The sequence below is a fragment of the Salvelinus fontinalis genome, chromosome 19, assembly GCF_029448725.1.
Source record: "Salvelinus fontinalis isolate EN_2023a chromosome 19, ASM2944872v1, whole genome shotgun sequence".
Taxonomy (NCBI): Eukaryota; Metazoa; Chordata; class Actinopteri; order Salmoniformes; family Salmonidae; genus Salvelinus; species Salvelinus fontinalis.
The window spans coordinates 6,824,382-6,954,966 of record NC_074683.1 but is presented as its reverse complement, the minus strand read 5'-3'; the positions used below and the strand labels follow the sequence as shown (position 1 = coordinate 6,954,966).

At 43.9% G+C, this 130,585-nt stretch overlaps 2 protein-coding genes across 3 annotated transcripts; one reads left to right on the top strand and one right to left on the bottom strand.

Annotated features, from left to right (window-relative positions):
- Window positions 1–35,816: 35,816 nt before the first annotated feature.
- rabl3 (RAB, member of RAS oncogene family-like 3) lies at window positions 35,817–40,488 on the bottom strand. 2 transcript variants are annotated; one of them, XM_055870530.1, is made up of 8 exons: window positions 40,387–40,488; window positions 39,958–40,049; window positions 39,617–39,746; window positions 39,407–39,521; window positions 39,100–39,250; window positions 38,777–38,848; window positions 37,118–37,156; window positions 35,817–36,994 (listed from the first exon to the last, which is right to left on the bottom strand). In XM_055870530.1, the coding sequence occupies exons 1-8, from the start codon at window positions 40,430–40,432 to the stop codon at window positions 36,938–36,940; spliced, it is 702 nt and encodes a 233-aa protein (XP_055726505.1). In that variant the 5' UTR covers window positions 40,433–40,488; the 3' UTR covers window positions 35,817–36,937. The 2 variants fall into 2 exon arrangements, with proteins under 2 accessions (XP_055726505.1, XP_055726506.1); XM_055870531.1 differs by having other exon boundaries at window positions 39,964–40,049.
- A 138-nt stretch (window positions 40,489–40,626) lies between these two features.
- gtf2e1 (general transcription factor IIE, polypeptide 1, alpha) lies at window positions 40,627–82,190 on the top strand. Its single transcript, XM_055870528.1, has 5 exons — window positions 40,627–40,736; window positions 41,199–41,847; window positions 76,079–76,280; window positions 76,776–77,020; window positions 79,894–82,190. The coding sequence occupies exons 2-5, from the start codon at window positions 41,400–41,402 to the stop codon at window positions 80,361–80,363; spliced, it is 1,365 nt and encodes a 454-aa protein (XP_055726503.1). The 5' UTR covers window positions 40,627–40,736; window positions 41,199–41,399; the 3' UTR covers window positions 80,364–82,190.
- Window positions 82,191–130,585: the final 48,395 nt, after the last annotated feature.

Sequence of the window (130,585 nt, the reverse complement as noted above, 5' to 3'; positions counted from 1 at the left end):
TAAAAGTTTCTAAAGGAAAAAGTTCAAAATTCACTGATGACTTATGACATTTTCAAATTAACATCCTAGTTAAAATGGAAGAGAGATAAACATTAATTGAGCCTCTCATCTCAGTAGGATTCTGTCTGAAATTGTGCTCATTTGCTCTGTTACAGATGCCAGCACGGATGGTATGCTAATTCTGCATCACATATAGAGCACAGTTAAAGTGCTGTGTTGGGAATGATCTGAAACCTGCTACAATCCACACAGCGAGTCAAATGTGATTATACACCCCCATCCCAGAGGCTGATTTGGGCTCAGCTGTTAGAAAGCCATCTGAACAGAGACTGGAGGTGGAGCAGCCCAGTATGAGTCCGCATAGATGAACACTTCATGCAATCAATATGGGAAGAGCTTATTGGCGGTTACTGTAGCCCCCAACAGAGAGAGATGGGGGAAAAGGAGAGCTGCTAGAGACGCGCTCCACAAACAAACACTGGCTTTGAAGATCCCTGCAGGTATGATGGCATTCCATAACTGCTGTGTCGATAACTGAAAGGGATTTGGGCTGGACATGAAAGACATGAAACGGAGGCGTTCCAATGGAGCGCTCCTCTACCACGCTGTAGAACCCTCTCTCTTCAGGAGGGGTAGCTAGCTACCAGTGAGAGGCAGACAAATTGTAGCCAAAGCCTTTCATATGCATCCGTCTCCCCTCACAGACCCTGGGTGCTTTAGGAAGCTGTGCAGAGTAATTGTGTTTCCTGCTGTTACGTGTGGAGCGAGCATCTGATACCCAGGATGTGGCTTTCTTTACTTTGAATGCTCCTCTAATTGACACTGATTGATTGGACTCGTTTCTCAAAGATGTCCCAAGCTGGGCCTCTTGAAGAAAGGATGAATGCAAAAGCAGCTCACTTAATACCTTTTGCTTTTCCATCTAGACACGTGTCCATCTGGACACGTCTAAGGCACGTGGGTTCATTTGTCGCCGTTTGCAGTTTCCATGTCTCTGATGATGTTTTTGATGTGGTCTAAACAAGAGTTCTTCACAACAAGAATTTTGTGTGGAGTCTAGAAATACTGTACATTTCACTCGAATACACCATTTATTTCTGTTGCATTAAAATTCAGTTGGAATTTCTGTTGCACTAATACACATTTTACAGACAGACATGTTTCTAATATTATCTTTCATAATAGTATCTTTAAAAATGAGGGTAGGCTAAACCATTTGTGAGTTGGGATAGAGGTTAAGTAATGACAGTTGTCTGTGGCGGACAGCGAGGTTGTTATATAAGGTAATGTTCTCTTAATGCGCCTCTCTGACCTAGCATCATCACAAATGGGCCACTATTACACTCTAAAATGTGCCTAAGTGTGCTCTTAGAAAGGTATTACTGTATGTAAATGAGGAGGAGTGGTACTGGCAGCAGCAGGATGGATGCACAATCGAAGGCTGATATGAGGCTGAAGCTGAGAGGACACTGGTACGTCTCTACTCAGCCTTGGCAGAATGATAGTGGATTCTGAGAGGTCAGTAGATTGATCCCAGAATAACTAGGGCTGTCCAGAACTGGCCAAATATCCAAGATTATATATATATATATAAAAGAATCAGAAAGAGGAGGCTCAACATAAAAAGCAGGTCCTAACAACCATAAGGAGAGAGTGCATGTCTGAGTCCACTGTTCTCCATAAAGGGTTTCAAACAGAGCTGTACCACTCCAAACTGGGGGTTAGAAAACACCAAGCAAATGGAAACAATGGAGGGGGGATCATTCCTTGTTTTAATAATGAATATCTTCATTAGGAACTGTGATGGCTGGAATCAACTATGGCCTAATGGCTAATGGACTGAGGCACATGAGAATGCAAGCTGTGCGAGAGAACAATCCACCGATCAATACAACGGAACCATCCCTACTGTACCTATGCGTACGCATCCCCATTATGCATCTGCAACACCCCCCCCCCCCCCCCCCCCCCCCCCCACATAGAGGGGAACACTACAGTTCAGTATTGACATCATTACAGCTGTGGCTTGGGGAGGTGTGGTACTGTGGCTGAAAATTGCTGCATTTTCTGCTTGCCTTGCAAAAACGAGAAACCATTTACACCATGTTTTTCCAGGACAAATAGATGACCTGGCTGTGAATGTGGCTGTTGCCTCGACAGTGATGCATGGTATGTTGCTACCACACTTTGCCATCCACAGTGGATTCCGCACAGCAAGGTTATACAAGGACACATCCATGTGGCTTATGGGATGCATAGGTATTGCACTGAGTGTTAACCCACATTGCACTGGTGTGTGGGGTTTCGGGATATCTCTTACCTGAACAAATGATGACCTCACATCAACTCGAAACACATATAAGAGAAACTATTCCAGTCAGTCATTAAATGTATATAATTGAGAGGAGTTTACAACCAACAACTGTGTATTTAGACTGACCATTCTCTGGTCAAAAGTCTACTATGTCCTGCATAAAATACTAACTTCATCCAGGAAATAGCATAACCTTAGAACATTGATGCTCTGTCTCTGAACAGCTGATGATGATCAGCATACGCTAGCAACATTCATCTTCTCAAGCAATCAAAAGAAATCAAATATATTGTCCACAAATGTTAATTTATCCAATCCGAGTCATCAGATCCTCTTCAGCCTTGGGATTAATCTTCATGACCGATGAAGGATAGCAGGGATTACAGAGGGCGTTGTTTAAAATGCTCACAGAGCACACATTACAGTACGATACGGTACATACTAGCCTTCTATTAACCTGCCTTCACTGCGGCCACTCTGTCCATCACTCTCAGCGTTCCGCGGTTATGCAACTGTGCTGCTGCCTGTATAACACTCCCCCGCATGACCAGAGAGAAGCCCTTAAAGCAGCTCCCTCCAAGGAAACGCATTCAAGTTAAAAGGAATGTTCATAACCAATAGTGCTTCCGTAGGCGGTTTTGCCATTTTCACACAGAGACAAGATGTGCATTAAATTGTAAAGAATATAGAGCACATCAGAGAGCTCACCAACTCAAAGCTAGGAAGGGACATGATAAATCGCTGTTAAAATTATACGTTAGGTTATGAGTTCACATTCTCTAGATATTGCTCAAACAAAGATGCCTTTCAAAATGTATGAAATGAAGAAAAAAATGGTCTATTGTAATGGCCATAACCTGTGCTGAGATGTTCTCACACTGGTTTGTCTGTAAAGTACAGGACATAAATCTGTACTGTACTGGCCATGATTTGGTTTATCATTGGTTGGCTGTAACAACATCTGTTCAGGAGTACAAGGTTCCCAAGGGAACAGCATTGTTGTTTCTTCACTTCCTCCACACACCAGCCCTTATCTGGTTGCCTGAAATAAGCCCACCAGTCCCGCGAGGGGACAAAGTTAATGTACGCTTTGGAGCTAATGTCTATATAATTCAATCTGTGTATTCCATACACCAAATGGATATTACATCCTGACCAAGAGAAACACTTGAGTGAATTTTTACAGTGCAAGTGTCCCTCGCATCATTACCTATTCAAAGACGTCAGCACATTAAATATTAGTCCCGTTATAACTATGATATGCAACAAACATGCAATCCACCATAAGCATACAGCTAGCATTGTCCGTTGCTGTACGTGGGAGACCTGTGTGTGTTGTTTGGCTTGAGGCAGTGCCCCAACCAACAGACACCAGGCCAGGAATATCAAATGCAGATGGACAAATACCAGACTTGCTGGTGAACATCTGGTCATCTCATGTCTCAGGATGATGATGTCTCCATGTTGTCTGGTTGTTAGCATATCAAAGGCGGAATAGCGACCAGCTACATTAAGACACCGCGAGGAGAAAAAAACACACCAACGTGTTTAAGAAAAGACATTGAGCATCGAGAGATAAGAACATCTGGTGAAGGGAATAGAGGGTTGAGTTAGAAAGAGATGGCACAGAAAGGCAATATTTCACAGCAGGCCAACTCTTCCTGAGAAGTATTTTTTGGGATTTTACTAAGATGTAATTTTTCTCCATGGTGGCCGATAGATAGCAGCAAATAAGCCGTATGGAATTTCCTGGACCAAACTCTTGTCTCTCAATTGTATTCAGAGCCATTTGCAATTGTCAGTTACTACATAATCAACATGTGGACTGATAAACAAGGACAATCTCTCCACTGAGTAATTCAGTTGACCTGCTCTTCCCTGGCTGACAGTCAATAATTGTGAGAGAATTATATTTTCCTGAAACTGTTTATTAGGAGCCAGGGCTCATTTACTGTCCTCGTCTCCACTCCACACAACCCTGTGACACAACCACTTACACACACTGGCTTGGCCTGGGAGTTTTGTGATCTGCCTCACAGTATGATTTAGAGTTGTGCCTGGAGTCATTGCAATCCTGCATGATTCGAAGTTAACAAAACATGTATTCATGTGTAACAGTTTAGACAATAACTTGTATTGCACAACTAAATGGCTATCCCTTGTGCCTTGTCGTTTTTACATAACAGCACACATAACTTATATTGAAATACTTCAGAGGTATATGAGGATCACAACATGTTTTATACCTAATGGGGATAAATAACAATTGCTGGTTTTGTTGGTTTCATTCTGCACAGGGATTGAACAAATTCCCTTTTTTATTCTGGCCATAAAACCAATGCTGCTCTCTCACTTTTCCAATTTCCTGAAACATGGTTCCAGTTTATGGGTAAAGAGAAAGGCTTTCTAATGAATACCATTTCTCTCAGTCCTGGGGAGCAACTGTGCTGTGGTTAAACCAGCGTGGAGCCACACAGGAGAGCATGCCTCTGTACCTTTATGATTTTGACCTCACAAACACAGACCCCCACAATACTGAGAATACAACACAGCTGCCTTAACATTCCAACATGGGTCAGAGTTGATGACGAGAGGTCAGGCTGGAGCCCCTCCTTTATATAAAACCATGAGAGACAATAGTCTCTGCTGCTGTGCTATGCAGAAAAACAGAACTCTAGTCTGTGTGGTAAGAAAGACTAGGATGGACACACCTAATCCCCTGTTAATGATTTTCTGGTCAGAACTTGGTGACAGTTGGTTTGTTGCAACAGGCTATATTTTTAATAACCGTGTGACAATATCAGTGTGTACACTACAGAGCCACAGTCCCGGCCTGACAGAACTGTCAGAAGATACAGTCTTTGATATGAGGATTTTCATTTCTAATTACAAGGGCTTTAAGATGTTAGACCTTCCCGGAAACATAACAGCTTTCTGGTCTACCCAGTCCACCTTGTGGGAGCAAACCCACAGAGGCCATTTCATTTACACAGAAGCTTCAACAGAACATTCATATCCTCCCACACTTACCTTCAACCACCTCACATGATCTGTGCCCCACAACAAGAATTCAAATCAAATCACATTTATTTATATAGCCCTTCTTAGATCAACTGATATCTCAAAGTGCTGTACAGAAACCCAGCCTAAAACCCCAAAAAACAAGCAATGCAGGTGTAGAAGCACGGTGGCTAGGAAAAACTCACTAGAAAAGCCAAAACCTAGGAAGAAACCTAGAGAGGAACAAGGCTATGAGGGGTGGCCAGTCCATGGAAAACATCCAAAGCAATGTACCCCGTGACTTCCAATATCCAGGCCCTCACAATATTGCACCTCTGAACATCAGAAATCTTGTATAATTAGATTGTATACACTCTTTCTCCATTTTTTAAATTTAACCTAGTTATTTAACTAGGCAAGTCAGGTAAGAACAAATTCTTACTTACAATGACAGCCTACCCCGGCCAAACCCGGACGACACTGGGACAATTGTGCGCTGCCAATCACAGCCAGATGTGATACAGCCTGGATTCGAACCAGGGACTGTAATGATGCCTCTTGCACTGAGATGCAGTGCTGTAGACCGCTGCGCCACTCGGGAGCCCATTAGGCATATGGTTTTTCAGTTACTGCCTAGTCACAGCTGCAAAAGGTCCCACATCTAAGAATAATGATATAGGCACCAGTTAGCTATTAAATGGTTAAATTCAAGATTAAAAATTAACATCTCCAATAAGATTAAATGCAAATATTGCTGACACCAGGGGGATATTTCCATGTCTCTAAAAGGTCTAATGATTTCTTGAAGCAAACACAAATGACCCATCACTTAATGTAATGAGTGAATGTTAAAACAGTGATTACTGTGTCTTTGTTTCCCTGATTAATTCATTGGCCGACACCAGACGTGAATATGAACAGCTGCATGTCTTCTCATCAATTGGAACAATCCAGGCTAGATTACAATCTTGACCACAGACTGGAGTTGGGGAAGACAACTGGTACATTTACGAGCCTATACAAAAAGGACTAACCTCCCTTACTGTCCTCGTCAGTTAAACTACGGTTTTAGCCACAATTCATTCTTCCTTATAAACATAGGAATCTGCAGTATGCAAAATGTAAATGCTTATTTACCATATTGATATTGATACTTGCCATGATCGGGATCGCTGTGTGCCGATCCCAGGAGGCGCTCTGCAGATGCATTCTATACACTCTAGTAATTAGTCATCCAAGCACACAATTGAAAACCAGCTGCAATGAACTAGACATTGTTGCAACAATCGCTAAGATTAACAACACTGATTCTAAACTGATTCTAAAATGTGTGCAGTAATGAAGACAAGTGAAGCAAAGACAGCGATACCACTTGGAGTTTATAAAATGACAAACAAATAGAGTTGCAGGACCTATAGAGAGGAGAGGCTTTAGACAAAAGCAACAGTTACACAAGATAGAAAATATGATAAATAATGTATAACATCCTGACCTCCTCAGATCTTGAAGTGGTAGACACACATGACTACTTTCTGATAGAAGAAGAGAAACCACCACAGAGTGACTGGTTTGCTTGTGACTTGTTATTGTCATGAGAAATCCATTCATCTTTTAGCCTCACCGTCCCAGAGTCAGTCGATGCCAGCAGAAGCTTACTGAATAGGGTGTTGGAAGTCTTTTTTTGACGTCGCTTAAAACAAAAGAGCTACTCAAAGGACAGATTGTCACAGGGCAAATTAACCAAATTCTCACGTTAGGGACATATGCACGGTAAAAAATGTTACATCGCTGCAACCAACTCAGCAGGAACAGGTCAGTTCTTTTATTGCATGTCAACATGTGTACATTATACAATATATAACTAGCCCATACTCAGTGCATACAGATAACATTCAAAGCAATCTTCATTTTATCCAACAAATAGGTGTATGTATAAACACTAAACGGTATGATGCTAAAATGTTAGAACCAGGAAAGGGACATTTAAAGGCCAGAAAAATTTGCCTTTTCCTAAATTCATTAGTGTTAAGTAAGAGGGAGCACGTACAGTAGAACAGCATGTTAATGGGGGGGGGGGGGGGATAACAACAATGAGGGCATGGAGCATGGATCAAGACTGCAGTCCTCACTCTCCATTTGTGGAGAGATACAGCACTGCTAGGGTCTTAAACTTCTGTGGTACATTTCCTCATAGTATTGTATCCAATATCTGGGCTCTAGTGTAAACCCCATAACACAGTCTGGGAGCAGGAAAAACATTTTTTATTTTACCAGGTAAGTTGACTGAGAACACGTTCTCATTTGCAGCAACGACCTGGGGAATAGTTACAGGGGAGAGGAGGGGGATGAATGAGCCAATTGTAAACTGGGGATTATTAGGTGACCATGATGGTTTGAGGGCCAGATTGGGAATTTAGCCAGGACACCGGGGTTAACACCCCTACTCTTACGATAAGTGCCATGGGATCTTTAATGACCTCAGAGAGTCAGGACACCCGTTTAACGTCCCATCCGAAAGACGGCACCCTACACAGGGCAGTGTCCCCAATCACTGCCCTGGGGCATTGGGATATTTTTTAGACCAAAGGAAAGAGTGCCTCCTACTGGCCCTCCAACACCACTTCCAGCAGCATCTGGTCTCCCATCCAGGGACTGACCAGGACCAACCCTGCTTAGCTTCAGAAGCAAGCCAGCAGTGGTATGCAGGGTGGTATGCTGCTGACCTACCTGACCTAACATACCCCAGACTTTACAGGAGGCACTTTATTTGAACAGGGTGTCATATTGAAATCAAGTCTATTTTTTCAAATGAGCCCCGCACAACACACACATCAATAAAATACTCATTTACAAAACATGAACATTAAAAAAACACTATCTTGACTTAGACATTTCCCCACTAATGTTTTACATTCCCTAAATGGCTAGAGGCATTCAAGCCTCTGAGCCCCCCTTGCAACACATTCAAACCTGAGCATCCACTGCAATACATTCAAGCCTGAGCATCCATTGCAACACATTCAAGCCTGAGCCTCCCATGTAACACATTCAAGCCTGAGCCTCCCATGTAACACATTCAAGCCTGAGCCTCCCATGTAACACATTCAAGCCTGAGCCTCCCATGCAACACATTAGATCCTGAGCCTCCCATGTAACACATTCAAGCCTGAGCCTCCCATGCAACACATTAGATCCTGAGCCTCCCATGCAACACATTAGATCCTGAGCCTCCCATGCAACACATTCAAGCCTGAGCATCCGTTGCAACACATTCAAGCCTGAGCCTCCCATGCAACACATTAGATCCTGAGCCTCCCATGCAACACATTAGATCCTGAGCCTCCCATGCAACACATTCAAGCCTGAGCATCCGTTGCAACACATTCAAGCCTGAGCCTCCCATGTAACACATTCAACCCTGAGCCTCCCCTGCAACAGAGTCAAGCCTGAGCATCCACTGCAACACATTCAAGCCTGAGCTTCAAGCCAATGCAAAATATTCAAGCTTGAGCCTCCCCTGCAACAGATTCAGTCTTAAGCCTCCCCTGCAACACACTCGATCCTAAACAACCCATGCAACACATTCAAGCCTGAGCCTCCCCTGCAACACATTCAAGCCTGAGCCTCTCCTGCAACACATCCATGCCTGAGCCACCACTGAAACACATTCAATCCTGAGCCTCCCCTGCAACACATTCAATCTTAAGCCTCCCATGCAACACATTCAATCCTAAGCCTCCTCCGCCACACATTCAAGCCTAAGCCTCCATTGCAACACATTCCATCCTGAGCTCCCCCTGCTACACATTCAATATTAAGCCTCCCATGCAACACATTCAATCTTAAGCTTCCCATGCAACACATTCAATCTTAAACTTCCCATGCAACACATTTAAGCCTAAGCCTTAACTGCAACACATTCAAGCCTGAGCCTCCCATGCAGCACATTTAATATTAAAGAATCCCCTCCAACACAATCAATATTAGGCCTCCCATGCAACACATTCAATCTTAAGCCTCCCATGCAACACATTCAAGCCTAAGCCTCCCCTGCAACACATTCAATCTTAAATCCTCCATGCAACACATTTAAGCCTTATCCTCTCATGCAACCCATTCAAGCTTGAGCCTCCCCTGCAACACATTCAATCGTCTCCCTAAGTCTCCCATGCAACACATTTAAGCCTTATCCCCTCATGCAACCCATTCAAGCCTAAGCCTCCCCTGCAACACATTCAATCTTAAGCCTCCCATGCAACACATTCAAGCCTGAGCCTCTCATGCAACCCATTCAAGCCTGAGCCTCCCCTGCAACACATTCAAGTTTAAGCCTCACATGCAGCACATTCAAGCCTCTCCTGCAACACACTCAATCTGAAGCCTCCCATGCAACACATACGATCCTAAGCCTCCACCTCAACACATTTAATATTAAGCCTCCCACGCAACACATTCTATGCTAAGCCTCCCATGCAACACATTCAAGCCTGAGCCTCCACTTCAACACATTTAATATTAAGCCTCCCACGCAACACATTCTATGCTAAGCCTCCCATGCAACACATTCAAGCCTGAGCCTCCCCTGCAACACATTGAAGCCTGAGCATCCCATGCAACACATTCAATCTTAACCCTCCCATGCAACACATTTAAGCCTAAGCCTCCCCTGCAACACATTCAAGCCTAAGCCTCCCCTGCAACACATTCAAGCCTGAGCCTTCCCTGCAACACATTCAATATTAAGCCTCCCATGCAACACATTCAATATTAAGCCTCCCATGCAACACATTCAAGCCTGAGACACTCCTGCAACACATTCGATCCTAAGCCTCTCCTGCAAGAAATTCAAGCCTAAGCCTACCATGCAACATATTCGATCCTAAGCCTCCCCTGCAACACATTCAAGCCTCCCATGCAAAACATTAAATTCTAAGCCTCCCATGCAACACATTCAAGCCTGAGATACTCCTGCAACACATTCGACCCTAAGCCTCCCCTTCAACACATTCAAGCCTGAGCCTCCCATGCAACACATTCTATCCTAAGCCTCCAATGCAACACATTCAAGCCTGAGCCTCCCCTGCAAAACATTCAAGCCCGAGCCTCCCCTGCAAAACATTCAAGCCTGAGCCTCCCTGCAACACATTCAATCTTAAGCCTCCCATACAACACATTCAATCGTAAACCTCCCATGCAACACATTCAAGCCTGAGCCTCCCCTGCAAAACATTCAAGCCTGAGCCTACCTGCAACACATTCAATTTGAAGCCTCCCATATAACACATTCAATCGTAAACCTCCCATGCAACACATTCAAGCCTCCCCTGCAACACATTCAAGCCTGAGCCTCCCCTGCAACACATTCAAGCCTGAGCCTCCCCTGCAACACATTCAACCATGAGCCTCCCTGGCAACACATTCAAACCTTAGCCTCTCCTGCAACACATTCATGTCTGTGCCTCCCATGCAACACATTCAAGCCTGAGCCTCCCCTGCAACACATTCAAGCCTGAGTCTCCCCTGCAACACATTCAAGCCTCAGTCTCCCCTGCAACACATTCAAGCCTCAGTCTCCCCTGCAACACATTCAAGCCTCCCATGCAACACATTCAGGCCTAAGCCTCCCCTGCAACACATTCTACATTTGTGGAGCAAAAACCCAAAGCAGCTCTCCCTAAATAGGAAGCCACCCTTGGAACCACTAGCACTATCCAATCTTGTGCTCTTGTACAGTATTCTATAGTTTTGACCTTGACTAGTATCGTCAGATACATTGGAAGTTTCTGCAGGAGCGCTTTGTAAAGAAACAAAAGGTAACGCTGCTCTCTTACATACAGAGGCCCAACACACCTTTTGATACAATACACAATGGTGAGTTCTAAAACGATCACCAGTAAAGAATCTAAGGGCACAATGGAAAAAAAGCATCTAGAGGTTTAAGTGTGGAAGCTGCTGCGTGCATACAGATTATATCTCCGTAATGTTGTCATCTTAGGTCTCTCTTGTTGTGATGTGTGTGTAATTTTAATCCCCGTCCCCGCAGGCAGCCTTTTGCCATCTGGTAGGCCGTCATTGTAAATAAGAATTTGTTCTTAACTGGCTTGCCTAGTTTAATAAAGGTTAAATAAATTAATAAATCATCTAAAACAGACATAAAAGTGGCCTGGACAACTTCCTTTCTTGTATCAAATGACAGACATGCTATATTTTTGTAAAATAATCACATTTTGATCTTCAATTTCTTTACCAGCTGAGTAACATGCATTTTAAATGCCAGTTTATCATCTAGCCAGATACCAATATATTTATTAGAGGGAACTCATTCAATTTCTGTTCCGTTTCAAGTTCACTTAAGTCTAAGTTATGGGACCTAGAAAATAGCATGTATTTTGTTTTGTTTGTATTAAGTACTAACTGAAGGGCCTACCAAGTGGTGCAGCAGTCTAATGCACTATATCACAGCGCTAGAAGCATCACTACAAACGCGGGTTCGATCCCGGGCTGTGTCACAACCGGCCGTGATCGGGAGTCCCATAGGGCGGCGCACAATTGGCCCAGCGTCGTCCGGGTTAGGGGATTGTTTGGCCAGAGAGGCTTTACTTGGCTCATCGCGCTCTAGCGACTCCTTGTGGAGGGCCGGGCGCCTGCAGGCTGACCTCGGTCATCAGTTGAACAATGTTGTCTCCGACACAATGGTGCGGCTGGCTTCCGGGTTAAGTGGGCGGGTATTAAGGAGCGTAGTTAGGCGGGTCATGTTTCGGAGGACGCATGACTCAACCTTCGCCGCCCGTGCCCATAGGGGAGTTGCAGCAATGAGACAAGATCTAAATTGGGGAGAAAAAGGGAGTAAAATACAAAAAGATCCAAGAGTGACTTCTGTAGTGCTTGGAAATCAGTCTGTGAATGTGAAAAGGCTTGGTTTACAGATGGTACAATAGAGTACAATGTATCGTCAGCATAAAAATGTATATTACAATTTTTCACAGTATTTCCAATGTTATTTATTTACAATAGTGGCCCCAGAATTGAACCCTGGGGTACCCCTTTATGTATTCAGATTTGACCCCCTCTGTCACAATAGCCTGAGTTCTATTACCAAGATAGTTCTGAAACCACGTCCAGGCGTCAGTGCCCAGACCTATTGAGGACAACTTACTCAATAAAATAGATTGTTCAACTGTGTCAAAAGCCTTTGACAAGTCCACAAACATGGCAGCACAATACATTTTTGCATCTAAAGCATTGACAACATCATTAAGAACTAATGTTGTTGCAATAGTACTGTGCCCGGGTCTAAACCCCGATTGATGTACATTCAGAATACAATTCACTAAAATCCGTGACCTCACGATCCTTACTGTCGCCATAGGGAACACACAAGTCCCGCTCCCCTCATGTATGAGAGGAGCCCTCATTAACTCAGGGCCGGCCTTAAACACTTTATACCTAAATTCTGGGTTAGCAGCCCTTTCTCTAATCCCATTAAGTCCTCCAAGCAGAACCTTAAGCTACATTGTTGGAGAAATTGGGTCTGGGACTGAAAGCTCAGCTCACTCAGACATAACCAATTATATGTGTGTCAAATTGTGTGCATCTTGAATAAATGTACAAAATCAGGCTAATTATGCTTTTAATAAACCCACTTGGCAGATTGACGGAAACCTCAAATAAACAGATTTAAGTAGTGTACAAATAAAAAAATGGAGTTACATTTTTTTTTTTTACCAATTCTCATGAATACTTAAAAAAAATGTTTTTGCAAATAACCCAGCAGTCTGTCCAAATCCTCTGGTACTTTCAACACAAATTACCACCTAAAATAGAAGTGAGAGGTGGATGATGCTTTTCACATACTGACTCACTCATATGACTCACACTGCATAACAACACTTGACAAGGCCAGACATACAACATCCCCTCCATTTTGAAAGCTGCATATTTGTCAAGCCCACATCATTTCATACATCAACAGGGTTGTGTAACTGCTGTTGATGTGAGACGAATGGCCATCTAAATAAGGTAGAGGCCTCTGAAACACTAGACAAAAAACATTGAACAGATTCATGTATTCTGTTGATGTAAGGCCTGGGTGTCGGAGTGGAAGTCAAGCGCAGGCAACAGCAGGTGCAATAACCAAATGTTCTTTAATGAACATGTAGAAAACTAGGCCACCCAACTAACACACTGGGTGACCACTTAAACAACCCCAGACACGGGGAATACGAAAACAGTACAGCAAACACGATGCACGAAACAAACACCACCACTTACAAACAAACAATCCCGCACAAAGAAACGTGTATGCCGGCTGATTAAATAAGCCCAACTAATTAACCCTCATACAAAACAGGTGCGCCCAATAAACACATAGGGAGGGGGAGAAAAGGATCAGTGGCAGCTAATAGGCCGGTGACGACGACCGCCGAACGCCACCCGAACGGGAAGGAAAGCCTGCCTCGGTCGAAGTCGTGACAGTTGATTAGAATAAAAGTCAGTTCTAAAATCAATCTGGAGAAACTTACAAAAGAGGATCACTGTCTGTCTTCTTTTAGATAACACTGATGTCCTCCTATCTATGAGGACCATCAAGAGAAGTGAATGATCACATTATTCTTATGAGCTACTGACCACACACAATTATGATGTAACGGAGCTTCACCACTAATATGGTGCTGGCCAAGAGAGAGGGCTCAGTGTAGGAACAAACAAAAAATAATACTGTGAAAAAGCCCTGTACAATACATATTTTGATGAAGACTAGTATGTTAGAATGCCCGAATAGAAAGCAGGCAGAACCTTGCATTTAACCTTGAGATGGCTGACTGGATGTTGGTGTTGGTAATCAGTGAGCACCATGAACAGAGAACCGGGTTAGATTAAAGAGGCATTAGGTCATTTGAAGATGTATTGAAAGCTTCTTGCTTTGCATTTACAACAGACACACAACCGCTCCCACCAGCCCATACAAGGCCCCACTGTAAACGATTAGCTAAATGAATATCGAGGGGGTTTGACTGAGCTGGTTATGGTTGATGGGATTGAGGGGATTTGAACTGGGATGCAGTTTACAAACAGCAGACAAGACAAGCCTGCGGTATCCTACTACAACAACAGACCCCAAAAAATGAAGACACCATTGTCTAGTTGCAATCACGTTATCTATCAGTTAGTTTGTAACTGTCAAATCAACACAACTCTATATTGCAAAAGTAAATAAAACCAATGGATCAAAAATGTGAAAACGAGGTATCTATCACAGTGGCCACACACAAGCACTCCCAGCACCACCGGCTCGATAAGAGACCTTGACGTACAATATGGCAGGTGATGAAATGACCGACATGGTAATGAACAAGCTAATGAGGGGAATCAAGACTGCTGCAGGGCCAATAAATCAAAGCAACGGTGCCTGCAATGATATAGGAGCAATCTGTAACAATGGACAGAGCAGGGAGCAGGGAAGGACAGGAGGGAGGGAGGAGAAGGGCCATCGTGATAATGCATGTCAATGTCAAGGCCTTGCTGGTGGTTTATGGCTTCTAAACTAGTGCACAATCAAAGCATTGTTAATTGTATGATATTATCTCAAATGAAGACTTCAGGGCATTTCCTTTAGCAAAAAAATTTGCATAGAGCCATCTTCTATACATCTGGCTCTATCCTACGAAACAACATAGACTGAATTAAATGAGGACATAATGTGCGTGCTCAACAAATGAGTTTGAGAAAATGCGTTTGACAAAATCTTTAAAAACCCAGTCCTCAAGAATCAGGACATGTGTCAATAACACCAGCTCTAGCTCAACGTCATACTATACAAACAATGAGAATTATTACAGTATACATTAATAAGAGACAGGGTAATGGTGAAACGAGTGAAACAATGACAGTGATTTGTAGGGAAGAGATAGGGTAATAACACCATGAAGGTTAACTGTAGCCAAGAACCAGCAGGACATATCCATGGGGAGGCTCGACACGTAATAACCTGAAACTGCATGGCTATGACACTATCCCCACTAAATCCATTGAAAACTTCATCCTGCAACAATTCTGTCAGTTGCGGTGTGATAACAAATCGATGCTAAGATTCTCATGAGTTTACTAAAGTATCTGAACGATCAACATGGCTCAGCAAACACCAGCGTTTTACTCCAGATTCCCTGCTCTGAGCATTTGAACTAAAGCGAGGTTAATTAACTCTAAGTGTAATGATAATCCTCCTCCTCTTCAACCGAAAAGGAGGAGTATTGAGGGAACCAAGGCGCAGCGGATTGTGAAGACATAATGATTTATTAAAGACAAGACGAAAACACGAACTTCACTATAAACTAACAAAATAACAAAACGAAAGTAGACAGTCCTGAACGACGAACTTACATACAACGTGAAGAACGAAATGAACAGACTACATGAAATGAACAAACCGTATACAGTCCCGTATGGTGCAAACATTGACACGGACACAGGAGACAACCACCCACAAACAAAAGTGAGAATGCCCTACCTAAATATGACTCTTAATTAGAGACAAACGCAAACCACCTGCCTCTAATCAAGAGCCATACCAGGCAAACCAAAAACAACATAGAAACAGATAACATAGAATGCCCACCCAACCTCACGTCCTGACCAACTAACACACAAAACTAACATAAATAGGTCAGGAACGTGACAGTACCCCCCCCACAAGGTGCGAACTCCGGACGCACCAGCACAAAGTCTAGGGGAGGGTCTGGGTGGGCATCTAACCACGGTGGTGGCTCAGGCTCCGGGCGCGGTTCCCATCCCACCATAATCCATCCTAGCCCCCTCCCTTCAAGAATGTCCACCCTCTTACTTCCCCCACAAAATCCTCCTAATAACAAATCTAATAGTGACAATACCGGGACAGAGAGATAAACCAAGACAGAGGGATAGATAAGACTATAGATGTAGATAAAGATAGAGAGGGAGATCAGGATAGAGGGGCAACTCCGGACTGAAAGGCAGCTCCGGACAGAGAGACAGCTCTGGACTGATGGGCAGTTCTGGGTATCTAGCCTTTTCAGGCTGAAGGGCAGCTCATGGCTGACTGACGACTCACGACGCTCATGGCAGGCTGACGGCTCTCGACGCTCATGGCAGGCTGACGGCTCTCGACGCTCATGGCAGGCTGACGGCTCACGACGCTCATGGCAGGCTGACGGCTCACGACGCTCATGGCGCTCTGACGGCTCTCGACGCTCATGGCGCTCTGACGGCTCTGGCTGCTCATGGCGCTCTGACGGCTCTGGCTGCTCATGGCTCTCTGACGGCTCTGGCTGCTCATGGCTCTCTGACGGCTCTGGCTGCTCATGGCTCTCTGACGGCTCTGGCTGCTCATGGCTCGCTGGCGGCTCTGGCAGATCCTGTCTGGTTGGCGGCTCTGGCAGATCCTGCCTGGTTGGCGGCTCTGGCAGATCCTGTCTGGTTGGCGGCTCTGGCAGATCCTGTCTGGTTGGCGGCTCTGGCAGATCCTGTCTGGTTGGCGGCTCTGGCAGATCCTGTCTGGCTGACGGCTCTAGCGGCTCCTGTCTGGCTGACGGCTCTAGCGGCTCCTGTCTGGCTGACGGCTCTGTAGGCTCATGGCAGACGGGCGGCTTTGCAGGCTCATGGCAGACGGGCGGCTTTGCAGGCTCCTGGCAGACGGATGGCTCAGATGGCGCTGGGGAGACGGATGGCTCAGATGGCGCTGGGGAGACGGATGGCTCAGATGGCGCTGGGGAGACGGATGGCTCAGATGGCGCTGGGGAGACGGATGGCTCAGATGGCGCTGGGGAGACGGATGGCTCAGATGGCGCTGGTGAGACGGATGGCTCTGGCCGGATATGGCGCACTGTAGACCTGGTGCGTGGTGCCGGAACTGGAGGCACCGTGCTAATGATAAGCACCTTCCTACTAGTGCGGGGAGCAGGGACAGGGCACACTGTATCCTCAAAGCCTACTCTACCCCTGATGCGTGGTACCGGCACTGGTGACGCCGGGCTGAGGACAAGCACATCAGGATTAGTAGGGGGAGAATATATAGTGTGTACAGGGCTCTGGAGACGCACTGGTAGCTTAGTGCGTGGGGCCGGAACTGGAGGCACCGGGCTAGATGCACGCACTACAGGGAGAGTGCGTGGAGGAGGAACAGGGCTCTGGAAATGCACTGGTAGCCTAGTGCGTAATGTAGGCACTGTAGGTACTAGGCTGGGGCGGGGAGGTGGCGCTGGAAATACCGGACCGTTCAGGCGTACTGGCTCTCTTGAGCATTGAGCCTGCCCAACCTTACCTGGTTGAATGCTCCCGGTCGCCCTGCCAGTGCGGCGAGGTGGAATAGCCCGCACTGGGCTATGCAGGCGAACCGGGGAAACCATGCGTAAGGCAGGTGCCATGTATGCCGGCCCGAGGAGACGCACTGGAGACCAGACGCGTTGAGCCGGCCTCATGACACCTGGCTCAATGCCCAATCTAGCCCTACCAGTGCGGGGAGGTGGAATAACCCGCACTGGGCTATGCACACGTACAGGAGACACCGTGCGCTCTACTGCGTAACACGGTGTCTGCCCGTACTCCCGCTCTCCACGGTTAGCCTGGGAAGTGGGCGCAGGTCTCCTACCTGCCCTTGGCCCACAACCCCTTAGCCCCCCCCCAAGAAATTTTAGGGAATTACTCACGGGCTTTTCGGGCTTCCGTGCAAGACGCGTCCCCTCATAACTCCGGTTCTTTACTCCAGTAGCCTCTGCTCTCCTCAGTGCCTCCACCTGTTCCCATGGGAGGCGATCCCTTCCAGCCAGGATCTCCTCCCATGTGTAGCAACCTTTACCGTCCAATACATCGTCCCAAGTCCATTCCTCCTTCTTGCGCTGTCCCTTACTCCGTTTACCCCGCTGCTTGGCTCTGGATAGGTGGGTGGTTCTGTAATGATAATCCTCCTCCTCTTCAACCGAAAAGGAGGAGTATTGAGGGAACCAAGGCGCAGCGGATTGTGAAGACATAATGATTTATTAAAGACAAGACGAAAACACGAACTTCACTATAAACTAACAAAATAACAAAACGAAAGTAGACAGTCCTGAACGACGAACTTACATACAACGTGAAGAACGAAATGAACAGACTACATGAAATGAACAAACCGTATACAGTCCCGTATGGTGCAAACATTGACACGGACACAGGAGACAACCACCCACAAACAAAAGTGAGAATGCCCTACCTAAATATGACTCTTAATTAGAGACAAACGCAAACCACCTGCCTCTAATCAAGAGCCATACCAGGCAAACCAAAAACAACATAGAAACAGATAACATAGAATGCCCACCCAACCTCACGTCCTGACCAACTAACACACAAAACTAACATAAATAGGTCAGGAACGTGACACTAAGGCAGGGGTGTCAAACTCATTCCACGGAGGGCCTAGTGTCTGCAGGTTTTTGGTTTTTCCTTTCAATAAAGCCCTAGACAACCAGGTGTGGGGAGTTCCTAACTAATTAGTGATGTTAATTCATCAATCAAGTACAAGGGAGGAGCGAAAACCCGCAGACACTCGGCCCTCCGTGGAATGAGTTTGACACCTGTGCACTAAGGAATGACAGGTTATCGCAGTATAAACGCAGCCGTCTTGCAGTTAGGAAAGCAAATTATAATTCTACCGATACACATTCATCTATTACTTCATTTCTGTCTGAGGTTAGAACAGAGTGTAAATAAAATGATCGCCTAGCTTGTTCTCTGAAAATAAATGTAAAAACAAGGTCTGACGTTCATTTTCTGACCATAATCTGAAATGATTTGATTCTGACTGAGGACCTTAAGAACATGGGCACCTAGACTAATTCTGTCTAATAATGGATCCTACTATGTAGGGTCTGGACAAAACAAGGACAGAGCGCAGATAATAGCCTCTGTCCTCTTCCTATTCCTGCCAACGTCGGTAGTACAGTACAGTTTCTAACCAAAAATACCTTAACGCTTCTATTAGGTTATTACCTAATGATAACCTAACCTTAGGCTAGGTTGAGGATAAAAACTCAAAAGGTGCTATTCCCATGGCTATTAAAATATCTCTATGCAAATGGTGTGGGGGCTGTGTAGCTGTATGTGATGTCTGGAGATGCACCAGCCAGGGATAGTATGCTCTGGGGATGGATTGGCAGGGATGAGCACAGCCCGGCTAGAGCCCAGTGGGGATGGCCTCTACTGCTGGTTGGCCTGGCAATAGCACTAACTGTGAGTAATACTGTTAAATGGATGCAGGTCCTGGGTAATAAAGGTCCTGGGTAATAAAGGTCCTGGGTAATAAAGCCAGACGCAATGCCCAATCCCTCTCTGATCAAGATTATGGGGAAGAGATCTAGTCTGACATTATGCCCTAGTAGTAACCAACTGAAAATAATTACTGGCTACTGGATATCACTTTACGTAATATGGAATGAAAATACACTTCAGTACCAGTACTAATATATGGATTTTGGATGGGGGAGGAAAATCGAAGGGAAAAATTATATTCAACTACTTTAAATGACAATGCAGGTTATCATTGGGGTGTACTGTGAGTTGCATTGTGTCTTGTACTGAAGGTCTGGACTGGGACACTACTAGCATACAGCATTAGCATATTCTGAATTAAATGTAAATCAAGCCCTTTCATCTTGGTTTCTTTGGATTAAACATGGGTAAAGTCTGTGCCCACATAAACAGCACACAACTCCTCGGGGAATAGGGCTTTCTGGTGTGAAACCTCAAGCAAGAAGCCTAAAGCAAGTCTTTTCCATGAAGCAGCCCGGAGATTCTTAAAACTTACTCTTAAAGCTCCCTCCAAAAGCAGGCGGCCAGCTTGTGTTTATGATACAATTCATGTAAATGAGTGAGTTTGGCCCTTAATAATCCTTGCCTAATTAAGTGAGCACCCAATCTGCTGAGGCAGACTACTGAGAGCCATGGTGTAATACCTGTCCTATCACGGGAACAGCAGGAGCAGCCTTCTCCCTGTCAGCAGATCAGTTGGGGCAGACTACTGAGGGCCATGGTGTAATACCTGTCCTATCACGGGAACAGCAGGCGCAGCCTTCTCCCTGTCAGCAGATCAGTTGGGGCAGATTACGGATTTTGTGTTAAATTCTCTACAACAAAGCTTTCTTAGTGTCCAACAAGCTTTCTCTGCCCTTAACCTTGTTCTGAACACCTCCAAACAAAGGTAATGTGGTTTGGTAAGAAGAATGCCCCTCTCCCCACAGGTGTGATTACTACCTCTGAGGGTTTAGAGCTTGAGGTAGTCACCTCTTACAAGTACTTGGGAGTATGGCTAGACGGTACACTGTCCTTCTCTCAGCACATATCAAAGCTGCAGGCTAAAGTTAAATCTAGACTTGGTTTCCTCTATCGTAATCACTCCTCTTTCACCCCGGCTGCCAAACTGACCCTGATTCAGATGACCATCCATCCCATGCTAGATTACGGAGACATAATCTATAGATTGGCAGGTAAGGGTGCTCTCGAGCGGCTAGATGTTCTTTACCATTCGGCCATCAGATTTTCCACCAATACTCCTTATAGGACACATCATTGCACTCTATACTCCTCTGTAAACTGGTCATCTCTGTATACCTGTCGCAAGACCCACTGGTAGATACTTATTTGTAAAACCCTCTTAGGCCTCACTCCACCCTATCTGAGATATCTACTGCAGCCCTCATCCTCCACATACAACACCCGTTCTGGCAGTCACATTCAGGTCCCCAAAGCACACACATCCCTGGGTCGCTCCTCTTTTCAGTTTGCTGCAGCTAGCGACTGGAACGAGCTGCAATAAACACTCAAACTGGACAGTTTGATCTCAATTTCTGGACACTTTTACTGACAGTTGTGGCTGCTTTGTCTCTACCTTCTTGCTCTTTGTGCTGTTGTCTGCGCCAAATAATGTTTGTACCATGTTTTGTACTACTACCATGTTGTGTTGCTACCATGTTGTTGTTATGTTGTGTTAATACCATGCTCTGCTGTCAAGTGTTGCTGCTTTGATATGATGTTGTCTCAGGTCTCTCTATATGTAGTGTTGTGTTTTGTCCTATAAAAGGCAGGAGGCCTTTTTCCTTTTGGTAGGCCGTCATTGTTAATTATTAATTTAAAAAATTTCCCTCAGCAAGCAAAGAGATCTGGTTTTGTTTCCGCACTAACATCGATCTATATTATTTCTGTGCTTCTGGCCATTCTTTCCCCAGTGCTTTTTGACTTCTACACAGCTACAGATAATTCAATGCTATGTGTATACATATACATACAGTTGAAGTCAGAAGTTTACATACACTTAGGTTGGAGTCATTAAAACTCGTTTTTCAACCACTCCACAAATTTCTTGTTAACAAACTATAGTTTTGGCAAGTCGGTTAGGACATCTACTTTGTACATGACACAAGTAATTTTTCCCACAATTGTTTACAGACAGATTATTTCACTTATAATTCACTCTCTCACAGTTCCAGTGGGCCAGAAGTTTACATACACTAAGTTGACTGTGCCTTGAAACAGCTTGGAAAATTCCAGAAAATTATGTCATGGCTTTAGAAGCTTCTGATCATTTGAGTCAATTGGAGTTGTACTTGTGGATGCATTTCAAGGTCTATCTTCAAATTTAGAGCCTCTTTGCTTGACATCATGGGAAAATCAAAAGAAATCAGCCAAGACCTCAAAAAAAAATTGTAGACCTCCACAAGTCTGGTTCCTCCTTGGAAGCAATTTCCAAATGCCTGAAGGTACCACGTTCATCTGTACAAACAATAGTACGCAAGTATAAACACCATGTGACCACGCAGTCATCATACCGCTCAGGAAGGAGTTCTGTCTCCTAGAGATGAACGTACTTTGCTGCAAAAAGTACAAATCAATCCCAGAACAACAGCAAAGGACCTTGTGGAGATGCTGGAGGAAACGGGTACAAAAGTATCTCTATCCACAGTAAAACCAGTCCTATATCGACATAACCTGAAAGGCCGCTCAGCAAGGAAGAAGCCACTGCTCCAAAACCACCATAAAAAAGCCAGACTACGGTTTGGGGACAAAAGATCGTACTTTTTGGAGAAATGTCCTCTGGTCTGAAGAAACAAAAATAGGACTGTTCGGCCATAATGATCATCATTATGTTTGGAGGAAAAAGGGGGAGGCTTGCAAGCCGAAGAACACCATCCCAACCGTGAAGCACCGGGGTGGCAGCATCATGTTGTGAAGGTGCTTTGCTGCAGGAGGGACTGGTGCACTTCACAAAATAGATGGCATCATGTGGAAGGAAAATTATGTGGATATATTGAAAAAATATCTCAAGACATCAGTCAGGAAGTTAAAGCTTGGTTGCAAATGGGTCTTCCAAATAGACAATGACCCCAATCATACTTCCGAAGTTGTGGCAAAATGTCTTCAGGACAACAAAGTCAAGGTATTGGAGTGGCTATCACAAAGCCCTGACCTCAATCCTATAGACAATTTATGGACAGAACTGAAAAAGCGTGTGCGAGGAAGGAGAACTACAAACCTGACTCAGTTACACCAGCTCTGTCAGGAGGAATGGGCCAAAATTCACCCAACATATTGTGGGAAGCTTGTGAAAGGCTAACCAAAACGTTGGACCCAGGTAAAACAATTTAAAGAAAATGCTGCCAAATACTAATTGAGTGTATGTTAACTTCTGACCCACTGGGAGTGTGATGAAAGAAATAAAAGCTGAAATAAATCATTCTTTCCAGTATTATTCTGACATTTCACATTCTTACAATAAAGTGGTGATCCTAACTGAGCTAAGACAGGGAATTTTTAATATGATTAAATGTCAGGAATTGTGAAAAACTGAGTTTAAATGTATTTGGCTAAGGTGTATGTAAACTTCCGACTTCAACTGTACATGTATATACACTTTGTTCAGCCCCCTTTGCTTTCAGGGTCTCGACAAACAATCAAACCACTGCGCCTGGGTTGTGGTCTTTCTGACAGACAGAATGACTGAGTGCTTCTCTCCATCATCACCACAGCAGACACATCTGTCTGTGTCTAAGGCAGAGGCTTCCTCCTAACACAACGAGAACCTGACAAGAAAACGATCGGCATGGATGCTTTCAGCGCTCATAAATGCAGCCTCCAGCAAATTAACATTCACATCATTAGATGAATAATGCACAACCATTACCTAAAGGTTCTAAATTAATGCAACAATCAGAATTAATCATCTGCATTTGGGGGGGAGGGAATGTTGGTGATGAAGCATATTTTGTTGATATACTAGTGCTTTTTTGTTGATTCGGTTGATATAGTTTATAATTGCAAATCAAATAAACCATGCTGAGCGCTAAATAAGCTAGCCAGTCTCAGACTTTAAATAGTCACAGAAGGGCAAAGGGGATCATTGTTATTCATCAGCGTTGTGTGACCTACATTTTAACATTTACAATTCAACCCTCCGTGATCATCAGCTTATCAAAGCTATGTTCTGCCCAATAGAAATTAATTGTAAACAATGTATTGTGTCATTTTGGAGTCACTTTTATTGTAAATAAGAATACAATATGTTTCTAAACACTTCTACATTAACGTGAATGCTACCATGACAACGGATAATCCTGAATGAATTGTGAATAATGATGAGTGAGAAAGTGACAGAGGCATAAATAACATGCTCCCCCAAAAAAACGCTAATCTCCCCTGTTATTGTAATGGCGAGAGGTTAGAATGTCTTGGGGGTATAATGATCAAGTTTGATGTAATCATTGAGTGCTAGGAATATGGGACCAAATATTCCACTTTTGACTACTTTATTAATACACATATAAGTGAATTTGTTCCAATAGTTTTGGTCCCCTAAAATGGTGCGACTAAGTACAAAAAAGTGATGTAATTTCTAAACAGTTCAAACCTCAAATTAAAGCTGACAGTCAGTCATTGTATTATTTCAAATCCAAAATGGTGGAGAACTGAGTCAAAACAACAAAAAATGTGTCTCTGTCACAATACTTTAGGACCTCACTGTAGCTAAAATCAGAGCTGCTGTGATGCCACTGTTAGGACTGGTTGTTGTGCTGTGAGGGCAATATGACATTTCCCAATGGGCACACACTGGTTGAATCAACATTGTTTCCACGTCGTTTCAATGAAATGTGACCAGCACGTTGATACATCCATCCAAAACTGTCTTATTGACACATTTGGTGTCCCTGTAGTTATCTAGTGCAAAGGTTGAGCATGTCCTCAGTCAGGAGAAGGTTCTATAATACACCTCTGCCTGCCTGGCTCTGGGGTATGGATGTGCTGCCTCCTGCTGGGGCTGCTACACTAGTGCAGAATAGACAGCATGGAAAGCATGGTCAATGAACAAAAGTGATCAAAAGAAAGGTTTGCACTAGAGGTTTCATTGCATTTACTGTCTGGATGAAAAATACATGGCTATACATATTTTTTGTTAGGCACAGAGTGAATGGAAGCATGTAGGCTACTGGTGATCGGCTTAAGTGGAAAATAAACCACTGTATGAAATTAAACTACAGGGATAAATACTATGACACATAAAAAAAACTCCATCACAATGTTAGCTACATTGTTACAGTGTTACAGTCTCTGGTGGAAGGTCTGCTCTCTACCGTGATGTGGCTTACTGGCTATAAAGTTGATCTTTGCAAACACATGCTAAGGTAACAGGCAGGCTAGCTAGCTATACCTTGGCTGAATGGACGGACTAGTTTTGCTAGTGCAAAAATGGCCAGTACGAATAGGCAATCTTAAATACATAACATTGCAACAAATTACTGACGACATCTTAGCAACCGGAGCAGAAGCAGGAGGGTAAAAGGTCCGAAGGCATCAACATCCAGGGTCATCCTAAACCTATCGGCTCAGGAAACAGTATCATAGTCAGCCGCAGACAGGTAAGTGGGATGAATGTTGAAAAGGTAGAGTTAAAAAATGTAATGTGTATAGTTAGATGATTGGCATTTACACATTATGCCTTAGTAGCATTCTTACCAACAAAATCATTGAATTGAAAGTCTGTGTTCAGGAAGACTTAAACTAATATGTTGGGCTCCTGAGTGGCGCAGCGGTCTAAGGCACTGCATCTCAGTGCAAGAGGCGTCACTACAGTCCCTGGTTCGATTCCAGGCTGTATCACATCCAGCCGTGATTGGGAGTCCCATAGGGCGGCGCACAATTGGCCCAGCGTCGTCTCGGTTTGGCCGGGGTAGGCCGCCATTGTAAACAATAATTTGTTCTTAACTGACCTGCCTAGTTAAATAAAAAATAAAAATAGTGTAAGCAACCTCAGCATTGTTGTGTTACTAATGTCTTCGTATCCTTGCTGTTACATCCTTTGCAGAGAGGAAATCCTATTCTGAAGTTTGTGAGATGTGTGCCATGAGAGTTTGGAGAAGTGGCTCCTGAATATGTCCTGGGACAGACTACCTGTGCTCTCGTCCTCAGGTCTGTGTGTGTGTGTGTGTGTGTGTGTGTGTGTGTGTGTTTGCGCATGGTGTGTGCATGCATGGCCATAGTCTGCTACATGTATATGGACGTTTGACCCTGTGTGTTAGGGCTAAATGTGTGTGTGTTTAATTGTTGTGTGTGGTGTGACTTCTTCTGCTCCACTGAAACCTGTGTCATAGCATACGTGCCCACCTATCACTACACTCCTGTCACCTAGCACTACACCCCTGTCACCTAGCACTACACCCTTGTCACCTAGCACTACACTCCTGTCACCTAGCACTACACTCCTGTTACCTAGCACTACACTACTGTTACCTAGCACTACACTCCTGTCACCTAGCATTACACTCCTGTCACCTAGCATTACATTTCTGTCACCTAGCACTACACTCCTGTTACCTAGCATTACACTCCTGTTACCTAGCACTACACTCCTGTTACCTAGCATTACACTCCTGTTACCTATCACTACACTCCTGTTACCTAGCATTACACTCCTGTCACCTAGCATTACACTCCTGTTACCTAGCATTACACTCCTGTTACCTAGCATTACACTCCTGTCACCTAGCACTACACTCCTGTCACCTAGCACTACACTCCTGTCACCTATCACTACACTCCTGTCACCTAGCACTACACTCCTGTTACCTAGCACTACACTCCTGTTACCTAGCACTACACCCCTGTTACCTAGCATTACACTCCTGTCACCTAGCACTACACTCCTGTTACCTAGCACTACACTCCTGTCACCTAGCATTACACTCCTGTCACCTAGCACTACACTCCTGTTACCTAGCATTACACTCCTGTCACCTAGCACTACACTCCTGTTACCTAGCATTACACTCCTGTCACCTAGCACTACACTCATGTCACCTAGCATTACACTCACGTCACCTAGCACTACACTCCTGTTACCTAGCACTACACTCCTGTTACCTAGCACTACACTCCTGTTACCTAGCATTACATTCCTGTTACGGAGCATTACCCTCCTGTTACTTAGAAGCAGTGGCGGAAAAAGTCCCCAAATGTCATACTTGAGTAAAAGTAAAGGTACCTTAATAAAAGACTCAAGTAAAAGTGAAAGTCACCCAGTAAAATCCTACTTGAGTAAAAGCCTAAAAGTATTTGGTTTTAAATATACTTAAGTATCAAAAGTAAATGTTATTGCTAAAATATACTTAAGGATCGAAAGTAAAAGTAAAAACCATTTTCCTGTTTTTTTAAATGTATTTACGGATAGCCAGGGGCACACTCCAACCATCAAACGTAATTTACAAATGAAGCATGTGTTTAGTGAGTCCACCAGATCAGATGCAGTAGGGATGACCAGGGATGTGCTCTTGATAAGTGTGTGAATGATACCATTTTCCTGTACTGCTAAGCCTTCAAAATGTAACTTTTGGGTGTCAGGGAAAATGTATGGGGGAAAAAGTACAATATTTCCTTTAGGAATGTAGTGAAGTAAAAGTACAAAGTTGTCAAAAATAGAAATGGTAAAGTGGAGTACAGATACCCCCAAAAACGACTTAAGTAAAAAAAACTTGAAAGTACTACTTAAGTACTTTACATCACTGCCTAGCACTACACCACCTGTCACCTAGCTAGTGAGAAACCGCTAACCGTGTGCTTTCCCGTTGTTGTTCTGGAAACCTACACCTTCTCAGAAATGGACAGGACCTCAAAACAACACAGCTCCACGTGATCTCTGTTGCTATGCAAAGACTTCTCTGGATCAAACTTTATGGTGTAACCTGCTGGTCAGGTTTGTTGTAATGGAAGAGGTTCTCATATTAACCCCCTTCCATTTGTGTCTGTGGGTTTTGGAATGCTTTCGACACCTTGTAGAATCAATTCCCTGACGAATTAAGGCTGTTCTGAGGGCAAATCGGGAGGGGGGGTTCAACTCAATATTAGAAATGTGTTCCTAATGTTGGTATACTCAGTGTACGTTATACTGATACTGTTTTGCATGTTGAGGGATACACATCACATTGCAGCTTTGCCTAAAAGCCCACTCTCCCTCATCCCCTCTCCCTGCGTGTGTCTTGCAAAAAGACCTGGCTCGTATTTGCATCATGGCTGACTGCACTGTAATCCTGGCCTGGAGGTAACACATTCAGGAGCGGCAACTATAGCCTAATAATAATAATAATGATAATAATTATTGACTGTTCCAAAAGTATTGAGACAGTGAAAATGTTGTTGTTTTGGCTCTGTACTCCAGCACTTTGGATTTGAAAAGATACAATGAATATGAGGTTAAAGTGCAGACTGTCAGCTTTCATTTGAGGGTATGGTGACCCATATCGGGTGAACCGTTTAGAAATTACACCACTTTTGACCTTAATCGCAAAATTTTAGGGGACCAAAAGTATTGGTACAAATTCACTGATATAGTAGTCAAAACATATAGTATTTTTGTCCCACATTCCTAGCACGCAATGATTACATCAAGGTTGTGACTCTACAGACTTGTTGGATGGATTTGCTGTTTGTTTTGGTTGTGTTTCAGATTATTTTGTACCCAATAGAAATGATTGGTAAATCATGTATTGTGTCATTTTGGAGTCACTTTTATTGTTAATAAGAATAGAAAATGTTTCTAAACACTTCTATATTCATGTGGATTTTACCATGGTTACAGATAACCCTGAATGAATTGTGAATAATGAGAATAGTGAGAAAGTTGAGAAATAGTGAGAAAGTTACAGAGGCCTTCAGAAAGTATTCACACTCCTTTACAAAGTCCACATTTTGTTGTGTACAGCCTGAATTTAAAATGGATAACATTTTGATTGTGTGTCACTGATTTCCACACAATACCCCATAATGTCAATGTGGAATTATATTTGTAGACATTTTTACTAATAAGTTAAAAATGAAAAGCTGAAATGTCTTGAGTCAATAAGTATTCAGACACTTTGTATTGGCAAGCCTAAATAAGTTCAGGAGTAAAAGTGTGTTTAACAATTCACATAAGTTGAATGAACTCACTCTGTGTGCAAAAATAGTGTTTCAGATGATTTTGATTCACTACCTCATCTCTGTACCCCACACATACAATTATCTGTAAGGTCCATCAGTTGAGCAGTGAATTTCAAACACAGATTCAACCACAAAGACCACAGAGGTTTTCCAATGCCTCGCAAAGAAGGGCACCTATTGGTAGATGGGTAAAAATAAAAAAAGTTGACATTGAATATCTCTTTGAGCATGGTGAAGTTATTAATGACACTTTGGATGGTGTATCAATACACCCAGTCACTCCAAAGATACAGGTGTCTTTCATAACTCAGTTGCTAGAGAGGAAAGAAACCACCCAGGGATTTCAACATGAGGCCAATGGTGACTTTAAAACAGTTGCAGAGTTTAATGGCTGTGATAGGAGAAAACTGAGGAAGGATCAATAACATTGTAGTTACTCTACAATACTAACCTAAATGACCTAAATTAGTGAACAGAAGGAAGCCTGTACAAATATTCCAAAACATGCATCTGTTTGCAATAAGGCACTAAAGTAATACTGCAAAAATTGTGGAAAATATATATTTCTTTCCTGAATATAAAGTGTTATGTTTGGGGCAAATCCAACACAACACATCACTGAGTACTACTCTTCATATTTTCAAGCATGGTGGTGGCTGCATCATGTTATGGGTATGCTAGTAATCGGCAAGGACTAGAAAAATAGGTGCTATCTAGAACCTAAAAGTGTTCTTCGGCTGTTCCCATTGGAGAACCCTTTGAAGAACCCATGTTAGTTCTTCAAAGGGTTAACCCATTTTGGGTTCCATGTAGAACCCTTTCCAAAGAGGGTTTCAATGGAACCCAAAATTGTTCTATCTGGAATCAAAAACGGTTATCCTATGGGGACAGCTGGAGTCACCGTTTTGGAACCCTTTTTTCTAAGAGTGTAGCAAGTATTTTTTTTAGGTTAAACAGAAACGGAATAGAGTTAAGCACACACAAAGTCCTAGAGGAAAACCTGCTTCAATCTGCTTTCCAACACACACTGGGAGACAAATTCACATTTCAGCAGGATAATAACCTAAAACACAAGGACAAATATACACTGGAGTTACTTACCAAGACAACACTAAATGTTTCTGAGTGGCCTAGTTACAGTTTTGACTCAAATCATCTTGAAAATCTCTGGCAAGACTTGAAAATGGCTGTCTAGCAATGATCAATAACCAACTTGACAGAGCTTGAAGAATTTGTTAAAGAATAAAGGGCAAATATTGTACAATCTAGGTCTGCATAACTCTTAGAGTTGTAATCGCTGTCAAATATGTATTGACAGGGGGCTGAATACTTATGTAATCAAGATACACTGAGTACACCAAACATTAGGAACACCTTCCTAATATTGAGTTGAACCCACACGGGAAACTGTTAAGCTTGAAAAACCAAAAAGGGTTGCAGTTCTTGACACAAACCGGTGCGCCTACTACCATGCTGCATTCAAAGGCACTTCCATTATTTGTCTTACCCATTCATCCTGAAAGGCACACATGCACAATCCATGTTCAAAGGAATATTTAATGTCTGCTTTTTTTTTTACCCATCTACCAATAGGTGACCTTCTTTGTGAGGCATTGGAAAGTGCAGTAACATCTAACAAGTAATATCTAACAATTTCACAACATATACCCAATAAATAAACATAAATCTAAGTAAAGGAATGGAATTAAGAATATATAAATATATGGACGAGCAATGTCAGAGTGGCATAGACTAAGATACAGTAGAATATAATAGAATATAGTACATACATATGAGATGAGCAATCCAAAATATGTAAACATTATTAAAGTGACAGTGTTCCATTTATTAAAGTGGCCAGTGATTTCAAGTCTATGTATGTAGTCAGCAGCCTATAATGTGCTAGTGATGGCTGTTTGACAGTCTGATGAACTTGAGATAGACCTGTTTTTCAGTCTCCCAGTTCTAGCTTTGATGCACCTGTACTGACTTTGCCTTCTGGATGACAGTGGGGTGAAACGGCAGTGGCTCGGGTGGTTGTTTTCCTTGATGATCTTTTTGGCCGTCCTGTGACAATGGGTGCTGTAGATGTTCTGGAGGGCGGGTAGTTTGCCCCCGGTGATGCGTTGGGCAGACCGCACCACCCTCTGGAGAGCCCTGCGGTTGCGGGCGTTGCAGTTGCCGTACCATGTGGTGATAAAGCCTGAAAGGATGCTCTCAATTGTGCATCTGTAAAAGTTTGTGAACATTTTTGGTGCCAAGCCAAATTTCTTCAGCCTCCTGAGGTTGAAGAGGCGCTGTTGTGCCTTCTTCACCACATTGTTTGTGTGGCTGGACCATTTCAGTTTGTCAGTGATGTGTACGCCAAGGAACTTGAAGCATTCCACCTTCTTAACTGCGGTCCCATCAATGGTGATAGGGGGGTGATCCCTCTGTTGTTTCCTGAAGTCCACAATCATCTCCTTTGTTTTGTTGACATTGAGTGAGAGGTTATGTTCCTGGGACCACATTCCCAGAGCCCTCACTTCCTCCCTGTAGGCCACAGGTGTCAAACTCATTCCACGGAGGGCCGAGTGTCTGCGGGTTTTCGCTCCTCCCTTGTACTTGATTGATGAATTAACATCACTAATTAGTTAGGAACTCCCCACACCTGGTTGTCTAGGGCTTTATTGAAAGGAAAAACCAAAAACCTGCAGACACTAGGCCCTCCGTGGAATGAGTTTGACACCCCTGCTGTAGGCTGTCTCATCATTGTTGATAATCAAGCCTACTACTGTTGTGTCGTCTGCAAACTTGATGATTGAGTTGGAGGCATGAGTGGCCACGGGTGAACAGGAGGGGAGTGAGCACTTACCCTTGTGGGGCCCAAGTGTGGAGGATCAGGGAAGTGGAGATGTTGTTTCCTACCTTCACCATCTGGGGGGCGGCCCGCCAGGAAGTCCAGGACCCAGTTACACAGGGCAGGGTTTAGACCCAGGTCCTCAAACTTAATGATGAGCTTGGAGGGTACTATGGTGTTGAATGCTGAGTCAATGAATGCTATACTCAAAGAACAGCATTCTTACATAGGTATTCCTCTTGTCCAGATGGGATAGGGCAGTGTGCAGTGCGATGGCGATTGCATCGTCTGTGGCTTTTTTGGGGCGGTAAGCAAATTGAAGTAGGTCTAGGGTGACAGGTAAGGTAGAGGTGATATGATTCTTGACTAGTCTCTCAAAGTACTTCATGATGACAGAAGTGAGTGCTACGGGAAATAGTCATTTATTTCAGTTACCTTTGCTTTCTTGGGTAAAGGAACAATGGTGGTCATCTTGAAGCATGTGGGGACAGCAGACTGGGATAGGGAGAGATTGAATATGTCCGTAAACACACCAGCCAGCTGGTCTGCGCATGCTCTGAGGACGCGGCTAGGGATGCCGTCTGAGCCAGCAGCCTTGCGAGGGTTAACATGCTTAAATGTCATACTCACATCGGCCACGGAGAAGGAGAGCCCATAGTCCTTGGTAGCGGGCCACGTCGGTGGCACTGTGTTATCCTCAAAGCGGGCGAAGAAGGTGTTTAGCTTGTCCGGAAGAAAGACATCGGTGTCCTCGACGTGGCTGGTTTTCCTTTTATGAAATGTGACTTGCTTTGTTCTCCAGAGAGGGCGCGTTGAGGTGGATCAGTTAAAATGGAAGATTCCTGGTGTCTGTGACGCCGCCATTTGGTGTGACGCAGATCCGGTGGAGAGCGCGGGGAAATGTAGAGGACATAGACTGGCCCGCTAACTTTTTACGTGGAGTCTTTTTCCGACAATGTCAAGTTAAGACCTTAGCTTTAGTTCCAGAAAATACTACTGTGTTTTAGGTGTCAAGTTCATGGGCAGGTTGCAGCAGTGTGTAGGAGGGCGATTCCTAGATGTGAGAAGTGTGCTGAAGGGCATGAGACGAAGGAATGCGTTGTACCGGTGGAGAAAATGTGTAGTGTCGGTGGAGAAAGTTGTGTGTGTTAGTTGTGGGGGTGCCCATGGGACTGGAGATCGAAGGTGTCCAGTGAGAGAATGGCAGGTTGAGGTTGCCAGGGTTACAGTAGTGCAGAAAGTGTCGTATGCCAAAGCTGTGAAGAGAGTGGTAGAGGATGATGGCTACAGGGTGAGGGATAGTGAGAGGATTCCTGTGAGTAGGCAGAGATCAAGAGAGAGAGAGATGGGAAGAATATGTGCTTCAGTAAGGTGGGCATTTATAGCCACGGTTGTCAGCTGTACTGCAGAAATGGATCGGAAGTCACAGAAAATAGAGGATAGGGTGGCAGTGGCAGAGAAGTATTTGGGATTGCGAGGATTTACGGTTGCAGGGGGTGTTGAGTGGTAGTGTTCTGTCCTCTCAGACCATTACGGGTCTGGAGTAGGATTAGATAGGGTTAAATAAGGTAATGGGGTGGTTTTCCTTTTCTCAAATGTTGATTTACTGTATCAATAATGTAATGTTGGTAGGCCGTGAATGGTCTCACACACACCAGTACAGTAGCTCTAAAAGTTGGATAAGATTCACCAACCAATTCATAAAGAAGAAGATACTCTAGTCTAGTGCATGCAAACAGTATCGTCAGTGGAGGAGAGAGAATGTAGAGCAGTAAAGTGTTTGTGATTTTAGCTGGCGGTGATGGGCAGGACTCTCCGAAGGTATGTTTGTAATGTATTTGATAAAGCTATGTAGTCCATTGATTCCTTCCTGATGAATAAATAAAACAAATGTTTTGTTTCTCTGTAATACTATCCACCTAGCAATTTCATGAAGTTGGCTTTAGCTAGCCAGCTACTGTAGATAGTTAGGTTCTCAATCTCCCAACTTCCTATCTACCAAGCCATTTCAGGATATCAAATAGACATCATTTTGATATAGAATTAGGAATACCGATTATGTATCTAGATTGCAGGAAAAATCTTCAGGTGTTTGAAAAATGCTAAATTCCACAACACCGCTTCGGACCACCCTCTAAAATAATGGGTGCATGACGCTCCTGTGTGTTTGTGTGTAAAAAAAAAGAATGTAATACTTTAAATGACTTAAGTCGTTTTTTTGGGTTATCATTACTTTACTATTTATATTTTTGACAACACTTACTTATACTCCACTACATTCCTAAAGAAAACAATGTACTTTTTACTCCATACATTTTCCCTGACACCCAAAAGTACTTGTCACATTTCGAAAGGAAAATGTTCCAATTCAAGCACTTATCAAGAGAACATCCTTGGTCATCCCTACTGCCTTTGATCTGGCAGACTCACTAAACACAAATGCTTCATTTGTAAATTATTGCCTAAGTTTCCCCTGGCTATCCATCAATTTTTTTTAAAAGAAGAAAATTGTTCCATCTGGTTTGCTTAATATAAGGAATGTGAAATGATTTAAACTTTTGATACTTAAGTATATTTTAACAAATACATTTACATTTGATACTTAAATATAATTAAAACCAAATAATTTTACTCAAGTAGTATTTTACTTAATCATTTTCTATTAAAGGTATCTATACTTTTACTCAAGTATAACAATTGAGTACTTTTTCCATCACTGACCCTAACTAACTTTGTGGCCCCTCTAACATAATGACACCCCTACAGCAGGGGTAGGCAAATAAATCAGCAACATGCCATCAAAGGACCAACACATAACCATTTTCAATAGGTGGCTTGCCATGACAAGACTGCAAGCCGCAAACGCAAGGCCACCAACCAGCCGCCTACGAAGGCTTTTCAAGAGGCTAAGATTGGTGTCCTGGGTGGTTGCTAGCTAAGCAGGAATACATACATCCTCCGCTCCAGGGTGAAGTTCCTCTCCCCAAATCCTAACCTTAAGCGTTAGTGAGGAAAATGCAAGACTGACCCAAGATCAGCATCTAGGGGCAACTTCCCCCTACACCCCATCCTCCTGAGGTTGTACAACACCCAAACAAAAAAGGATGGAATCTGAAAAGTCAGGAGACCAACTCCAGCTGCTTTCAGACCCTGCTCTGGCCAGAGATACAAGGTAATCAAATTACATTAGGTACAGGCAGTTGTTTCCATGTCATTTCAACCCCAAAAAACTGATTGGATTTGCTAAGTCTTCAACATAAAAGGGATTTCAGGAACGTTTCTTTTTTTTCACCCAACTTTTTACCTAAATCGAATGACATGGTTCAAGTTGTTGACCTCACGTTATTTTACAACTCAAATGTAAATCAAAAGTTGACGTTGAACTGACGTCTGTGCCCAGTGGGAGGGCACATCAACCGCCTGATTATTAGTTCCTAGGACACATTCTCTACACTTTAATCATGGCTTTTACCCAGACACACCTATGATTGTGTACATTGTTGCTTGACTGAATACGAGTCAGCTAACTGTATCTGACAGAATTATGTAAATTGTTTTTTTTGTGCCGAGTGCTGACTTGAACAAAATTAATCAAATGGGATGTAATCTAATATCTGTTCCTGCCCATTTGAAACAGTGATTCATAGCACACGTCCATAGTTTACAGCAGGGCTGCAAACGCACCTTGTCCTCTTACCCTCAATTGTTTTCTTACAGGCTCTATGATTTCCCGGCAGTCAAACTCTTAAGACAGAATATCTGCAAGCACTAAGGTTGGTGTCCTAGCCCAAAAGGTATAAGACGATGTATTATGACCCATAAAAGACACCACAGGAAGCATCCCATGCTTACACCCAGAAAATACCTTGAGTCCTGGATTATTTTAGTCAAAATGTTAATTTGTATTCAGATTTCTATGTTGTTATCATTTTATAACAAATCATATTGGAAAATAAATTGAAATCTTTACTGTGTCATATTATGGGTAATCCTGAATGAATCGTGAATAATGACTTAGAAAGTTACAGCTGCACAAATATCAGAACCCCAAGACATGCTAACCAAGACTTTCTCGCTCATCATTACTCACAATTCATCCAGGACTATCCATAATCATGTTAGCATCCACATTAATGTAGAAGTGTTTAGAAACATATTATATTCTTACTTACAATAAGTGACTCAAATGACACAATACATGATTCACCATTAATTTATATTAGGCACAAAAATAATCTAAAACACAATCCAAACAGCAAATGCATCCAACAAATGTATAGAGTCACATGTTTGATGTAGTCATTGAATTTTGGACCAAATAATTACACAAGTGAATTTGTCCCAATTACTTTTGGTTCCCTAAAATGGAGGGACAGTCCAAAAAGTGCTATAATATCTAAAAGGTTTACCCAATATGGATGAAAATACCCTCACATTAAAGCTGACAGTCTACACTTCAACCTCATAATCATTGTATCCTTATCACATCCAAAGTACTGGAGTACAGAGCCAAAACAACAACAGTGTCACCGTCCCAATACGTTGAGCTTACTGTATATGCTAATGAGGAATGAGGGGGACGATTAGGTGGCCATGATGGAAATGGGGCCAGGTTGAGAATTTAGCCAGGACAATGGGGTTAACACCCCTACTCTTGCAATAAGTGCCAAGTGGGTTTGACCACAGTATTATAGGTCAAATGCAGCAGTTCTCAAAATTATTTCTGGGTAAAAAATGTGATTGTTTAAAGTTGGCAACCTCTGGAACGGTACCTTTTCTAATATCCATTATGCCAGAGAAGAGCATTCCACACTTTGCCTTCTCCTGTACTATACACACAAACACACAGGACAGGGCAAAGTGAGGAATACTGTCCTCTAACCTAATGGATATGCCTCTATGCTACTAGAAAAAGGTACTGTTCCAGAGGTTAAGAAGCTATTTCTCAATCAAGAATTGTGCTAGGACTGTCTGGGAGTGGTCTGAGTGGAGAGGGGGAAACTAGCTATTATTGGCAGAGAGGTTTGGAACTTTCTTATTGGTCTATTAACTAAATTTGTCACCAGGCCAAAAACATTCCACCACAACAAGCTGAGATTTCACTCAGTGTTTTCAAACAGCTCTTACACTAAAAGGAAATGATCACAATATTATTCCAACCTCAGTGAAAAAATATATAAAACACAGAAAAATCACATTTGACTGCACTGTGCCTTTAACAGAGATAAAAAAAAGCGTAAGAGAAACAAAGTACACTTGTTGAGTGAGGGACTGTACTGAAGCAGGTTGAAACCAGAGGCCCCAGCACTGTCCACCTCTCAGTCGTAGTGAACGCTTTTGAAGTTGAAGCGTTTCCTCTCTGTGAAACCTGTCATCTGGAGAGAGGAGGAGAGATGGATTTATGTTTCAAGTCCAAAACTGATAAAGTAATGGTTTCAAAATTGGAAAGACCAGAGCAGTGTATCATGTTCATTATGGATACATAGACAATCACTTACTTGACTAGGGTCTCTGGTGAAGTATCTCTTCTCTACGACCTAAAATAAAAGACAAGTATTACGTTTTTTTGTACATGCTCATGGACTCTGAATAATGAACACCCATGTATAGAAAGAACAGTATCCAGTGCCGTCGGAAAGTATTCAGACACCTTGACTTTCCACATTGTTAGGTTACAGCCTAATTCTAAAATTGATTACATTGCCTGCCCCCCCCCCCCCCCCTCAATCTACACAGAATATCCCGATAATGACTAAGCAAAAACAGGTTCAGAATTTTTTGCTAATTTATAAAAAAAACAACAGTAATATCACATCTACATAACTATTCATACCATTTACTCAGTACTTTGTTGAAGCACTGTTGGTAGCAAGCTTGGCACACCTGTATTTGGGGAGAAGTGTCCTATTTTTCTTTGCAGATCCTCTAATGCTCCGTCAGGCGGGGATGTGGAGCGTCGCTACACAGCTACTTTCAGGTCTCTCCAGAGATGTTCGATCGGGTTTAAGTCCAGGCTCTGGCTGGGCCACTCAAGGACATTGAGACTCATGAGTTGTCTTGACAGTGTGCTTAGGTTTGTTGTCCTGTTGGAAGGTGAAACTTCACCCCAGTCCTGAGTGCTCTGAAGCAGGTTTTCATCAAGGATTGCTGTACTTTGCTCCATCCATCTTTGCCTCAATCCTGACTAGTCTCCCGGTCCCTGCATCTGAAAAACATCCCCACAGCATGATGCTGCCATCACCATGCTTGACCGTAGAGATGGTGCCAGGTTTCCTCCAGACATGATGCTTGGCATTCAGGCCAAAGAGTTCAATCTTGGTTTCATCAGACCAGAGAATCTTGTTAATCATGGTCTGCGAGTCATCGTGTGCCTTTTACTGAAGAGTGGCTTCCATCTGGCCACTCTACCATAAAGGCACGATTGTCCTTCTGGAAGGTTCTCCCATCTCCACAGAGGAACTCTGGAGCTCTGTCAGAGTGACCATTGGGTCACCTCCTTGACCAAGGCCTTCTCCCCCGGTTGCTCAGTTGGCCAGGCAGCCAGCTCTAAGAAGCATCTTGATGGTTCCAAACTTCTTCCATTTAAGAATGATGGAGGACACTGTTCTTAGTGACCTTCAATGCTGCAGTCATTTTTGGTACCCTTCCGCATATCTGTGCCTCAACACAATCCCATCTTGGAGCTCTACGGAGAATTCCTTCGAAGCTCATAGCTTGGTTTTTGCTCTGACATGCACTGTCAACTGTGAGACCTTATTTAGACAGGTGTGTGCCTTTCCAAATCATGTTGAATCAATTAAATTTACTACAGGTGGACTCCAAGTTGTCGAAACAGCTCAAGGATGATCAATGGAAACAGGATGCACCGGAGTTAAATTTTGAGTCTCATAGCATAGGGTCTGAATACTTACGTAAATAAGGTATTTCTGTTTTTTATTTGTAATACATTTGCAAAAATGTCTTAAACCTGTTTACTCTGTCATTACAGGGTATTGTGTGTAGATTGCTAAGGATTTTTATTTATTTAATCCATTTTAGATTAAGGCTGTAACGTAACAAAATGTGGAAAAAGTCAAGGGATTTGAATTCTTTCTGAAGGCACTGTATTAAGGGGGTTAAAATATGTAAGAAGAAGCATCCGCTTCTGAACATTTCACCTTGTCAAAGAATCTGCTCAACTTTACAGCGTTGGACGTGCCTGCAGCAAAGTATCTTTGGTTGGTGCAATCCTGTCATGAGAGTCGAAGACAAAACATGACCTAAACCCCAAGCCTCAATGCAAAAAGGTTAAAAATGACTTCCACTACCTGTAGCCTATTCAATAGCTGTTACAATACTAATGTGTGCCCACTGCCCATACATTGGCCTTTTATTGTTAGCAAAAGTACATTGCTGAAGCAAATAAGGTTTTCTTTGACCGAGTGATGGGTAGCTCAGAATCCATAGAGGCCTAGGATAGTTGAGGTGAGGCTTCACCTACCAGGTTGATCTCCTCCGCGTTGAAGTCTTCAGACAGGAAAGCTGTCCTGGTGAGAACATCATTCCTCTTGTTCTCTGGGATCTGGTCAAACTTGGTGCCGATCAGGAGCAGAGGCACAGAGCTATCAGCAAACTGTTCTCTGTCATAATCACTGGAAGTATTCAGGCAAGACATTCAAGATAAGACTTTCAAGAAGTACATACACTTTCTCAAAGTACCTATAGAGGATAGCAACTTCTATTTAACAAGCTTTAAAATGTATTAAATTGAGGTAAGCTATTTGATTCCAGCAGTAGTAGATACTTGCCCATTTGAGACGATTACCCCCGTTGGGGAGGAGTCTTTGTTCAAGGCTTCTAGTGACCAGCGATACAGATTCTGGGAGGATTTCTTGTTTGTCAGGTCATGAACTAATACAATACCTGTAAGGATACAATTATGTGTCATTACAGATATATACAGGTTATCATTTTCCTCATGTGGTGACTGACAGAGCCAGTCAGTGCTGCGTCTTTACCATTGACAGAGTTGTAGAAAACTGCTCTGGTGTTTTTCAGACTGCTGGCACTGCCCACAGATCCTCCAACATCCCATAATTCAATGTAGTAGGTCTTCTCCTCTGGAGTGCCTTCCTTGTAGTCGTGGACCTGTAAAATCAACTCTTAGAATAACCTTAGAATGTGTAAAGTAATCTTCAGGGGAAAACAATGAGTCAATTAATGGACTAAAGTAACAAAGATAAAGCAACCGTTGAGTTTGAGTTTATTTTTTACAGGGGACAGTGCACAATAATCAACATTTCAGTAAAAGTGCCTGTTTTAGCCAGTCGGCTAATTTTCTACCGCAGTCCTTTCCTACCCGTACATCCACGGAGCAGCCTACAGTCCATGATGGATTTCCCAACACTTGGTTCTGACACAGCAGATGAACGAGTGAGGACTTCCCAACACCTGCCATGACAAAATAATTATAGCTAGTGAGACAAATCCAGTATTTTTCAAACACATAGCTAAGTTCACTTCTCTTGTCTAGGTATATTTTTAAGTGCATCAAGGGAAGCCATCAGCAGAGATTAGAAAATAAGATTCGACTTTTAGATGGTTTTCTAAAAAACTACTATAGGTAGTTAGCAAACATTAGCTATATGTCTAGCTAGTTTCCACGGATAGGAACAAGGGGGACATTAATGTTTTATATAAGCATTATATTTGACCAAACCATGTCGAAAGACACAAAATTTACAAAAGACAATACGATTAGTGAGACATAAATCAATAGGATACCAACCTGAATCACCCAAAACTAACACCTTCACTCTGTCAAGAGACGCCATTTAATTGTTGTCCTGGAAGTAAATAGTAAAGTTCCAGCCCAAAGAATAACATTTGTTCTTTGATTGGTTTAGGAGAACGGTTTCCGTTTCAAACTGGATCCACTTTTATAACAACAACATTGGAAATTGGGAACGTCAATCAAAGAATTGTTGCGTTGATTGGCTGTTAAAGTACAGCATGACATACAGCCAATCGGAATAGAGATTTTATTTCCAGATTTCCGTGGCGAAAAAATATAGAGAAAAGTACGAAGCAGATCATCCACAAGCTTTCAAGTTATTGCAAGAGAACACATGCAATTGAGTGAGTGTCGGATTTTCTGTATTTCATACATGTGTTGTAGTTAAAGCTAGCTAGCTCGTTTATTCTTACAGAGATTAATTGTGTTGCGCTAACCCGTGATGTAGCTAGCTGTAAACTGAGCTAGCTACTGTTAGCATAGTTGCTAGTTAGCCAGTTTGATTTCTATTCATTCCGTTTACATTCGCGAGTATTAGCTAACAACAAAAAGTATCGTTTACTAAATAATATTTTGGATAACCATATAGTTTCTGCATTACAGCCGGTTCATCTCTCATTTGGATATGTTTGACTGTAACTGTTATGACTTACAAGCTAGCTAACTACATTGCCACCCCGTCCACGTTGGATGAACACATGTTCATATTTTTAACAGAGTTCCTTAGTTATATAATAATCCTACTGATGGATGGTGATGTCTACGTTTCAATACCAGATTGTATAAACAGTGTTCTTTTGTTGCAGATCCTACCACAGAGAAGGACCCCCTTGACCCCTTTCTGGGGTTTCTCCCCCTCAAGATCCTCTCCGTTCTGCCTGAAGTTTACCCACCCTCCTGTCCAACCACCCCATAGACACTTTTCAGGCTATCTATTGTAGCCTTTACTTATTCCGTAAGCCACTCTCTCTACCAGTCTGCTACCCCATAGGACAGCCATATAGAAGATGTCAGAGCCAGAATTATTAACAGAGGTCCCTGCTTCGCTGAAGCGCCTGGCCAAGCAGGTAGTGCGGGGCTTCTACGGGGTGGAGCATGCCCTGGCTCTGGACGTTCTTATCCGCAACCCCTGCGTCCGCGAGGAGGACATGCTGGAGCTGCTCAAGTTTGACCGAAAGCAGCTGCGCTCGGTGCTCAATACGCTCAAGGGCGACAAGTTCGTCAAGTGCCGCATGCGGGTGGAGACGGCTCCCGACGGCAAGACCACGCGTCACAACTACTACTTCATCAACTACCGACTGCTGGTCAATGTGGTGAAGTACAAGCTGGATCACATGCGGCGGCGCATCGAGACGGATGAAAGGGACTCCACCAACAGGGCGTCGTTCCGCTGCCCCTGCTGCTTCAGCACCTTCACTGACCTGGAGGCCAATCAGCTGTTTGACCCCATGACCGGTGAGGAGAGAGAGGGTGGGGGGGAGTAGGCGGGATAATAGGGTTGAGGGAGGAGAGGAGGATGCGAGAGGGAGAGTTTTGCAACAGCATGAGACGGGCAGAGAGGCACTGGCGGACTTCCCATTAGGCAGAAGAGGCAATTGCCTCAGGCTTCACATCATCAAGGGTCCGCATGAGCTAGGCATAATATATAAACCTGCAGAAAACGTTAATGATGCACCGATATTACATTTTTTTGGCCGATATCCGATGGTTTTCTTGCCCCCCCAAAAGATGATACAGATAATCGATATTTAAAATTGTGGCCTTTTTAAGCATTCTAGTACAGTTAAATAGTTAACACAGACATGGACGCAGAGGTCTAAGGCAATACAGTCTCTTGTTTTCGAATCCAGGCTCTATCACATCTGGCCGTGATTGGAGTCCCATAGGGCGGCGCACAATTGGCCCAGCGTCGTCCGGGTTTGGCCAGGTAGGCCGTCATTGTAAATAAGAATTTGTTCTTAACTGACTTGCCTAGTTAAATAAAGGTTACATACACACACACCACACTGACCCAAAAAATATTTTGTTGGGATTTACTTATGTCCCCATTAGCAGTAAAACATAATCAAAACCTATTTATTTCACTTACTTGCTGTTTTGTTGTTTCTTCAGTCATTTCATCCTCAACCTGGATTTCTATGGATAGCCTCTTGGGTCTTTGCGTGTCAAAAAAGATACACGTCAAATAGCACTCTTTGACATGTCATATAACACTATTTGACGTGTCAAATAAGCTTGTTGACCAATCAGGATCTGAATATCACTGCACGTCACATAATAATTTAACTCGTTCATACATTCTTTTAATGTAGTTATTACACATTGATTACACTATCACTTGTATTTCATATGTCACAACGATTCATCGATACGTATGCTGTGATGCTGGTGAAGTTGTCTCGCGCACCTACATTGCTGGTCATAAAAAAGCTAGCTAGCTCATGGATGCAAACAATGTTCTTCCCCAAAAACATAGCAAAATGACAATCTGTTTCAGGAGGTGTCATCCATCTAAACTAACCCTAATTTATAAGACAGCTCTTATTTCATTTATGGTGGTCGGTCCCATATATGTGAAGCTAGCCACAATAGTGGACTTTGAAGTTGGCCTTCAAAATAAAAGTATGGCATAATTCTACTGTTTGTATTCATTTGCATCACTGTCAATGACATACTTTTATTTTGAAGGCAAACCGTGAATTTCACTATTGTGCCTAATCCTTATTGTGGCTAGATTCACAAAACAACCCAGTTCGTTCGAGCCTCACTAGCATGATGAAAGTAGCTGGCTGCTTTTAACGTTAGCTTTGGGCAACGGGGTTATGTAGCTGGCTAGTTATTTATTTTCATGAACTGAAGTTCAATTTCAATAGGCGAACAACAATTGGCAACCTAGCTAATACTTACTCACAAGGACTCCTAAATTATTGCTAAGAATAATGAAAATGACTGCAGTTTCTACTAGTCAATGTTTTCAGACTAGTTGTATTGCTGTTAGCTAGGTACCAAGCTAAAGCTAGCTACCCGAGGTTGCGGTCGAACAAATGATGCTTTATTACCAACGCGGTATTGAAAACACATTGTTCGTGGCCGGTGTTTGCTTGTTTGCTGACTTTTTTTGTACAGCTTTGACTGTGCGACTGTATCTTTTTTGACACGCAAAGACCCAAACGGCATTCCATCGAATTTATGTCATGAAGATATTAGCAGTGACGCCATTACTGTGTAACTCCGGTAGGGCAACATCTGACAAATGGCGCACTTGGTAGTGTGTACCAGTGCTCGACTAGTCGGCGAAAGCCAACATCACCCACGACAGAGAACAGTTGATTGTCAGGGCATTGAATTCCTTTATCTTGGCTTTAAAACCTGTCTAGCCCCGGGGTTCCGCTAGCGGAACTCCTCCCACATTCCACTGAAAATGCAGAGCGCGAAATTCAAAAAATATTTTTTAGAAATATTTAACTTTCACACATTAACAAGTCCAATACAGCTAATGAAAGATACACATCGTGTGAATGTCCGATTTTTAAAAATGTTTTACAGGGAAAAAACAATATATATTTATGTTAGCTCACCAACAAATAGAAAAAAGCACAGACACTTTTCACAGCACAGGTAGCATGCACAAAATCAACCAAACTAACCTAGAACAAACCAAAGAAACCAAGAAACAACTTCATCAAATGACAGTCTTATAACATGTTATACAATAAATCTATGTTTTGTTCGAAAAATGTGCATATTTCAGGTATAAATCATAGTTTACATTGCGGCTACAATCAGAAATTGCACCGAAAGCAGCCAGAATAATTACAGACACCAACGTGACATACCGAAATACTCATCATAAAACATTTCTGAAAAATACATGGTGTATAGCAAATGAAAGACAAAGATCTTGTGAATACAGACAATATTTCCGATTTTGTAAGTGTTTTACAGCGAAAACATAATATAGCATTATATTAGCTTACTACAATAGCCTACCACACTACCGCATTCATTCATCAAGGCACGTTAGCGATAGCAATAGGCACGTTAGCGAATAAACCAGCAAAAGATATTAAATTTCACTAACCTTCATAAACCTTCCTCAGATGACAGTCCTATAACATCGGGTTATACATACACTTATGTTTTGTTCGAAAATGTGCATATTTAGAGCTGAAATCCGTGGTTATACAACGTAGCATAACATAGCATAACGTGCTAACGTAGCATCTTTTCCCCAGAATGTGCGGATATTTCTATTAGACTCTCACCTATTCTGACCAAATAGCTATTCATAAACATTACAAAAAAATACATGTTGTATAGGAAACGATATATCCATTAGTTCTTAATGCAATCGCAGTGTTAGAATTCTAAAAATATCTTCATTACGACATAAGACTTAGTTATGGTAAGGGAATAACCAAAACCTGAGCGCAAAGCTACTAGTACACAGTTTGACAGATATATGAAATAGCATCACAAAATGGTTCCTACTTTTGCTGATCTTCTATCAGAATGTTGTACCTTTGGTCCTTTGTCCAGAAGCGTCTTTGTTTGGATTCAGAACTTTCTTTTTCCCTCTTGAATTAGCAAGCACACTGGCCATGCGGCGCTAAGCTCTCCAACGTCAACAAAGTCAAACAACGCAACACAACTAACGTCCCGAATAAATTTCAATAATCTAATGAAACTATATTGAAAAAACATACTTTAGGATGATATTGTAACATGTATCAAATAAAATCAAAGCCGGAGATCATATTCGCCCATAACGACTGGTTTCCAGTAGGCAATAACAGGTCCCAACACGCGCCTTGCAGAAAACAGAAAATGGGGGACACGTTGTTCCAAGAAGGCTTATTCAACGTCAGACAGAGATAATCAACTCCTTTTTCCTCTCACTTCCTCTTGACATCCGGGTGAAGGTGTATGACGTGCAAGTATAGCCATACCTATCATGCCCATTTATAGGCAGTCACTTGAACAGAACATAGATTTCAGACTTTCCACTTCCTGGTCACAAAGTGTGCTGCCAAATGAGTTCTGTTTTACCCACAGACAAAATTCAAACGGTTTTAGAAACTAGAGAGTATTTTCTATCCAATAGTAATAATAATATGCATATTGTACGAGCAAGAATTGAGTACGAGGCCGTTTAAATTGGAGACGTTTTTCCCCAAAAGTGAAAACAGCACCCCCTGTCCTCATCAGGTTAATGGATTTCTCCTTTGAGTTGTCTCGCTGAAATTTCAAATGACTGCTCGATCCACACAACAGACATTGTGGGGTAGTTTAGGAATGGTGTGTTGCATGTTTAGCACAACATTTTACCTGGCGTCATTACTTCATGTACCTACGTTATATACCGGTAGGTGTGCACTTCTGCTTTGACATCGGTTTTTAACATCGGCATTAAACTAGACATCTTTATTTGTACTATTTTCTACATTGTAGAATAATAGTGAAGACATCAAAACTGTGAAATAACATGTAGTAACCAAAAAAGTGTTTAACAAATCAAAATATATTTTATATTTGAGATTCTTCAAAGTAGCCACCCTTTGCCTTGATGACAGCTTTGCCACTCTCTCTACTAGCTTCATGAGGTACTCATCTTAAATGCATTTCAATGAACAGGTGTGCCTTGTTAAAAGTTATCATCATTACTTAAGACATGGTCAGTCAATCTGGAAAATTTCAGGAACTTTGAACGTTTCTTCAAGTGCAGTCGTAAAAACCATCAAACGCTATGATGAAACTGGTTCTCATGAGGACCGCCACAGGAAAGGAAGACCCAGAGAATAAGTTAATTAGAGTTACCAGCCTCAGAAATTGCAGCCCAAATAAATGCTTCAGAGTTCAAGTAACAGACACATCTCAACAGCAACTGTTCAGAGGAGACTGTGTGAATCAGGCCTTTGTGGTCGATATGCTGCAAAGAAACCACTACTAAAGGACACCAATAAGAAGACGACTTGCTTAGGCCAAGATATACGAGCAATGGACATTAGACAGGTGGAAATCTGTCCTTTGGTCTGATGAGTCCAAATTTGAGATTTTTGGTTCCAACCGCCACGTTGTTGTGAGATACAGAGTAGGTGAATGGATGATCTCCGCATGTGTGGTTCCCACCGTAAAGAATGGAGGAGGTGGTGTGGGGGTGCTTTGCTGGTGACACTGTCTGTGATTTTATATAGAATTCAAGGCACACTTAACCAGCATGGCTACCACAGCATTCTGCAGCGATATGCCATCCCATCTTAGTGGGATGATAATTTATTTTTTCAACAGGACAATGAGCCAACACACCTCCAGGCTGTGTAAGGGCTATTTGACAAAGAAGGGGAGTGATGGAGTGCTGCGTCAGATGACCTGGCCTCCACAATTACCCGACCTCAACGCAATTGAGAGTTTGGGATACGTTTGACCGCAGAGTGAAGGAAAAGCAGCCAACAAGTGCTTAGCATATGTGTGAATTTTTCACGACTGTTGGAAAAGCATTCCTCATGAAGCTGGTTCAGAGAATGCCAAGAGTGTGCAAAGCAGTCATCAAGGCAAAGGGTGGCTACTTTGAAGAATGCAAAATATATTTTGATATACCTCTTTTGGTTACTACATGATTCTATAAGTGTTATTTCATGGTTTGGATGTCTTCACTATTCTACAATGTAGAAAATACAACAACAAAAAATTCTATAAAAATGTAAAAAATAATAGTAGCGAGGCTATACAGGGGGTACCGGTAAAGAGTGAATGTGCTGGGGAATGGGTTAGTCAATGTAGGTAGAGGTAAAGTGACTATGCATAGATAATAGAGAGTAACAGCAGTGTCAAAATGTGTGTGTGGGAGGACAATGCAAATTGTACCGGTAGCCATTTGATTAGCTGTTCAGGAGTTTTATGGCTTGGGGGGTAGACGCTGTTAAGAATCCTTTTGGACCTAGACTTGGCTCTCTGGTACCGCTTGCCGTGTGGTAGCAGAGAGAACAGTCTATGACCAGGGTGGCTGGAGTCTTTGGCAATTTTACAGCCTTTTCTCTGATGCCTGATATAGAGGTACTGGATTGCAGGAAGCTTGACCCCAGTGATGTAATGGGACGTATGCACTATTCTCTGTAGTGCCTTGCGGTCGGAGGCCGAGCAGTTGCCGTACCAGGCGGCGATGCAACCAGTCAGGATGCTCTCGGTGGTGCAGCTGTAAAACCTTTTGAGGATCTGAGGACCCATGCCAAATCTTTTCAGTCTCCTGAGTGGGAATAGGTTTTGTCGTGCTCTCTTCACGACTGTCTTAGTATGTTTGGACCATGATAGTTCGTTGGTGATGTGGACACAAAGGAACTTGAAGCTCTCAACTTGCTCCACTACAGGCCCGTCGATGAGAATAGGGATGTGCTCGGTCCTCCTTTTCCTGTAGTCCACAATCATCTCCTTTGTCTTGATCACGATGAGGGAGAGGTTGTTGTCCTTGCACCACACGGTCAGGTCTCTGACCACCTCCCTATAGGCTGTCTCATCGTTGACGGTGATCAGGTGTTGCGTCATCATCAAACTTAATGATGGTGTTGGAGTTGTGCCTGGCCGTGCAGTCATGAGTGAACAGGGAGTACAGGAGGGGACTGGGCGCACCCCTGAGGGGGCCCCGTGTTGCTCAGCATGGTGGATGTGTTATTACCTACCCGTACCACCTAAGGGTGGCCAGTCAGGAAGTCCAGGATTCAGTTGCAGAGGGAGGTGTTTAGTCCCAGGGTCCTTAGCTTAGTAATGAGCTTTGAGGGCACTATGGTGCTGAATGCTGAGCTGTAGTCAATGAATAGCATTCTCACGTAGGTGTTCCTTTTGTACAGGTGTGAAAGGGCAGTGTGGAGTGCAATAGAGAGAGCATCATCTGTGGATCTGTTGGGGCGGTATGCAAATTGGAGTGGGTTTAGGGTTTCTGGGATACTGGTGTTGATGTGAGCCATGGCCAGCCTTTTATATCTCTCAGCTATAGTACAGACACTTCAAAACATACTTCCATTTGATAAGATTTGATTGCCTGTTTTTCCATGTATGAAACGGTTGTACAAACTTTGTGTTTTGTTTCTTCTCAGCTGCATCCAATTCAGTAACAACTGTCACAAAGGTTCTGACCCCTCGTGGATGAGCTCGGTGTTTGAGAGATTTTGTTCAATAGGCTCTAATTACTTACCCATGAATATGCACTTTTGGAAATTTATCTCCACTCAACGTTGTTGCAAGCACTTGCAACCAAAATAAAGTGAACCATCTGGGTTAACTTGGTCATGCCAGATGAGGGAAAAACACAGTTTCAAAGCGTACTGCACGTAATCGCTAGGTGTTACACAGGATTTAGCTAGTTAAGATGATGTGTAACTTGAGGGGTACTTACTTGTAATTAAATGTGGGCTTATATAGTACATTACCCATCATGACAAACTGGTCTTCATTTTAAAGCTTCTGGAAGTTTCACTTCATTTCTGTACCTTATGTTAAAGCTTCTGGAAGTTTAATTTCACCATGAGGACCAGGTTGTCATGATGGTTAATGTACTATATAAGCCCACATTTAATTACAAGTAAGTACTCCTCAAGATATACTTAATTTGAATTAGCTAAATCCTGTGTAACAACTAGTTATTACATTGTACTAGGCAGACATTACATGTACTATGCTTTGAGATAGTGTATTTTTCCACATCTGGTATGCCACCCACGTTAGATCCCAGTCAGTGAGGTTGACCTACTGATAACAGTGCACATTCGAGGGAAAGTAATTAGAGCCTATTTAGCATAGACACCCAGCACATCCACGAGGGATCACAACCTTTTGTGACAATTGTAACTGTTTGCAGAAGCGTGGAAGCGAAACACTAAGTTAGTGGAAACATGCCGATTTGTAACCAGCATGGTAACAAGCATTAATTGTTATACCTCTGTAATTACATACTTCAATTACTACCAGTTAACTGTAACAACTCAGTGTAAAAACATATAACTAAAATACTTGTTAGTGTAATCGCATGTATTACATTGTAATCAGGACCCTTTAAAAGGAAGTGTTAGTGAAAAACGGTTAGTGCTTCGTCCAAGCAAGGCATTTGATTGGTTTGACGTGTAGCGAGGCGTTACTGATGTACACCAGGTCTCCATCCCTATTTAGCTTTTTTGCCATGAACTTCTCCAGGCTTACCCGTATTAGGGATGCCTGGTTTTTGATGAGGCTAGCTTGGGGGGGTGTGTTCTCACACTGGGCCCTGCCTGTGGCCATCAAATCACTAAATCTGCCCCTGGGTTGGGGAGATATTTTGGCAGTTAAAGCTGCAACATGTAACTTTTTAGGCAACCTGACCAAATTCACATAGATATCTGAGTTAAATATCTGTCATTCTCATTGAAAGCAAGTCTATGAAGCAGTATATCTGTTCTATGTGCGCTATTTCTATACCTCACCTTCTTTAAATTTAGTTTTTGCATCTTTTGCTTTTTGTTTTGTACACCAGCTTCAACCAGCTGACATACACTAGTTTTGGTTAGATGGTACAATGATTCTCAACACTATACTTGCTTGTTTTGTCACAAACTGAAATTAGGCGAACTATTAGATTTTTTTAGCAACCAGGAAATGGCAGAGTGATTCATGCATAGTGCACCAACCTTCCAGGCTTTTCTTCTGCTGATCTGTGTATTCCATTGTCCCCAATATTCATGTTAGGAATATTTGGTCATTCATGGGTTCTTACACTAGATGGCAGTAAATGCTAATAAAATGTAGATATTCTGGCTACATGCTCAGTTTGCGCTCCATGAACCACTGTCTGTCTGGGCCTTTTCTAGAGCTGGACCTCTACACGGCATGTGATCCAGTATGTTCTTCTCAGGGTTCTAGACTAACTTCGAACTCTAACCCTTTTTCAGTTGATGACATCAATTTTAGGTGACCTGATCATAATGTACCTGCATTCCATACAGGCTAATAATGACTAGCCATCATTTAAATGTTACCTTTTTAATTTGCGGGCTGAGCAAGTATCCTATAGTCTATAATGACCTATCCTCCATACACAAATAATTACATTTTAACTTGATAATATTATTTACATGGATTGTTTGGAGGGAATAAATAATACCTTTTTTAAAGAACAGGAAAGGGGTTGTTATGGTTAGCTATGTTCTATAGTTGTAAAGACCTATAAAATCTGTTTTCTTTTGGTAAATTCTGTTTTTCCCAGTATTGTTTTTCCATGTTTCTTAGTTTATCTTATTTTTTTTTCAGGTTTTCACGTTCAAAATCAAACTTTATTTTTTTATATAAAAAAAGAAATGAAATTGGATGTATTGTACATCAATTTATTGTATTGTACATACATCCAATTATTGTATTGTACATACATCCAATTTCATTTCTTTTTTTATATAAAAAAATAAAGTTTGATTTTGAACGTGAAAACCTGAAAAATAACAATTCTTAAACCACGTCAGTAGACCACTTTTGAGGCCTGGGAACAAAAACAACCAATAAAAGAGAACAATATATGCGCGAGCCGCATGCACATGTTTACATGGTTCTGCGCATGCTTCAGGTGATAGGAATCTGAACGCACTACCAGAGATTTGAAAAGCTGATGTAATTATACTTTCCTGTGGATATGTCTCACATTCCTACTACCAAAAGGACCAACTGCATGGACAACCGGTAAAGTATGTTAAAATATATTTTTTTCCCAAAGCTTTTTTCTGGCTTGCAGAGGCCGTGTGAGGATACTTTCCTGATTTAAACACTAATTTCTGCCAGATGTAGAATTCAGCGTCGGGTTTCCAGGCAAAGGAGAAGGCAACTGAATTCTGCCACGAGTGGATTGTCAGTGGACTGTAACAAAATTATAATAATTTGTACACTGCAATTTGACCACAACTAAGCCCAGAAATAGATTTGTATTTGAATATAACAATGATTTCTTACCTTGTGATCGTGTCTCAATGTAATCGTCTCTTTTTTATTTGTGGGAATACTTGGGATCAGATTTCCTAATTAAAATTTTAGCTATGTTCCTGGTGATTTCAGTCTTTTCTGACCAAAAATGAAAAACTCCCCTCCTGTCTTCTTCCTTCTCCTCCCTACGTACGCTGTGTAATAGGCTACCCTTACTGGGGAAAAAACACACATTTTACATGTCAAATACAATTTTACATGTGAAATAAAAAAAAAAGTTGCTTGGAAGACTTCACGTGATATTTCACATGTGGATAATTTTCACATGAGATTGCATAGGTGATGCCCTGCAAACAAAAATGAGTCGTAAGGATGTCCCTGGAACGTCAGTCAGTGTTTTCAACTTACATGTTAGAAAAATACTTTGACATACATGATTACATTGTGTATGTTCATTTATACAGTAATTATTATTTAACATGTCAACACCTGGGATTTGAACTCACAACCTCGTGGTTCATTGCATTCCGATCATCCCGCTACGCCATCACGTCTGTGTCAGTAACTGATTTCACCTGTATTCCTATGCTTTGGACTTCAAAGTAAATCTCAGCTTTGTTAAAAATACACTAAAGAAAATGGATTATAGTGATTCATGGGTAACATTTAGGACTGTGGCAGTCATGACATATTGTCAGCCGGTTATTGTCGTACAAATGACTGCCGGTCTTACAGTAATTGACAGTTAATTAACAAACACGTTTAGCATCTCCTGGCTTCCTCGCATACAAGCCGCATAGAAGCCTCTGATGCATGGCTTTGGAACATCTGCAATTAAAAAATTCTAATAAATCAATTTAGTATACACCATCACAATAAATACATTTATTTTAGGCAGGTTTAAAGAAACAAGAAGAACACTATGAGTTGGCCTACTGTATGTTATCTGGTTGTGCGCCATGCTGTAGGTTTGTTAATTTAACAGACGAGATATGCTTATAAGTACTGTTATATGATTTTATAGTAAGAAGAATATAATAGAATTTATCTGAATAAAATAGAATTGGCTATGTTGACTGTAAAAGTGACCATTTTGAAACCGGTCCTATATGCTAGATTATTTGTAAACTTTAGTTGTGAATGATACAAACCTTAGAATGTCTTAGAAATCAAAACATATATGGGCTGCATGATGCGACTATAGGCTATCAAAAAAAGCTTGCGCTCTGTTCCTTGCCTCAGGCTGCATACGCTGTTCTCTCATTATGTGATGATATTTTTACCCATCAGACTATTCTCAATTCAATCTTGTCTTTACTAATATGTAAAATTATACTGAACAAAAATATAAACGTAACGTCCAAGATTTTACTGAGTTACAGTTTGTATAAGAAAATCAGTCAATGTAAATAGATTAATTAGGCCCTAATTTCACATGATTGTGCAGGGGTGCAGCCATGGGTGGGCCTGGGATGGCATAGGCCCACCCACTGGGGAGCCAGGTCCAGCCAATTAGCTATTTGGTCCTGCCTGGTATGCAGAGTTCTACTTTCCGATACATGAAATGGTTCAAAATGGGAACAATTTGCCTTCCCGGCGCTAGGCCTGCTGGATCAAGTGCACCTACTGCCAACAGCGTTAAACCCCCAAAAATCGGAACGCAAGGCTTTATCATTGTTTTTTTAGAAAAATGTTTGGTGATCAACTATGATCACAATCGACCAGTTGGTGACCACTGGGCTAGACCAATTAAATACCAACTATAAACAATTCTGCCATGCGTAATATGCAGTAGGGTATGTACTGTGTGGGCACAATCCTTATTTGAATTCATTTTTTTTTCAGGCTTGGACTCAATACAGTGCCTTCAGAAAGTGTTCATCCCTGGACTTATTCCACATTTTGTTGTTACAGCCTAAATTCAAAATTGATAAAATCTTTTTTTTTCACCCATCTACACATAATACCCCATAATGACAAAGTTACATTAAAAAAAATATATATTATTGAAAATGAAATTCAGAAATATCTAATTTACATAAGTATTCACACTCCTGAGTCAATACATGTTCAAATCACTTTGTCAGCGATTACAGGTGTGACTCTTTCTGGGTATGTCTCTGAGAGATTTGCACACTGGGATTGTGCCCATTTTTTATTATTATTATTGAGCTCTGTCAAATCGGTTGTTGATCATTGCTAGACAACCATTTTCAAGTCTCGCCATAGATTTTCACTCATTTTCACTCACTTAGAACATCTTGGTAGGCAACTCCAGTGTAGATTTGGCCTTGTGTTTTAGGTTGTCCTGCTGAAAGGGGAACCAGGTTTTCCTCTAGGATTTTGCCTGTGCTTAGCTCCATTCCGATTTAATTGTTTATTCTGAAAAACTCCCCAGTCCTTAACGATTACAAGAATACCCATAACATGATGAAGCCACCACTATGCTTTAAAATATGGACAGTGGTACTCAGTAATGTGTTGTATTGGATTTGCCCCAAACATAACACTTTATATTCAGAACAAAAAGTTAATTGCTTTGCCACAGGAATCAATTATCACCTTAGAAACGCTGTCCATTTCATTTTGTATTAGGCTTTGAAACAACATCCACAACGACCATGTTTTCCCACTGGGTTTCAACCTGTTGTTGAACCAACGCATGTCCAGAGTGAATAAGAGAATACTTTGACTAGACGGACACGCGTCATGACCTCATCAAAATTCCACATGACTGCCGGTGTAGCGGTAATATAGTCAAAGCAACAGCACTAGTAACATTAAATCAGAATAATATGCCTCACCAACATTAGAAAACTACACAAAGCCCTTAAATAGCTGAAATACGTCAATGAAATAAATTCTGAGAGAATAGTCAGATTAACCGATGAACTAAATTAGCAGTGCTGATGGCACGGTTTTCCTCAATGCAGAATCTGTAGGGGATTTCTGAGAATGCTACAGATTTTGTGTTGTGGCAGAAAGATCGGCGTACCCCAAATCCAGCGGTTGTGAGTTCAAATCCCAGGTGGGGTCATAATGAAAGTCATCACTAAGTGATCATGTCAAATGTATTCATATTGATTTGAAGATGTTTACACTATTTTAACTGTACAGCATACCACTTACCTTATTAAAACCCCAAAATCATTTATTTACTTCCCTTACAAAAAAAACATGTGAAATCGCATTTTCACATGTTGAACAATGAGCAGAAATTACAACGTGAAGAAAAGAGACACGTGTGGTCAGTTGTCCATATGTTCACATGTATTGCAGTTCATATCGTAACACCCTTTTCACATGTAATAACATGTTTTCACCTCGTGTGTATTGCAGATTTATATGTGAAATTTGCAGTTTCACGTGTGAAAAACAGCCAAATGTTGTCACGTGTAGTTTAGTGGTATGTTGAAATTTTGCATCGCCATGTTGTATTTCACATGAGATCATGTTTTCATTTGTGCAGTTACATGTTGTCACGTGGTTTTCCCGTAACGCTACCCCGACTGTGCAGTGAAGGCTCCAGTTTGCCTTTCAGCGCTCTCTGCCATGTATAATTCATCCGACCTGCAGTTTAGTACTGCGTCTCTCCCACCCCCCCATTTCCCCCAGAATTATTTACTAAGAGTGGAGCGGGGGAGTAAAGGAATGAGAGAGCGAGAGAGTGACTGAAGGCGAATCCACACGCGCGGTAGTCCCACCACAGCTCCTTAGCGTGAGTTATAACTCAGCCTGCCTGGCTGGTTGGTAGCAGGGGACGTTGTCGTAGATTTGAAGACTGTCTAAATACTCCGGGGTATTTCACACGAACCCAAACACACACAAATCAGCAATGAAGTCCGCCTGCCTGCTCCTAGCTCTCTCTAGGGCATCCATTTTCCAACAGGACAGCTGGAGATATAGCTGTAGCAGGGCCCAGGCCTACCAGCACAGTCAGTGAGCCCTGCCCTGAGGCAGGCACAGATCCTGCTGACTGCACACTGCACACTCCTGGGAGTGGAACCCTTTTTTTGGGGGTTGGGTGGGGCTCGAAGCTCGCTCTAAAAACTCATTTTATTTAAGCAAAGTTAAAACGCTGATAGAGTGCCCTCCTTTCCATATTGAGTCTATTCTTTTCCATAACAATTGAGCAAATTGTTTAAACCTTCTTCCATAGCACTTAAAAGACGATTTTTCAGTCACAGAAATCACAGGGTAAGAAAATTCTCAATTATTGAAAACCTTGATTGCTTATGTAGACAACCCTTCATTTTCAAACCGCAGTATCTATTGTCAGTAGAAAATGAATAATTCAACAAGCATTTACACTTACATTTTGTGCACTTGTGTAGTGTATGAGTCATCATGACATGGTTTGTATTAGGCTTGGGCAGTATACCGTATAGTACAGGGGTCACCAACCTTTTCTGAGTCGAGATCACTTTCGCAGTCAAAAAGCAAGCTGAGATCTACTGCTCAGATATATATATATACTGCTCAAAAAAATAAAGGGAACACTTAAACAACACAATGTAACTCCAAGTCAATCACACTTCTGTGAAATCAAACTGTCCACTTAGGAAGCAAAACTGATTGACAATACATTTCACATGCTGTTGTGCAAATGGAATAGACAAAAGGTGGAAATTATAGGCAATTAGCAAGACACCCCCAATAAAGGAATGGTTCTGCAGGTGGTGACCACAGACCACTTCTCAGTTCCTATGCTTCCTGGCTGATGTTTTGGTCACTTGTGAATGCTGGCGGTGCTTTCACTCTAGTGGTAGCATGAGACGGAGTCTACAACCCACACAAGTGGCTCAGGTAGTGCAGCTCATCCAGGATGGGACATCAATGCGTGGCAAGAAGGTGGCAAGAAGGTTTGCTGTGTCTGTCAGCGTAGTGTCCAGAGCATGGAGGCGCTACCAGGAGACAGGCCAGTACATCAGGAGACGTGGAGGAGGCCGTAGGAGGGCAACAACCCAGCAGCAGGACCGCTACGTCCGCCTTTGAGCAGGAGGAGCACTGCCAGAGCCCTGCAAAATGACCTCCAGCAGGCCACAAATGTGCTTTTCTACAGAAATATTTGGTGATGGACTAGGAATGTCTTGAAGATCGACCAGTTGATCACGAGCGACCGGTTGGCGACCACTGGTATAGTATTTACCATATAATGGGCTGTTTTGAAATACCAACAGTAAGCTTTTCAAACCCTCCCCCCAAAAATGCATATATCCCCAAACACACATGCACATACAGTGCATTCAAAAACGATTCACACATGACTTTTTCTTCATTTTGTTGTTAGACTGATTTTTTTTTTTGGTCACTACACACAATATCCCGTAATGTCAGTGGAATTATGTTTTAAGAAATATATATATATTTACAAATTCATTAAAAATGAAATGTCTTGAGTCAAGTATTCAACCCCTTTCTTATGGCAAGCCTAAAAACGTTCAGGAGTAAAGATCTGGTTAACAAGTCACAACATAAGTTGCATGAACTCTGTGTGCAATAATAGTGTCTAACATGGTTTTTGAGTTACTACCTCATCTCTGTACTCCAAACATACATCTATCTGTAAGGTTCCTCAGTCGAGCAGGGAATTTCAAACACAGATTCAACCACAAAGACCAAGGAGGTTTTCCAATGCCTCGCAAAAAAGGGCTCCAATTGGTAGATGGGCATGGCCGTGCGAAGATGTTTTGGGTTGGGTGTGCTGTCGCCAGGAATGATAAAGTTCTAGTACACTAATTTAGTTGAAAAAGCACAATGATCAGAGTAATAAAGGCCTAGTTAACAAAATGTATACAAATATTCCAAAACATGAATCCTGTTTGCATCAAGGCACTAAAGTAATATTGCAAAAAATGTGGCAAAGCAATTAACTTTTTGACCAGAATACCAAGTGTTATGTTTGGGGCAAATCCAATACAACACATTACTGAGTACCACTCTCCATAATTTCAGGTTTAGTGGTGGCTGCATCATGTTATGTGTATTCTTGTAATCGTTAAGGACTGGGTAGTTTTTCAGGATAAAAAAAAAACTGAATGGAGCAAAGCACAGGCAAAATCCTAGAGGAAAATCTGGTTCAATCTGCTTTCCACCAGACATTGGGAGATGAATTCACCTTTCACCAGGACAATAACATAAAACACAAGGCCAAATCTGCACTGGAGTTGCTTACCAAGAAGACAGTGAATGTAACAGTTTTGCCTTAAATCTACTTAAATCTATGTCAAGACCTGAAAATAGTTGTCTAGCAATGATCAACAACCAATTGACAGAGCTTAACGAATTTTGAAAAGAATAATGGACAAATGTTGCACAATCCAGGTGTGGAAAGCTCTTAGAGACTTACCCAAAAAAGACTCTGTAATCGCTGACCAAAAAACGTACCCAAAAAAGACTCTGTAATCGACTCTGTAATCGCTGCCAAAGGTGCTTCCACAAAGTATTGACTCAGGGGTGTCCCCTGAATGCTTATGTAAATTATATTTCTATATTTCATTTTCAAAAATGTACCAAAACATGTTTTCACTTGATGGGGTATTGTGTGTAGAGGGTGAGAAAATTCAGGGTGTAACACAAAATGTGGAATAAGTCGAGGGTTATGAACACTTTCTGGACACACACGTGCGCACCTGCACTAACACACCCTAAAGCTCGGAAACCTTTCCTATATTCTCTCTGCTCTCTCGTTTTTGTAATTTTCCGCTCACTGGATAGAAAATTGGGAGCTAATTTGAGGAAATTGGCTGCCTTTTGTAAGCTTTTAGGCGATTTGAATGATGCCGAGTTGGTTGGTAAAGTGCACAAAGGCCTCATTTCCACTTAGGCTTTGCTGATGACAATTGCCTCCCAGGTGAAGCAGGAACTAGGCTAATTGCTCCCATATCTATGATTACTGAATAACCAAGTTGTTTCAGAACACAGCTACTGTAACGTGCCATGGCCCCAGCACCACTTTATACAACACAGTTGCCAAGCAAAGCATTGACAAGGCAGGGCTCCGTTAGTTAGTGACAGAAAAACAGGAAGTATGGCACAAATTTGTCAACAGCAAGAGGGTAACTCTTTTCTCCATTTCCTCGCCTTGCGAATCACAGCTGCCAAGAAAGTCCATTTGTGTAACGATAACATGCTAACAACCTAATTGAAAAACGAGGCTCAGAAAGTTTAGCCTAATGCTGCAGAATCCTACACAACACCAGTGCTGAATCCTTTGTATCCATACGGCCTGAGGTCATCCTCAGTGCTGACACATTGACTGAGGTTCAGTGACGGCGAGAGGGAGAAGCTAATTCATCTGTCCCATGTTTATTCATCTCTTCTCTCCTTCTTACACTATCCTGGAGGACTGGCACCTGTCCAGGGTGCACTGCTGCAAAATGAATGACATCACAGCCTTCCGCTGCTGCAGCGGGAGCTACACTTTACACACTCCCTCTCTTCTGTGTGTGTGCATATGTTTGTGTGGTATGACAGATACACTGCTATTCAGGATGTGTCTTGTTGTGAATCCAGACAGCGTAGTCTACATACAACTTTGTCTGGAACTACGTCAAAGTTCTGTTCTACTGTTGGATAATAGCTAAATACATGTATTCATCATTCCTTTGGCGGTCTTGATTGTTCCTTCGTCAAGGTGAGGCTCCACGATATCACCACTGCCTCAAAACAGACATCAGAGAACCGGAGCTGTTGCTAGGATACGCACGACAGTCAGTGAAGGGGTAGTACACAAGTCAGCCTGTGTACGAATCCAGTTAAAAACCGAGCTGTTTGTAGAAGGAACACCATTGGTCATGCAGGAAAAGGGAATATCCAAACCTGTGTAGCTAAACGATACTCTCCAGGCCTACTCCACACTCTGAAAGACTGTCAGCCTCGTGAAAGTGAGCCTAACTAGACCACACCTAAAGTTTTAATTTCTTACAAGAGTCAATATGTTAAAAAAAAACTTCTTGCATCTGTTGCACCTTTTTTTTAGATGCTAAACACAACAAACCATAAAGCCATTTAGTGGTTGATGGTGATGCCCAACTCAGCCCACTGGTCTCAGCATGACTCGCTGTCAAAATAAAGGTTCAGTAAAATAGATTTGAGCCTTCTAACCCACTCATGTGTTGCCAAACCATCCAGGCCTAGTGATTAGCTCCAATGAGAATCCTGTCTCGTGGAAGAAAGCGCAGAGGGGGACAATGTTGCTCAACCAGCATTGATTCCAATTGTGAAGTTGGTCTCAGTAGGTTAGTAGTGTCATCTCCATTGGTTTGAGGAGAAGAGCCGGAGACAGACGGGAGAGCTTGAAGGACCGCGTGACCACTCTTACACTGCTTCGGCCCCATATCGTCTATGATTGGAGAAGGGAATATCCAAACCTTTTGTAGATAAACGATGCTCTCCAGTTATTAGGGCTACTCGACGTGTTTTATCATGAAGAAGAAAGATCTTTATCATGATAGGCTGTTTGTCCCGGGCAGATATGCTTATCTTTGGTTTGATTGGCCGTTTGTCTTTGGCAGATAAGATCTGCTTTGGCTGTCGAAGTCACATTCAAGAATAACATTTAGCCGAGGCTCCTATAACGTAACATTTCATTGTCCTTACAACCCACACTGTTTTGGGCCCTTAACTGCCAATTTATCAAATAAAAAAAATTGTATATAAATCAGCATTTTCTGAATAAATGGCTGGACCTAGATAAAGCTGTCCCAATAGCAGAGCTTTCTTTTCAGCACCATGGAGTGAATCCTTACCACTTCTACACCTGGCTATCAGCAGAGCCTTGTCTGGCAGTAAAACAGATTATAACAGCTTCATTTACTGCCTTTAAAAAAACATAGCTGATATTGCTGACTTGCTTAAACAAATGTGGTTTCTACTGGCAATTGAGATGTACAAACTATGGCATAACGGGACGACGAGAGGATGAGGCAATCCGCAATTTTGATTAAGACAATGAGTGAGCTAGGATGGACGTAGTCAATATAACTATTTGTTCAGCACTTTTGAAATGTACAGCGACATAATAAAGAACATGGGCCGTTCTTACAGTATTCTCCCTGTACACCAAGTCAGAACCATAGGATAAATAAAGAGGGCATATAAGCAGACAATGAAAGCTCTTACAATATTCGATAATTACATTATTCTAAAACAAGCTATAGGCTACATGTGCACCACCAAGTCTGAACGGTAGGCAAAATTATGAGGGGGAAAGGGACCAAATTATTAGGGTGAGGCACATGGGCTACTAACAGCTTAACACACTTAGTATTACTTTCTTAGCTACAGTATACATGTCTCCCTGGCATATTACATAATTTATGCAGCTGCATACAAGACATTTTTGGACTCACCTTGTTCTGCTGTGCTCACTTGAACAGGAAGGTGGTGTGGCGGTCCTTGTGGGCAAATTTTGTCATCAAACTTTGTCATCAAAGTCTGCCATTCTCTGGATTTATGGTGCTTTCAAGACAGCGGCGAACTCTAGAAAAAAACAAGGTTGAATTATGACGTCAGTGATCTTCAGATCAGAGTTTTAGAAAGAGGCCCGAGTTCCCGACTTGGAATTCTGAATTGGATGACCATTCAAAACTTATTTTCCCAGTTGGGGATAGTTTTTATTTTATTTACTTTTTACAAGTTCCCAGTTGTCTTGAACTCACTGAAGTCTGAGATTTCAGAGTTTCTAGTTGTTTTGAATGCGTCAGACGTCATGCTGGATTGACAGCATGGCCAATGCCCATGGTGTTGAATGTTTATTTTTTTAAGCTTGGTAAGGAGACCCTTAAACCCAGACTTGGACCACACACCCACTCCACTGAATGGCAGGCTAGGGATTTATTTGCAATGCTTGCAGTTAGCCACTGATTCCTTCCAAACCACTAATTTGTTGAATTTGCGATTTCCACCTTGTTGTATAATGTTTATCCAATGGCTGATGAGCACCGATACGTTTTATCTATAATTTCTCTTCATATGACAGCGATTGAAAAAGACTTGCAAGTAGATTGTCGTATTGATTCATGATGATGACTGCTAGCTAAGATTTTGAAAGAATAATGTTGCCATGTCCAATCAAAGCTATGGTAGATATAACATGATTTGACATTATTTTATCTGTGACCAATGACCTTGAGCCTTCTTGGATAGGCACTTCTAATGTAACACTATGGCAGCACCCAAGGGAATTTTCGAGCTCTACCTGTAGATTTTGCGGTGACTTAGTGGTCCCATGAGTGACAACACTGAGCCAATCACGGCGCAACTAGAGAATATTACCAACCCCTACACTCCTTATTTTCCGCTGGCTGCACCACCACCACAGAAAGCACTGGGCTAGGCTGAAACACCTGCATTTTGGAGCTGCCTTACTCAAGAAAGCAAAAAGGAGACCATGTTTGTATGCGACTTTATTAACTCAATGATTTTTTTTCTTTTTTTAAATTGTTTGCGAACTGATATGTGACACAAATGAATGCCAAAATAACATGCAAAACAGGCAACAAAAAAATTAGATATATTTGAATTTTTTTGCTAAATAGGTGAGGCTCTGCCCCAATTGCCCTGAATGACGGGTCACCAGTGCTGTTGCCAAATCTTGCCCTACTGTCCATTTTTTTGGAAGCATTTTGCTTACGTCTCTCAATTGTTTTCTTCTCCATTAACCCTTTACACTTTACACAAGACTGAATCCAAACCTTACGCTGTTGATTTGATGTGCATTTTACTGTACTTTTCGCTGCATTTGTTGATAACGAAATCTTAAAATACTCTGGATACATTCAGTAACATAATATTTGGGGTAGGTAGAACATAAGACAAATAAAAGGGTTTGAGTGAGAGGACTAACTGGTTTCCAAGTTGCCACACACCTCCATAGTGCACAGATCCTACGTAATTTCATGACTGAAAGAAGAGTCAACTATAAGGCTTTTTCTTTTTTGTTGCTCTCCTAGCTGTGCCTTTGAGGAACTAGAGCAATCCCACTTGTAGTTGCTTTGCTTGCAACACAACCCGTCTCAGAGAAACTGATCGTAATTGTAAGTCGTGAGTGCATTCAGGTGCGTGTTCCGCGGCAAAATTTCTTCACAATACAAAAACAAGCTCATTCTGTTCAGAACAACCCAGAGTATGACACCATGTTCATAGTGATCATGTGTACACTGTATATGACATGTGTTTTATGATATGAAATGTGCAGAGCACATTTGGACTCACAGGTTTTTGGCTTGCTTGTAATGACATCAAGTAGTATTTATTATAATCCTCAATGTCTCATCTTTCAAAATACATAAAAGTCCTCTAATCCTCACTCAAACAACGGAAAATTAGCAAAAGTTGCCCAATTACGGGGAGGGATGGGGGCAACTTGTCGTGTGCTGTGCTCAGGTTCAGAACCTCTGTCAGTCAAAACCCACACAGCACTGTGAGCGCAGAGCCAGAGCTCTGACGTCATGTATAGTATGTTACTGCACAGCCACTATGTTCCAATTTTAGTGCCCAAATCTCCAATTTTCAAACTGTATACGGGTACGAGTGTACAGGGCTATGTCACCGTCCATCTCTCCAGAGCACTGAGCACCTGTTTTCCTGTCGTCCATATCGAATGGTGCCGCTGTGGCAGTAACAGTACCCCATACCAGTGAGACAGCTAGGCCTGCCTGCAGAGATTGACAGGGAGAGAGCACGGGGTTCACTGTTACCAATCTGTTAGCTGTTTCTGCTGGCCCAGCAACACTCAACACCACATCACAGGGAATAACAGATGACAATGGAAGTGTTTCCACCCTCCCTAAAGCACAGCTCTGGATTTTCACAGCTACCATTGGAATGTGATAGAGGGGGTGTACTTGTACAACAAGCTGCCTCGTGCTACAGAAACAGGAGATGGGCTCCTGCTGCTATGAGCAGTTTTGGCCCGCATAAGGCAAGGCTCTTGAAAGGCTGCTTATTTACCATCGGAATAGATTGGAGTCATATATTAACTCCTGCAGAATTAAGCAGCTTTTACAGTAAAACTATACACCAAGTTTACATTTTTACTGGAACAGGAGTGGAGAAATATGATTGATTTCTTTCAGCATCTTGAGAGTGTCACGTATACTCTCTCTCCTCTCTCTCCGACGTTCGAGGTAGGCAGTCTGCTTATTATTACGCACACCTGTCAGCATCGTTATGCGCACCAGCGCCTCATCAGACTCACCTGGACTCCATCACCCTCCTGATTACCTTCCCTATATCTGTCACTCCCTTTGGTTCTTTCATCAGGCGTTGTTGTTTCTGTTCCTGTCTCATGTCTACGCTACTCTTGCTTTGTTTCATTTATTTATTAAATTCACTCCCTGTACTTGCTTCCCGTTTCTTAGCGCGCACGTTACAGGGAGAATGGATGTGCGGTTAGGGACCGTCTAAAAAGGTGCTCTATCTTTATCAGCATCATAAAAGCTAATAGTATTTCAAACACACAAAATATGCATCCAAGCCGAACTGAAATCTTATCAGGTACATGTTGGGTCGATTTTTCACGTCTTTTACTTCCCTTAAAACCGGTAAAACGGATGTCGTTTGTAAATTTTGCCCAGAAAATCTTTTTTGTTTGTTTTTGTTATACCATTATCTCCCCGGCCCCTAAACGTATTTGCTGTGTGTGAGAGAAGCAGAGATAAAAGAGAACTTTACCGACGTCAACTACGCAACAATATAAACACAACATGTAAAAATGTCAGATTTTACTGAGTTACATTTATATAAGGAAATCAGTCAATTTTAATTAAATAGGCCCTAATCTATGGATTTCACATGACTGGGAATACAGATATGCATCTGGTGGTCACAAATACCTTTTAAAAAAGTAGGGTTGTGGATCAGAAGACCAGTAAGTATATGTGGCCTGTGGAATTGTGGCCTGTGGAAGTTTTCCCACTCCCCTTCAATGGCTGTGTGAAGTTGCTGGATATTGGTGGGAACTGGAACACCCTGTCGTACATGTCGATCCAGAACACCCCAAACATGCTCGATGGGTGACATGTCTGGTGGGTATGCAGGCCATTTGAAGAACTGGGACATTTTCAGCTTCCAGCTGAACAGTTCCTTGTGACATGGACCTTGCATTATCATGCTGAAGCGTTAGGTGATGGCGGCAGATAAATGGCACAACAATGGGACTCAGGATCTCGTCACGATATCTCTGCATTCAAATTGCCATCGTTCGTAGCTTATGCCTGCCTATACCATAACCCCACTGCCACCAGCAGGCACTCTGTTCACAACGTTGACATCAGCAAACCGCTCACCCACACAACGCCACACAACGTCTGCCATCTACCTCATACAGTGGAAACTGGGATTCATCTATGAGGAGCACACTTCTCCAGATTGCCAGTGGCCATCAAAGGTGAGCATTTGCCCGCTGAAGTCGGTTACAACACCTAAATGCATTCAGGTTAAGACCCTGGTGTGGAGGACGAGCACACAGAAGAGCTTCCCTGAGACGGTTGTGCAAACTGTTTCATCAGCTGTCCGGATGGCTGGTCTCGAGACGATCCCGAAGGTGAAGTAGCCGTATGTGGAGGTTCTGGGCTGGCGTGGTTACATGTGGTCTGCTGTTGTGAGGCCGGTTGGACATACTGACAAATTCTATAAAACAACGTTGGAGGCGGCTTATGATAGAGAAATTAACAATTTCTCTGCAACAGCTCTGGTGGACATTCCTGCAGTCAGCATGCCAATTGCACACTCCCTCAACTTGAGACATTTGTGGTATTGTGTTGTGTGATAAACTGCACATTTTAGTAGCCTTTTAATGTCCCCAGCACAAGGTGCACCTGTGTAATGATCGTGCTGTTTACTCACCTTCTTGATATGCCACACCTGCCAAGGTCTCCTTGGCGAAGGAGAAATGCTCACTAAAAGTAATTTAAAGAAATTTGTGCACAACATTTTAAAGAAATACGCTGGGATCTTGTATTTCAGCTCACGAAACATGGGACCAACACTTTACATGTTGCATTTTATATTTTTGTTCAGTGTAGCATTCATTCTATTGATTTTATGACAATTTCTGGTAAGAAAGGGTTTATTTTGTCTTCCAGGGCAACAAGTGATGGCACAAGAGAAGCTGCATGTATCTAATTATAGACAAGTTGACCAAGAAATAGCCCACCAAAATGTTGTTAATTATAGACATATGTTTCTGCTTATCTAAATTGGGCAAATGGTAATAATAACACTTCACCCCCTGTCCAAAAAATTGTTGCGGCATCTGACTGTAGGCTACAGTGCATTTTCTAAATTTGCGGGTTATTTTATTTAACCTATATTTTAACAGGGAGTCACATTGTGTCCCAGTTCTCTATTACAAATGAGACCTGCAGAATACAGAAATAGACGCATCAAATACAAAGTGCAATCAATAAATAGGGGGGGGGGGGGGGGGGGGGGGCGGCGGCGGCATCTTAAAAAAACAACCACATTCCTCAGAAAAGAGGTCTTCAACCAACACTCTGAATTGCCCGAGTGGCACCAATGCATCCAACTGTAGGTTATTCTGAACACTGTTCCATAAATGAGATGTGAAATAACAAGCCACTCCCGACTGTACAGTACTAGCAACTAGGTAATCAATTGGTAAGACTGAATTTACTTCCTTCAAGTCTTATGATTAACTTTGAACTCAACTTTGAGCTCCAACTTCCCTTTAACACAATTAGTCACCAGCCTCCCAATTTAACCCACCCTCTCCATTACAGACCTCTAGTCTTGTTCTCTCTACGAAAGACATATCACCACCCAACTCTCTACGGCAGAGTCCGTATTATTTTTGCCCAACATATTAATATTTGATAAGCATGAAGGGGAATCTGCATGCCAACTTTTCCCCCACCCAAATAAGCTGTGAGCAGAGCTGTAATTAGGATCCCAGTTCCAGATACATTCTGTTCTCAGCTTGAGACAAAAGCCTCCCCAAGCCTCATTGTCTCTGTCACCCGGCTAATTGTCACGGGCTTTGATGAGATAGAAAAAGGCCTGCTAACGTTGTCTAGTCTAGGCTCGCCAGCCAGTACTCTGTTTTTAGCCTGTGATTACGTGTAAATTGCAAAGGCCTGTCTTTAGTCAAATCAAAGACTGTGATTTCCTTTTTTCCCCATTTTCTTTCTGAGAGGGGATGGAGTGTTGGAGAGTGGTTATTTTCTGGCGAGTCGGCCTTCACTGTTAGAAACACAGCAGTGTAATCTGGAGGGATGTGTTAGACACAGGCGTACTCACATAGCAACATATACTTCATCTCTGCTCTCTCAATTCAATTCAGTAGACTTTATTGACATGGCAAGTTAAATTACGTACATTGGCAAAGAATACGTATAACAAAAAAATGGTGGGACCAACGGCAATAATATTAGTAGTAGTGGAAATGGGATTACCATTAACAGCCAAGCTCTCTCTCTCTGGTCCCTCTCCCCAAAAAATTATTTCTATATTGGCATGAAATACAATTTTTAGATATTGCCAGAGCAGCGTAGTGGTACACCATTTCAGTAAATACTGCAATGAGGATAATGAAATACAGTTCATTTCAGTAGTAATAATAATAATACGCTACATTATTCCTCCTCCACCAAACTTTACAGTTGGCACTATGTATTAGGGCAGGTAGCGTTCTCCTGGCATCCGCCAAACCAGATTTATCCGTCGGACTGCCAGATGGTGAAGTGTGATTCATCACTCCAGAGAACGCGTTTCAACTGCTCCAGAGTCCAATGGCGGCAAACTTTACACCACTCCACCCGACGCTTGGCATTGTGCATGGTGATCTTAGGCTTGTGTGCGGCTGTTCGGCCATGGAAACCCATTTCATGAAGCTCCCGAAGAACAGTTCTTGTGTTGACGTTGCTTCCAGAGGCAGTTTTAAACTCAGTAGTGAGTGTTGCAACCGAGGACAGACGTGGCCTGAGCTTGTGGCTGAGCCTTTGTTGCTCCTAGACGTTTCCGCTTCACAATAACAGCACTTACAGTTGACCGGGGAAGCTGTAGCAGGGCAGAAATGTGTAGAACTGACTTGTTGGAAAGGTGCCGTCCTATGACGGTGCCACGTTGGAAGTCATTGAGCTCTTCAGTAAGGCCATTCTACTGCCAATGTTTGTCTATGGAGATTGCATTGCGGTGTGCTCTATTTTATACACCTGTTAGCAACGTGTGTGGCTGAAATAGCTGAATCCACTAACTTGAATGGGTGTCCACATATTTTTGTATTTATAGTACCAGTCAAAAGTTTGGACACACCTACTCATTCAAGGGCTTTTCTTTGTTTTAACAATTTTCTAGAAACTATGAAATAACACACACAGAATCATGTAGTAACCAAAAAAAGTGTTAAACAAATCAAAATATATTTTATGAAGTAGCCACCCTTTGCCTTTGACAGCTTTGCGCACACTTGGTATTCTCTCAACCAGCTTCATGAGGTAGTCAGCTGGAATGCATTTCAATTAACAGGTGTGCCTTAATGCGTTTAATCCAATCAGTTGTGTTGAGACAAGGTAGGGGTGGTATACAGATAATAGCTCTATTTGGTAAAAGACCAAGTCCATATTATGGCAAGAACGGCTCAAATAAGCAAAGAGAAACGACAGTCCGTTACTAATAGACATGAAGGTCGGTCAATCCGGAAAATTTCAAGAACTTTTGAAAGTTTCTTCAAGTGAAGTCACAAAAATCATCAAGCGCTATGATGAAACTGGCTCTCATGAGGACCGCCACAGGAAAGGAAGACCTGGAGTTACCTCTGCTTCAGAGGATAAGTTCATTAGTTACAAGCCTCAGAATTTGCAGCCCAAATAAATTCCTCACAGAGTTCAAGTAAGACACATCTCAACATCAACTGTTCAGAGGAGACTGCGTGAATCAGGCCTTCATGATCGAATTGCTGCAAAGAAACCACTACTAAAGGACACCAATAATAAGAAGAGACTTGCTTGGGACAAGACACACGAGCAATGGTGGAAATCTGTCCTTTGGTCTGAGTCCAAATTGAAGATTTTTGGTTCCAACCGTCGTGTCTTTGTGAGACGTAGAGTAGGTGAACGGAAGATTTCTCTGTGTAGTTCCCACCGTGAAGCATGGAGGAGGAGGTGTGGTGGTGCTTTGCTGGTGACGCTGTCTGTGATTTATTTATAATTCAAGGCACACTTCACCAGCATGGCTACCACAGCGTTCTGCAGCGATATGCCATCCCATCTTAGTTGGACTATCATTTATTTTTCAACAGGACAGTGACCCAGCACACCTCCCAGGCTGTGTAAGGGCTATTTGACCCAGACGGAGAGTAATGGAGTGCTGCACCATTTGAGATGGTTTGGGATGCGTTGGACCACAGAGTGAAGGAAAAGCAGCCAACAAGTGCTCTGCAAATGTGGGAACTCCTTCAACACTGTTGGAAAAGCATTCCAGGTGAAGCTGGTTGAGAGAATGCCAAGAGTGTGCAAAGCTGTCACCAAGGGAAAGGGTGGCTACTTTGAAGAATCTCAAATATATATTAAATATATTTTGATTTGTTTAACACTTTTTTGGTTACTACATGATTCCATATGTGTTATTTCATCGTTTTGATGTCTTTACTATTATTCTACAATGTAAAAAATAAAGAAAAACCTTTGAATGATTAGGTGTGTGCAAACATTTGACTGATACTGTATTTAGTGTGTAATCATGTATACAGGTAGAACACGAACGACTGTTGTATTGTGTAATCTTTGGTTGATACGTTTAATGAAATAAAAAGAAATGGCTAATAAATAAACAACCAAATGTACATGGATAATGGCTACACTATGTATTTCTTGTTAGTTATATACAATGTAAATACTTCAAAGGAATGAATGGTCATGGGATGTCCCTCAGGCTCTGGCAATCATATACATATCTGGCGGTAATATTTGCAGTTTCTCCCTCACCCAGAATAATTCCCTGCTTTATGTTATTAGTAAATGCACAGAAGTTGGGAATTGATTGAGATATTTCCTTGAAAAATTATCTTATTTGGGAGTTTCTCACAGTGAAGGAAAAAGTGCATCTGTCTCTTCCTCCCCTGTCGTGCAGTGACCACATAGACACTCCTCTTTGGGTAGCCATGTCTTTTTGTGTCTCCCTTTTTTGGTGTCCATTTCTTTATATTTACAATTTAAGGGAATGGTCCGAGTTATGCTTGGCATGTATTATTTGGTAGTTTCTTTTGATATGTAGGATAATTCTGCGGAATTCTGTATGTAGATTTTCTATTTGGTTTTTCTCCCAATGCTTATAATCGTAAAAACAGGTTGGACCCCCGAACCTCTATTCTCTGGTCTCTCTGTTTTTTCTCTCTCTCTATGGTCTTTCTGTTTTCTCTCTCTTTCTAGGGTTTCTTTTTCTATATGGTCTCTCTGTTTTCTGTCTTTATGGGCTCATTCTGGTCTCTCTCTCTCTCCTCTATGGTCTCATTCGGGTCTCTCTATAGTTTCTCTATATGGTCTCTCTCTTAGAGGTTGACCGATTTTATGATTTTTCAACACCGATACCGATTATTGGAGGACCCAAAAAAGCAGATACAGATTAATCGTCCGTTTTAAAAAAAAATACATATTTTTTATAATATATATATATATATATATAATTTGTTATAAATGACAATTACAACAATACTCAATGAACACTTTTTTATTTGAATATAATACATAAAATCTATTTAGTCTCAAATAAATAATGAAACATGTTCAATTTGGCTTAAATAATGCAAAAACAGAGTGTTGGAGAAGAAAATAAAAGTGCAATATGTACCATGTAAAAAAAATAATTAAAAAAATGCAACGTTTAAGTTCCTTGCTCAGAACATGAGAACACATGAAAGCTGGTGGTTCCTTTTAACATGAGTCTCCAATATTCCCAGTTAAGAAGTTTTAGGTTGTAGTTATTATAGGACTATTTCTCTCTATATCATTTTGTATTTCATATACTTTTGACTATTGGATGCTCTTAAAGGCATTTTAGTATTGCCAGCCAAATCTCGGGAGTTGATAGGCTTGAAGTCATAAACAGCGCTGTGCCTCAAGCATTGCTAAGAGCTGTTTGAATGAATGCTTACCAGCCTGCTGCTGCCTACCATCGCTCAGTCAGACTGCTCTATCAAATATCAAATCATATACTTTATTATAATATAATAAACACACAGAAATACGAACCTTTGGTCATTAATATGGCCAAATCCGGAAACTATAATTTCGAAAACAAAACATTTATTCTTTCAGTGAAATACGGAACCGCTCCGTATTTTATCTAACGGGTGGCAACCCTAAGTCTAAATATTACTGTTGCATTGCACAATCTTAAATGTTATGTCATAATTATTTACAATTCTGGCAAATTAATTCCGGTCTCTGTTAGGAAAAAATGGCCTTTCAACAGTTCGCAACGAGCCAGGCGGCCAACACTGCTGCATATACACTGACTGCTTGCACTGAACGCAAGAGAATTTCCCTATTGCCTGCTAACATTAATTAATTTTAACTATGTATGTAGGTTTAAAAAATATATACTTGTGTATTGATTTTAAGAAAGGCATTGATGTTCATGGTTAGGTACATTATTGCAACCATTGTGCTTTTTTCGCGCATGTGCTTTTGTTAAATCATCGCCCGTTTGGCGAAGTTGAAGTAGGCTGTGATTCGATGATAAATGAACAGGCACCACTTTGATTATATGCAACGCAGGACAAGCTAGTTGACCTAGTAATATCATCAACCATGTGTAGTTAACTAGTGATTATGTGAAGATTGATAGTTTTTTTTATAAGATAAGTTTAATGCTAGCTAGCAACTTACCTTGGCTCCTTGCAGCCACAAGGTCATTTTGATGCTGTACTCGCGTAACAGGTGGTCAGCCTGCAACGCAGTCTCCTCGTGGATTGCAATGTAATCGTCCATAATCGTTGTCCAAAAAGGCAGATTACTGATTGTTATAAACTTGAAATCGCCCCTAATTAATCAATTAAACGGTCGACCTCTACTCTCTCTATATGTTTTCTGTCTCTATGGTCTCTCTTTGGTCTCTCTCTTTCTATATGGTCTCTGTCTATGGTCTCTCTCTCTCTCTCTCTCTCTCTCTCTCTCTGTCTATGTCTCTCTCTCTCTCTCTCCATGTCTCTCTCTCTGTCTATCTCTCTGTCTATGTCTCTCTCTCTCTATCTCTATCTCTCTCTCTCTGTCTCTGTCTCTCTCTGTCTCTCTCTCTCTCTATCTCTCTCTCTGTCTCTGTCTCTCTCTGTCTCTGTCTCTGTCTCTGTCTCTTTCTCTGTCTCTGTCTCTGTCTCTGTCTCTCTCTCTGTCTCTCTCTCTCTCTCTCTCTCTCCTTCCCTCCCTCTTCTTTATGGTCTCTCTCTCTCTCTCTCTCTGGTCTTTATGGTCTCTCTCTCTCTCTCTCTCTCTCTGGTCTTTATGGTCTCTCTCTCTCTCTCTCTCTCTCTGGTCTTTATGGTCTCTCTCTCTCTCTCTCTCTCTCTGGTCTTTATGGTCTCTCTCTCTCTCTCTCTCTCTCTGGTCTTTATGGTCTCTCTCTCTCTCTCTCTCTCTCTGGTCTTTATGGTCTCTCTCTCTCTCTCTCTGGTCTTTATGGTCTCTCTCTCTCTCTCTCTGGTCTTTATGGTCTCTCTCTCTCTCTCTCTGGTCTTTATGGTCTCTCTCTCTCTCTGGTCTTTATGGTCTGTCTCTCTCTCTCTCTCTGGTCTTTATGGTCTGTCTCTCTCTCTCTCTCTGGTCTTTATGGTCTGTCTTTCTCTCTCTCTCTCTGGTCTTTATGGTCTGTCTTTCTCTCTCTCTCTCTCTGGTCTTTATGGTCTGTCTCTCTCTCTCTCTCTGGTCTTTATGGTCTGTCTCTCTCTCTCTCTCTCTGGTCTTTATGGTCTGTCTCTCTCTCTCTCTCTCTGGTCTTTATGGTCTCTCTCTCTCTCTCTCTGGTCTTTATGGTCTCTCTCTCTCTGGTCTCTATGGTCTCTCTCAGGTCTCTCTCAGGTCTCTCTCGCTGATCTCTCGTCTCCCTTCTGTTAGACTAGCATGGGCTCCCTTGAGGCTCCCTTGAGGCTTGTTCTCTCTGTCTGGGTCTGAGCCCCCCCCCATTGTCCTTTGCATTAATGGTTCCATGTATTTGAACTAGTACATCTGTGTCTACTTTTATTCGAATTATAAAGCCCTCGATTAGGTAAATGAATTAGCTAGTTCAGGGCTACATCAAACTTGTAAAACGTTTGGGGGTCCACTGGGCAGTGTTGTACCACTCGATTTTCTATAACTGTCTGGCTGACTTGTGAAGGCTCATCTGTGGGATCTGACTTTTCCTCATTGCAGTTTGGCAGTTTGTGCTAAGGAGTTATTTTAAGCTTTTCAATATAGATTTTCTTGTTGCAGGGAGTATTTTGTTCTTCAGCTCGTCAGCCAGAGTTGAGTCATGTCACCTCCCTCTCTCCTGCGGCGGTAATGACACCTCAGTCCATGTCAGTCGCTATTCCTCTGTCGAGAGGTGTCACTCTCGACAAGCGTGTCCTCACTTTCCACCTTGTCACCAATCAGAAAGCCGGAGGCCATTTTCTGTCACACACACAGTATGTAGTGGCTGTTGGTCCTCTCTGTTCACCTGGTGCAGCCGGTACTAGCTCCTGTGCATTGTGGTGGCCAGACGCACGCACAGAGAGAAAGAGAGAGATCACACTCTTCTTGCTTGTCCATACATTCCCCTTCAAAAAATACACGTATTGCTATGTTTTCACCCGTAGCTATTTTTCTTATCTTCGTTTGTCAGATGTTCATTTTTTCCTTATTTTAGTCTGTCACATTGGAAACAGGAAAAGCAGACCCAAAATGGACTGCGATTTTTGTTTCTTGTTATTTGAAGTTGTTGGCGATGAGCCAGTGGATCTTTCAAACTGTTGACAGGCGTTCATTTGAGGGAGACACACACACAGGGAGGGTGGTTGAGGGTCTGTAGTCATGCTGGTGCCGCTCTAAAGGACTGAAAATAGCCTATGGAGCAGATGGCTCAGTTTTGAACTGATGCGTAGCCAGCGAGCCAGGACACTTCGATTGTAACTAACCTCAACTAGAAGAAATGACGTATACTCTCTTGAACTTTCATGTAGCTAGGCTATTTTGCTTTGTTCACATCAGATTTTCTTTTTGTGCGCTGTTATTAATCTGTGTTGCCGCTCTCGTGGTCGGCAACACAGATTTTTATTTATTTATGTTATTATAATATTTATGCTATTAGCAATTGCTTAATATTAGAAGCACAGTAATATTTCTGGCAGTGTTGTCAAGCTCAGATTATCCCCCTTTTTAAGGGAATAATTTATCTACCGCATCCCAGGGTTGTGATTGGGAGAATAGAGCGGTATACCTAAACTGTTTAACCTGTAGCCAAGGCTTTGTAGCCTACATGGTAAATCATGGCTGGCGTTGGTCACAATATGCCACAATAGCAATGTGTCCGCTATATGAGGGGGTAGTAGCCTAGTTGGACCTATCTGAATGTGCACATGATAGAAGTTATAGGTAAATAATATTAAATACACTGAACAAAAATATAAACGCATCTTGCTAAAATGTCAAAGATTTTACTAAAGGTATAGTTAATTTAAAGGATTCAGTCAATTTAAATAAGTAAATTAGACCCTGATCTACACATATACCTTTATTAAAAGAAAAAGGTAGGGTGTGGATCAGAACCGGTCAGTATCTGGTGGGACCACCATTTACCTCATGCAGCGCGACACATCTCCTTCCTCATAGAGTTGATCAGGCTGTTGGTTGCGGCCTGTGGAATGCTGTCCCACTCCTCTTCAGTGGCTGTGCGAAGTCCTCGGTGTCCTGATTGGAGTCACAGTTTTGCCCCAGTCCCAGCTAACACACCTGGCTCCAATAATCACCTAATCATGATCTTCAGTTTAGAATGCAATTAGTTTAAATCAGCTGTTTGCTAGGGATGGGGGATGATGACACCAATATGACACCAATCAACCCCCCCCCCCCCCCCCCGAGGACAGGATTTGCCCAGGCGTGATCTAGAGCATCCCAAAACATGCTCAAAGGGTGACATGTCTGGCGAGTATGCAAGCCATGGAAGAACTGGGACATTGTCAGCTTCCAGGATTTGTGTACAGATCCTTGCGACATGGGGCCGTGCATTATCATGCTGAAACATGAGGTGATGGCAGCGGATGAATAGCATGACAATGGGCTTCGGGGTCTCGTCACGGAGCCATCGATAAAATTCAATTTTGTTTGTTGTCCGTTGCTTATGTCAGGTGGATGGATTATCTTGGCAAAGGAGAAATGCTCACTAACAGGGATGTAAACAAATTTGTGCACAAAATTGGAGAGAAATAAGCTTTTTGTGTGTATGGAACATTTCTGGTATCTTTTATTTCAGCTCATGAAACATAGGATCAACACTCTGCATGTTTCGGTTATATTTTTGTTCTGTATATAAGAGAAAAAGACAAATGTAATAGAGCTGACAAAAATAAACGTGTGTGTGTCCATCATGTTCCAATGCTCTAATCAGGATCTCTTCGCAGGGGGCACAGTATTTGTGTGGTGGTGTAAATGACTGCATGTGTGTATCTGTGTGTTTGTTTGTAAGGGCCATATTGGGTCTCCCATGGTGTGTGGGATGAGATACTGTAACTGTCCCCCTCAGAAGACCAGAGGGGAGAAGTCTGTATGATGACACACCACACACACACTCGGGTGGGTTTCCGTCACACAGCCGGTCTCCTCCAGGGGGAGTAACTATAGAGGAACGACAGACGCCTCTACATCCGTGTTCTTCTTTCTGGTCTATCTGCTCCGTCACTGCATTGCTCCTGCCTGTGGTCTGAACCGTCTAACCCAACCAACTTTACCAGCGTCAAACTTAAGCAATAAAGCCTTAGGAGGTGTGGTATATGGCCAATATACCACGGCTAAGCGCTGTTCTTGACCACGTGCCTGGAGTGCCTGGATACAGCACTTAGCCGTGGTATATTGGCCATATATCACACACCCCCAATGTGCCTTATTGCTATTATAAACTGGTTACCAACGTATGACAAAACAAAAAAAAATTTACTAATTGAATGTGGTATATGTTCTGATATACCACGGCTGTCAGCCAATCAGCATTCAGTGCTCGAACCACCCAGTTTATAATCGCAAATATACCAGTGAAATCTCTGTGACATGTGAATTACGAGTGGTAGTGTAATCAATTTGTAAAAAAAGTATGTACGTGTTCAATTATTAAGTGATGTGCTGTTCAAGTCCAGATTGGTCAATTACTCTTATTTGACGCGTCAGATAACGAGACAAGTACTGACCAAAACGGCGTTCGATACCTACTAACCTACCGTAGGTTGCCTTAGTTAGTTTTTTTCCGTGGTAGGGGTGGGGGGGGGGGGGGTGTAATCAGCTAGCCAGCGGGGTGAGAAAGAGGGAGGGAGAGAGCAAGAGAAATGCACATTTTCAAGTTTTATCTGTTCTCTGGAGCTACACCACCGCCGCCATGCATTATTCATCAACCATGTTCACGCAAGCCTTAAACTGCACCAGCACCAGCCCTGGAGACCTAGAACTCATGCTGCACTCTCTCTCTCTCCCTCGCTCTCGCTCTCCTCCCTATCTCTCGCTCTCCTCCCTATCTCTCTCTCTCCTCCCTATCTCTCTCTCCCCTCCCTATCTCGCTCTCTCTCCTCCCTATCTCTCAGGGACGTTTCGCTGTACGTTCTGTCAGACGGAGGTAGAGGAGGACGAGTCTGCGGTGCCCAAGAAGGATGCCAGGACCCTGGTGGCCCGTTTCAACGAACAGATCGAGCCCATATACGTGCTGCTGCGTGAGACCGAGGACGTCCACCTATCAAACGACCTGCTGGAGCCCGAACCTGCCGAGATCCCTGCCCTCAAACAGAGGTCGGCCCCACCCCCTTTCACCTCCAACATCCAATCAGTGTTCACGTTTTTCTGAGTCCCGCTGTAAATGTGTTCCTGTCACCGCTCGGCTAGTCCTGTACACCAGAGCGTTATATTTAGTTAGGACGTTGAGGTTTCTGACTTATGATGCATTTTACATGACACTACAACATTCTATGGCAGCTATGTTAGCACCACATTAACATTACATGAGGGGTATTTAAAGAATGCTATGTAACAATGTCTAGAATTAGAATGATATTTAAAATGTAAAAAGTTCCTAAATATATGGCTCTCCTGTAAACTGACCTGTAACAGCTCTGCTTAACCTGCAATCTGTGACTTATTCACAGATGAAGTCCTTGTGTCTGTTGTTATTAGTGGAATGCAATGTAGTTTACTGCTCTCGGGCTTCTCATTAACAGATCACACTGAACTACTGTCCCGTGCAACAGTGCTAACTTGTGGCGCTCTCCTCTCTGTCCCGCCCTGTAGTCGAGACCGTGCGGCGGCGGCAGCGGGTGCAGCAGCTGGCGGTCCCCACCGCGAGGCCTGGTCCACCAAGGGCTCGTCCTACGCCGACCTGTACACCCAGAACGTGGAGATCAGCATGGGGGAGCAGGAGGAGCAGCAGCGCAAGCAGGCCAGCGAGGGGAAGGCACCTAGGGAGAGACCCGTGTGGCTGACAGAGAGCACTGTGCATGGAGGAACGTACAGCGAGCCAGACCCACTCAAGAACTGTGAGTTACTAAGTGCTGCTGTCACGCAGTACGGTCTCTGCTGTTTCTCTCTCCCTCTGTCTGTCTGTCTGTGTCTGTTTGTGTCTGTCTGTCTGTCTGTCTGTCTGTCTGTCTGTCTGTCTGTCTGTCTGTCTGTCTGTCTGTGTCTCTTTCTCTTTGTCTGTCTAGGCTTTCCTTTGTGTACTTGTTCTCCAAATCATTTTATGAAGCGATTTCAGTGCCAACAGTATTTTAATTTGTATTAGGATATTGAGTTTAATATTTTAGAATTTGTAATGCATAAATGTAATCATTGAATTCATAAATCAAACTTTTATTTCATGATTTGAAATTGAATGAATATCACATTGATTTTAAATGTATTATTCAATATGTGTATATATTCAGTTTCAATATGGTAGCTATTGCATTCATTGTCTATCAAGTTGACAAACCTGTCATTTCAAGTTGATCAAAGTTTTGTATTAACACTCCCCAATGGATTCAGATTTCTAATTCAGTTCTCTGAATCATCAGAGACAACATCCTGGTACTTCGCCAGAGAGGAAAGATAGAGGAGAACAGTTTCTGAATCCAATGTGGCATGTTGAGTTTATTTTCTTGCCCATGAATTTGGCTACGAGCTATTATGAATGCTAAGACTCTCTGGGAACATGGACGTGCCTTCTGTTCCACTCTGATGATCACAGGCCGCGTTAGAATGGAGTGTCACTCAAACCGCAAGACGACCCCAAATATAATATAGTTAAATAGCCATGTCAGAACCCGTCTAAGGATACTCTTTCCACTCCCTGTTTCCTCTTGCTCTTGTGACTGACTGGGTTTGAACCGGGTCTCCTGCATGTCACAATACTGTGTTAGCCCACTGGGAGAAAGCCCAGAGGGATGCGCTCAGGAAGCTGACGCTAGTCTCCAGCAAGCATCATCGAAGCCCCTTTGACCTCATACTCAGAGATCACTGCACCAATATAAGTGACTGGGTTCGAACTCAGGCCTACTGCACAACAACACTTTCTGTGGCAAACAGAAAGCTCTGTGCACCCATTTAATGAGTAGTCTTGTAATTACCTGCCTGATTCCCGCTTGTAGCGAACCGTTCATGTAAGCTCGCGGGGTCAGGACCAGGTGCGAGGAGGCTATGTGATGGACAACCTTGGCTGAAGATGTGTTTGTTTAACTGATGGGGCTCTAACCCAGGTCTCTTGTGCACCAGACAATGACGCTTTTCAGGTCTCAGACAAGTTACTCTCAAATGAGCCTGGTCACCGAACCACCTGTGTTACACTTCATTCCCCTTTGACCTCCTCCTTGAAGAGGCCCGTCAAAGACACGGGACCGATGCCTGGGCTTTAGGTCAACAGGCTAACACAGTCCTAACCCAGTCAGTCATGTTAACCTTATAACGACTGCCCTTGCCGGAGACTTGAAACCAAGGAGCGGACTAGGACCGAAAATCGGCCCTGGCATTTCTAACACACCGGCCCCTTCTTTCCCCTGAGGTCCCCACACTGGCCCATTATTTTCCTTGAGGCCCCCATTATTAGCCAGAGAATGATCATTTTGAGCAAGAAAACCATAGTTTAAAATGGACGAGCCCATCTGACATTAGCTCGAAATGCCAGATAACCAGTCCGCCCCTGCTTAAAATGTCTAAACGGGTCTCAGACAAGGTTCTCATCACGTAAGCATGGATCACCAAGCCAGGCGAGTAACTTTGCTGGATCTTCGAAGACTTGTGATGTTGCAGCAGATGGGGAAATGTAACACTCACTCAAGCCTGAAGTGTAGCCTCTTGCGCAATTGTAGAAGGCTTTATTTTAAAATAGCACGATGGGTTCGTGTTAAGACCCGAGTTCGAGTCTCCATATGAGCTGGATCAGGGGAAGCGTAACTCGCTAAGCAGGCAGCGTGACTTCTTTTCAAGTGGTGCCACTGGACTTGGATCTACTGTTGCGCCGGTTCAACTGCTGGGGTCACTGTGGAGGGATTTTTAAAGGGGGTGAATGAAGCAGATGAAGCTCTTTTGAAACTCACTCATTAGCGTCTGAAGCGTTGCTCCTCGCGCAATTTGAAGAAGGCCTTTTTTCTCAATAGCGCAGCGGGCTGGAATGCTTCAGGTGGGCGATCAAGTGTGTTTGCGAGGCAAAGGTTCCGAGTTTGAGTCTCGGGATGAAACTGAATATATATAATTATAATTAAATCATGGAATACAACTTTGATTTATGAATTCAATGATACAATTTGCAAATAAAAAATAAATTCTGTATCCTAATACAAATTCAAAATGATGAAATTTGAATACAATTTCTGTTGGCACTGAAGTCGCCCCGTCTCCTCAGTTAAGGCCTTAAGACATCAGGTTCTACATGTTTTACCACCTCCCACTAAAGGCTAAGCCTTGATGTCTGAATGGGAGTAATCAGTGTGTCTGAGGTTAGACTGCTCATTAAAGGCATAGTGCGGGATTTTGGCACTGAAGCCCTTTATCTACTTACCCAGAGTCAGATCTCATGGATACCATTTTCATTGGCTCACGAATCTACCTCGTAACTTCCTCCATACTGGATTCAGAGACATTCAAATAGTATTAATAAGTTCATCTGACTCTGGGAAAGTAGACAGATAAAATCTTGCACTTATCCCTTTAATAAAACCCTGTCTGATTCATGATCTTTCAGTCCTTTATTGGAGGTGTTTGTCTTTGTAATGACCTCCGAGACCATTGGACTTTAAAAGAAGACATTTAATCTCTGTGATGAATTTGCACATCTCGTCTTTTAGTTTACTTGTAATTGTATAGCCGTATGTACTGTTGCTTTTCTAACGATTTATTATTAGCTGTTTCTGATTGACTTGTGATGTTCTCTCTGCAGCCGGAGACGACGCGGGAGGAGCCCAGGTGGGTGTGGCCGGGCTCGGCGGCGGCCAATCGGACGAAAACGAGGAAGTGATGCGCGCCCTGCTCATCCACGAGAAGAGGAGCGGTGCCGGGCCGGCAGGAGGTGGAGCCGTAGCGGCAGCCAGGGCACTCACCTCCTCATCAGCAGCCAGGGGCAGCGACTCGGAGAGCGACACCAGCGAATCAGACGAGGACGCTCCCACGGCTCCGCCGCCTGTGGCTGCGGCCCAGCGGCGGCCGACTGGCATGGAGATGGAGGAGGAGGATGAGGATGACGAGTTTGAGGAGGTGGGGGACGATGAGTCCATGGTGATGGTGGGGGGACGGTCCTTCTCCTATCGGGAGGTGAGCCAGAGACCAGAGCTAGTGGAGAAGATGAGCTCTCAGGAGAAAGAGGCCTACATCGAGATGGGACAGAACATCTTCCAGGAGATGTACTTCTGACTGAAAACACACAGACACTCACGTACACAGCCTCTCTCTCTCTCTCTCTCTCTCTGTCTCTCTGTCTCTCTGTCTCTCTCTGTCTCTCTGTCTCTCTGTCTCTCTGTCTCTGTCTCTGTCTCTCTCTCTGTCTCTCTCTCTGTCTCTGTCTCTGTCTCTCTCTCTCTGTCTCTCTCTCTCTCTCTGTCTCTCTCTCTGTCTCTCTCTCTCTGTCTCTCTCTCTCTCTCTGTCTCTCTCTGTCTCTCTCTCTCTCTCTCTCTCTCTCTCTGTCTCTCTCTCTCTCTCTCTGTCTCTCTCTGTCTCTCTGTCTCTCTCTCTCTCTCTCTCTCTCTCTCTCTCTCTCTGTCTCTCTGTCTCTCTGTCTCTCTGTCTCTCTGTCTCTCTGTCTCTCTGTCTCTGTCTCTGTCTCTGTCTCTGTCTCTCTCTCTCTGTCTCTCTCTCTCTCTCTGTCTCTCTCTCTCTGTCTCTCTCTCTCTCTCTGTCTCTGTCTCTCTCTCTCTCTCTCTCTCTCTCTCTCTCTCTCTCTCTCTCTGTCTCTCTCTGTCTCTCTGTCTCTCTGTCTCTCTCTCTCTCTCTCTCTCTCTCTCTCTGTCTCTCTGTCGTGTCTCCTTCACCCTCACGTCTTCTCCCCTCGAAGAGGGAAAACAAGATGTCACTCTAGTTCCAATTCTGTTCTAGAGACCAGACTATTGCCATGACAGGTGTATTAGCAGTGTGTTAGTCTGGCAAGTCACTCAGACTCAGCTCAACCAGTCAGTGTTTCCTCAGTATTACAGTAGCTGAATGTTACAGCACACTACTCTAGTTTTGCTCTGTAACCACAGCATGATGCATAGTGAAGACACACACACTGCCTCCCCTCTCATCCTGTCTCTACCTCCTGTACCCATTACTAAACAGGAACAGAGTTGAAGATCTGGGAACCTGTCCAGAAAAACAAGTCACACGCACTCACGCACACACAGTTGCCAACCAGTTCATTAGACCACAGTAGACTACGCCGCTCCTTTTCTCTCCCAGTGCTCCAACCTTATGGCTCTCTGTCTCCACACTCCGTGAATTCTTTACTGTTCTCAGGGCGAGCTGTTTATTATTCATTTCTCCTCTCACACACAAGCTCTCTTTTTTTTCATCCGATTGAGAGGCTTTTTTTTGGGGGGGGGGGGCTCCCTCCACAGGGAAAGAGACAACTCTGGAGCGAATAATACTGGCTTTGATGTTACTGCGGTAACCCCCGGGATGGGGTGACCTGCTCAAACGCGGAGGCACCCCCCATAGCGAGGCCTTTAGCGGTGGCGTGGGGATGACATTTGCAGAGCATGTGGCTTTTTCCCTCCGAAATGTGACCGTATATGACGGTGTCTCTGTCGCTGTGTGAGACACAGTACCACTCCAACCTTCAACTCTCTGCTTCTGATTAATTTTTCACTGTGTCTTTTTTTTTTACAGAGCAGTATTTACGTGTTAGGGAAGAACTACCATATACTGTGTACAGAGATTGAGAAGCAAATCATGGTAATTCAATGTTTTTTTTAAAGAGAGGGTATCCTTATTGAATTGTATACTGGCAAAGGGGCCAAGAGTGTCTAATTTTATTTTTTTTGGCTAAACATGAACATGGGGAATGTTTACTATGTTAAATTTCTCTTTGCTTTTCTCTACTATGGTTTTGACCTTTGCCCTTTTGAGTTGTACCACCTCCCCACCACTAGGCTCCGCCACATCTTTAGTTGAGTCTGTCAATGAAGAGCCACTTGCCTAACGTTTTATGTTCATTGATTTGTAAAGGTACAGCATTAAAGCAGATGATACTTTTGAGGATTTCAGTTAAGTATTTCTTTGTCTTTATTGGTCATTTTTTGATCTTGCTTGGATACATTCCATTACATGTTTGGTTGTCTTCTTATTTCTCCTCGTAGAGACATTGCCAGTACCTCATCAACAGTGAGCAGTTTCTCTTCAGATTCAAAAAGTGAGCTTGCTTATACGGCTGTCGAACCTGGCCAAATGGCTTAGGGAGAAGCTGCCAGTTCGCATTAGTTCAAATGTCGACAGTGGAGTTTAGACAAGGTGAAGTGCTATCCCCGAGGACTAGCGAAGAGACGGGCGCACACACACACACTTCCCTTGCATCTTCAGGCCAATTAAATTAGTAGAAAAACAAGCGGAGCTTCTCAGGGGCTTCCATCGTATAGCAGCATAGCTTTAACCTGCCCCATCAGATCTGTGGTCCTGAAGCAGGCCAGGAGAGGAAGCTATTTAAAAGCACATTTGGTTTGTCATGCTGCTAATTGCTCATGCTAACTCCTGAAATGCTTTAGAGAAATATGTCTCATCTAGATAAACTGTACCCACTAGCTCTGGGCCTGTATTCATAACGAGTAGGAGCGATGATCTAGGATCAGTTGTGATTTTAGATCATAATGACGAAGAGGGGGGAACCTGATCCTGGATCAACTCTCCAGCAAGTCTAAGCAACCCTGTCTGTCTCCACAAACAAGATGTTCCACTCAGCCACAATATATTTATTTAACCTTTATTTAACCAGGCTAGTCAATTAACAACTAATTCTTAAAATGCCTGTGTGGACGGGGGCAGGGATAAAAACAAATAAACCAACCAATGTAAGACAAAACGGACAACGCAGACCGAAGACACTGGCAACAGCACAAATAAAACAGCAAATGAACAGTGTGTGTGTGTTTAGTAAAACAACATGCTTCCTTACATAAGGCAACGCAAACTAGTGACTAATAGAAACAACAACCTGTTCATCTATTTGTCCTTGGAAGTCTTAAGATCAACTTTACTACAGGAATGTTTGTATCCAACCTTCTCGGACTTTCAGAAGAACAGAGTAAGGATGAATGTATTTTTGCGCAACCATGCCATACCATACTGTTGACTTTTTACATAAACCTACGGTAGAGAGGCCTCTGGGTAAAGAGGGAGATGAGAGGATGGCCACCTGCAGTGCACCGCCTCAAAGGTCAGGATGAAACACGACCCCTAGCTCATTAAACTCACCTGGCCTCCATGCAGCCCTTTGGAAGTCTCAATTAAAACCAACGGCATAGCCACACACAGACCATTGATCTCTCATGGAGGGTGGGGTGGGGAGTGTGGCTGCCGTGGTGAGGGGTGGGGTGAGGGGCAAACCAGCCCCTTTACAGGGTCTCTTCTCAGATCTGCCACATCTCAGTGTATTGTGGGGGCTGGGTCTGGAGCTGGGGGTCCCTGTTGGTGCAGTATAGAGGGAATTATTGAACAGGTAAGGGATTAAGGTTGGCACCCCTGGCTGACTGGGGAGGAAGCTCATGGTGTTATGGTGGGGGTGTAGAGTGTCTCTGGTGTGGTTCGTAATGATTGATGCTCAGGATGGATGCCGGGGGAGATTACATGCAAGTTGACGTTTATAGTCGCGAGTCTTGTCCTGGAGGCAGCGCTGAATGATTTCCCTTTAGGGCTATATTGTAAAAATAAAATCGCTGTTTGGCCTTGATTTAAGGTTAGGGTTAGGATATGGGTTAAGCAGTGTGGTTAGGCTTAAACTCCAGTGTTTATGAATTTGTGGCTGTGCCAGCTAGTGACCTCTGTAGAGCTGCCTCCAGAGCAAGATTCATGACAAATAACGCTAACCTGCAGATTACATAGGGATTGATTGAAGGTTCTGTCATCATTTATCTGATAAACTGGTCTAGAAGAAGATTAATGTTCAACCCTGTCTGTGCCTGTCTGCCTGTCTCTCTGCGTACCTAACTGTCTGTCTGTCTGCCTCCTTGACCTCCATCTTCTTCTTATGGCTCGTCAGCCTGGTAAGTACTGTAGTCTGGTAAGACCTAGCAGTGTCTCAATCCCATGGGACGCTGGAGATTGGTTGCACTGCAGATCGGCTTTCCAATCAGTTAGTGGACAGTGAATTAGTCAATTCTGAAGTACTGAGGCAAGATGCAATAGCGGTTAGTTTGTGTGCTTTGCACTGTCACGAAACAGCCAAAGTTCCTACTTTTATTACATGCTTATGCATGTCAGGAGGCTATATGGAAACAGAGGTCTCGCATACATATTGAAATAGTCAATGATGAAGTTCTCTGAATGTTCTGAGGAAGTTTAGTGTTGGCTTTGATGCAGTGTGTGACAATGCAGGGAAGCATAGCAGGTAGCGTACCCCGTTTATTGAGGCGAGTGAATGAACCTTAGCGGTTCTTTACTGAATCTAGTCTGACATTCAGTCAGATGCGGGCTCATTCGACAGTGACTAAATACATTGAGTATTTGAAATACAAAGCGCTGACATTTGAAAGGAGTACAGGCTGTAGAGCAATTCAATTTCTGAAATCAGATCACTGTGTTTTAATCTTACATTGACTTCTGTGCATATTTTCTATTCCGACCTCCTGTTACCTTTCCACTCACTCATCTCCTGTTGCCTTCTCCATCTCTCTCAATCTATCGTCCCCTTCCCTCTTCCTTCCTCCCTCCCTCTCTCTTCCTTTTCTCTGATTGACAGAGGGTTTGCAGTGAGAAAGCAGATGGAGGGAGGTTTGAGTGAGAGCAGCTGCACTCCTCTCTCCACACTAATTTCTCATCTCCTTCTCTCCTCTGAGAGCTCATCTATCTCATGGCAGATGTTGGTCATAATGAGAACGGGGCTGTGTGAATGAGATCGTTTTCTCCTCTCAGATCTCCATCCAAACTAGCAGATGCAGCGGGCCTCTCACTTAGGCACAGGTAATGGGAGAAGAGAGCAACACAGATGTGGACCACCTATTTCCTTTTTCCCCTGATCCCTCATTCATTTACATTTTATAAATAATACTGTTTGCTTGTTTGTCCATTCATCATTGCCTCCCATTATCCTGTCTTCTTCCTCTCTTCGTGTCACTCTTTCATATGCCTTCACTTTTACTGCATCCTTCTATCAACAGTGTCAGCGCGCATCTTTCTCTCTACTTTTAGTGCCAGTGTCTCTCTCTCTTTTTTCCTCGCCTCTCTTTCACGGCAGAGCTCAACTTTCACGATCCCTGACTGCCAATCAAATGTCAGATTTCAACGTTTGACCTTCATAGCCCCTCCCCCGCCCCCAGCATGCCATTGTGCCCATTGATCCCTCAAGACCTCTTGGCAGAGAGAGAGAGACTGATTGGGAAAACGAGTACAGAGAGAGAGGAGAACCTGCTCGATATCAATTGTGACCCTCCCATATTTGTTTTTGTACCAGAAACAATGATGTGGTCTATAACTGTCCCAACAAACACACGCTAGCTATCTCCAATCAAGACGTTCCACACATATCTGTCCTCATTTCAAAACCATTAACCTCAGGATGTAGACCCCTGGACACGCACGCACACAGACACCGCTGGGGATATTGATCTCTATTTCGGTTGACGTGGACAAAGGCTAGAGATGGATCTCCTTAACTCGGGGGTAACAAAGGCACTTTGTCCCTCCCAGGGATCATTTTCTGTAAAAGGCAATTGTAATGACTGCTGATGCTACTTGGAGAGACAACAACAAAGGTCACCCCTGATTACGTATGTTTGCACAGTGAAGCCTTTCACCTCCGATTCACACGGACGCTTCTATCCCAGTGCAGTCTGCTTTTCAAACTAAGCAACCTGAGCTGTTTTCGGCTGACTTTTAGCACATGACTGAATTGCTTTCTTTTTATGATCTTAACACCTTTTAATTTCTGTTATTTTGATGATTTTTTTCTGACTTTCCTATATGTGAGAGAGCTCTGACAAAGAAGTTAAATGTTTGTGTTACTTTTATTACCTGCAAATTAATTGCACTGAACAAAAATACAAATGCAACAGGCAAAAATGTCAAAGATTTTAGTGAGGTACAGTTCATATCAGGAAATCAGTCAATTTAAATAACATAATCAGGCCCTGATCTGTTAATATCACATAACTGGGAATACAGACATGCATCTGTTGGTCACTGATTCCTTAAAAAAAAAAGTAGGGGTGTGGATCAGAAAACCAGTCAGTGTCTGGTGTGATCACCATTTTTCTAATGCAGCGCAACACATCTCCTTTGCATATAATTGATCAGGCTGTTGATTATGGCCTGGGGTATGTTGTCCCACTCCTCTTCAATGGCTGTGCGAAGTTGCTGGATATTAGCGGACACTGGAACACGTCGATCCAGAGCATCCCAAACATGCTCAATGGGTGACATGTCTGGTGAGTATGCAGGCTATGGAAGAACTGAGATATTTTCAGCTTCCAGGAATTGCGTACAGATCCTTGCGACATCGGGCCTTGCATTATCATGCTGAAACATGAGGTGATGGCAGCAGATGAATGGAACGACAATGGGCCTCAGGATCTCGTCACGTTATCTCTGTGAATTCAAATTGCCATCGATAAAATGCTATTGTGTTCGTTGTCCGTAGCTTATGCCTGACCATATCATAACCCCAACGCCACCATGGGGCACTCTGTTCACAACATTGACATCAGTAAACCACTAGCCCACACAACACCATGCCATCTGCCCAATACAGTTGAAACCGGGATTTGTCCGTGATGAGCACACTTCTCCAACTTGCCAGTGGCCATTGAAAGTGAGTATTTGCCCACTGAAGTCGGTTATAACGCCGAACTGCAGTCCGGTCAAGACTCTGGTGTGGACGACGAGCATGCAGATGAGCTTACCTGAGACGTTTTCCCTCAGGTGAAGAAGCCGGATGTGGAGGCCCTGGGCTGGAGTGGTTACACTTGGTCTGCGGTTGTGAGACCGTTTGGATGTACTGCCAAATTATCTTAAACAACGTTGGAGGAGGCTTATGGTAGAGAAATAAACATTACATTCTCTGGCAACAGCTCTGGTGGAAATTCCTGCAGTCAGCATGCCAATTGCACACTACCTCAACTTGAGACATCTGTGGCATTGTGTTGTGTGACAAAACTGCACATTTTAGAGTGGCTTTTTATTGTCCCCAGCACAAGGTGCACCTGTGTAATGACCATGCTGTTTAATCAGCTTCTTCTTATGCCACACCTGTCAGGTGGATGGATTATCTTGGCAAAGGAGAAATGTTCACTATCAGGGATATAAACACATTTGTGCACATTTTCTTGGATCTTTTATTTCAGCTCATGAAACATAGGACCAACACTACATGTTGCATTTATACACTGCTCCAAAAAATAAAGGGAAGACTAAAATAACACATCCTTGATCTAAATGAATGAAATATTCTTATTAAATACTTTTTTCTTTACATAGTTGAATGTGCTGACAACAAAATCACACAAAAATCAATGGAAATCAAATTTATCAACCCATGGAGGTCTGGATTTGGAGTCACACTCAAAATTAAAGTGGAAAACCACACTACAGGCTGATCCAACTTTGATGTAATGTCTTTAAAACAGGTAAAAATGAGGCTCAGTAGTGTGTGTGGCCTCCACGTGCCTGTATGACCTCCCTACAACGCCTGGGCATGCTCCTGATGAGGTGGCGGATGGTCTCCTGAGGGATCTCCTCCCAGACCTGGACTAAAGCATCCACCAACTCCTGGACAGTCTGGTGCAACGTGGCGTTGGTGGATGGAGCGAGATATGATGTCCCAGATGTGCTCAATTGGATTCAGGTCTGGGGAACGGGCAGGCCAGTCCATAGCATCAATGCCTTCCTCTTGCAGGAACTGCTGACACACTCCAGCCACATGAGGTCTAGCATTGTCTTGCATTAGGAGGAACCCAGGGCCAACCGCACCAGCATATGGTCTCACAAGGGGTCTGAGGATCTCATTTCGGTACCTAATGGCAGTCAGGCTACCTCTGGCGAGCACACGGTGGGCTGTGCGGCCCCCCCAAAGAAATGCCACCCCACACCATGACTGACCCACAACCAAACCGGTCATGCTGGAGGATGTTGCAGGTAGCAGAACGTTCTCCACGGCGTCTCCAGACTCTGTCACGTCTGTCACGTGCTTAGTGTGAACCTGCTTTCATCTGTGAAGAGCACAGGGCGCCAGTGGCGAATTTGCCAATCTTGGTGTTCTCTGTGTAACGGATGTGAAATGGCTAGCTAGTTAGCGGGTACGCGCTAGTAGCATTTCAATCAGTTACGTCACTTGCTCTGAGACTTAAGTAGTGTTGCCCCTTGCTCTGCAAGGGCCGTGGCCGTGGAGCGATGGGTAACGATGCTTCGTGGGTGACTGTTGTCGATGTGTGCAGAGGGTCCCAGGTTCGCGCCCGTGTCGGGGCGAGGGGACGCCGTAAAGTTATACTGTTACATCTGGCAAATGCCAAACGTCCTGCACGGTGTTGGGCTGTAAGCACAACCCCCACCTGTGGATGTCGGGCCCTCATACCACCCTCATGGAGTCTGTTTCTGACCGTTTGAGCAGACACATGCACATTTGTGGCCTGCTGGAGGTCATTTTGCAGGGCTCTGGCAGTGCTCCTCCTTGCACAAAGGCGGAGGTAGCGGTCCGGCTGCTGGGTTGTTGCCCTCCTACGGCCTCCTCCACGTCTCCTGATGTACTGGCCTGTCTCCTGGTAGAGCCTCCATGCTCTGGACACTACGCTGACAGACACAGCAAACCTTCTTGCCACAGCTCGCATTGATGTGCCATCCTGGATGAGCTGCACTACCTGAGCCATTGTGTGGGTTGTAGACTGTGTCTCATGCTACCACTAGAGTGAAAGCACCGCCAGCATTCAAAAGTGACCAAAACATCAGCCAGGAAGCATAGGAACTGAGAAGTGGTCTGTGGTCACCACCTGCAGAACCATTCCTTTATTGGGGGTGTCTTGCTAAGTGCCTATAATTTCCACTTTTTGTCTATTCCATTTGCACAACAGCATGTGAAATGTATTGTCCATCAGTGTCGCTTCCTAAGTGGACAGTTTGATTTCACAGAAGTGTGATTGACTTGGAGTTACATTGTGTTGTTTAAGTGTTCCCTTTATTTTTTTGAGCAGTGTATATTTGTTCAGTGTACTTGAAAATACACACACACACACAATCTCTGTGGTATCTCCTGCCTCACTTTGTTTTGAAGGAGAGATGGATGCAGCAGCTGCTGAAATGAAGGGAGCTCCAGTGGAAATGACAGTGCTGCCTTCCTTAACTCCTTCACTGGTATTGATAGCGCCTAATTACTATTCAGATTGATACCGTTGATTCCCATGCCTTGCGTAGCTGCTCTGATGAGTGGGAGCTCACTTTCAAGCGTTTGATGTAGAAGTGTGTGTTTGTGCATGTGTGCTTATGTGTGTGATCCCAGTTTGTGGGTGTGTGTGTTTATCTCTATGTAACCACAGAAGAACTGTTACACACCTCTTATGGTGTTTAGTACAAGTTGATAGAGTGTGTGAGTCTTTAAATATGTGTATGTGTACTTTCGAGGGTGTAAACTGTGTGTATGTTGTGTTACACATGTCTACGTGTCTAGCCTGGATCTCCAGGGTCGGTCACAGTGACACGGTGGCAGCGTCTTGTCCCCTCCTCTCCGCTCCCCCTCATCTCCCCTTCCTTTCTCTGCAAGTCCATGTTACTGCCTGGCTGTCTGAAGTACACTGCTGTTGTGCTGGTGAATCATGGCCTCTCTGCCTGTTACGGCAGTGGACTGACTCACATGGCGAGGAGGCTGTCTGCTTAGCGTGCGTCACAACGCTACAGACATCCTTATATGATTGACTGGTGATCCTTTAGTCCAGGGAGCAAGTTACCTCAGCCTTAACCTAAGGATACAAAGTCCAGTAGACCCAATGTGCAGATGTCTGATTTTAACCACAGGTTCATACACAATGTGTCTATCATTTAAATGTCTTCTATAGATATGCCAGTGGAGGTTAGTGGTTTTGAAGAACCACTCTACTACCTCATCTCACCTCTAGTAGGGTACCTGGATGTCAGGGCTATCTGACCACCGGCCTATACCCTCCTACCATACCCTCCTGTCCTCCCTCCCCTCCCCTCCTACCCTCCCTACCATGCCACCCTGTTCTCCCTACCATACCTCCTGTCCTCCCTACCATACCCTCCTACCCTCCCTACCATACCCTCCTGTCCTCCCTACCATACCCTCCTGTCCTCCCTACCATACCCTCCTGCCCTCCCTACCATACCCTCTTGTCCTCTCTACCATACCGTCCTGCCCTCCCTACCATGCCCTCCTGTCCACCCTACCATACCCTCCTGTCCTCCCTACCATACCCTCCTGTCCTACCTACCATACCCTCCTGCCCTCCCTACCATACCCTCCTGTTCTCCCTACCATACCCTCCTGTCCTCCCTACCATACCCTCCTGCCCTCCCTACCATACCCTCCTGCCCTCCCTACCATACCCTCCTGTCCTCCCTACCATACCCTCCTGCCCTCCCTACCATACCCTCTTGTCCTCTCTACCATACCCTCCTGCCCTCCCTACCATACCCTCCTGTTCTCCCTACCATAACCTCCTGCCCTCCCTACCATACCCTCCTGTCCTCCCTACCATACATTCCTGTCCTCCCTACCATACCCTCCTGTCCTCCCTACCATACCCTCCTGTCCACCCTGCCATACCCTCCTGCCCTCCCTACCATAAACTGCTGTCCTCCCTACCATACCCTCCTGTTCTCCCTACCATACCCTCCTGTTCTCCCTACCATACCCTCCTGTTCTCCCTACCATACCCTCCTGTTCTCCGTACCATACCCTCCTGCCCTCCCTACCATACCCTCTTGCCCCCCCCTACCATACCCTCTTGCCCCCCCTACCATACCCTCCTGCCCTCACTACCATACCCTCTTGCCCCCCCTACCATACCCTCCTGCCCTCCCTATCATACCCTCCTGTCCTACCTACCATACCCTCCTGCCCTCCCTATCATACCCTCCTGCCCTCCCTATCATACCCTCCTGCCCCCCCCCTACCCTGCCCTCCCTACCATACCTTCCTGCCCTCCCTACCATACCCTCCTGCCCTCCCTAACATACCTTCCTGCCCTCCCTACCATGCCCTCCTGCCCTCTCTACCATACCCTCCTGCCCTCCTTACTATACCCTCCTGTCCTCCCTACCATGCCCTCATGCCCTCTCTACCATACCCTCCTACCCTCCCTACCATACCCTCCTGCCCTCTCTACCATACCCTTCTGCCCTCCCTACCATACCCTTCTGCCCTCCCTACCATACCCTCCTACCCTCCCTACCATACCCTTCTGTCCTCCCTACCATGCCCTCCTGCCCTCCCTACCATACCCTCCTGCCCTCCCTACCATAACCTCCTGCCCTCCCTACCATACCCTCCTACCCTCCCTACCATACCCTCCTACCCTCCCTACCATACCCTCCTACCCTCCCTACCATACCCTTCTGTCCTCCCTACCATACCGTCCTGCCCTCCCTACCATGCCCTCCTACCCTCCCTACCATACCCTCCTGCCCTCCCTACCATACCCTCCTGCCCTCCCTACCATACCCTCCTGTCCTCCCTACCATACCCTCCTGCCCTCCCTACCATACCCTCCTGTCCTCTCTACCATACCCTCCTACCCTCCCTACCATACCCTCCTACCCTCCCTACCATACCCGCCTGCCCTCCCTACCATACCCTCTCTACCATACCCTTCTGTCCTCCCTACCATACCGCCCTCCCTACCATGCCTTCCTGTCCACCCTACCATAACCTCCTGCCCTCTCTACCATACCCTCCTGTCCTCCCTACCATACCCTCCTGCACTCCTTACCATACCCTCCTGTCCTCCCTACCATACCCTCCGGTCCTCCCTACCATACCCTCCTGCCCTCCCTACCATACCCTCCTGCCCTCCCTACCATACCCTTCTGCCCACCCTACCAAACCCTCTTGTCCTCTCTACCAAACCCTCCTGTCCTCCCTACCATACCCTCCTGTCCTCTCTACCATACCCTCCTGCCCTTACTACCATACCCTCCTGCCCTCCCTACCATACCCTCCTGCCCTCCCTACCATACCCTTCTGCCCACCCTACCAAACCCTCTTGTCCTCCCTACCATACCCTCCTGTCCTCCCTACCATACCCTCCTGCCCTCCCTACCATGCCCACCTGCCCTCCCTATCATGCCCTCCTGCCCTCCCTACCATATCCTCCTGCCCTCCCTACCATACCCTCCTACCCTCCCTACCATACCCTTCTGTCCTCCCTACCATACCGTCCTGCCCTCCCTACCATACCCTCCTGTCCACCCTACCATAAACTCCTGCCCTCGCTACCATACCCTCCTGTCCTCCCTACCATACCCTCCTGCCCTCCCTACCATACCCTCTTGTCCTCTCTACCATACCCTCCTGTCCTCCCTACCATACCCTCCTGCCCTCCCTACCATACCCTCTTGCCCTCCCTACCATACCCTCCTGTTCTCCCTACCATACCCTCCTGCCCTCCCTACCATACCCTCCTGCCCTCCCTACCATACCCTCCTGTCCTCCCTACCATGCCCTCCTGTCCACAATACCATACCCTCCTGCCCTCCCTAATATACCCTCCTGTCCTCCCTCCTGTCCTCCCTACCAACCCTCCTGTTCTCCCTACCATACCCTCCTGTACTCCCTACCATATCCTCCCTACCATGCCCTCCTGTTCTCCCTACCATACCCTCCTGTCCTCCCTACCATGCCCTCCTGTCCTCCCTACCAAACCTCCTGTTCTCCCTACCATACCCTCCTGTCCTCCCTACCATATCCTCCCTACCATACCCTCCTGTTCTCCCTACCATACCCTCCTGTCCTCCCTACCATGCCCTCCCTACCATGCCCTCCTGTTTTCCCTACCATACCCTCCTGTCCTCCCTACCATACCCTCCTGCCCTCCCTACCATACCCTCCTGTTCTCCCTACCATACCCTCCTGTCCTCCCTACCATACCCTCCTGTCCTCCCTACCATACCCTCCTGCCCTCCCTACCATACCTCCTGTCCTCCCTACCATACCCTCCTGCCCTCCCTACCATACCCTCCTGTTCTCCCTACCATACCCTCCTGTCCTCCCTACCATATCCTCCTACCCTCCCTACCATACCCTCCTGCCCTCCCTACCATAACCTCTTGTCCTCTCTACCATACCCTCCTGCCCTCCCTACCATACCCTCCTGTCCACCCTGCCATACCCTCCTGTCCTCCCTACCATATCCTCCTACCCTCCCTACCATACCCTCCTGCCCTCCCTACCATACCCTCCTGCCCTCTCTACCATACCCTTCTGCCCTCCCTACCATACCCTTCTGCCCTCCCTACCATACCCTCCTACCCTCCCTACCATACCCTTCTGTCCTCCCTACCATGCCCTCCTGCCCTCCCTACCATACCCTCCTGCCCTCCCTACCATAACCTCCTGCCCTCCCTACCATACCCTCCTACCCTCCCTACCATACCCTCCTACCCTCCCTACCATACCCTCCTACCCTCCCTACCATACCCTTCTGTCCTCCCTACCATACCGTCCTGCCCTCCCTACCATGCCCTCCTACCCTCCCTACCATACCCTCCTGCCCTCCCTACCATACCCTCCTGTCCTCCCTACCATACCCTCCTGCCCTCCCTACCATACCCTCCTGTCCTCTCTACCATACCCTCCTACCCTCCCTACCATACCCTCCTACCCTCCCTACCATACCCGCCTGCCCTCCCTACCATACCCTCTCTACCATACCCTTCTGTCCTCCCTACCATACCGCCCTCCCTACCATGCCTTCCTGTCCACCCTACAATAACCTCCTGCCCTCTCTACCATACCCTCCTGTCCTCCCTACCATACCCTCCTGCACTCCTTACCATACCCTCCTGTCCTCCCTACCATACCCTCCGGTCCTCCCTACCATACCCTCCTGCCCTCCCTACCATACCCTCCTGCCCTCCCTACCATACCCTTCTGCCCACCCTACCAAACCCTCTTGTCCTCTCTACCAAACCCTCCTGTCCTCCCTACCATACCCTCCTGTCCTCTCTACCATACCCTCCTGCCCTTACTACCATACCCTCCTGCCCTCCCTACCATACCCTCCTGCCCTCCCTACCATACCCTTCTGCCCACCCTACCAAACCCTCTTGTCCTCCCTACCATACCCTCCTGTCCTCCCTACCATACCCTCCTGCCCTCCCTACCATGCCCACCTGCCCTCCCTATCATGCCCTCCTGCCCTCCCTACCATATCCTCCTGCCCTCCCTACCATACCCTCCTACCCTCCCTACCATACCCTTCTGTCCTCCCTACCATACCGTCCTGCCCTCCCTACCATACCCTCCTGTCCACCCTACCATAAACTCCTGCCCTCGCTACCATACCCTCCTGTCCTCCCTACCATACCCTCCTGCCCTCCCTACCATACCCTCTTGTCCTCTCTACCATACCCTCCTGTCCTCCCTACCATACCCTCCTGCCCTCCCTACCATACCCTCTTGCCCTCCCTACCATACCCTCCTGTTCTCCCTACCATACCCTCCTGCCCTCCCTACCATACCCTCCTGCCCTCCCTACCATACCCTCCTGTCCTCCCTACCATGCCCTCCTGTCCACAATACCATACCCTCCTGCCCTCCCTAATATACCCTCCTGTCCTCCCTCCTGTCCTCCCTACCAACCCTCCTGTTCTCCCTACCATACCCTCCTGTCCTCCCTACCATATCCTCCCTACCATGCCCTCCTGTTCTCCCTACCATACCCTCCTGTCCTCCCTACCATGCCCTCCTGTCCTCCCTACCAAACCTCCTGTTCTCCCTACCATACCCTCCTGTCCTCCCTACCATATCCTCCCTACCATACCCTCCTGTTCTCCCTACCATACCCTCCTGTCCTCCCTACCATGCCCTCCCTACCATGCCCTCCTGTTTTCCCTACCATACCCTCCTGTCCTCCCTACCATACCCTCCTGCCCTCCCTACCATACCCTCCTGTTCTCCCTACCATACCCTCCTGTCCTCCCTACCATACCCTCCTGTCCTCCCTACCATACCCTCCTGCCCTCCCTACCATACCTCCTGTCCTCCCTACCATACCCTCCTGCCCTCCCTACCATACCCTCCTGTTCTCCCTACCATACCCTCCTGTCCTCCCTACCATATCCTCCTACCCTCCCTACCATACCCTCCTGCCCTCCCTACCATAACCTCTTGTCCTCTCTACCATACCCTCCTGCCCTCCCTACCATACCCTCCTGTCCACCCTGCCATACCCTCCTGTCCTCCCTACCATATCCTCCTACCCTCCCTACCATACCCTCCTGCCCTCCCTACCATACCTCCTGTCCTCCCTACCATACCCTCCTGCCCTCCCTACCATACCCTCCTGTTCTCCCTACCATACCCTCCTGTCCTCCCTACCATATCCTCCTACCCTCCCTACCATACCCTCCTGCCCTCCCTACCATAACCTCTTGTCCTCTCTACCATACCCTCCTGCCCTCCCTACCATACCTCCTGTCCTCCCTACCATGCCCTCCCTACCATACCCTCCTGTTCTCCCTACCATACCCTCCTGTCCTCCCTACCATACCCTCCTGCCCTCCCTACCATACCCTCCTGCCCTCCCTACCATACCCTCCTGTCCTCCCTACCATACCCTCCTGCCCTCCCTACCATACCCTCCTGTCCTCCCTACCATACCCTCCTGCCCTCCCTACCATACCCTCCTGTTCTCCCTACCATACCCTCCTGTTCTCCCTACCATACCCTCCTGCCCTACATACAATACCCTCCTGTCCACCCTACCATAACCTCCTGCCCTCTCTACCATACCCCCCTGTCCTCCCTACCATACCCTCTTGTCCTCCTTACCATACCCTCCTGTTCTCCCTACCATACCCTCCTGTTCTCCCTACCATACCCTCCTGTTCTCCCTACCATACCCTCCTGTTCTCCCTACCATACCCTCCTGTTCTCCCTACCATGCCCTCCTGCCCTCCCTACCATGCCCTCCCTACCATACCCTCCTGCCCTCCCTACCATACCCTCCTGTTCTCCCTACCATACCCTCCTGCCCTCCCTACCATACCCTCCTGTTCTCCCTACCATACCCTCCTGTTCTCCCTACCATACCCTCCTGCCCTACCTACAATACCCTCCTGTCCACCCTAACATAACCTCCTGCCCTCTCTACCATACCCCCCTGTCCTCCCTACCATACCCTCTTGTCCTCCCTACCATACCCTCCTGCCCTCCCTACCATACCCTCCTGCCCTCCCTACCATACCCTCCTGCCCTCCTTACCATACCCTCCTGTCCTCCCTACCATAACCTGCTGTCCTCCCTACCATACCCTCCTGCCCTCCCTACCATACCCTCCTGTCCTCCCTACCATACCCTCCTGCCCTCCCTACCATACCCTATTGTCCTCTCTACCATACCCTCCTGTCCTCCCTACCATACCCTCCTGCCCTCCCTACCATACCCTCCTGTCCATGCCCTCCCTACCATACCCTCCTGTTCTCCCTACCATACCCTCCTGTTCTCCCTACCATACCCTCCTGTCCTCCCTACCATACCCTCCTGCCCTCCCTACCATACCCTCCTGCCCTCCCTACCATACCCTCCTGCCCTCCCTACCATACCATCCTGTCCTCCCTAACATACCCTTCTGCCCTCCCTACCATACCCTCCTGTCCACCCTACCATACCCTCCTGTCCTCCCTACCATAACCTGCTGTCCTCCCTACCATACCCTCCTGCCCTCCCTACCATACCCTCCTGTCCACCCTACCATAACCTCCTGCCCTCTCTACCATACCCCCCTGTCCACCCTACCATAACCTCCTGCCCTCTCTACCATACCCCCCTGTCCTCCCTACCATACCCTCTTGTCCTCCCTACCATACCCTCCTGTTCTCCCTACCATACCCTCCTGTTCTCCCTACCATACCCTCCTGTTCTCCCTACCATACCCTCCTGTTCTCCCTACCATACCCTCCTGCCCTCCCTACCATGCCCTCCTGCCCTCCCTACCATACCCTCCTGCCCTCCCTACCATACCCTCCTGTCCTCCCTACCATACCCTCCTGCCCTCCCTACCATACCCTCCTGTTCTCCCTACCATACCCTCCTGTTCTCCCTACCATACCCTCCTGCCCTACCTACAATACCCTCCTGTCCACCCTAACATAACCTCCTGCCCTCTCTACCATACCCCCCTGTCCTCCCTACCATACCCTCTTGTCTTCCCTACCATACCCTCCTGTTCTCCCTACCATACCCTCCTGTTCTCCCTACCATACCCTCCTGTTCTCCCTACCAATTCCTCCTGTCCTCCCTACCATACCCTCCTGCCCTCCCTACCATACCCTCCTGCCCTCCCTACCATACCCTCCTGCCCTCCTTACCATACCCTCCTGTCCTCCCTACCATAACCTGCTGTCCTCCCTACCATACCCTCTTGTCCTCTCTACCATACCCTCCTGTCCTCCCTACCATACCCTCCTGTCCTCCCTACCATACCCTCCTGCCCTCCCTACCATACCCTCTTGTCCTCTCTACCATACCCACCTGTCCTCCCTACCATGCCCTCCTGTCCACCCTACCATACCTTCCTGTCCTCCCTAACATACCCTTCTGCCCTCCCTACCATACCCTCCTGTCCACCCTACCATACCCTCCTGTCCTCCCTACCATAACCTGCTGTCCCCCTTACCATACCCTCCTGCCCTCCCTACCATACCCTCCTGTCCACCCTACTATACCCTCCTGTCCATGCCCTCCTGCCCTCCCTACCATACCCTCCTGCCCTCCCCACCATACCCTCCTGTCCATGCCCTCCTGCTCTCCCTACCATGCCCTCCTGCCCTCACTACCATACCCTCCTGCCCTCCCTACCATACCCTCCTGCCCTCCCTACCATACCCTCCTGTCCTCCCTACCATACCCTCCTGCCCTCCCTACCATACCCTCCTGCCCTCCCTACCATACCCTCCTGCCTTCCCTACCATACCCTCCTGCCCTCTCTACCATACCCTCCTGCCCTCTCTACCATACCCTCCTGCCCTCCCTACCATACCCTCCTGCCCTCCCTACCATACCCCCCTATCCTCCCTACCATGCCCTCCTGCCCTCTCTACCATACCCTCCTGTCCTCCCTACCATACCCTCCTGCCCTCGCTACCATACCCTCCTGTTCTCCCTACCATACCCTCCTGCCCTCCCTACCATACTCTCCTGCCCTCCCTACCATACCCTCCTGCCCTCCCTACCATACCCTCCTGCCCTCCCTACCATACCCTCCTGTCCTCCCTACCATGCCCTCCTGCCCTCCCTACCATACCCCCCTGCCCTCCCTACCATGCCCTCCTGTCCTGTGGAAGGAGGATTAGGAAGCATGATGAATCCAGAAGTACCCACACCCCCAGCAGGTGAGTCTGTCACTGGGATGGACACCAGGGTGAATGCTTACGGTCTTTAAAGTAAGATCCAGTCTCGAACTGATACAAGACGGATGTGTTGACAGATAAATGTTGTACCGAAGTGAATGGCTAAAGCATTCAATCAATCAATCAATCAATAAAATGTATTTTACACCAGAAGTTGTCACAAAGTGCTTTACAGATACCCATCCTAAAACCCCAAAGAGCAAGCAATGCAGAGGCAGAAGCACAGTGGCTAGGCAAAACTCCTTATAAAGCAGGAACCTAGGAAGACACCAGGTATCTACAGGTATTTGTAGATGTTCTTGCTTTCCCCTTTCTGTTTTATTTTTCATCAGCCTACCAAGGATAAGTTAGTATTCTCCTACTAGGGAAGTATTGCAGAATTTTTCAAAACGTTTTGAAAAACTTGAGCGAAGAGTAGTATTTTGGCTGACATTCTTTCAGAATTCCATGGTGACTCAAATGTGTCTCTTGAATTAATGTCTTATTTGTACTTTTTCACCAGTCCTTCATATGTTACTTGACTTGGAGTCACTCACAGCTGCTGCCCCTCAAGTGGAAACACGAGGGAGAGAGGTATTGACATGAAGGCTGTAGACTAGAGGTGACCTACGGTTTTACATTTAGTCATTTAGCAGACTCTCTTATCCAGAGCAACTAGGGTTAAGTGCCTTGCTCAAGGGCACATTGACAGATTTCACCTAGTCAGATCGGGGATTCAAACCATCGATCTTTCAGTTACTGGCCCAACACTTGCCCTCGTAGAGGGTTAACCTTTGATTCCTGTATCCATCCTATCCCGCTAGGATTTGGGGTGTCGGTAGATTTCCGACATGACAGATGAGCTGCCAAGTGATCCTCTTCCATGCATTGGATTTCCGGGTCACGTTCTATCGGAGGGATACAATCAGGTCAACTCTATGGTCAGCTCTATACAAGACCAGTTTTATCTGCAACGTTCAGAAGGTCACGCCATCCTGAAAGCGACCCCCGTTGGATCAGAGAGCAAGGAAATGAAATGCTTTGTTAATTAACTCTCCATATCACAAGAAGGTATGCAACAAGGTGTTCAAATCAGGTCAAGCTTAGCCCTTTCTCATTTCATCATGAAACAATGTAAAATGCCATCATTAAAAAGCCTATACTAATGAAAGACTGAAATAAATCTAGACTGTCTATGTCCAGGGATCATGAATCACCAGACAGACTTGTGTCTACACCCACCTGTTAATGAAACTGAAGCTAGGATCTCTAACCCTCCCCGTGTCTGTCTGTCTGAACTTGTCTCAGGCCCTCTGCCTGCCTTGAACCTTGACAGAGAGAGACACTATATTTAGCTCACAGTCGAGTTCTTCTTTGACAGCCTGCCTTGATATGTTACAAGGCAGGGCGAATTCAACTCTCAGACAAAAAAAGAACAAAAGTATAGGGGAGAAAAGAGAGCCATGCATTCCAGGATAAGAGGAAGATGATGGATGGATAGATAGGTAATGATGGAGGAGAGAGATGGTTTTGCCAAACAGTGGAGGCTCCTCGGAGGAGGAAGGGGAGGACCATCCACCTCAGTGAAATTCAGACAAATAAATAGAGTGAAACATTTTTAAAAGTTATCCTTTTTTAGACAAAACTACTAAATATATTCTATTCACGTCACCAAATAATTGATTAAAACACACTGTTTTGCAATGAAGGTCTACAGTAGCCTCAACAGCACTCTGTAGGGTAGAACCATGGTGTAGCCTTCTTCTGGGTACATTGACTTCAATATAAAACCTAGGAGGCTCGTGGTTCTCACCTCCTTCCATAGACTCACACAGTAATTATGACAACTTCCGGTGGACGTCCTCTAACCTATCAGAACTCTTGCAGCATGGAACTGACATGTTGTCCCACCAATCAAAGGATCCGAGAATGAATCTAGTACTGAAAGCATAAGCTACAGCTGGCTAGCCCAAAATGTGTTGGACTAGTGATTACACCCGAGATCAGCTAGATGCAGGCAAGATGGTGCAAGGCGGTATTGAATGTGTCACTGTCTGTCACCTTGATTACTCAAAATTCTCTCTACCTGTGCACCTATCTTGTAAATTTACATTCATAGGCTAGGTTGTAGCAACCTCATGATGGGTATAAGGAAAATATCGATGTTACATTGCGCTAGGTGACTGGAATATGAGTGACAGATATGCTATAATAGAAATAAGACCATGCTCATAAAAAAAAAAAAATTCTCCCTCATTTTATTAAACGGCACCGACCGCCATTGTTGTCAAGGTGTAATAATCTACAAGCCTCTATCTGTGTAATGTTTGCTGTTTTATCTGTACTGGGCTTAACAATTTAAACTTCTTCCACTAACAAAAATACTTTTGGACAGCTTATCTTGTAAAATTATTTTTTGTACTGTTTCTTTTCTTCTTTACGTCTTTGGCTCCTCTTGGTTCACACCTCTTCCTCCTCCACCTCTTCTGGCCTGCTGGGAAATTTCCCATGAGTCTGTGTGGTTGACGTAGGGTCTTGTTTGTTTGTACCTTGCCAGACACGCAACGTGCCTGCCTGCCACTGTCTCCTGGCCAAATGAGCACAGGGCCTCATCAGAAAACGAACAATTAATTTGTGTCTGACTCAGTCATTCTCCTAGTGTTTCTCATTAAGATAGCAGATATCTCGATGGCTGCATTTACACAGGCAGCCCAATTCTGTTCTTTTTTTCCCCCCTAATTGGTCTTTTGACCAATCAGATCAGGTCTGAAAAAGAGCTGATGTGAAAAGATCGTATGTGATTGGTCAATAGACCAATTAGTGTAAAAATATCAGAATTGTGTGAACGCATCCATATAGCTTTGTTGCATTAGCCACAGGGTATTTTGTTTTGGGCTGGTTATAGTCAAAGACCAATCGCTGTATGATTGCACTGTGAAAACACAGTTTCATCTTCGCAGCCTAAACAATATAAGAGGTTAGTGTTTGAGCATGTCCTCGGCATGGTTCTCTCTGATGAAGTCTTGTTTTGAAGGTGTGAGCTTTTATCATTCCTACCTCATTAAGCTAAATCGATGTCCTGTTGATGTCAATTAGGGGTTTGTGGATAGAAAAAAGTAACACGTAATTAGTTTTAAAGTTTGACTAAATCTCAGTCTCTACAAGTTCCTGTATAATTTATGATGCACCATGCATCCAAACAACTACAACAGCTACTTCTAACATGAAGTCTTGTAGCTCACGTTGCACCGGAGTCTAGGTCCAAAAGGCTCCTTAACAGCTTCTACCCCCAAGCCATAAGATTGCTGAACAGTTAATCAAATGGACACCCGGACTATTTGCATTGAAACCCCCCCCCCCCCCCCCTCAAACTGTCCACTTAGGAAGCAACACTGATTGACAATAAATTTCACATGCTGTTGTGCAAATGGAATAGACAAAAGGTGGAAATTATAGGCAATCAGTGTTCAGTGTTGGACAGTTTGATTTCACAGAAGTGTGATTGACTTGGAGTTACATTGTGTTGTTTAAGTGTTCCCTTTATTTTTTGGAGCAGTGTATATTTTTGATTGTATTTTATTTGAACCGCACACCCTTGTCTTTATAGCAATACCTCATGAATCCATACACAGTTACGGGTGACATTCACATGAACTCATAAACACATTCCCCTATGCTTCTCCCTTCTCCTATCCCCTCTACAGGTCCCCTCCTCTGGATGAGGGCTGGGCCGCTCCTCCCTGCTTATCTGTGGATGACTAGAGCCAAAGTCAGACTGGTGGGAAATGACAGGAGACAGGCTGGAGACAGACCCTTCCCAGCGGCTCTGCCACATGGCTGCTCCCTGGGACCCCAGGGACAGAACACTGCTGGCAGGAACACCACCATCCGCCCACTACGAAGGCAGACATGGCTATTAGCAGATCTCATCATCATTACCAGGAGTAGTAATGTAGGGTCAGGTTCAGTATGTAAAACTGAAGCGGAAAAAAACAACAACACTTTGTTAAAAAGTGGTTTCAACGCTAACTAGCACATTAAAAGAAATCGTATAAATTATTTAAATTTTTGGTTCGATATACAATGTGAGTGATTGAGGTCTGAGTAGCTAAACAGCCAAAAAGGTTACTATGAATTAGATGTGGAAATTAGGAGTATTGGATTTGATTGGACAGGTGTCGTATGTAATCAATCAATTAAACCACCAGCTGCCCATCCAGAAGGGTCAATGAACAGATCAATGAATCAAGACCCTGTATCAACATCAAACAAGATAAATAATGTCCTCGTGCTATGAAGTAACTGTGTGTTTGAGAAACAGAATACTGTACCAGATCTTCTCACCCAATTTTTTTTTTCTTCATTTTTGTTTGTTTTGTTGTTGTTACTTTTAGCCCTTTTTCGTGGTATCCAATTGGTAGTTACAGTCTTGTCTCATTGCTGCAACTCCCGTACGGATTCTGGAGAGGCGTACATCCTCCGAAACACAACCCAACCAATGGCCACCTAACCTTGAAGCCAGCCGCACCAATGTGTCAGAGGAAACACCGTGCACCTGGCGACCGTGTCAGCATGCACTGCGCCCGACCCACCACGGGAGTCGCTAGTGCGCGATGGGACAAGTACATCCCTGCCGGCCAAACTTTCCCCTGACCCGGACGACGCTGGGCCAGTTGTGCGCCGCCCCACAGCCAGCTGTGACAGAGCCTGGACTCGAACCCAGAATCTCTAGTGGCACAGCTAGCACTGCCTTAGACCGCTGCGCCACTCGGGAGGCCCTTTATCACACCATTCTAACCTGAAGGGACTAGTTGGATCCAGTTGTAAGCAGATGTTGATTAAGAAGTGAGGTTGAAAGTTGAGAGGGTTTAACCGTAGTTAAATTATGTCAGTCCAGGACAGACATGGGACAGGCAATACAGGTGTCAAACAGACAAGTCAGGGTCTCTCTCTACCCCTCGTTATGGATCACCTCCATCACAAGCGTGTGTATCAGATTTATGAAACCTATGTGCATGTTGGTGTGCGCGCTGAGGATAGACTGCATCCTGATTTATGACATGCGTGTGTATGGCGACACTCGTGATTCATCTGAGCCAAGTACGATCCAGCGTTTTGCCAGCGATCCTGATGGCTGAACGGTCACGGCAGGATATTGCCTTTTTCACTGACCTCCAGTTGACATGAGGTAAAGCCCATGTTGTGGTCAGGTGCAGGATGAGGGTAGTGCTTTCATCACACTCAGATATCATTATGATGTGGATACTTGGTTAGCTCATAGAGGACAAGGAAGTTGATGGTTGACTCGTGTTAATAGTGGTAGTGTTACAATATACTGTATAATATGCCAATTTGCAGGCATGTTTATTGAAAAGCAATTTAGTCATTCTTTTTACATATGGGTGGCCCCAGCAGGAATTGAACCCACAACAAGTATTGCAAGTGCCATGCGCTACAGACTGAGCCACACAGGACCAGTAGGGTAGAGTTTGGTAAATTGAGCCAAAAGGTTAGTTGAGACACCCCTTATTTTCGAGGAAACAATACACAAAATGAATCATGTGACCAAATATTTAGGAAGAGGTCTGTGAAGGAAGATACCACATGGAGAAAAGTGGTAAGCAAGTCAAAATCATTTAATGCGTTATAGGTTTTATGACTCTTGTATCTAGACCAAAGTAAATAGCGTTAAGATTGTTGTATACATCAGTTGGGGTTTCTATAAGACCTCCCACTATGAGGTCCTAAACTTAGCATGAAATTACATCCTTGTAGCTGTTTGGGCTAATATAGTCCAAATGTCAACTTACCCCATACAAATGATTATGCAATCATGTCTGTTTTATGCACAGTATTTTTGCAATGTGCCATGCATATGAACTCCAGACATCATCATGCCCCGTGTATACAAACGGAGCTCCCCTTGAAGTTCTTGAGAGAGCAGCCAAGGAAGTGAGCGAAGGGATGAAAAAATGTACTGAATGACAGTGAAGAGGTAATTTGATGATAAAGAAAAGGAACAGGTACAGCTGAAATCGGAAGTTGACATACAGCTTAGCCAAAAACACTTAAACTCAGTTTTTCACAATTCCTGACATTTAATCGTAGTAGAATGTCCCTGTCTTATGGCAGTTAGGATCACCACTTTATTTTAAAGAATGTGAAATGTCAGAATAATAGTAGAGAGAATAGTTTATTTCAGCTTTTATTTCTTTCATCACATTCCCAGTGGGTCAGAAGTTTACATACACTCAATTAGTATTTGTTAGCATTGCCTTTAAATTGTTTATCTTGGGTCAAATGTTTCGGGTAGCCTTCAACAAGCTTCCCACAATAAAATGGGTGAATTTTGACCCATTCCTCCTGACAGAGCTGGTGTTACTGAGTCAGGTTTGTAGGCGTCCTTGTTCGCGCATGCTTTTTCAGTTCTGCCCACAAATGTTCTATAGGATTGAGGTCAGGGCTTTGTGATGGCCACTCCAATACCTTGACTTTGTTGTCCTTAAGCCATTTGCCACAACTTTGGAAGTATGCTTGGGGTCATTGTCCATTTGGAAGACCCATTTGCGACCAAGCTTCAACTTCCTGACTGATGTCTTGAGATGTTGCTTCAATATATCCACAACATTTTCCTTTCTCATGATGCCATCTATTTTGTGAAGTGCACCAGTCCCTCCGGCAGTAAAGGACCCCCACAACATGATGCTGCCACCCCCATGCTTCACGGTTGGGATGGTGTTCTTCGGCTTGCAAGCATCCCCCTTTTTCGTCCAAACATAACGATGGTCATTATAGCCAAACAGTTCTATTTTTTTTCTTCATCAGACCAGAGAACATTTCTCCAAAAAGTACGATCTTTGTCCCCATGTGCAGTTGCAAACCGTAGTCTGGATTTTTTATGGTGATTTTGGAGCAGTGGCTTCTTCCTTGCTCAGCGGCCTTTCAGGTTATGTTGATATAGGACTCGTTTTATTGTGGATATAGATACTTTTGTACATGTTTCCTCCAGCAGCATCTTCACAAGGTCCTTTGCTGTTGTTCTGACATTGATTTGCACTTTTCACATCAAAGTACGTTCTTCTCTAGGAGACAGAATGCGTCTCCTTCCTGAGCGGTATGACGGCTGAGTGGTCCCATGGTGTTTATACTTGTGTACTATTGTTTGTACAGATGAACGTGGTACCTTCAGTCGTTTGGAAATTGCAGACTTGTGGAGGTCTACAATATTTTTTCTGAGGTCTTGGCTGATTTCTTTTGATTTCCCCATGATGTCAAGCAAAGAGGCACTGAGTCTGAAGGTAGGCCTTGAAATACATCCACAGGTACACCTCCAATTGACTCCAATTATGTCAATTAGCCTATCAGAAGCTTCTAAAGCTATGACATCCTTTTTTTTGAATTTTCCAAGCTGTTTAAAGGCACGGTCACCTTAGTGTATGTTAACTTCTGACCCACTGGAATTATGATACAGTGAATTCTAAGTGTAATAATCTGTCTGTAAACAATTGTTGGAAAAAATGACTTGTCATGCACAAAGTAGATGTCCTAACCGACCCGCCAAAACTATAGTTTGTTAACAAGAAATGTGTGGAGTGGTTGAAACACTTAGGTTGGAGTCATTAAAACTCGTTTATGTAAACTTCCGACTTCGACTTGTACCTGTGAGAAAGAGAGGCTATGATGGAGTAGCAGAGACACACAAGGTCCTATCTGATGACATGGAATCTGAGGTCGCTAAACATATCAAGAATCTCTCGGACCAGTCTCATGGACTTAGTTGCTTCAAATGCAGAGAACTAGCCTATGCATTGGCACATTGAAACAACGTCCCTGTCTCAGACAACTGGTCATGAAGTTGGGTAAGTGAAGTTGGGTAAGGGTAAGTGATATTGAACAGAGATCTATCTGTAAATGTTGGCATACATTTAAGGTATACAATATACCACACCCCCATTCCATGAATTTAACTTTGACCTACCAGCAGCATCACCCACTGTCACAGGACACTAGCACCCACTTACCCCAAAGCTGCTCAACTTACCCCACACCCGGGGTAAGTTGTGTCAAGAGATAAAGTTATGTTTTCAAAATTGTAATGTTTAGATGAATTCTGATTATTTCCAGGGATACACAACATTCTGAGATATATGTAGATGTCTTTGTTAGAAAGAATACTACGTTTCCCTTGACAGAATGATGCTGATTGTAAAACAAATGGCTCAACTTACCCCACTCTCCCCTAGAGGTGATCAAGCATGGTTGGATAAGTATGCTAAGAGGGTATTACTCGTCATGGGTGAGCTGATACTACCTGGACAGTTTGTTAGCTGTACAGATTACATGCCTGGGAGGGGATCGTTTGCTGGGGTCAAACATTAAATTATGTGGGGTCCCATGTGTGGCTCATGGCAATATGATGAATGACTCTTTAAATGTGTAAAGTGCTTTTCTTTTTCCTTGGGAAGTGAGTAGTCAGAGCACATCAGGGGTTAAAATATGCTGATAGCATGTTGACATACAGGTTGAAAATAGGACACATTAGTGTGCAGGCTGCTGAAGTTGATAAATTATACAGTACATTATCGGCGCTAGAGACTGAAGTGACGTAGACGGATGTAACCAACTGCCTCAAACCAAATATAGCCACAAAACTGTGTTGGCCCGCTGAGCTAAAGTCTAAGATCAGGGAAATTATGCAATTATTCTGTTCTCAGGCAGGGTTACTCATCACTAGGTTTCAAAATTCAGGTAATTTTCCCAAAGCACTTATGGAAAACTTGGGAATTTGGGGGAAAGATACCAGATTTTTGCAACCCTACTCATCACGTGAGCATGTTTCATAAAACCTCCATTACTCTGGCAGGATATACTGTGTGTTTTATTATACTAGCTTGTGATTGTTGGCTATGGTGATTACATGCTGTATGCCTAACTCCAACCTGGACTCAGGAGTAGATGTAACATAGTAAATTAAAATCCTGGATGATATGGTTGGTATGGTACGTATTAATTTGTGGACGCCGATAATCCATCTTGTATGATATGTTATGAATTACAATCTCTATAATATGTTACGAATTACAATCTTTATATGTTACGAATGTGCCATTTGTTGTGGCTAACGTTAGCTAGGTGGCTAGGTGGCTAACACTAATGTTAGCTAGGTGGCTAATGTTTGCTAGGCTAGGGGTTATAGTTAAGGTTAGGAGTTAGCTTAAAGTGTTAATGTTAGGGGAAGGGTTAGCTAACATGCTAAGTAGTTTCAAAGTAGCTAAAAAGTAGTAAGTAGATGCATGTTTTCTAAAATGCTAAAGTTGTCAGTGATGAGATTCGAACACATAACCTGTGGGGTGTTAGGAGATTACATTACACCCTCCTTTCCCTTTTGCCTTAATGTAACCTTCGGTCTTATGTACCAAACGTTACATGTCATACTCATTTGAGTGTCCCGGATTTGAGTTTACTATGTTACATCTGGTCTATGAGACCAGGCTGGTAACTCAGCCAGAAGGGTTAAACCGATGAATTTTGATTGCTAAATATATTTTTCTCCATGAAAATCAGTCATACCATGAGACATACAGTATACCTCTAGGCAGAAGGAAGATAAAAAGAAAGGGAGTGGGAGTATCCCATCTTTTAGTGAATAAAGCATGAAGGAAAGAACGAGGGTTGATGTAATACAGACAGATGATTATGTCAAACACGACAACATTTAAATATAGAGGACAACAACAGGGACTGCTACAGTACATTGGTCTTATAGGGGCTATATGCAGTTCACACAATAACAAAGCTGACCCCGCCGCTGTTTTGATAAAAACATCCGTGATATCAAAATTATAGTTTTAGCCATGTTTGAAGCCTATGTAGTGTTTATTTACAATGACATTGTTTAATTAACACTGGAGTAAAACAATATTATATTTTGGGTTCTGATGGGGTATGACAGTTTAACTAAAATACTGAGGGCTTTACTGGTCTTTACTGAACCAAGTCTACAATATACAGTATGTGCACAAAACATGAAGAACACCTTCCTAATATTGAGTTGCACCCTTCCCTCCCTTTGCCCTCAGAACAGCCTCAATTCATCGGGGCATGGATTCTACAAAGTGTTGAAAGCGTTCCACAGGGATGGTGGCCCATGTTGACGCCAATACCTCTCACAGTTGTGTCAAGTTGGCTGGATGTCCTTTGGGTGGTGGACCATTCTTGATACACACGGGAAACTGTTGAACATGAAAAACCCAGCAGCGTTGCAGTTCTTGACACACTCAAACCCGTGCATTTGGCACCTACTACCATACCCTGTTCAAAGGCACTTAAATCTTTTGTCTTGCCCATCCACCTTCTGAATGGCACACATACACAATCCATGTCTCAAAAATCCTTCTTTAGCCTCTCCTCTCTTTCATACACTGATTGAACAAGTGACATCGGTAAGGGATCATAGCTTTCACCTGGATAATCTGTCATGTTTTGTACACAATGTATATGGGGATTTTTTATTTTAACTAGTCAAGTCAGTTCAGAACCAGTTCTTATTTTCAATGACGGCCTAGGAACAGTGGGTTAACTGCCTTGTTCAGGGGCAGAACAACATATTTTTACTTTGGCAGCTCGGGGATTCGATCTGGCAATCTTTTGGTTTTTGGCCCAATGCTCGAACTTCTAGGCTACCTGCCGCCCCAGGTGCGTGAAAGGATATGAATCAGAGACCAACAGAGAAGAGAAGACGTGTCTGTCAAGCATCACAAGTGACTTCAAATATATGTAACCGACCGGCTTGATTTGGTCTTATGTAGCAAAATTTGAAATTGTGTTTTTTACTTTGGATAAAAGTAGAAACTCGGAGCTAGACAATTGTATATCATACACTACAGGAACAATTGGAAAGTAATTCTGCTTTGAAAGAGGATAAACTTGTATCCTCATTTTTGAGAAAATGGCTTTTGAATATTTTGGTACCAACACCCATTCAGCATCGTTTCCACCCTCTTAAACTTTAGCGTTTTGTCCTTTAGCGTTCTGTCCTAACAACAGAAGTCAAGCACCCAAGTTAACTGGCTAACATTGGCTAGCTTGCTAGCTACTTCCAGACACAAATGAGAGAACAGCTCACTGACCATTTTACTGGCCCTAGCAGAGCTGGTTAGGCTGTTTTTATGTTACCGTTGGTGACTGCAACCGTGCTACTGGCAACAATTTACACTTTTTTTTGCCAACGTTTACTGACACCGGTAATTTTCAGCGGGTGTTGAGCGTTCGTAAATTCGTCAATTTACCAGCTACATCTATCAACAGTGTTATAGTGACATTCTTTTGAAATGGTTTCTTGTACAGTGGAATCTTTTGTTAAGACACATAGCTAGTTAGCTAGGTAAACAATGAACAATAATTCCAACTCATGACATTACTACATGAAACTGCAGGTAGCTAACCAACCAGGTTCAATGTTAGCTAGCTAACATTAGGCTATAACTACCATCTCCTTAGCTATCAGACTCTAATTCCACTGATTTCAAAACTCGGTCCTCCAGAAAGTGGAGAGCAACACTTATACAGTTCTACAGTTTGTGTAGACAGGATTACCAACACATACTGACCAGCTCAAATAGACAGAAGTGTGCAACATGGCAGACCAATCCGAACCCATCTCTCGGCATGTCCGGCCCACTCATTATTATTATGGTAAGCGGGAAGGTTGCTGACTTTTTCTGTGGCTAAACCAACTAGGCTCGTAATTGAATCATTTTATTCATATTTACAGATGGCATACGAGTTTGTTATTAAGGCACACGAAAGTTCACATTTTCCAGAAGGCATTTCTGCTAAAAAGAAAACGTTTAAAAAAACGTTACATTCAAATGGCTCTCGTGTTTCCTGAAAGTAGTCACACATTGTGTTCTTTTTTTCATTCATTTTATTTTCAATTTTCCACTGACTCTTATGTGATAAGAATAGCTTGAGCAAAACAAACAAAGCACCAGTCTGCTCTGAGTGTACTGAAGCCCGTCACTTTTCTTCACGTGTGGTGAGTCTGCCACAGTGGAAATCAATGGCCATTCGGACTGGAATTATACCGAACAAAAATATAAATGTAAATTGTTGGTCCCATGTTTCATGGGAAATAAAAGATGGCAGAAATTGTCCAAATGCACAAAAAGCATATTTCTCTCAAATTTGTGCACACATTTGTTTACATTCCTGTTAGTGAGCGTTTCTCCTATTGTCTAGATAATCCATCTACCTGACAGAGGTGGCATATCAGCAAGTTGATTAAACAGCATGGTCATTACACAGGTGCACTTTGTGCTGGGGACAATAAAAGGCCACTCTAAAATTAGCAGTTTTGTCACACAACACAATGCCACAGATGTCTCAAATTTTGAGGGAGCGTGCAATTGGCATGCTGACTAACTGCAGGAATGTCCACCAAAGAATTTAATTTCAACGTTAATTTTATAGAATTTGGCAGTACGTCCAATCGGCTTCACAACCGCAGACCACGTGTAACCTAGCCCAGGACATCCACATCCGGCTTCTCCACCTGCGGGATCATTTGAGACCAGCCACCCGGACAGTTGATGAAACTAAAGAGTATTTCTGTCTGTAATAAAGCCCTTTTGTGGGGAAAAACTCATTCTGATTTTCTGGGCCTGGCTCCCCAGTGGGTTGGCCTATGCACTCCCAGGTCCACCCATGGCTGTACCCCTGCCCAGCTTCACTGGTTGGTTGATCCATCGGTTGGTCAGTCCATTTTTAGTCGTGATCCTCACAAGGCCATCGCTCATAATGCTGTAGCATTGATGCTGAGCAACCAGCGGTGCAGTGTGTGATGTGATATAGACCAAGGTGAACATCTGGCTGTTGTCAAACTGGCTGGCGTGATTGTGATGGCCAAGCAGCAGAGAAGAGCAGAGCTCAGGGTCTCAGCTCAGAGGAGAGGAGCAGTCTTGTATTCCCATGAATATACAGACTGACCTGTATTAAGCTGAATGGACAGGCTATCAGCAACAAGGCCAACAGGGCAAAGTCATGCACCTTTCTCTGCTCAATCATGGGTCACGTCTCCTTAGGGGTGTTGAGGGGTTTGGATGACAGGACGGCTACTGATCAAGACACACAGGCACAAGAGCGCAAACACACACACACACAGCCTCCCCTCTCATCCTTTCTCCATTACTAAACAGGAACAGAGATGAAGATCTAGGAACTTATCCAGAGCGCGCGCACACACACACACACACACACACACACACACACACACACACACACACACACACACACACACACACACACACACACACACACACACACACACACACACACACACACACACACACACACACACACACACACACACACTCACGCCGGTGCACATAGCCACATTTCAGTGCAGCACACACACAGCATTCAGTGCAGAGGTGCGCTCAGTACTATAGCGTTAAGTCTTAGGCCTGAATACTCAGAGCTGTGTCTCCTATTCCTCTCCTCTGCGGGACTGATGCTGTCTGTCTATCAGCCTTATCCTGTTTCACACCGGGCTTAGCAGACAATGGAGCCCTGCAGGATTAGGAGAACAAACAGGGATGTTCTTCACAGGAGAGAAAGAGTCAAGGGAGCGAGAGAAGGGGGGAGGAATGGAGAGATTCGGGGCCGCGTGGCCCGATTTCACTATTTACTGTCATGCTGATTGCCGTTGTCAGCTAATTCTAAAATCACATGTTTGGAAGGAGGAAGAAGAAGAATTACATGAGGTGTTACATCCAGAGCCTGATGTGGGTTACATAACAGAACGATATGATTCAGGCGTGCAATACAGTGTTGTTTTTAAACTGAGGGTGGAGGATGATAGTCTGGCTAACACCTAACTCGGCGTCCTCCTGACTTCCCAATCTGGAAAGGCTCTTTTGATGTTCTCGGCACGAGGCGTTGATAATGAAGGGGGCTGTGTTTTTTTTTTTACTGATTGGTTCTCCTCTTTGTCTTTCTCACTTAAACACCCACATGGACAACCACACACAGCCCCTGAGCGCCGCCCACTTCCAATACAAACAACGTGAGGTCTCAATCCCCCAGGAAAGAAAACAAAACATTCAGAGAACCAATCAGAACTTAGCCCCTTGCTGCGCTAATGCTGCATTTACAACAGAATCTTGTCACGACCAATGTGTCACAGATCTCTCTCTCGGCTGCGTACCAAATGAGTTGCGTCAGCCAAGCTAGGAGGATATCAAACAGTAACACAATTTGAACTTGTCATCTCACTACAGTACCTGTATAAGATAGGTAATACATACAATTAATAATCAATACAACATAATATGGTTATGATAACATGTTTTCGTCGATGAACATATGGTGGCTGCAATGTAGAGGTCTTCGCAGGTCCAAAAGAACGGAAATTCCAAGATACAACCCTTGACCAGAGAGGGTCCAGGTTAAAAATGTAGACTTTTGTCTCTGAGCTGGATCAGGTCTCACACAATTTCCACGTGTTTCGGGAATGTGCAGTTAAAATATCTTAACAGACTGTGCCCTATTGGACCCGTTCTCAGTTAATTTAATGTGTGGTTGATAAGAACTGCGCAAGCTTGTTATCTGTGTCAGCCAATTGCAACTCAATAAAACGTATCACTTATGTCCAGCTGAAACTGGTTCCGGCTGCTCACCTCACGTGTGCCTGCTGCTGAGGAAAGAGAGAGAGAGAGAGAATGAAAGGAGCCTTGGCCTAGGCTACTGTTGATTGCGAAGATTAATGGCCAATAAACCTCAGTGGATCAACGAGAGAGAGTAAATCTGCCTCTTTATTGGACAGTAGGTGCGCTCTGCACTCTGCTTTTAGCCCCTGTGTGTGGGGGTTTATGGCATGTATGAGCTTTACCTCGGTGATCTGGAAGTGAACGAGATAGCGGGTGATATCAGAACCCTCCTATGACCAAATCTCCTTTAGACCACATCAAAACAATACTAATCCAATTAGCCTTTATTCTCCAGGAATATATTAATACAGAATGTAACCGCCTTTTCACACAAGTAACATAAAATACCATTTCTTTTTAATAGCTCATCTTTCAATTTATATTCAAATAGGCCGTTCCCCAGTTCACTCACGGTGAAAACCCCTATAAGAGGTTGCATTCGGGATGTATTGTGAGCGTATACGATCCTCTTGCTCTAGTGGTATTGACACTTTGATTCAAGAGGGGTTGTTCTGGAGGAAATGACATAATACCCACTCTGATTGATTTCCCTCTCAGACGACCCGAAGCCCTCCCCCTCTCATCCAGAAGGCCCCTTAGAACAGAGTTGCTGCTCAGGGGTAATGACTAACCCTGTGTTGGGCATGGACCTTGGTAATTGAAAATGTAGCATCCAAACTATCCCCCATGATTGGTTGTTTTTCGTTCACAAAATGAGAGAGCCTGCTCTTGCGATTCTTCTGATCGAAGGAAGATATTCATTATACTCGACTTTCAGCCAATAACGTACAGCGCTGTATGTGCAGGAGCGTATTTACCAGCCCATTTATATGTAAATTTGCTGTCCCCAATGGATGTGCCCACCTCCCTCTCCCACGACCCCCATTTTCACCAACCACGCACTCCCGCCGCTGTTACTCAATTAGTGAGGGTCTCGCAGCCCCAATCTGAATCTGGAACTGATTAAAACTCTTTCCTTTGTGGTTGTAACCTGCCTCTAACTCAGGCTCTTGTGCATCTTTATCAAATCTCGATGGTGCTAAATGGTCCAAAGTGACTGAAGAGATGAGAGGAATGGTCCCGGTCAATGGTAATCAACCCAGTAGGGATGTACTGATAAACATGCACAAGCAGAGGTAATTAAAGATGCTAAACATGGAGCTGACAATATGTGTGACCGAGGGAGAGGTGGGATCAAACGATGAGGTCAGACTCACCAAGCATCCTGCTGATGGTATGGAAAGCTGTAAGGTGTTCTGGTTAGTCTCTTTCATGCCTCTTCTCCTCTTCCCCACTCTTTCCTCTCTGTCTGTCTTTTTATGCTTTAAGTCTCCTCACATATTCAATTATCCTAATACAGCACTGCTCCCTCTATCCACAGTGATATTATCCTATTTACTCTGTGGTTTTGACTTTTACAGGCATCAGAGGGTAGTCCAGGCCATTCTCCTCAAATCAAACCACAGCAACTTTGGCATATTTAATTGCACGTTTTCCACACATGGTGGAGAGTCAGGAGGAGCGAGCACTTTTCCACTGGAGCGTCGCAGTGTGGAACTGCGCTGTGGTGCAACGTATCGTTATTCTGAACGGTGAGTCTCTGCTGTGCATGGCAGACGTTGGGTGAGAAAGTGAGACCAACTCCGTTGTGACAGTGACTACGTCCTCTCTTACTGTAGCCAAGCACCGTGGCTCATACATCCTGACCGCTGGTGAAGTGCAGGGAGGGAGAGAAACAGAGGTGGTTCAACAAACCATGCCAACTTGATGAGTCACCTTGACTGAGACCTCTAACTTGCATTGGCTCCCGTAGCTGATGACTAGGCTTTAGCTCAGCGGGCTTATACAGGCTTGTGACATGCAGGATACCTGGGATCGAACCCAGTTGGTCCGACTTCAGTGTGAATAGCCGATGACTGTGATGATTCAAGACATTGCTTAACAATGGGTTGTCAAACATTGCTTTTCCCTGTTGTAGCCTAGTCTCTGAACAATGGGTGGGATTTCATTTGATGCATTGTGGTGAGCAAAGACATTACATCTCAGCTGGTGTACAATGTCATGTTAGGTGTAATTATGATCAAATATCAGTAGACAAGTTTAACATAATACAGAAAAAAGTCTAAACAGCCTATAGATTGTCACAACAACATACCAACTGTTATTGCATACTGTACTGTCTGGAAAACATCTCTACATACATTAACATCTCCCTGGATACTACTGTAATACAATGTCTGTCTAGACTGAGAAGGTCTTTTTCACCTCCTACTAGTCTTGTATTATACTAAGTGGAGACTTTGACAGATGTTAGCTGAGGAGGTATTGCAGTGGGCAGGGTGTTATACAGTATCTGACCAGTGAAGAGGCTCTAATGAGTGGATAAATATATCTGTACTGCTGGTCTGTCGACTGACTCCCATCACCTCGCTGTCAACTCTATTCTACTGGCTAATGTAAGGTAGGACACTGTTCTAACTCTCTCTTTCTCTCTGTCTCTCTGTCTCTCTCTCTCTCTCTCACACACACACACATAGTCTCCTTGTCCGCCAGATCAGAGTCAGTAGAAATGACGAGGGATGTGTGTGAATTTCCTGTCCTGTTCAGAATTCAAAATATAATGAGTACTTTTGGGTAAAGTAAAAGTGGTCAACAATATAAATAGTAAAGTATAGATACCCCCCCAAAATACTTAAGTATTACTTTAAAGCATTTTTACACCACTGCTGAACAGTGAGAAGCCTCATGTCCAGTAGATGTATAGGCTTGATTCTGGTCTTGTATCTGAGGGAAACACATGGGAAATGGGTTGTAAGTAAGATGAAGTAACAAAACAGGGAGCTCTCTGTTATTCGATATTTATTGGAGAACCTCATTACGAGCTATTTGATTTTACAGGGTGGCCATGGATGTAATAACAGATTGAAGCACACACGGTGTGTGTGTGGGGTATGTATGTGTGTGCGTGCGTGTGTGTTTGTGTGTGCCTGCCTGTGTGTGTGTGTGTGTGTGTATGCCTGCTCTTGGAGTAGACGCAACACCTCTCGTCTTCACAGTCAAGGTCAAGGGCCGCTAATTCGAAGGTAATGTCTTATCTGATCCCTCACCAACGACTCCCACAGAGTCTTTATACTCTTTGCCTTTTGGGCTCTTCTCTTTTCTCTCTCTTTCTCTCCTCTTTCGCCCCTGTAAATCCCTGGTTTAGAGAGGAATTCCCTGACTGCCATTGGTACCAGTGGCTGATAGTGACTTGAGCCATGAGGACAGCTCTCTCTGTATTCATCGATCACTGGATCTATGGTTTGGCTCATGTTCTTAGGAAATCTGTAGTGTCGACCTCTAGTGATTCGAGAATATGCTTTTTAGCTGCCTTTTGTACAAGACTGGATAGAGATGATTGTCTGAATTCCCCCCTTAGGCACAGATACGGTTGCAAAGAGAGGGTAAATTTCTGGAAACTGTCAAAGTTTACCAGTAAACTACAAGAATTTTATGTAATTTATCACAAGACATCTAGTGGCTCTTTTGGGTACTTCAGATTACTTCAGCCTTATCACATTTCAAGTATATAAAATAATAAAATAAAAAATGTAACAACAAAGCTGTAAAACACTATCATAAATATAAAGCAATGCAGTGAATACCATTTGTGTTTAATATGAGGGTTTCAACATGAAATACCCTTTATATATATTTTTTAAATTCACTTTTATATATTTTAGTATGTCTTTGTTTGGCAGTTGTGAAAAAAGTAAATAGTTGTAAGAGTTGCAGAGTTAATTGAAAATAAATGCCACTGTTGATTAGAGGCCTTTGTTCTGCGTTGCCTCAGAATAACATTGACGTATACACTGACGCGAGTTCATCAGGAAGTGTATAGGGGATGTTGTTCCTACTGTGAATATTAAAACCTACCTAAACCAAAAACAGTGGATAAATGGCAGAATTCGCGCAAAAATGAAAGCGAAAACCACCGCATTTGACCATGGCAAGTTGACTGGAAATATGGTTGATTACAAACAGTGCAGTTATTCCTTTTGTAAGGCTCCTGAGTGGCACAGCTATCTAAGGCACTACATCTCAGTGCAAGAGGTGTCACTGCAGTCCCTGGTTCGAATCCAGGCTCCATCACATCCGGCTGTGATTGGGAGTGCCATTGGGTGGCTCCCAGCATTGGCCGGGGTAGGCTGTCATTATAAATAAGAATTTGTTCTTAACTGACTTGCCTAATTAAATAAAGGTTAAAAAAATAACAGGCAAAAGTTGGTACAGAGACAAAGTGGAGTCGAAATTCAACAGCTCAGACATGAGACATATGTAGCAGGGACTCCAGAAAATCACGGATTACAAAGGGAAAACCTGCCACGTCGCCAACACCAATGTCTTGTTCCCAGACAAGCTAAACATCTTCTTCGCCCGCTTTGAGGATAACACAGTGCCACAGACACGGGCTGCTCTCGTTCTCCGTGGCTGACGTGAGTAAAACATTTAATCGCGTTAACCCTCGCAAGGCTGCTGGCTCAGATGGCAATACTAGCCACGTCCTCAGGGCATGCGCAGACCAGCTGGCTGGTGTGTTTACGGACATATTCAATCTCTCCCTATCCCAGTCTGCTGTCCCCACATGCTTCAAGATATCCACTATTGTTCCTGTACCCAAGAAGGCAAAGGTAACTTAACTTAATGACCATCGCCCCGTAGCACTCACTTCTGTCATCATGAAGTGCTTTGAGAGACTAGTCAAGGATCATATCACCTCGCCATCGCCATTGCACTGCTCCACCCATCTGTACAAGAGGAACACCTATGTAAGAGTGCTGTTCATTGACTATAGCTCAGCATTCAACACCATAGTACCCTCCAAGGTCATCATTAAGCTCAGGGCCCTAGGTCTAATCCCGCCCTGTGCAACTGGGTCCTGAACTTCCTGACGGGCCACCTCCAGGTGGTAAAGGTAGGAAACAACACCTCCACTACGCTGATCCTTGACATTGGGGCCCCACAAGGGTGTGTCCTCAGCCCCCTCCTGTACTCCCTGTTCACCCATGACTGCGTGGTCACACACGCCTCCAACAATCATCAAGTTTGCAGTCAACACAACAATAGTAGGCCTAATTACCAATGATGACAAGACAGCCTACAAGGAGGAGGTGAAGGCCCTGGCGGAGTGGTGCCAGGAAAATAACCTCTCCCTCAATGTCAACAAAACTGACCTGATTGTGGACTTCAGGAGACGGCAGAGGGAGCACGCCCCCATCCACATTGACGGGGACGCAGTGGACAAGCTTACAAGCTTACATTTCCTCGGCGTGCACATCACTGACAACCTGAAATGGTCCACCGACACAGACAGTGTGGTGAAGAAGGCGCAACAGCACCTCTGCTTGGCCCCTAAGACCCTCAAAAACTTTTACAGATGCACCACTGAGAGTGTCCTGTCGGGCTGTATCACCACCTGGTACGGCAACTGCAACGCCTGCAACCGCAGGGCTCTCCTGAGGGTGGTGTGGTCTACCCAATGCATCACTGGGTCACACTGCCTGCCCTCCAGGACACCTACAGCACACAATATCACAGGAAGGACAAAAAGATCAACAAGGACATCAACCACCCGAGCCATGGACTGTTCATCCCGCTATCATCAAGAAGGTAAGTTCAGTAAGACTGGGTACGAGAGACTGAAAAACAGCTCCTATCTCAAGGCCATCAGACTGTTAAACATTCATCACTATCTGGCCTCCACCCAGTACCCTGCCCTGAACTTAGTCCCTGTCACTAGCCGGTTACCACCCGGTTACTCAACCCTGCACCTTAGAGGCTGCTGCCCTATGTACATAGACATGGAATCCCTGGTCACTTTAATAATGAAACACTGGTCACTTTAATAATGTTTACATACAGTTTTACTCATTTCATATGTATATACTGTATTCTAGTCAATGCCAACCTATTCAACTATTGCTTATATATACAGTATATACTATTCTATCCTATATATTCTACAAATATACTAAATATTCTATCCACATACTGTCCATAATGTCTATACATCACATATATACAGTACCAGTCAAAGGTTTGGACACGCCTATTCATTCAAGGGTTTTTCTTTATTTTTTACTATTTTCTACATTGTACAATACTAGTGAAGATATCAAAAATATGAAATAACAAATATGGAATCATGTAGTATCCAAAAAAGTCTTAAATAAATCTAAATATATTTCATATTTGAGATTCTTCAAGGTAGCCACCCTTTGCCTTGGTGACAGCTTTGCACGCTCTTGTATACAGTACCAGTCAAAAGTTTGGACACACCGACAGTTTACCAGCAAAGCACCCCCACACCATCAAACATTCTCCTCTATGCTTCACGGTTGTAACCACATGCAGAGATCATCAATTCGCCTATTCTGCGTCTCACAAAGACATGGCTATTGTTACCAAAAATCTCCAATTTGGACTCATTACACCAAAGGACAGATTTCCACCGGTTTAATGTCCATTTCTCGTGTTTCTTGGCCCAAGTAAGTCTCTTCTTATTATTGGTGTCCTTTAGTAGTGGTTTCTTTATAGCAATTGGACCACGAAGGCCTGATTCACACAGTCTCCTCTGAACAGTTGATGTTCATGTGTCTGTTACTTGAACTCTGAAGCATTTATTTGGGCTGCAATTGCTGAGGCTGGCACCTCTAATGAACGTATCCTCTGCAGCAGAGGTAACTCTGGGTCTTCCTTTCCTGTGGCGGTCCTCATGAGACACAGTTTCCTCGAAGCGCTTGATGGTTTTTGCGACTGCACATGAAGAAACGTTAAAAGTTCTTGACATTTTCCGACTTGACTGTTTAAAAAAATATATATTTGTGACCAAGAGGTGCATATACAGTGCATTCGGAAAGTATTCAGACCCCTTGACGTTTTCAACATTTTGTTAAAAATCACTAGCAATCGACACACAATAGCCTATAATGACAAAACAAAAACAGCTTTTGAGAAATTTGTGCAAATGTATAAAACAACAATGACAGAAATGCCTTATTTTCATAAATATTCAGACCCTTTGCTATGAAAATCGAAATTGAGCTCAAGTGCATCCTGTTTCCATTGATCATCTTTGAAATGGTTTGAAAACTTGATTGGAGTCCAGCTGTGGTAAATCCAATTGCTTGGACATGATTTGGAAAGGCACACACCTGTCTATATATCTGTCTTTAACATAAAGAAAAAAAATACAAATAAAGACAAAAACACCAACTCAGACGCACATACATTTCAACAAACATGAATTATATCACACTTGCTCAGACCCACATGCTCTTACCGTATTCATACCCATCCTGAACATCTCACAATAACATCCCTTCCCATTTCTCGTCTTTTGGATATCTCCAGTGCTTGTAACAATTTTTGCCATATGGCTTCAACTTGCACTATTTCGTTTTTCTCTTCAGCCCACATTCTTTCTATATTTAAATAATAATGCATTTGATTCATCCACTTTCTTAAAGATGGCGGATCACTTGATTTCCATTTTTTTTAAGAAAAAGTTTTTTCAAAATGATTGATGAGAAGAATATGGTCCAACCTATTGGGTATCTCACTGCACCCTCATATGCCATGTCTTGAAATATGCAGATAGACAGATCAATTGTAAACTGACATTGTAAAACTTCTGACAGCCAACTTTCCAACTCCAGCCGTAACTTTCTGACTTTATAGCACTCCTAGAAGGCATTCATTATTGAATCATTGTTAGTTTTACACTTAAGACATGACTCTGCCATTGTTCTGTAGAATTTCTGAATTATGTCTTTTACATAATAAATTCTGTACTTTAGTTTATAATGGATGCATTTAATGGATGCATGCATTTTTGTTAGTTATATTTCAACACTCCTTCCATCTTGTGCCAATATCAGTTCTTTTTAAGTCTAAATTTTTTCTAAGAGATTGTTAGTTGGATAGGCTTTCTGTAAGGTTTTGTGCATCTTGCCTATCATATGCGGAATAGAATTCCCTCAACATTGCTCGGATGTCCAAAATATTTCAGATTGATATTTCGTTATATTAAACATTTAAGTTGCATGTATTTGAAAATGTCTACATTGGTCAGTCCAAAATGTCATTTACATTCAGTCGTGGAAATAACTGTATTTCCTATTACCAAGTAATTTACGGTTTCAATTCCTTTAGTTTTCCATGTGTGCCAATATATCTGTGAATTCTGAAAAGCTATCCAAGGATTGTTCCACAGTGGTGTGTTTTTAGGGCGTGACATCTCAGACAATGAAATATGTTAATAGTAATCACTGGCTGTTAAAGAGAAACGTTACTTCGCTTAATCTATGCATTCGGTCATGTGAGAAGAAGAGAGATTAGTCCAGGAACTTCACATTAGTAGTGAAATGGTTTGGGGTTTTTAATAAGGTAAGTGGTATGCTGTACAGTTAAAATAGTGTAAACATCTTCAAATCAATATGAATACATTTGACATGATCACTTAGTGATGACTTTCATTATGACCCCACCTGGGATTTGAACTCACAACCGCTGGATTTGGGGTACGCCGATCTTTCTGCTGTGTCACGAACAGATTCATTCAGGGTTGCAACTTTTTAATATATATATTTTTTTTATCCGTTCGGATAAAGCACTCCAACAGCCTACCCGACCGTTAGGAGTGCTCCTAAAGAACACCGTTGCCCCTCTTTTGTATCACATTCTAATGATAAAACTGGGGGGGACAAAAATGCAATTTCTTTCCCCAGTGAAAGTTGCGCCCCTGGATTCATTACCTATAATACAGCTCTGCACTTAGCAAAAGAGTGCCATTTGGACTGCTAATTTAATTATAAGTTATTCTGACTTTTCTCTCATCATTGATTACATTTACTTATTTCAGCAATTTTAAGGTTATCTGTATAGTTGTCTAATGTTATTGGAGCATAATATTCTGCTTTAATGTTACACCTGAATCACTATGATAAATATAACACTTTTCCTTGAGTGTATTATACAAAGCTGATGTTGTTTTTCATGTCCCAAGTGTCAGAATGCAGGTCAAATCAATCATTGACGCAGACATGGTGGCATTGCAGGACGATTGGAATGCAGTAAACCAAGAAGTTGTGAGTTCAATTCTCAGGTGAGGACATGTTGAGTAATAATTACTGTGTAAATAAACATACACAATGCAATCATGTACTGTATGTCAAAATTGAAAACACAAATTTTTGTTGTCAGGGCATTACCTGTGAAATTTCATGTCAAATATCTTCACATGTGAAGTGTTTCAAAAACACTATCAAGACTGTCCTGTGAGGATCAGAATGGATCAGATATGCTTGGCAATGGCTGACAGTAACCAGACCTTCTCTCCCCCACAGGAGAGGGGAGGAGGGAACTGGTGTGGGGGTTTTGACACCTCATGCCCTGTTGTAAATTTAAGTAGAAGAGGATTCTCTTTTCCCCTCCAGTATTGGCGAAAGGAATTGTCTTTGATAACAGACTGTTTCCTGCCGAAACTGTAACACGTTCAAAAAAGTGAATACTGGAACAATATTTCTAACATAAGAACATGGGGAATGGTCAGTGGGGAGCTGTAGAAAAATTATGTAAAATGGTTTTTATTTTGTGATGTTATAAAAATTGGTATGGATAAAATACTGTAATTTGAAAGTTGTTTACACCAGTAGGTATGTGGTCTCTATCCTTAACATTGTGTGTGGAATATGGAATAATACAAAGTATTATTATAAGATAGGAGTGTGATTTTAAGAGCCATAAGAGATAATAGTTTTACCTAACTTTGTACAAGTAAGTAGCCACACCCCGAGTGAGGTCAGAGAGTGTGTCATACTGCCAGAACTGTCCCCTTTTGCCAGAGTGTTTAAAAGGATTGCCAACAGAGATTAACATTAGACCAGGAAATGTGAGGCAGGACCTACATTTTTGAAATGGTTGGAACTTTGAAACTCAACACGAGGTGAAGTAGTAAACTCACCTTCCTTTAGACCAGAGAGACGGCGAGCTGCAGCTCATGTCCATCGTGGTCCGAATCCTGAATACCAACACAAGGGAGAAAACAAACTCCTCTCAGACAATCCCTGAGACAGCCGTCTTGAGTCAAATATCTAGAAAAGCGATTCTAAGTGAGACTATCCTACTATGCTCGGCTGGCTAGCTATCTTCCAGAGTGAACAACAGTAAGAGACGGGAAAGGGGAGACCCCTTTTGGACAATCAGAGCCATACAGCTTGCCGCTAAAAGGCCATCAACCTTCCTAAGGAGGGTTGGTTCCGACAGAGATAAATGGCGAACAAAGGCACTCACACGTAAAAACGTTTATGATTTCTTATTCCAAAAGGGCAGTGGTTTGTGCTCAAACTATATGATTACTGTGAGAATAATTATGCAACATATCAACGATGTGTCTTTTTCTCTCTCTCTCTCCATGTTGTTGTGTAGAAAGCCACCAAATTGTAAAAGTCCGCTTGGGACCTTTGTCTCATGTATTAAGTGTGTATGTTATCCTGTTATTATTTAGTTAGCTAGTGAATAAATAATTAAACCAATTTGTGTAGTACTGAATCATGAGTAAGGCTGGGTTTTTTGCAGATGTATGAGGTTACGACTGTTCAGAATGACGACATGATAAGAGGTACATTTTTTTAACGTATTTTTTATTTAACCTTTATTTAATTAGATAAGTCATTTAAGAACAAATTCATATTAACAATGACAGCCTACCCTGGCCAAACGCTGGGCCAATTGTGCATCGCCCTATGGGACTCCCAATCACAGCCTGATGTGATACAGCCTGGATTTGAACCAGGGACTGTAGTGATGCCCTCTTGCACTGAGCAACAGTGCCTTAGACCGTTGCGCCTCTCGGGAGCCTGAGTGATTAATAAGATTACTGTTTATTGATAAAATAGATATATACCTTATAGAGTTTAATTCGGCAGATGGTAACTCTTTAAACACCTCTTCCGTGATGCCCCAAATCCTACTGAGTTAATTGTTACATTATTCATTTAATCGGGTAACAATTAAACATAGTAAGTTGATTAAATAAATAACAGTCACGTAAAGTCACGACACCACATACAATTTTACATGTCCGAAACATGAAATCATGTGGTTTTTCCATAAGTGATAAAAGAGTTAACAGTGCAGACAGAAGGCTGCTGATAGGCTGGCTCTTCCCTGGCTGTAACTCAACAATCCTCATTCACACCCTCTGTTAATTTAATCAGTAGTCATTATGGTATTGTGCTTGGACTTGCTCATTGAAAATGAGTTTTTCTCCTGACATGCATGGTAACAAGGTGGATCTGTGTGTGTGTGTGTGTGTGTGTGTGTGTGTGTGTGTGTGTGTGTGTGTGTGTGTGTGTGTGTGTGTGTGTGTGTGTGTGTGTGTGTGTGTGTGTGTGTGTGTGTGTGTGTGTGTATGTGTGTGTGACATTTAGTCCAAGCAAAGGGCTAGTCCCACTTCGGATCCTATTCATCTAAAGGCCTGTTGTATTCCATGCCCATGGCCACCTAGCCTCCTAATCAGCACAACTCATGGTGAGATTAATCACAGAACAGACCATGACTACAAATATCTCCCTTACGCCAATGAGCTTTAATTATTACACCGCTGCCCTTTATAAATCCTTGATTGCATACGGCAGCCTGATTGTTGCTCCATGGCGAAAGGAAAAGGACAGGCGCACAATAGAAAAGATGAAGGCCGCTTTCTGAGAAGTGACAATTAAGTTTGAATAATGCTATTCAGCCGAATGGACTGTGACTGGATTTATGACCCATGGCTGACATGCGCTGCACGTGTTCTTGAGAGAAAGTTAAATATTTCTGCTTTTTAATTCCTCAAGTGACAGCAAGGCATTGTATGATCATGGAGGCCATGGATAAATTAAGGATGCTCCATCTCCGTCGACCATTGAATATTCAACAATGACCAATTATCCAAAACCTTCCAGAACAATGTGTGAATGTGCTCAAGCAAACGAGTGTGTAGCTGCATGTGTTTATGTGTCATGTTCATTGGAAATATACACACACACACACACACACACACACACACACACACACACACACACACACACACACACACACACACACACACACACACTAATTGTTGTGTATATCCTCTCTCACTCTCCCTCTCTCTCTATCTCTCTCTCCATGTCTCCTACACACAAAGATCAAACGATGATGAAGTAAGGCCCTTTGAGCATAGTATAGTGTTGTGTTCACCAGACATCTCTGAACATCCTATGTGACCCCCCCCCCCCCCGGGTTGTGTCCTAGTGCGTCGAGGAATGCATTAGTACCAGGGGTAATGGGCTGGTGTGTTTGTTTAGTATTTTATCTTCCATTACAAGGGCCTCGGCCAACTCATGGCAGCCACCCATCACACCATATATTCTTAGAGCCGTAATGAATGAGGTACTGAGTGCTCCGCTGTTCATATAGCACTCTGTGGGAGAAATGCAGAAGTTATTCAAAATAGATGCCATGCCATGCACAGTCATGTATTTTGTAGTCCATGCAGCCATGATTGATATTTATTTATAATTCTCGTGGCTTTTCTGTTATGCAGTACCAGTCAAAAGTTTGGACAGGCCTACTAATTCAAGGGTTTTTCTTTATTTTTAAAATGTTCTACATTGTAGAATAACAGTGAAGACGTCAAACCATGAAATTACACATTTGGAATCATGTAGTAACCATGTAATCATGTAGTAAGTAGAAGTGTTAAATAAATCCAAATATATTTTATATTTGAGATTCTTCAAAGTAGCCACTCTTTGCCTTGACGACAGCTTTGCACACTCTTGGCATTATCTCAACCAGCTTCACCTAGAATGGTTTTCCAACAGTCTTGAAGGAATTCCCACATATGCTGAGCACTTGTTGGCTGCTTTTCCGTCACTCTGCGGTCCAACTTATCACAAACCATCTCAATTGGGTTGAGGGCAGGTGATTATGGAGGCCTGGCTATCTGATGCAGTACTCCATTTCTCACCTTCTTGGTCAAATAGCCCTTACACAGCCTGGAGGTGTGTTGGGTCGTTGTCCTGTTGAAAAGCCAATTATTTTCTCATTAAGCCCAAACCAGATGGGATGGCATATTGCTGCAGAATGCTGTGGTAGCCATGCTGGTCAAGTGTGCCTTGAATTCTAAATAAATCACAAACAGTGTAACCAGCAAAGCACACAGTCAAACCTCCTCCTCTATGCTTCACGGTTGTAACCACACATGCGGAGGTCATCCGTTCACCTACTCTGTGTCTCACAAAGCCACGGCGTTTGGGAACCAAAAATCTCAAATTTGGACTCATCAGACCAAAGAACAGATTTCCATCAGTCTAATGTTCATTGCTTGTGTTTATTGGCCCAAGCAAGTCTCTTCTTCTTATTGGTGTCCTTTAGTAGTGGTTTCTTTGCCGCAATTCAACCATGAAGGCCTGATTCATGCAGTCTCCTCTGAACAGTTGATGTTGAGATATGTCTGTTACTTGGACTCTTCGAAGCATTTATTTGTGCTGCAATCCGAGGTGCAGTTAAGTGCGTCGAGGAATGCATTAGTACCAGGGGGGTAATGGGTGCGTTTGTTTAGTATTTTCTCTTCTATTTCGAGGGCCTCGGCCAACTTATGGCATTTCTGAGGCTGGTAACTCCAATGAACTTATCCTCTGCAGCAGATGTAACTGGGTCTTCCTTTCCTGTGGCTGTCCTCATGAGAGCCAGATTCATCCTAGCGCTTGATGGTTTATGTGACTGCACTTGAAGAAACTTTGAAAGTTCTTGAAATTTTCCAAATTGACTGACCTTCATGTCTTAAAGTAATGATGGACTGTCATTTCTCTTTGCTTATTTGAATTGTTCTTGCCATAATATGGACTTGGTCTTTAACCAAATAGGACTGTCTGCTGTATAACCACCTCTACCTTGTCACAACACAACTGATTGGCTCAAACACATTACAAAGGAAAGAAATTCCAGAAGTGAACTTTTAACCAGGCACACCTGTTAATTGAAATGCATTCCAGGTAACTACCTCGTGAATCTGGTTGAGAGAATGCCAAGAGTGTGCAAAGCTGTCATCCAGTATAAAATATATTTTGATTTGTTTAACACCTTTTTGGTTACTACATGATTCCATATTTGTTATATCATAGTTTTGATGTCTTCACTATTATTCTACATGTAGAAAATAGTAAAAATAAAGGAAAACCCTTGAATAAGTCCGTGTGTCTAAACTTTTGGACTGGTACTGTACGGTCATGAGGTTACTTTGCTTGGACAAATGGGCCATGGGAATAGGCCCACATATATTTTTTTGCAGGCCTTCCCCTTTTCAGCAGACCTGTAAGATGTTAAAATTGCATCTGTATTGATAAAAGCCTCTCTTGGGCCTTCAATACTGCAATCCTATGGTCTAAGCTAATCCTCAAGTCCCAGTAGTTTACTGAAAAGGATGACTAAGGATTTTTAATCATCTACCCACCCACCATATTGCAGGTCATTGAGATGACCACACACGGCGTGTTCCGTGAAATTACTGGGATAAAAAACACACTGCTTAAATCGAACAAGCCATGCATGGCAAACACAGAGGAGGACCTTGGTAAAGTTTGCACGGTTCAAGAGTTTCTGTTGGTTGTCACGCAACTCTGTAGTTTGGACTCGCACTGGGGCCCCTAACGTGCTCTGGGTCTTAATCCGTGTCGGCAGGTTTTAGCGGTGAAGATTAACCGTATCCCCCACCGTGATTTTGTGCGCTTCACTGGTGTTGTCTTGCCAGAAGTATTTTAGTACTTCACCCTCAGCGCAATGAAGAGGATTATTTTGCATTTTCTTGGACCCCATACATTTAAAGAATGGATTTAATCTGCAGTACAACCAAGATGTGAAAGGCAAAAAGAGCCATTGATTTGCTTTAATTTAGGCCTATCTATAGCTCCCAGGCAAATATTGTTCTTGATAGGGAATGTCTGCTTACTTTCCTATATGTAAGCCTAGGGCTTGTGATAATGATGACAGATATTATGATAGTGATGATGCGGATGATACTGGCCTACTACTACTACGACTGCTACTACATATTCATATAATATGCTGATAATAACAGGTACTTATAATCATCTTTATCTTTATCATCATTATCATCATCATGATCATCATCATCATAAACAACAATCTATAGGGTTTATCTTCAGATTAGCAAAGTATTTGATACAAAACACCTTTGTCCAGCGTTTTCCTTGACTTTCCACTCCTCTTGCTGAGCTCCTATAGCATCCCGAGCAGCAGAAGAAGCGTACGGCGTGCCACTGATTCAATGCAGAAGGAACCGCGATGACTCGGTGGCACGCAACGCGGATCCAAATCCATTAGAGATGCAAAAAGAAAATTCAGACTTAAACTGGAATTGATGTTCGACAACTCAGACTCGCGACACATGTGGAAAGGACTACAGAATATCACAGACTACAAAGGCAAATCCAGCTGTGTGATGCCCACCGAAACCTCCCTCCCAGACGAGCTTAACACATTCTGTGATTGCTTCGAGGCAAACACACCAAGCCATCTAGGAAGGCTCTTGCTGGTACGGACGACCAGGTGCTTTCGCTCTCCATGGCTGACGCGAGGAAAACTCTCCAAAAAGTGATTGCTCACAAAGTCGCCGGCCCAGATAGCATTGCTGGCCATATCCTCAGAGTGGGTACTGACCAGCTAGCTAATGGGCATCTTCTCAGACATCTTCAACCTGCCCCTGTTCCAGGCAGTAGTCCCCACCTGCTTCAAGGAGACCACCGTCCCAAATGACTATTGCACGGTTGCACTCACCCCGGTCATCATGAAGTGCTTTGAGAGGCGGGGCATGGCCCATATCAAGGTCAGCATGCCAGGCACACTAGACATACTGCTCCAACAGATCCATGGAAGATGTCATTTCCATCGCCATTCACACGGCCGTAACACATGTGGACAAGAGGAACACCACAGTGCATTCGGAAAGTATTCAGACCCCTTGACTTTTTCCATATTTTGTTACGTTACATCCTTATTCTAAAATGTATAAAATAGTTTTTTCCCCTCATCAATCTACACACAATACCCCATAATAAGAAATATATATATATTTTTTAAATAAATTTGTGCACAATCGACTAAAAATGAAAAACAAAAATATCACATTTACAAAAGTATTTAGACCCTTTACTCAGTACTTTGTTGAAGCACCTTTGGCAGTGATTACAGCCTTGAGTCTTCTTGGGTATGACGCAACATTCTTGGCACACCTTTATTTGAGGAGTTTCTTCCATTCTTCTCTGCAGATCCTCTCAAGCTCTGTCAGGGTGGATGAGGAGCATCGCTGCACAGCTATTTTCAGAATTCCCCAGAGATTTTAGATTGGGATCAAGTCCTGGCTCTGGCTAGGCCACTCAAGGACATTCAGAGACTTGTCCCGAAGCCACTCCTGCGTTGTCTTGGCTGTATGCTTAGGGTTGTTGTCCTGTTGGAAGGGGAAACTTCACCCCAGTCTGAGGTCCTGAGTGCTCTGGAGCAGGTTTTCATCAACGATCTCTCTGTACTTTGCTCTGTTGATCTTTCGCTCGATCCTGACTAGTCTCCCAGTCCCTGACGCTGAAAAATATCCCCACAGCATGATGCTGCCACCACCATGCTTCACCGTAAGGATAGTGCCAAGTTTCCTCCAGATGTGATGCTTGGCGTCCAGCGTAAAGAGTTCCATCTTGGTTTCATCAGACCAGAGAATCTAGTTTCTCATGTTCTGAGAGTTTTTAGGTGCCTTTTGGCAAACTCCAAGCGGGCTGTCATGTCGCTTTTACTGAGGAGTGGCTTCCGTCTGGGCACTCTACTATAAAGCCCTGATTGGTGGAGTGCTGCAGAGATGGTTGTCCTTCTGGAAGGTTCTTCCATCTCTGCAGAGGAATTCTGGAGCTCTGTCAGAGTGACCATCAGGTTCTTGGTCACCTCCCTGACCAAGGCCCTTCTCTCCCGATTGCTCAGTTTGGCCAGGCAGCCAGCTATAGGAAGAGTCTTGGTGGTTCCAAACTTCCTCCATTTAAGAATGATGGAGGACACTGTGTTCTTGGGGACCTTCAATGCTTCAGAAATGTTTTTGTACCCTTCTCCAGATTTTGTGTCAA

Coding starts and splice junctions, on each gene's coding strand:
- gtf2e1 (XM_055870528.1), top strand. CDS start 41,400: ATGTCAGAGCCAGAATTATTAACAGAGGTCCCTGCTTCGCTGAAGCGC. Junction 76,281..76,775: donor ATCCCTGCCCTCAAACAGAG/GTCGGCCCCACC, acceptor CCCGCCCTGTAG/TCGAGACCGTGCGGCGGCGG. Junction 77,021..79,893: donor GCCAGACCCACTCAAGAACT/GTGAGTTACTAA, acceptor TTCTCTCTGCAG/CCGGAGACGACGCGGGAGGA.
- rabl3 (XM_055870530.1), bottom strand. CDS start 40,432: ATGGCGTCTCTTGACAGAGTGAAGGTGTTAGTTTTGGGTGATTCAG. Junction 39,747..39,957: donor GCTGCTCCGTGGATGTACGG/GTAGGAAAGGAC, acceptor TTGATTTTACAG/GTCCACGACTACAAGGAAGG. Junction 38,849..39,099: donor ACGCGGAGGAGATCAACCTG/GTAGGTGAAGCC, acceptor CTCTCATGACAG/GATTGCACCAACCAAAGATA.